Below are 128,032 nucleotides of genomic sequence, written 5' to 3'. Positions count from 1 at the left end.
GGGAGAGCCATCTAAACAAAAACAAGGGAATCTAAAATGGAGCTCGCCCGCTCCCCTCCTGCCACCCCCTTCCTGCTCCGGAATTTGTGTGCATTTGTAATTTGTGACTCTGCCTCATCGTGCCTTGCTGGACCTGACGTTTAGGTGCAGTGGTGGTTCTGGCCTTGCCCTCTGATGGCTTTTCCCTAATTGGTCTAATCTGTATTTTCACGCACTCACTGGAAAATGAGAAGAGCCACCAGCTTCTCTGAGGAGCTGGAATGAAGCGTGAACCCTGAGAAGGGTTGGGGGAGGTTTGCGGCTCCTGCCATGGGGGCTGGGGAGGTCGCAGGAAAATGACAGACTGTCCTTGTTCTTGGGTTCTCACAGTCCCTGGGCGAGGAGGGGCACGAATGGAGGTATGGGAGGCGAAAATGTACTGGGGGCCTGCGTACCTGGGAAAGGAGAGGTGGGGAGAGGAAACCCTGACTGGGGTTGGCTCCCGGGGGCAGAATGTCTATCCAGGGGCAGGAATGGGGGCACCCAGTCAGAGAGATCCCGGGGGCAGAGTATGAGCATCTCGGTGCCCAGCTTCTTGTGTTTCTGTGACTTTCTCTGGGATAGGACAATTCTGTGGACATCTCTCTGGATTTGTCACTACTTTGGGAGGACAGCTCGGTGGGTGTCTGAGTCTAGTGTGTTGTCTGTGTGTATGAGTGCATGAGTGTGTATGCGTGTGAGTTGTGTGTGACCACTGGTGGCTGCATTCGGCTTCCAGCCCTGCAGGGTTTCCTTGCTGAACCTCTGGGGATCCTGCCTTGGGACAGAGGTGGCTAATGCAGCTGGGGGCGGGGGTGGGGCTAGCCTAGATAGAGGCTTAAGCTTCTACTACTGGGGTAAAGCGATTACCAGCGTGTGTGTGTGTGTGTGCGCGTGCGCGTGCAACCACCCTGAGAGGGTCCAAATACTTGCCCGTGGCCTTCCTTCCCTTTCCTTGCCATGATTCACACCCCCCGCCCCGCCCCGACCCCGCCACAGCTGACCTCGATATGTGCATTTACTCTAAGGCGCTGTGCTCTGAAATTGCTTCTCCTCCTCGGAGTTCTCTGGCTCTGATGGTGAAATTTCCACTAGTGTCAGAGGGGAGACAGTTTGGGATGTGGGGAGCTTCTTGATGCTGCCTTAGTGACATGTACAAATTGGGACCCTTGACCTTGCGTTTGACAAATGAATCACTTATAATCACCACTTATTTTTACTTGCATCAGCCTCACCAAGACGAAGAGCTTTGGGTGGCTCCTCCTGGCGCCAGGAGCCCCTACGTGGGGTTAATGATGATAAGAGAAGTGAGTGTGACTCAGCGGATGGAATGTTCCAACACTGGTGAGTAAATTCAGTTTCCTATAACAAACAGACAATAAGGAAATTAGGTTCTCACCGTGCACCTGAGAATGGTGCTGATCCTTAATATCCTCTCCTGTGTAGCAGCTCTTCCCAGATCAGCCGCCCTCTGTTGCCCATTTCACAGATGAAGAAACTAAGGCACAAAGAAGTGAAGTAATTTGCTCTGAGATTAACCAGTTCACGGAGCAGGGATGTGAGCCCAGGCTGTCTAGGGTCCTTGCCAAGTACCCAGCCACTGTGCCCCGCATTGCAGGGCAGCCCCACACATGGTCACGGGGTGGAATTCACGGTGTTTCCTGCAGCAGAACCGCAAACCTTAGTCTTACCGGAGAGCTTCTTGCCAATAACTTGATTTCACACGGCAGAGAAAGAGGAGGACAGGTTTAAAAGAGGCTTTTACTATACCCAACTGGTATTCGCTTCGTGTGTCTGTTCTCTGTGGTTTGTAAATATTCTCCGGCTTCCCCTTGATCTCTACAGCAGGGCACGCTCTCCATGACAGCACTTTGCTTTCTCAACAGCGCTCGTATCACCAGCTCGAGCCGCAGCCGTCTGCATGGAGCACCGTTGACATTGCAGCCGTGAGACCCGCTCCAGGTCCGGCAGAGGCTGACTCACAGGGTCTCGGGACTGGGAATGGAACACTGGTCTTTTGGGCATCGCGGACATCATAGAGGGAGGCAGGGAGGCTGGGGGTGCATCTGTAAAACGGGGGTGTGAGAGGCAGGGGCACAGCAATACCTACCTCACAGGGTTTGTGTATCAGTCAGGGCTTATTTCCCATTGCTGAGCAGAGGCTGGAAATATTGATAAGACTGGTTTAAACCATATCCAGACTTCCCACTCTCTCACCTAACACAGGTCAGGGGGTAGACGTCCTGGGTTGGTGGGGGCCCCAATGGTGTTTTTGGGGACCCAGGCTCCTCTCTTCAGTCCCACCCGCCTTAGCAGCCAGCTTCCATCCTCAAGGTCACCTCATGATCCAAGATGGCTGCTGGGCCTCCATCATCACATCTAACTTTCAGCAGGGAGTGGGCACACACTGGCCCAATGTTGCCTTCTGTCCTACCTGATAACTTACACTTGGCCCTCATTGGCCACTCCTAGCCGCAAGGGAGGCTGAGAAACAGAACCTTTTGGCCAGGCACATTGCCATCCAAGTGTTTGTTGCAAAGGCAAGTGGGAGACAGGATATGGTAGGGGCACCCCACAGTCTCTGCCACAGCACGTGGTAGACTCCTGTGCATCCCAAGGTGCAACCTGTCTATTTGTCCAAGCGCTGTGACCGTTTCAGCCCAAACAGCCAGACAGGTGAGGGGAAAGGAGTCCCACAGGCAAGCACCGGAAACCCGCCCCGTCAGCTGATTGTGAGTTCGGGGTTTTATTTCTCCCTTAGTATCCTGTGGCAGTTCCAGCCTTGGGGAGGGAGGTTCTGTGGACAGTCATGAAGGGGTCTAAGGAGAGAAGGAGAAGGCTGCCAGGCATGGGGCTGTGCCTTGCAGATATGTTCCGAGAGGAACTGTGGCGATAGTGGCAGTATAGTCATCTGGCACTGCAGGCATCGCTCTGAGTTGGGAGGTCTGGGTGGCCCATCTGGGAGGGCGGGATAGAGGCACCCCAGGGTCTTGCAGATGTGGTGACCCGCAGATGGCAGGCCGCCTGGAACGGCCTCCTGAGATTCTGCGGCAGGGCCAGTGACCAAGCCCATGCTCCTGGCTCCTCACCCTTTCTGCTGGGCCCTGGGAGAGCGTCACAAGGGTTGTGACAATGAGAGGGGACATTTAATCAGGAAGAAACATTCACCTCCATTTTCCCATTGGTCCTCTCCACATTGGGTAGGGTGGGCAGAGATTGTCATCCCCATTTTACAGATGGGAAGACTGTGCAGGTGCAGAGGCTGAGGGAGGCTAAAGAATGAGGTGAAAGGTACATGGTGGCAGAGCTGGGCTGGGTCCCTGCGTCCTTCATTCCTGAGGGGGTTGGGGATGGCCTGAGTGCATTTCCTAATGTGGTACCTTTTCTTTTTTACTTTAACTTAAAAAAACTGAGTATAGTTTACATACAGAAAAGCAAAGAAAGTGCATGAGTTTTAAGTGTTTAGTTTGTTGATATACATACATTTATCAAACATGCCCAGCTTTCCAAAAAGGTCCTTTTTGGCCAGGCGCGGTGGCTCACGCCTGTAATCCCAGCACTTTTAGAGGCTGAGGCAGGTGGCTCACCTGAGGTTAGGAGTTCAAGACCAGCCTGGCCAACATGGTGAAACCCCATCTCTACTAAAAATACAAAAAATTAGCTGGGCGTCTGTAATCCCAGCTACTCGGGAGGCTGAAGTAGGAGAATCGCTTGAACCCGGGAGGCAGAGGTTGCAGTGAGCCGAGATCCCACCATTGCACTCCAGCCTGGGCAACAAGAAGGAAACTCCACCTCAAAAAAACAAAAAATGAAAACAAAACCCCCAAAAGGTCCCTTTTGTGTCCCTTCCCAGTCACTGACCTCCCATTCCACAAAGGTAACCACTTTTTAAACCCCTATTGCTAGAAATTGTTTTTTCCTGTTCTTATACCTCAAATAGATTCATAAAGTGCGTTCTCATGCTTCTTGGACTTAGCATAAGCCTTGTGAGATTCATCTGGGTTGTGGTTTGTATGTCAGGAATCGATCCTTTTTTATCGCTGAGTGGAACTCCATTGTGGGGATAGACCAGAATTGTTTATTCACTCACGTGTTGATGGACATTTGGGCTGTTTTCTGTTTGGGACTAAAATTAGTCAGTGAGAATTTGCGTTCATTGTATACACATAAGCCTTTTTTTTTTTTTTTTTTTTTTTTTTTTTTTTTTTTTTGAGGCAGGGTCTCACTCTGTTGCCTAGGCTGGAGTGCAGTGGCAAGTGGCACAATCTTGGCTCACTGCAGCCTCGACCTCCTGGGCTCAAATGATCCTCCCACCTCAGCCTCCTGAGTAGCTGGAACTACAGGCGCATGCCACCACACCCAGCTAATATTTTTTACGTTTCTTTTGTGGAGATGGGGTCTTACTCTGTTGACTAGGCTGGTTTCAAGCACCTGGCCTCAAGTGATCCTCCTGCCTTGACCTCTCAAAGTGTTGGGATTACAGGTGTGAGCCACAGTGTCTGCCTGCTTTCATTTATCTTGTGTAAATACCTAGGAATGGAATGATTAGGTTGTAGAATAGGTGTTTATTTAGTTTTTTAAGTGTCTTAGTCCCTTCCTCTTGCTACAACAAAATACCTGAGACTGGGTAATTCATATAAGAGAAATGTATTTCCCATGGTTCTGGAGGCTGGGAAGTCCAAGATCAAGATGCCTGCAAATTCAGTGTCTGGTGAGGGCCTGGGATTTCTTATTACATGCTCACGTGGTGGAAGGGACAAAAAGAGATGAACAGTTCCCTTGAACCTCCTGTATAAAACCATGATTCCCATCCAGAAGGGTTCCACCCTCATGGCTTTATCACCTCCTAAAGATCTCATTTCTTAGTCCTGTCACATTGACAACTAAGTTTCAACACGAATTTTGGAGGGGACACGTACCTTCAAACCACAGCAGGAAGAAACTGCCAAACAGTTTTTCAAAGTGGCTGAACCATTTACACTCCCACTCACTGTATAAGAGAGTTGATCCTCATCCTTCCAACGTTTGATGTTTTTGTTCTTTTAAATGTTGCCAGTCTGGCGAGTGTGAATGACAGCTTGAGGTAATTTCAAGTTGTGTATCTCCGCTGCTCGCTCATGGCTGGTGTCTTTTTCAAGTATATATTGAGCATTTTGATATTCTCTTTTGTGAAGTGCCTGTTCATATCTTTTGCCCACTTAAAAATTATTTTTTTTTCTTATTGATTTGTAGGAGTCCTTTACTTATACTGGCTACTAGTCCTTTGTCACATATATGTATTGAGATATCTTTTCTGCATGTGTGGATTGATTTTTCTTTCTCTTGATGGTGTATTTCGCTGAACATAAGTTTTTCATTGTAAGGAAGCCCAATTTGTAATTTTTTTCCTTTTATGTCTAATGCTTTTCATGTCTTGTTTAAGAAAGCTTTGCCTATCAAAGTGGAGTGCTCTTAACAAGTGAATCTCCCTTGCCTCGCTCCATCTGGCTGCTCTATTAGATCTGCCTCCCAGCCCAGTGCTCCCAGAAGCAGGAGTGGGGAAGGTGGAGATGGTATGGGAGATCTGTGGCAAAGTGAAAGGCAAAGCCTAGATTACCCCCTCCCCAGGACAGGAGATCTGTATCTCCCACCCTCTTCCTTCCCCTGTACAGATTTGGGTTTATGCTGCAAGATTAAAGCCAAAGAGATTAAAAGATTACCTCTGGCCAGGAAGGCAAATTCTGCCTCTTTGCTCTTGGAACTGGTTGGGGGTGACTGGGGGAGGAAGGAGGGTGGGTGGTGGCTGTGACGGAGCCGCCTCCACCTCCAGATCCCCTCCTCTGACTTCCTGCTGAGAACCCCTCCCCCTGGTAGACTGAGGCCTAGGCCACCCTCACTGGGTATGGCCCTGGGCACAAGCTCACCTTTCTGGGCCTCAGCTCTTAAGATGTGGAGTGCTGAGGAGGCTGAGCTGGATCAGCAACACCAACACGGGCTCTAGTGGGTTCTGAGTATGGCCCGCCAGTGTTCGAGCATCAGTCAGTAACTTGTTACAAATGCAACCTCGGGCCCTTCCCCAGGCCTGCTGAGACAGGAACTCAGGGGGCAGCAAACAGTAAAAGCCTCCAGCGAATACACACGAAGGTCTGAGAGCCAGTGTCTTTAATAACGATAACACTTGATCATATTTAGAGCATTTAACTCTATAATCCCCAGTGACTCTTCTAAAGAATATGTATCTATTGATTAGGATGCAGGTCCTGTAACTTACCCTGCTTTGCACATGAGGAAACTGAGGCACAGAGAGGGGAAGCAGCTTGCCCATGGTGAAACAGCTACTAAGTAGCAGAACCTGAACTTGGACTGGGGAGGCTGGGCCCAGAGGCTGAACTGCTAACTACTGCGCTGTGTGGTGTCGCGTTCCCAGGGCCTTCACAGACACCCACAGCCTTCATCGGCTTCTTCAAGGGGTGGGGGGCTCCAAAAGGCTGGTCTCTAAAAGGGGTCCCTGGTGCTCAAAGCCCTTTCCTGGCCTCCTTCCAGAGCTACTTGAGATCTGCTTGGACAAGGAGGGGCACCTTCCTGCTTCCTCTCCTCGTCTTTGGGGGCTGCTAGGAAACCCCATGGCTGAGGCTGTGACAGAGACACACAGTGCCAGATGTCTCAGAGATTCATCCATGCCTCAGGTCCTGTTTCCTCACTCAGTATTTAGTGAGCCCCAGCCAGAGAGGGGTAGAGGCTGGCAGAAAGCTGGCAGCAGAGAGAAGGCAAAAAGGGGACGAGAAAACCTTTCTATTAATTTTATGATCCTCTCTGCTAACCCCCTCCTGCCGCTAGGGATGGTGAACTTCCCCCTCTCCCGTTGATGCTGAAAAGTGATCAAGGAACAGCCACGGCAGAGACGAGGGAGTTGATTTATTAGGCAGCCCCAGGAGCAGGAGTGAGCACGCAGGCTGGGAGGCAGCCATCTATCACGGCTCCCTGGAGAGCAGAGAGGGCCTTGGCGCCCAGCTCCACTGCTTGCTCCTGCCCGGCCCCCACCTGTTCCCCCACTGGGTCACCTGCCCTGCCCTGTTCTCTGCCAGGTCACCAAGGGCCCTGCTTTCAGGGAGGAGACCTTGCCTCAGAAGCTTTGGGGCCACCAGCACCTGTGCCCCCCTCTTTCCTTCCTCAGTTCTCTTGGGCCTGCAGCACCTTTGTACTTTGGAGTGAGGTGGGTAGGGAGGAAGGACCCCTGGAGAGGACCCTGGGCAAGTCCCTTCTCTAGATCTCAGTTTCCTCATCTGTAAAACGAGGGCTTCAGCCCATCCCAGCCCAGCCCAGCCCAACCAGCCTCCCAGGGCGGGTTGTAGAGGGGAATGGTGTGGCTATGAGCTGAGAAATGTGAGGCTATAACGAGGCCCTCGCCTCCTATGGCTGTATTCCTGCATGTGTGCTGGGCTGTGGGGGTGCAGGGTCTGAGTGCGTGCTTTGCATGCCACGCCTTTCTGTATGTGCAGGTGTATTCACCTGTGCATATGCACAGCGAGTCCAAGCTGCTGATGCACACGTCGTACATGTGCGTGCGTGTGTACGTGTGCGTACGTGTGCGTACGTGTGCGTGTGCGTGTGCGTGCGTGTGCGTGCGCGTGCGTGCGCGTGTGTGTGCGTGTGTGTGCGTGTGTGCAACTGCACTGATAGCCTGGAGTGGCAGCTTCCATGTAGCTCCTCCCCTGCCTACCTGGGAGGACCCCTCTGGAGGGGTGGTGGGGGCGTGGCTGGGTGTTCATGCCGAGGCCCATCCAGCTGGTTCTTTATTGATTAATTCTGCTGCCAGCTGATGAATGCCAAGCCTGTGCCAGGCGCAGGCCCTGGGCTGATTTACATAATTAAAAACCATCAGTAACAAAGCCAGGCCTCACCCACCAACTGCTTCCTCCAGCATGACAACAGGCTGGGCCTCCCTCCAGCACCCCACCCTGTCCTCTGTACCCCAAGGTTTTCTTGCCTCCGCGATCCATCAGCCTCCCTGCCTGCCCTGCTCGGTGACACCAGCTGTTGTCCAGTCAGTGATGGAGAGAGTGCAGCATTGTAGGATTCTTTGGTCACTGACTTCGAGATTCTATTAGTCGGTGGCTCTGAGGTTCTTTGATGGAGAGTCTCAGATTATAAGATTCAGCCATGGGCCTCCCAGAATGTGATTTTTCAAGAGTCTATTACTCTATGTGACAAAGGGGAAAAATGTTTGTTCTTAGCAGCCCTGACTGCTCACGAGAAGCGGGAGGGCCCGGCTTTCCGTGGAGGCTGCCATGGTGGGTTGGGCATGTCAGCCACTGCTTTCCAGAAGGAAGAGAAATTTGTTGCTGCAGAGGGTGGGGTGGGTGCTGCAGGGATCTGGGCAGAAGGAAGGGGGACCCAGAGACAGCTTGAGGGGGCTAGACAGAGGGATACTGATGGTGGTGCCGTCCCTGAGAGGACTTGGAAACCTCCGATTCTGTGGAGTGTGTGTCAGTCCCTTCCCACGTCTCACCTTCAGGATCCTCAGAGAAGGCTTGTGCATGTAGAGAGGCAGTTTGGGGTGGTTGGATCACAAGATCAGGAGTTCGAGACCATCCTGGCTAACACGGTGAAACCCTGTCTCTACTAAAAATACAAAAAAATCAGCTGGGCGTGGGGGCAGACACCTGCAGTCCCAGCTACTTGGGAGACTGAGGCAGGAGAATGGCGTGAACCTGGGAGGCGGAGCTTGCAGTGAGCCCAGATCGGGCCACTGCACTCCAGGCTGGGCAACAGAGCGATACTCCATCTCAAAAAACCAAAACAAAACAAAAACAAACAAACAAACAAAACACAATGTAGAGGGTGTAACTGCTGTGGAAGACAGTTTAGCAGTTTAACAGTTCCTTAAAAAGTTAAATATAGGGCCGGGTGCGGCGGCTCACGTCTGTAATCTCAGCACTTTGGGAGGCCTAGAGGGGTGGATCACTTGCGGTCAGGAGTTCAAGACCAGGCTGGCCAACATGGCGAGACCCTGTCTCTACTACAAATACAAAAATTAGCCAGGCGTGGTGGTGGGCGCCTATAATCCCAGCTACTCGGGAGGCTGAGGCAGGAGAATTGCCTGAACCCGGGAGGCGGAGGTTGCAGTGAGCCGAGACCATGCCACTGCACTCCAGCCTGGGAGACAGAGCAAGTCTCCATCTCAAAAAAAAATAGTTAAATATAGAATCACCATGTGATCCTGCAGTCCCACTCCTAGACATGTAACTTAAGGGACTGGGAGCAGGGACTGAAACAGATACATGTCCACCCATGTTTGTGGCAGCCTTGTTCACAATAGCCAAAGGTGGAAACAGCCCAAATATTCATCAACACAGGGCGGACTAACAAAATGTGGTATAGACATGCAGTGGAGTATTATTTAGCCTTAAAAAGGAAAATCTGATGCATGCTACAACGTGAGTGAACCTCAAAAATATGCTAAGTGGAAGAAACTGGACATAAAAGGACAAATATTGACCAGGTGCAGTGGCTCATGCCTATAATCCGAGCACTTTGGAAGGCCAAGGCAGGTGGATCACTTGAGGTCAGGAGTTCGAGATCAGCCTGACCAACATGGTGAAACCCTGTCTCTACTAAAAATATAAAAATTAGCCAGGCATGGTGGTAGGTGCCTGTAATCCCAGCTACTCAGGAGGCTGAGGCAGGAGAATCGTTTGAACCCAAGAGGCGGAGCTTGCGGTGAGCCGAGATCGCGCCACTGTACTCCAGCTTGGGTGATAGAGTGGGACTCCATCTCAAAGAAAAAAAAAAAAAAAGAGGACAAATATTGTATGATTCCATGCATAGAAAGTACCTGGAATGGTGAAATTCATAGAGATAATTGAACAGAGGTTACCAGGGGTTACCAGGGGCGGTGGGGAGGGAGAACTGGGGAGTTATCGTTGAGTGGGTACAGAGTTTATGTTGGGGATGAGAAAAAGGCATGGAAAGGCACAGTGATGATGTTTGCACAACACGGATGTACTAAATGCCAGTGAACTGTGCATTTAAAAATGATGAAAATTGGCCGGGGGCAGTGGCTCACGCCTGTAATCCCAGTAGCACTTTGGGAGGCCAAGGTAGGTGGATCACCTGAGGTCAGGAGTTTGAGACCAGCCTGACCAACATGGTGAAACCGTGTCACTGCTAAAAATACAAAAATTAGCTGGGCTGGGGGCACACACCTGTTATCCCAGCTACGCAGAAGGCTGAGGCAGGAGAATCGCTTGAACCTGGGAGGTGGAGGTTGCAGTGAGCCAAGATTACACCATTGCACTCCAGCCTGGGTGACAGAGCGAGACTTCATCTCAAAAATAAATAAATAAATAAATAAAAATAAAAATAAATAAATAAAAATATTAAAAATGGTAAGCTTTACGTTGTGTATATTTGGTCACAATTTTTTTTTGCTTGTTTTTTGTTTTGAGACAAGGTCTGGCTCTATCACTCAGGCTGGAGTGGAGTGGCACCATCTTTGGCTCACTGCAATCTCTGCCTCCTGGACTCAAGTCATCCTCCAACTTCAGCCTCCCAAGTAGCTGGGATTTGCTGGGATTACAGGCATGCACCACCATGCCTGGCTAATTTTTGTATTTTTTTTTGTAGAGATGGGGTTTCACCATGTTGCCCAGGCTGGTCTTGTACTCTTGGGCTCAAGCAATCGGCCCACCTTAGTCTCCCAAAGTGCCGGGATTATGGGTGTGAGCCACCACGCCCAGCCCTTTATCACAATTTTTTAAACAAGGTTTTGTGTCACTGAGAGTGATGATTCTGTTTGCAATCCTTCTTTTTTTTTTTTTTTCTGTTCACCATCGTGCCTCCAGGCTCTGTGTTCCCAACACACAGTAGATCTTTAATCATTGTTTGCTGAGTGGACAAATGGTCCCGGCTGGCACCATGGCAAGCTAGTTCGGCCAGCAGTTCATGTTTCCTATCCAGGCAGCTTCTTTCCTTGCGCTCTTCATCTCCCCAAAGCCAATAGCCCCTTGCTAGGCTGCAGGTGGTCAGGGATGGCGCCCGAAAATGCCTGTTCTGGGATTTGGGGATTAGACACAGCCTCAGAAGTGACAAAAAGGTGATTTCTCATGGAAGCCTCCTTCCAGTACCCGTCAGAAGAAGGGACATTCCACACAGCACACTCAAGAACTGGCAAGTTGTCCAGACAAACGGCCCAGACCCTGCTTTGGTTGTATTTAATATTTCACACTCGAGAGGATTCCTTCTTGTTTGACGGCAGTACTTGGATGTGGTTTTTAAGATGTTCATTGCTGTGTCATTGATTTCTTCCCCTGAGCAGTGGACAAAAACAACCAGTACTGGGATAGAGTCAGGCTGTCGGGGATCAAGAAGTTTGCCCCACAGTTGATCAAATGTGAAAATTGTGCTTTAGCTTCAAGGCGACAGAGGCAGAATATTCAAGGTGCTGACTGTGTCACTGAGTCATGTTTCTTAAAATCAAAGGAGTGGTTTTCAATGGCATTATTGTGTCAGAGACTTTTTTATTTTTTATTTTTTTTTTTTTTTTTTTTTTTTTGGTTTTTTTTTTTTTTTTTTTTTTGAGACGGAGTCTCGCTCTGTCGCCCAGGCTGGAGTGCAGTAGCCGGATCTCAGCTCACTGCAAGCTCCGCCTCCCGGGTTCACGCCATTCTCCTGCCTCAGCCTCCCGAGTAGCTGGGACTACAGGCGCCCACAACCGCGCCCGGCTAATTTTTTGTATTTTTAGTAGAGACGGGGTTTCACCGTGGTCTCGATCTCCTGACCTTGTGATCCGCCCGCCTCGGCCTCCCAAAGTGCTGGGATTACAGGCGTGAGCCACCGCGCCCGGCCTATTTTTTATTTTTTTTGAGACAGGTTTCACTCTAGCCCAGGCTGGAGTACAGTGATGCGGTAATAGCTCACCAAAGCCTTGAACTCCTCGGTTCAAGTGATCCTCCCGCCTTGGTCTCCCAAAGTGCTAGGAATACAGGTGTGAGCCATGGTGCCTGGTAGAGCAAGATTTAAAAAATTTAAAAAAAAATTTAGGTTAGGCGTGGTGGCTCATGCCTGTAATCCCAGCACTGGGAGGCTGAGGTGGGTGGATCACTTGGGGTCAGGAGTTCAAAACCAGCCTGGCCAATGTGGCGAAATCCCGTCTCTACTAAAAACAAAAACAAAAACAAACAAACAAAAATTAGCACATGCCTGTAATCCCAGTTACTCGGGAGGCTGAGGCACGAGAATTGCTTGAACCTGGGAGGTAGAGGTTGCTGTGACCCAACATTGCACCGCTGTACTCCAGCCTGGGTGACACAGTAAGACTCTGTCTCAAAATAAAATAAAATAAAATAAAATAAAAGAACAAAACAAAAAAATTTAAAAATTGTTTTAAAAAGCAAGATTAAAAAGATTGAAAAAATCTTGCCCCTCATTTCAAAAAACTTGACATGTACATTTATTCCACAGTGAGAGCTGCTCAGGTTGGAAAAGCAGTTTTGTTCTGCCCATCTCTTCTGACAGCTGGCTAAAACGACGTCCACTCAGTGGCCTGGGTTTAATTGTAATGTTCTCAGTTTCTCTCTGTGCTGCATGAAGATTGGGAGGCACATTGTTGCCCACCAGCTGCTTGCTGTGAATAAGTGCCGAGTGCTGGCATTCTGGAGCAGGTGCCTCCATCCACATAGCGGTGCCCTTCCTGGCAGCCCACATGGTGGGCACTCTGCCGGTCTGGTTCCCAGAGTCCCTTTCCAGCTCACAAAGTATTCATTAACTTACCCCGTAAACATCCTCCCTTGCAGCATCACTGTTACGTGATGAACAGGACCCAAATACATAGTGGTACCCATTTCCCTCCTGGATGGATGGATCAAGTTGCAAGTTATGGAAAATCAAACTACAATTGGTTTAATAAATAACAGTGCATTCCTCAGAGTACAGGTCTGTCTGCTGTAACAAAAGCCAAAATCACCATGATTTGAATAAGATAGACATTTACTTCTCTGTCAGTGGCAATCTGAACATAATGTGACCAATGCTGAGCGGGTGCCTCTTTTATTACCCATTTTCCTCAACCTGCAGGTGGCTTCACCATCTGGTTTACGATGGCTGCTGCAGCTCCTGCCATCACATCTGCATTTCAGCCCATGGAAAGGGCAGAAAAACAAAGGGAGGAACGCACCTTTTCTTTGGCGGGCTTGAACAGGAAATTGCACAGCTCATTTCTGCCCTCATTTCATTGGCCAGAATCCAGTCATGTGGCCATGCCCATGTGCATGGTAAGCTGGGAAATGTAGTCTTTATCTAGGCAGCCATGGACTCAGCTAAAACTATTAATATTGCTGTAGAAGAAAGGGAGAGTGGATATTGAGGGACAACCAGCAGGCTCTTCATGAATTCAATGAAGAGAGATGAGCCCCTACTCTTGCTAAGCACTGTTTTAGGTGGTGAGGATACAGCAGTGGGCAAGATGACAAACATCCTGTTTCTCCCAGAGCTTACATTCAAGTGAGAGGAGAACCTGGTGTCCTGGAAGCCAGAAGGAGAGCATTTCAAGGAGGAGGGAGTGATCAGCTGAGTCTATTGTAGCTGATGGGCGCGTCAGAGAGAGGCAGGGTGAATGTCTGGCCGTTGGAGTCCCTGGAGACCTTGACAAAGTCATATCAGTGACATGGAAGGGCAAAGCCTGGAGAGTCTAGTACCTAATGCATAGGAATGGGGTGAAAAAAAAAGGCAGCTCTTTGGATGTATCTTCTTTCTATTAAGGAAAGGAGAGAACTGGGGATGTGCTGTTGAGACAGGTTTTTTTTTTTTTTCTTTTTCTTTCTTTTTTTTTTTTTGATGGAGTCTCGCTCTGTCAGCAGGCTGGAGTGCAGTGGCTTAGTCTCAGCTCACAGCTCACTGCAACCTCTGTCTCCCAGGTTCAAGCGATTCTCCTACCTTAGCCTCCTGAGTAGCTGGGGCTATAGGTGTGTGTGTGAGACAGGTTTTTAAGATGGAGAAATGGCAGTACATGCATGTGGTTATGATGGGAATGATCCCGGAGAAGGAAAAATGAAAATACAGGAGGGCTGGGTATAGGGCTCATGCCTGTAGTCCCAGCTACCTGGGAGACTGAGGCAAATCACTTAAGCCCAGGAGTTTGAGATCAGCCTGGGCAACATGGCAAAACCCTGTCTCTACAAAAAATACAAAAAAAAAAAAAAAATTAGCCAGGTGTAGTGGCACACACCTGCAGTCCCAGCTACTTGGGAGGCTGAGGTGGGAGGATCACTTGAGCCCAGGATCAGGAGTTCAAGGCTATAATGAAACATGATGGTGCCACTGCACTCCAGCCTGGGCATCAGAGACCCTGTCTCAAAAAAAGAAAAATGAAAATGCAGGAGAAAGAGGAGAAAGAGGGGTACACACTGCAGGAGTGCCCTCCTTAAGGAAGTAAGAGGGCTGGGTATAGGGCACAGAGGAGGTGGACCTTGGTGAGGGGCAGAATTGACGAGTCAGCCTCGGAAAGAGGAATGTAGGTGTTGGTGGAGCCTCTTCAGACAATTTCTGCTCCCTCAGTGAAATGGGAAGCAAGGTCATGGATGTCTTGAGTGAAGATGGGGAAGAGCGGTAGGAAATTTTGGGGCAGAGGAGGTGTGTTTCTGCTGCAGGGGTTGGGGTTCCTCACATGACAACAAGCCTCAAGGTGGGACAAGATGGTTTCCTCAGTGGGCTCCAGCATCACCACCAGCATTCCAAGCAGGTGGAAGAAAGGTGGGGCCCCACTGGTTGTGTCTCATATCTTTTAAAAGAAAAGGAAAAAACTTCTTTAGAAATGCACCAGCTGCTTTCTGGTTAGATCTCATTGGTCAGACTGGGTCACATGGGTATCCTTAGCTGCAAGGGAGGCTGGGAAATCAGGAACCAGGATCTCCAGACTGGCTTAGAACAGGGTGCACTGCCTCCTCGAGGGTTCCATTAAGAGAAAGATGGGTTCGCTAAGAGAAAGATGGGGGATGTGCCTGCCACCCAAGTCTGATACGTCCTGTTCACCAGCAGCTTTGCTCACCTGCTAGTGAAATAACTGCTGGCATGCACATGTGACGATTATGGACCTTCCATACTGTTTGCCATGAATTTCAAGCACCTCTCCACCAGTAGTGTTACTTGCCAATAGCCTAACCTGTTTTCTCTGACTTGTCACTCATTGTGTGACTAGCTTTATAAGTGTCTTGGCAATAGAATGGCTTGTACCTGGCTTTTCTACACGGCATACCACTTTGAATAATACCTCTGTGCTTTTGGTCGCTTCTCTGCCTTTAGTGATGGAAGTCATCAATTTTGTACTGGAAAGTTTTATTTTGTGCTTGTTCTAAAAAAATTCCGATGGTTCCCTGGAGTGATACCTTGTTTTGTAGGGGAAAGATGAAAACATTTCAAAGGCTTCCAGCCACCACCAGCCACCTGAGATAAGAGAGCCCACACTGGCCAGAGGTATGATGCGTCTCCTCTTTCAGGTATTTAGGGTTGCACTTTCTATTTTTACTTTTCTTCTTTGTTTGTGCAAAATCATACATTTCCGAACCAGCACATTCCACAGGCATATAAAAATCCTACTTACCACTTATGATTGTGTTGTATTCTGAATCATAGAATTTTTGTTAATATTTTCATCCCCACTTTGATGTTTCAACAACCATTTTGCCTTATCCATCCATTTTTGTCATTTGGGGCTTAGCACGACAGGAAACACATAGGGCCAACTCTGTGCTGGGCACTATTCTAGGTGTTTTTTTTTTGTTTTTTGTTTTTGTTTGTTTTGAGACAGAGTTTCGCTCTTGCTGCCCAGGCTGGAGTGCAATGGCACGATCTTGGCCCACTGTAACCTCTGCCTCCCGGGTTCAAGTGATTCTCCTGCCTCAGCCTCCCAAGTAGCTAAGATTACAGGTGCGTGCCACCACACCCAGCTAATTGTTTTATATTTTTAGTAGAGATGGGGTTTCACCATGTTGGCCAGGCTGATCTTGAACCCCTGACCTCAGGTGATCTGTCTGTTTTGGCCTCCCAAAGTGCTGGGATTACAGGCATGAGTCACCACACCCGGCTCTAAGTGCTTTTTATAAATACTGTGGTGGTTTTAAAACATGACCCCAATTTTGGACACTCTTCCTGTTGATGGGCGGGGGTCTATGTCCCTTCCTCTTAAATGTGGGCTGGACTTAGTGACTTGAGTATAATCAATAGAAAACAGCAGAAGTGATGTTTTGTTGTTTCCAAGGCGAGTGTTTTCCTCCTGGTTCTCCCGGGATGCTTGTTCTGGGGGAAGCTGGCTGCCGTGTAATAAGCCCGGCTCCTCTGGTTCTGCTATGCTGCGGATAGCCACTTCAGTCACCAGCTCCAGCAGAGCTGCCAACTGATGGCAGGCATCAGGTGCCAGCTGTGCGGGCGAACCATCTTGATTGCACCCATCCCAGCTGAGCTATCAGATGATGGCAACTCCAGCAGACATCTGAGGCCAACTGCATGAAAACCCTAAGCAAAAGCCCTTCCATTCTTGACCCACAGAATTTTGAGCAAAATAAAGCAGCTGTGCCTTTTTTTTTTTTTTGCACCACCAGAATTTCTAATTAGCAACGATCACCAGAAGACATAGAACTCATTTAATCTCCATTTCTCAGATAAAGAAATTGAGACCCAGAGAGATTAAGCAACTTGCACATGTTCTCATGGAAGAGATAAGAGACGAGTACAGTTGATTCTAATATTCTGCCTCTTGACAATAATAAGGCGGAAAAACGCAAAGTTAACAAGTAGTTATGCAAAACATGTAAAAATGTGCCAGCCAGGCTCAGGGCTGTTGAGAAATCCATTGTTTTTCTTTTTGTTTTTGGAGACAGGTTCTTGCTCTGTTACCCAGGCTGGAGTGCAGTGGTACAATTGTAGCTCACTGTAGCCACACCTACTGGGCTCAAGTGATCGTCCCACCTCAGCCTCCCGAGTAGCTGGGACTACGGATGCATACCACCGTGCCTGACTAATTTTGTTTTTTGTTTTTTTTTGGTAGAGATGGGGTCTTACTGTGTTGCCCAGACTGGTCTAAAATTCCTGAGCTGGATGATCCTCCCATCTTGGCCTCCCAAAGTGCTGGGATTATAAGCATAAGCCATGGCATCCGGTTTCATCTGGACCCATTTTGGATGGGTGGACTGTATAGTACACACAGCACCTTTAAGAACTGAGAAATTCCTGCAAAAATCACAATTAATTTCACACTTCAAATTTGCAAAACATCAGTAAATGAAATTCTAACAACCTTTCTTCTTTCATCTGAAACCTCCAAACTGCCCGGGGATCATCACAATTTTGAGACCGCACACGGGAAGCTCTGACCCCTTAACTCTTAGCATTTTTAGGTCATGGAAGCTCAGAAGCTTCCTGGTGAAAAATATTAGAGCCGTAAAATTAAAGGACATTAAATTTAACTGTTGGATGCCCCTTGGAGTCCATCGCATCTAACCTTCCACCCAGGGCAAGACAAGAAAAAACATGTGTGAGTGAAGCAACCGTTCGATATGACGGTCTGAGCAGCTGTGGCAGACAACTTGTGATTAACAAGGAACTGCAGAGAAAATATGGACATCAGATCACAGGGCTCAGGTGGTCACTGAGGCCAGGGACGGGGCCAGCCTCAAGGGTATGTAACCTGCACAGTCGCTCAGGGCTTCCCACCTGGAAGGATCCCATGCTTAGTTTAATGCTCTGCTATTGCTGTCTTGAAATTAATAATAAATTTTTGAACGAGGAGTCCAGAGTCCAGTATTTTCATTTTTTTTTTTTTTGAGATAGAGTCTCGCTCTGTCGCCCAGGCTGGAGTGCAGTGGCGCGATCTCCACTCACTGCAAGTTCTGCCTCCTGGGTTCACACCATTCTCCTAGGAGCCTCAGCCTCCCGTGTAGCTGGGACTACAGGCGCCTGCCACCACGCCCAGCTAATTTTTATATTTTTAGTAGAGACAGGGTTTCACCGTGTTAGCCAGGATGGTCTCGATCTCCTGACCTCGTGATCCGCCCGTCTTGGCCTCCCAGAGTGCTGGGATTACAGGCGTGAGCCACCGCGCCCAGCCTAGTATTTTCATTTTTCACTGAGCTTCACAAAATCGGCAGCTGGTTCAGTCTGGGGAGGTCAGGGGCTGGTTCAGGAATGACTATTTCAGACAGGGGAGCAGGACAGGCAAGACCTGGGGGCTGAAAAACCCCACCAGTTTGGGAAGCAGTGGCTTGCCCAGGATCACCGGTCAGGAAGTGGTAGCACAGGGGTTTAAATCTAGGCCTCTCGGACTCTACGGCCTGTGGTCTTGTTTTTTGAGCCCAAGTTTTGCTCTTGTAGCCCAGGCTGAAGTGCAATGGCGCAATCTCTGCTCACTGCAACCTCCACCTCCTGGGTTCAAGCAATTCTCCAGACTTAGCCTCCCGAGTAGCTGGGTTTACAGGTGCCCACCATCACACCCTGATAATTTTTGTATTTTTAGTAGAGCTGGGATTTCACGATGTTGGCCAGGCTGGTCTCGAACTCCTGACCTCAAGTGATCCACCTGCCTTGGCCTCCCAAAGTGTTGGGATTACAGGTGTGAGCCACCTTGCCCAGCCTGGCCTGTGGTCTTAAATACTTTACTCTCCTGTCTCCTGGGAAGGACGTCACACCTGAGCTGCTCTTCTGACTATTCTTAAAATTGTGGCTTTCTCTTCCAAGAAGCCTTCCTGGATTGCTCCAGCTCAGTTGTGCTCACCACTCCCTCTTTCCTTCATTCTTCCCACGGTCCTCATGCCCGCCCCCGTTTCCTTTCCCCACTCCTCTTGGCTGGCATCTACCATGACTTCCAGGCCCCCAGGCCCATTCTGATGGGGACTCACCTCCCAAAAAAGAAGTCTTGGGCTCAGTTCTCTTGCCGCATACTGAATACAGACTCCATGGTACAGCTTTTTTTCACCTTCCAACTCTTAGAGCTGGGCTTCTGCCTCAGTTTCCCTGCCTAAAACTCCAATGGATTGTGGGATGATGGGAGTCAGATGGGCCTGGTTCACCTCCTGCCCTACCATCACCCCAGTGCAAGCAGCTTCACCTCTCCAGGCCTCAGTTTAAGGCCTATCTGTTAAGTGAAGGAAGCCCCACCCTAACCAAGTGACCAGGGTTAGTTTCACCAGCGATGCATCCTGTACCCCCGACACGCAGCAGTATCAATGTACTATACCTCTGGGCTGTTCTCCCCCACCGTGACCCATATTAATGATAAGAAGGCATCAGACAAGCCAGGCGTGGTGGCTCACACCTGTAATCACAGCACTTTGGGAGGCCGAGGCGGGCGGATCACCTGAAGTCAGGAGTTCGAGACCAACCTGGCCAGCATAGAGAAACTCCGTCTCTCTTAAAAATACAAAAATTAGCTGGGCATGGTGGCGCACACCTGTAAACCCAGCTACTTGGGAGGGTGAGGCAGGGGAATCACTTGAACCCAGGAGGTGGAGGTTGCAGTGAGCCGAGATTGTGCCATTGCACTCCAGCCTGGGTGACAAGAATGAAACTCTGTCTTAAAAAAAAAAAAAAGGCAAGCATCAGACAAACCCAAATTGAGAACAGTCTACAACATATCTGGCCCTTCAAAACTGTCAAGGTCAAGCAAAGCAAGCATAGTACAATAAACCGTCCCAGGCTAGAGGACTAAGGAGACATGATGGCTACATACAGTGTCGTGTCCCAGATAGAATCTGGGAACAGAAAAAGAATCCATGGAAAAACAGGTAAATCTGGATGAAGGCTGGAGTTTAGTTAATGGTAATGCACCAATGCTAATTTCTTAATTTTAACAAAGGTACCATGGTTATATAAGATGCTGGCTTCAGGGGAAGCTGGGTGAAGGGTATCTAGGAACTCTCTGTGCTATCTTTGCATTGGTTCCATAAATCCAGAATTATTCCCAAATAAAACCTGTATTTTTAAAAAGTCCCTGCACTGCTGCTGTTGCTGTTTTCTGGCCAGGGTCCCTCCCAGTTCCTCTGCTGACAGGTCCTCTCCCTGGTTACAAGGGCGGGGGTACCTGACCCAGGCTGGGTCACCCTGGCCACAGCGATTGGTGCAAGGGATAAGCATGTGACCCATGCTGGGCCAATCAGAGTCCTTTCCTAGAATTGTTCAGCTTGGAATGGGAAGAGAAGCTCTTCCCACTCTGGCCATGAATCTGTCAGGACGTAAGTCTGGGCCTGTGGAGGCTCCTGGTTCTCCTGCAGCAGGGACAGTGGGCCAGAGAGAACTAAAGTACAAAGAGAGGATGTTGATGGCATTCAAGATGGCCTCCTCCTCCTTCCCAGTCTTCCTCAAGGCACCCTGCCCTGTTATGGGAGTCAATATATCACCTTTGAGTGTAATCCAGTTCAAACTGGTTTAAGTTGGGTTTCTGTCACTTACAACCAATGAGTCCTGGGGACTGATGACATGCTCTCAGGTTGTCATGAGGACATGGTGGCATATCTACAACCTGGCACAGGGGAGCCACCCCTACATGGTGAGGGGTCTTGTTATCCTCTCCAAGGAATCTGGGAACTGCCCCGAACTCCAGCCTGCATGGTTGTGGCCCTGACACAGGCTCCCCTCCTGGTCCTACTCAGCCCCTGGTAGGAAGGAGAGGTCCTGCTTCAAAGGAGCCCGCTTGGTTCACAAATCCCTTCCCATCTCCAGGCCCCGCTCCAGCCTCCTCCAGCTCCTGGATGTGGGGAGCTGGGGTCTTGGCTGTGACCAGAGCTGGGTCTATGGCGGATGAGAGGGGAAGTCCCTATTACTGCCCTGGCCAGACCTGGCAGAACCAACGCACAGCTAGGTGTCAGATGCCAAGGCTGTGCCAGTGCTTGCTCTGAGAATGAGTTGTGATGGGCTGTGTGAGCTGGAGTTCCATGGCCTCCAAGCATGAGGGCAGACGGAAAGTAGGAGATGAGAGAAAATGGGGAGATTTTGGAGAAACCAGTCAGAACTACCAGAAGGATCTCAGTGAGACCAAGGCCTCTTCTCTGGCCCGCTCTCACTGCCCCCTCCCAAAGCTTCCTCCACACCTTGCCCCTTCCAGGTGCCCTGCCTGCGTGCTCCTCCCACCTGTCAGGCAGGTTACTGGTGCATCTCTTCTTGTGTGAAGATTTCCTTTGCCCAGTGCCCACCCCCGGCCCCCAGAGCAGAGTCGAATTCACCGACCTTCCTGCTCACCCGTCCGTTTCTTCTCCTCATGCTCGCCACTCCTTTTTCTTTTCTTCCTTCATTTGTTCATTCAGGCATACACTTGATCATTTTCCTTAGCAAATATTTTTGGAGTGCCGTCTGCATGCCAGACCCTGAGCACACAGAGGTGAATGGGACCCACCTGCCTTTGCCTTTGTGGCAGCGAGGGAGAGAGGAGGGCCTTGGTTTAGCAGGCAGAGCTGACAGGAGCCCAGGTGGCATCCAGATGGCATCCAGGTAGCATCTGGGATTTGGGCCTGAGTAACTTGGTAGCAGCCAAACAAACCATCCCTTCCGCATGGAGTCTTGGGAATATATACTATGCACCCCCCTCCCCAGGGACCGTCAGTCCCCCAGATTCTACACTGAGAGAACCTCAGGAAAGGCACGACTCTGGGAAGTGACAAGTGATCGTGGGGCTAAGAATGGGGCTTTGAGCCTAAAATATCCCCAGCGTCTCGTGGCCACAGCCTGGCTGCATCAGCAGGAAAGCCTGGGGGAATCATCGCCTCTTCTTCACTGTGTGATCCTGGTTAAATTGCTTAGCCTCTCTGAGCCTCCGCAGTCAAATGAGAATAACAGAAGTACCTCGTAGATTGTTGTCATTATTCACAGAGACTTTAATTCATGTAGAGCACATGGCACCAAGCCTGAAGGAGAGTAAACACCTCCTTTTTGAGCTCTTATTATGATTTTAGGAAGAGTGTGGCCAGGCTGCAGAAAACTCCAGATGCCAGTGTAAGGAGCTGGCGCTTTACCCTATGGAGTCAGAGACTAGGAGCTTTTAAGCAGAAAAAAAAGAACATGAAGAAACCAGCCAGTCAGCTCCTTTCCAGCCCCTGCAGCATCTGGAACCTCAGAGCCGGCAGCAGGTCAGCAGTGACAAGCCCAGCCATGAGGCCGGTGACCTCTAGCTCCCAGGAGCTGCCAGCTGCCCCAGTTCCGGACCCAGGCAGCAGCCTGCCCCCACCCCCAGCATCTCCCTGGATGGAGCCAGATAGATGGTTTAATAATGCAGGCTGCCGGGTTGACCTCGTGGCCGCTGAGCCAGCTGAGGCTCTCACTCCACTCCCTCTGCCGTGGCTCCCGCAGAATCCCGGGACGGCAGAATTCCAGAGCTCCCTGCAAGGGTGCTCAGATCCAAATGGCAGCCACACAACAGTGCGGGGTGCAGTGGCCTCTGGCTAGGGGACAGGATAAGTCAGGCAGATGCAGAGACCTGAGCCTTCCTCCCTCGTCCTCCAGCTCTCCCTGGGGTTGTCTCAGAGGAGTCTCCTGGTTCAGAGAGCTGGAGGGGAGGCAATCTGCCGTGGGGCCGTACACACTCGGCAGATCCCACTTCTGTTGGAGCAGGCCTCGGGGTTGGGGGAGGGGTGAACACTCTCAGTCTGGCCCTTGCACCATTGGGTGGGGCAGTTCACCAGGACCCTCTCCAAGCACCTGCTGTGACTGGCACAGATCTGGATTAGATGGTTGAATTGGCTGAAAATGGCTCACCTTCTAGTGGAGGTAGCCGGTATGTCAAAAGGGTTACCCCTTATTGTCCTCTTGTCCCCTCCCTGTCTGACAGCACACTCCGGGGCTGCTCTACTAAGACTGGTGGGGAGGCAACAGGGCAAACCTCACCATCCAGTTATCTCAGCCCCAAGCCAGGCAAGCAGGGTGCCATCAGCACCTCTCAAACGGTTCTCTGGGGTCTCTCCCATAACTGGGTCTCTGGACCAACGGGCATCCACCTGGACCCTTCAAAGTATCTCCCAGAGTGTGACCCTGGCCTCTGGTCCTCACAGGCACCCCCTCATTGGGGCCACACCCTTGGCCGCCCTTGACTCTTGTCCAACCCTAGGGTCTTTACGCACATTCTTCATGCATCATTAGCCTTGAGCTGCCCTTGGTCCATAAACAATGAAGACCACAGGCTCTCAGAATCATGGACTCCTAAGGAATCAGGCCATCCTGTGTTGACCACCACAGGCTCTCAGAATCATGGACTCCCTGTGTTGGCCGCCACTCCTCTCGATCTGTTTTCAGCTTTGCTAGTCTGCATACAGAACACAGAACTTCCTCAACTTCCCCAAATATAATCGATTGATCTCAAACCCACTGGCTCTTGATGATACCTCCCTCCTGGGCTCCACCCCCTGTGTGGCCCCTCACTACAAGGAACGGGTCAGATCCGTGGAACCAACAGGAAAGCAAAAATGAGTGTTACTTCTGAGGACAGGTCATAAGAGACACAGGCTTCCTACTTGTTCTCACTCTGGAGAAAGCAGCCGCCATCTGAGTGTGAGGACACTCAAACAGTCCTATGGAGAGGTCCACGTGACAAGACACAGAGGCCTCCCACCAACAGCCAGCACCAACCTGCCAGCCATGTGAGCGAAGCATCTCAGAAGCAGATCCACCAGCCCCAGTCCAGCTTTCAGATGGGTGGAACCCCAGCCAAACGTCTTGACTGCAAGCTTATGAGACATTCCAAGGCTGAATCACCCTCTCCCAAATGCCTGACCACAGAAACTGTGAAATAATAGGCATGTCTCTTTGCAAATTTAAGCCACTGAGTTTTGAGGTAATTCATTACAAAGCAATAAATGACTCATAGGAGAAACACGCAGACGTTTCTGAAGGGAGTGGGGGGAAGGAGGTGGTAGGGAGACTGAAGTAGGGGGAGGGAGCTCATACTGTACACACCACAGCAACAGAATGTCCAAATCCTTTCTAGAAATACACGTAGTCTTCGCAACTAGGCTTCCTGGGGTGGGGGGAGGGGCTTCCCTCCACTTCACCTTCCTCCTGACCTGTGGTCTCTTCTCTCTCCTACTCATTCTCCCCTAAGCCCCAGCATCTGACTACTACCTTCACCCTTGCTTGCCCTGGCCTGTCGCAGTAACCAGAAAAACAAAACTCCTAGATAAGAGGGCCCACCTTCCCCAGAAGGCAGCTCAGCCCCCATCTCTTCCTAGTCCACTTTGGATGGTTCTGCCGTGGGCAAGCACCATGCTTTTCCTTCCAGGCTCATCTTTTTCTTCAAGGCTCTGTCTCACCACTGGCTCCTGTCCTCAATGAACTGATGTCCTCAGTTCCAGCACTGGAGGCACAACAGAAATGTGATTTTAGGTCTGGATCCAAAGGAGGAATGTGACACCCCGCACAGGCTCTGGTGTGTGTGTGTGTGTGTGTTTCTCTGAAAGAATCACTTAACCTAATTTTCTTAGCATCAACTCAAAATGCCACGGAGACCAAGTGAAAAAAATGTCACCTAAGTACAAAGGGTAAATCTTGTTATTCACCTTAAACAACGCGCGAAGCTTTTAGCATTTCTGCGTTCCTCTCGCTCTTCCTCCTCTGTTCTCTAAGCCTTGAAAAAAGGAGGACTTTCTGGAAAAAATGTCCTTCTGGTGACATGGCCGGGGCAGTGGGGTCATTTGGATGTGGGCCATGCTTGTTCACCTTGAAGATAAAGGGCACTTTCTGGTGAGCTGTCAGCCAGGGGCAGCTCCTGTGCACCTCTGGGAGATGGCCGAGCAGACGGGGTTCTGGGATGCAGGGCAGGGGCCCAGCCCACCCGTGTCACCTGGCACTGACATTTCGGGGATGGTTCTGCTCTGGCTAATTTTCCTACCCACGCGTCACTCCACCCACAGTGCAATTAGCCTACCTAAGGGCAGGAAGAGGTACCTGGATTCACATTCCTCCAAGACCGTACATGGTGGTGGAGAGAGGAGAAATTGGGGTGCTGGTAGGAAGGGGGGTGGATGCTGTGTGCCTGGAAGAGAACCTCCTCATGTCTAGATTTGTGGCTTATTAATAAGAATAATGTGTGAAAATGACCCTGCACAGTGCCTGGCCCTGAGTGAGCCCCTGACACATGGTTGCTACTTGATAGAGGTGACCAAGTGAAGAATAAGTTGGGGGAGGTGGGCACATAGAGAATGAATGATGACATGATGTGATGTGTGCTGTCATTGAGGCCTCTGCAGAGTGTTCTGGGAGCTAGTGGAGAAGGAAGTAGCTCAGCCAGCTCAGTTTAAGAGTGGTCAGGGGAGGCTTCACTGAGGAGGTAGCCTTCAAGCAGTACCTGAGGATAGGTAGAAAGTAGACAGGCAGGGAAGGGATCTGAGAGGAGGAGAGGCTTCCCACGTCAATGGAACAGGATCAAAAGCACAAAGGTGTGAAGATGATGTGGTGAGAGATTCGTGGCATAGTCTGGAAAGGGCAGATCTTGGTGTTGCTGGGACTCAGAACATTTGTGGGGTGATACTGAAGATGCTGGAGGAGTAAATAAGGACCAACTGCAACGGGCCTTATTTGGGCAAGTTAACGAGTTTGGATTTTTGGTAGGGCGCTGTGGCTCACACCTGTAATCCCAGCACTTTGGGAGGCCGGGGCAGGCAGATTACCTGAGGTCAGGAGTTCGAGGCCAGCCTGGCCAACATGCGGAAAACTTGTCTCTACTAAAAATGCAAAAATTAGCCAGGCATGGTGGCGGGTGCCTGTAGTCCCAGCTACTCGGGAGGCTGAGGCAGGAGAATCACTTGAACCTGGGAGGTGGAGGTTGCAGTGAGCAAAGGTTGCACCACTACACTCCAGCCTGGGTGACAGAGAGAGGCACTGTCTCATAAATAAATAAATAAATAAATAAATAAACAAAGAGTTTGGATTTTATCCTGTAGCTGAGAGGGCTTACCGTCCATCTCTGTTTATTCCTGAGGCAGACATCACCAATCGATCATGCCATTTTCTGCAAACGGTGAGCACCTCTAGGCAGCTGCTGCCAATCATTCGTCATGAGAAAGAGAACATATTTGCTTCCCTGCACAGGCTCTGGGGAGCTATGGGAGGGTTTAAACAGATGGGTGATGAGGGAGTTTGTTGCAAGTATCCAGGTGACGGCAAGGCTGGCCTGGGACAGTGATTGTGGGAATGGACATGTTACCGCTCATGTTTGTCTCAGTCTTAACCATCCAGCTAAAGATTCCAGGCATCTCCTGAGCTCCCCACTTCCCGCATCCCCAGGTCCTCAGGGTTCCCTGTGTGCGTGTGTCTCTCTGTGTGCGTGCATTAGGTCTGTCTGGGCTTGATTTTAGCAAGGAGCTTGCTATATGTCTAGAGCTGCACTATTTCACATGGCAACCACAAGCCACATTATGGCTATTTAAATTTAAAGTAATAAAAATAAAAATTAAAAATTTAGTTCCTCAGCCACACTAGCCACAATTCCAATCACTCAATAGCCACATGCAGTTAGTGGCTACTGTCTTTGTCAGTGCAGACGTGTATCCTTTCCACTGTGGTCTAGAGAAATCCCAATCGAGTGTCTAGATGGTGTGGTCCACTATGACTCTCAGACCAGGCCAACTCCATCTTCTATATGGTGGCAGAAAGTGAGCTAAGAGCTGAAACTCTTGTCAATGCACATCTGCTCAGTAAAAGCAAAGTCTCCAAAGTGAGATTCTTAGACCGTTTTAGAGCTTCAAACCAACTCTGAGCGAATCCAGCCAGACCTGGAGGTCTCCAGGGAGAAGGGAGCAGCCGGCACTGTGCTGGGGGGACTGGCTGCTTCTGCTATATTCCTTTCACAAAGGAGTAAACAGGCGCAGAGAGGGTTGTGACTTGCACTCTGGAAGATGACTGGGAACGTCTCAGAAACGGAGCCGCAAAAGGTTGTTTTGCCACTTGCTGCCTGGTATTCTTTGGGGTCATCACTGCTTAGTTCCTTGGGCAGGAGCGGATTAGGTGGCATCTGCCAGTGCCCATCTCAGAAAGTGTCTGGGCCTGAGAGCCACAGGGGGGCTGTTGGATTGGGGAGCACGCTCGTTTCTCGAGGGATCCGCCAGAGGGCGCAGAGGCCATTATGTTCCGCCTGAGGGGCTCTTCCGGCAGGGTCTCGGAGCTGGGACCCTGCTTCTTGCCCAGCCTTGCGGGGGTTACAAACCATGTGTTGGACACCGGCCCTGCCCTGTAGGAGGGCTCAGTTTAAAGGGCAGAGACAGCATATAGCTTGCTTGGGTTTGCAGCGAGGGACCTTGAAGGATAGGTAGGAATGTGCCAGGCAGCCTGGGGTGCAGGTGGGGAACGCCCAATAGTCCTTCTCCATAACCCGGAACAACCAGTGGCCTGTGACCCAGTGCTTGGTTGCCCTCCCAGCCCCATCCTGGGCCGTTCCCTGTTCTTAGTTGACAGGAGGGAGGAATTTCTGGACAGACCTTCTTTCTGCTCTACTAATACCCAACTCCGTGGAGTTCCCTGTACACACATACAAAGCTGTCTCATGCCTCTGTGCCTTTGCACATGCTATTCCCACAGTCCGGGACACCCTTCTCCTCCTTCTTCAGCTGGCCAACTCCTACTCATCCATCAGGATTCAGCTCAGGCAGTGGCTTCTTCTGGGGAGTCTCCGCATTCCAGACCTGCATGAGATGCTCCGACGGGGAGTTCCTGAAGCCTGGACTTCACTTCTGATGTGCAACACCTGAGAACAGGCGCTGGTGCATGCGGTCCTATAAAAGCGATGGAGAAGTACAGGGCTTGCTGGCGGCAGGCCTCCGGCATGCAGCTCACAGGACCTCGGGAGGAGGTGCCTGACCAAGCACCAAGGTATAGGCCCCGGGTGCCAGAGCTTCTTGTATATTCCACCGCCTCCTCCTCCCCTCAGCATACACCCCTTTGCAGGTGGCAAGGGGCTTTAGGGTAAGGGGTGGGGAACTGGGCCTCTGGAAGGCTAATGAAGCTTCTCTAGGCTGCAGATGAGCCCAGTATCTCTTGGACCTACTCCTGGAGGCGTGGGGAAAGGCAGTGAGCGCCCTGGCACAAGGTAGGGGAGCGTAAAGTCTAATACTATCTGCAGGTTCCCTGTGTAACCTTGGGGGAAATCACTCCTCTTCCGAACCTCAGTTGTCTGGCCTGTAAAATGGGAACGCAGCAGCCGCACTTCCCCAGTCGCCAGCGGTTGAACGCGGGACCAACCAGCAGGGCGCAGGCTGCAGGTCATGGAGGTACAAGGCGGAGAAGGGGCCCATCCGCGGAGGCGGAGTCCAGGGGAAGGGCGAGTCCAGGAGCACCTCCGGCGGCCACGCCGCAAGTTTGCCCCCAGCTGTTGAATGCGCTGGCGGAGGCCGGACCCGGACCCGGACCCGGATCCCGCGGGGTGAGCAGCGCAGGGGGCCGGGGCGGGGACTGGGTGCGCCTGGTCGGGGCTCGGGGCTCCGCGGGGCCGCCGCCGCCTCCCCCGGCGCTGCAGCTGCAGCGGCGGCGCCAGGCGCGGCCCCCGCCCCGCGGGCGTGTGTCTGCGAGCGCGCGTGTGTCCGTGGAGCGTGCGGCCGGCTCGGGGGCGGGAGCGGGCTTGCTGCGGAAAGGCCTGCTGAGGGCGCCGGGCGCGGGCGGGCGGGCGGGCGGGCGGACGGACAGACGGACACGACCTGCCGCGGTCCCTGACGCGCGCCGCTCGGCCCCTCCCGGACGCCCTCCCCGCCGAGGCAGAGGCAGAGGCGCGGCGGCGGGGAGGAGGGGGCGGCGGCATCTGCGCGCACACGCGCGCTCCCAGACACACACACAGACACACGCGGGCCACCCCACGGCCACGCGCCACGCACCCCGCACCCACACCCGCGCTCACACTCACATTCACACACACACACTCACACTCACACGCGCAGGCCCCGCGGCCGCCGCTTCCCGGAGGCGGTGCTTGGCCCGGATCCCGGCTGGGGCTGGGGTAAGTGAATTCCTCCGGATCCGAGCGCCGCGACCGGGGAGACGGTGGAAGTCAGGGCTGGAGCCGGAGGGTACCCCCTCCGTCAGTGGGGGTGGGGCTTGGAGAGGGGCACGGAAGGGGGGATGAGACGGGAAGAGCCACCTCCAGTGTCTCCTGGGTCTGGGGATCCCCGTGAGACCCCCGGGGGACCACCCTGCGCGAGGGAGGTGGTGGTGGCGGTGGGCGGAGGCGGTGGGAGGACACCGAGGACGGTCGGTGAGGTGAGCGTTTCTGGGGGTGGTGCAGAGGCTCGATGGTGGATGCTGTGCCAGCCGGTGCCACATTGCACCTCTCTGCCCTCATCTTTTCGAATCGGGGCCCTAATCCCCCTCTTTCACGGGGTGCTGTCGAGTCAAGGCATCCATCCTCTAGCTGGTAAGAGGGGTTGACAGGGTGGATGTCTTCTAGGGAAAGGGGGGCCAGGGTGGGGCTTGACGGCGGTGGGGTTGGTAAGACCAGAATTGGGGGGTGGGGACCCTTGCAGAGGCGCTGGCCAGGGACAAGGAGGGAGGCAGCCCCGGGAGGTGGCATAAATCGCAGAGACTGCAGCTCTGGCAGGGCCGGGGCCATTGCCGTGTGTGTGTGTGTGTGTGTGTGTGCGTGCTCGTGCCAGCGTGTGTGTGTGCATGTGTGGGCTCCAGCAGCTGTCAGGGGAGGGGGAGCGGGTGGGTGTGTTGGCCGGTGGGGCGCCGTGTGCGTGTGGGGAGAATTGTGCGTGCTGTGTGTGTGTGGTGTGTGCGTGTGTGTGTGGACAAGGGGTGGACCCTGCTCTCTGTCTGTACACACACAAGCGCACACACGCACACTGTCAGTGGCCAGGCAGGATTTCCTCGCAATGTTTGGAGGGAAGAAAGCTGGTGTGTGTGTGTGTGTTCGCATGCACATTTGGGGAACTTGTGTCCAAAACAGAGGCCACCAGGCCGTGGTGTGTCAGGTGTGCCCAAGGAGGGAGACGAGGGGACAGTGGTGCTGACCGTGCACTCAGCTGAGGAGGAACGTGGTACTCGGCACTTTCTGCAGCTCAGGGCTCTGTGCTATGCCCCTTCCCCCTGGACTCCTCCCACCCAGCAGCTTTGGGTGGAGGGCACTGCCTTGGTCCCTTGCTGAGACACAGGTGTTGGGCTGGAGTGTGTGTGTGTGTGTTTGGGCTGCGGCTGTCGCTGTCAGCAGGCCAGGCTGTCAGAGGCAGAAAGCTGGAGGGAGGGGGGCGCTGGCAGCACCTGGAGGAATGTGGTGGAAGCTGTGGGGCACGGACTGCCCGGCGCAGTTACTGAGGGGCGTTTTAATATGCAAGCTGCATCACGAGACGGGACTGGGAATGTGTGCGTGTGTGTATGTGTATGTGCATGGCTGACACTCCTCTTCTCGTGGCCCGTGGACACCTGTGGGACGTGTCACGTCTGGGCCATCAGCAAAGCATGTGGGTATTCACATGTGTGCAAATGTGTGTCCCGTGAGAGGGGTGCACAGGCAGGTGCTGTCCTGATGAGCCGGGGGCCCTGCAGCAGTGTGGGTGGGGAGGTGGGTACCTCTGAGCCATCAACCCCTAGGCAGGAAGAAAGAGGGTTAATTGTGGGGACATCAGGAAAAAGTATGTATGTGATGTCAGTGAGAACCTCAGGTGTGACATAAGCTCCAGGCCGCAGGTGACATCAGTGGGACAGTTTTGTCGGGGGTCGCTCTCCCCAGCCGGAGTGTGTGAGTGTGATGTTAGGGGAGTGTGTGTAGCCGGGTGTGGTTATGTCCCCTGTGTATGAGGGGTGGGAAGGGGAGAGGGATGGAGGCTTAGGATGCGTGGTCCCTCGCAAGAGGCCCCCTTTCCCAGCATCCTGAGTGGGCGTAGGACCCTTTTTCTTAAGTCCTGCCCCCTGAATAGTGCACCTCACCTGCCCCGACGTGCTACAGCCCCCCCATCTGACCCCACCAGTCCCTGTTTTCCTCTTCATCCCAGCCAGCCCACCACCTCTGGGTGCATGTGCTTTAATGAGTGTGTATGTGAGTGTGTCGGTGCATGTGACAGTAGAAAATGGCCATAGCCAGGGAGCCTGAAACCATTGGTTCGAATCCCATTTGCTACTTTCTGTGTTTTGTGATTTAAGCATTCACGTCGCCTCTCTGATCCTCAGTGTCTCCTCTGTAACATGGGGTGGGAGGTTAGAGAGGTGAATGGGGGTTAAGGAGACCATGGGCCTTGTGGGGGGTGGGTGCTGGTGCCTGGCATATGGTGGGGACTCAGTCCACGTGAGCTCTGTCCTCTCACCTGCTATCCCCTCAGCCCAGAGTAGCTGCTTTCCTGTTTTGGTTTAAGTCTAACTTTGCAAAGGACTTTCTTTTCTTTCCTTGGATTTCCACGACAGTCCTTTGAGGTGGGTGAGTTGGCTGCTGTTATGTGGATATTTGACAGATGAGTAAACTGAGTTCTGGAATAAGCTGTCTGTTGATTTAATGTGAATTCCCACCCCCCACCCCGCCCCTTCAGTGGCTGCAGGGAGACACAATTGATTAGCCAGTCCCTTCTCAAGGGGTACCTTCATTTCATGGAGAGATATGGAGCTATGAGGAATTGGGGGTGGGGTGCCAGGTGATGAGCCCAAGGCCAAGAGGTCTCTGGCTCGAGGAGAGGCTGCTCTTGACTCACAGGTCAGTGCTCTTTTGCTCTTCCACCCACAAGCTCCAGAAATAGTCAGGGTGATAGAAACGGGCACACCCAGCAAGCCTTCTCCACAGGGGCATGTCTGGGGCGATCACTGGGGGCTCCATGCCTGTTCCTCAGTGTTCCCTGAGGTCTTGTAGGATGCCTGTTTTTGGCGGCAGAACTGGGTTCCAGTGACACCCCTGCCGCATCTGCATCCTGGCTGTGTGTGACAGGGGTCAGCCTCTCCTGTCTCGGTAAGAGGGCGTTGGCAGCTTCCCTTGCAGGTGTGATGAGTGACTGTGAAAGTGTGACAACCGCGTGCGGGGCTGGGAGGCACACGTCGCTGCTTACCCTCACCTGCTCCCGCCACAGTGCCTGGGGACCAAGCTCCTCTCTCTTGGTGCCACCACCCGCCCTGTGTTGTGACATGTGCTGTGTGGAGTGGATGGCCGAGAAGTAGGATTGCCTTGAAGCCTGAGCCTTCTTAGCAAGTCAGACCTCTTTAGGAGCTGTGTTAATAGTCTAGAAGGTTAACCCAATCCTCTGCCTCCTGCCATCCCAGTCCAATCCCTGATTAAATTAACCTTCTCTTGGCTCAATTACCACCTGGGGCAGAGGCATTGACATTATTACTGGAGATGGTGTCTGGGGGTTGGAATAATTAAGCCCCCTCTCCTTCCCCCAAGCTCTGCAGACAGTCCCCAGGAAAGCCCCAGAGAAGCCCTGAGGACTGAAGAGCCACCTGGGCAGGCTTGCTTATGCCTGGGGTGCCAGAGGAAGGGTGCTGGCTGCACGATGCTGCTGATTGAAATAGTAATAATTATAGTGATAATAATAATAATGACATCAGCTAATATTATTGAGCCCCTACTGAGAGCCAGGCCCAGTTTGAAGCTCTTTGTGGGCGGCATTCGTTTAGTCCCACAAAAGCCAGCTGCGGTAGGCGCTATTATTATTCCTCATTTTGAAGGCAAGAAACAGAGAGGTTACCGACCAGTCCAGGGCCACACAGCGATGGAACCAGGACTGGAACCCTGAAGGGAGACTCTCATATCAGCACCACTGGCGGCCGAACACCTTTGCCAGGTGGGCCTGGAGGCCTCTACATCTTGGCATACCCCTCTCACTGAAGGCCCTTTCTGGGCCTTGCTTTGCTTACCTGTAAATGGGTCCAGTGACCCTGCCCTAGGGAAGCGGGGGTGGGGGACGCCCTTTGCTTTGGCTGCAAGAAGAGACAGGAAAGGAGGGGCCTCGTGGGTGGCGCCTGCATCTTAATCCCGCCATCCCATTCCTCCTGCGCCCCTCTCCCACAGTGATGGGACACCCCCAAAGGCAGCCCCTCGCTCCCTGGCCCTCCCACAGTGCCTCGAACAGCAGCGCTTGGAGGGCTCCCCCGGGTGATGGTGGGGAGGCTGCTGCAGCGTCAGTATCTTCCTCAGGTCCCGAGTCTATTGCAGCCTCAGCTGTGGCCCCCTGGACTCCCCACTTCCTGACCATCTTGCTTGTGGAAAGGGCAGGGGCCCAGGCTTTCTCCAGGGCTCCAAATCTGACCTCTTTTCCTCCTTGGTGTGTGACCTGAGCAAGTCACTTCCTGTCCCCGAGGCTCAGTTTCCTCAATGTGAAGTGGGGACAAAAGTACCCAATTCTTGGCTGGGCGTGGTGGCTCACACCTGTAATCCTAGCACTTTGGGAGGCCAAGCAGAAGGATCACCTGAGGTCAGAGTTCGAGACCAGCCTGGCCAACATGGTGAAACCCCATCTCTACTAAAAATACAAAAAATTATTCAGGCATCATGATGCATGCCTGTAATCCCAGCTACTCAGGAGGTTGAGGCAGGAGAATCGCTTGAACCCAGAAGGCCAAGGTTGCAGTGAGCTGAGATTGTGCCACTGCACTCCATCCAGGGTGACAGAGTGAGGCTCTGCCTCAAAAAAAACTTCCCCAGTAGCTGGGATTATAGGCACGCACCACCACACTCGGCTAATTTTCGTTTTTTTAGTAGAGACAACGTTTCACTATGTTGGTCAGGCTGGTCTCGAACTCCTGACCTCGTGATCCTCCCTCCTCAGCCTCCCAAAGTGCTGGGATTACAGGTGTGAGCCACCGTCCCTGGCCAAAACAACAACAACAACAAAACAACCAAAAAACCAGAAACGAATTCTTAACCCTTCTGGATTGTCCTAAAGGTCGTGCTAAAGGTTAGGTAACAGAAGAGCACGGGTATAACATCCCCTGGCATGCGGGATGCCATTATTTTCCTCCCCCTTCCCATCTGCCCCCTCCATTCATTCTTGGCTTCCTGGAGGGGGTCTGTACTGTGTGTACATGTGTCTGCTTCCTTCCTACCCTTTTCGCTCTCTGCTTTTCACCCTCTAAAGTGCATGGGAACTGCTGGGGGGAGCCTAAGGACGCATGAGAAGAGCCTGGGTGCTGCCAGCCCGCACCCCCCACCCACAGCTGGAGTGTGCAGTGGGGCCAGGAGGGGCAGGCTGTGTCTTCGCATGTCTGTGTGTGCGTGACTGTTTGTATACACTGGTCCCCACCTCTCTCAGGGGGAAGTAGGGATTGAATCCCAAGGGCTGCCTGACCAGCCTGCCGTGGGCCTAGTCCCAAGACGCAGGCCTGACTCAGTTTCCCTCCTTGGCCTGTCTATTATCCCTCTCCCCCTACAATTGTCCCTGAATCTTGGAGAGACAGAGGCTGTGGGGTCAACCTACCTGCCTCCCTCCCTTCCTGGCCCTTCTCATTCCCCCAGGGGATTTCCTACATCTGCCTATTTCCTGTCTATTTCTCCCACTGCATGTCAGCTCTGCGCAGGCAGAGAGTGGTAGGCCCTCAAAAAATACTTATTAAACAAATTCCTTTCATCTACATGCTACCAAGGACGGATCGCTGCATTTTGCATTCAGATGGTGTGTGCACACACACCCTTATTAGCATGTTTCACCCAGGGAGAAATGCTGGGCCCCGGGGCTCAGGCAGGAACCCCCAGAGAGGAGCCCCTGCCTGGCAGAGCTCAGGGCCCTGGAGGAGAGGTGAGACATGGGAACCTCTGACAAGTGTCCCGCATGGGGTCTGCCCACAGTAGGGCTTGCTTGACAGGTGATTCTTGTCCCTCTGTGACCTGACCGAGAGGGGGTTGCTGCTGCAGGCTGGTGACCAGGTGCGGAGTGAGCCTCCCCGGCAGGGCTGGAGAGGTTGTGCCGACTTCTGCTCTGGGGTCTGCAGAATTCCCTCAGTTGTGCACCTGCTATGCGCCAGGCATCGAGTAAGGCACTCTCTGTTACCTTGTTTAATTTTGGCTGGAGGATTGTGAAAGAGGTCTTGCCTGCCCCTGGGTGGGGGCGTGCCAGATGGAGTGACCGTGTGAGTAGGGTCCCGGAGGTGGGGAAGCCCAGAGTGGATTTTGAGAAAATGAGTCTGGACGTGTAGTTTGAGGATCAACCACACGGGACCATCCATGCTGCACCAAGAAATTGAGTAATATCCTTTTTGTCAGGGAGCATTAGAGTCTCTGGGTGTTCGTTAAAATGCAGATTCTTGGGCCCTGTCCACTGAGATTTTGATTGGGAGAGCGGACGAGGGGCCCAGGAACCTGCAATTGTAATGCTTTCCCGAAGATTAATTCACTCACATTTGTTGGTTGGATGGCAGCTGCATGTTCCTCGGGGTCTCTGAGACTCCTCCCAGAATCCTCCGGAGCCAGCAAAGCCATCCTCATTTTCCAGAGGAGGAGCTTGAGCTCAGAGAAGTGCCTAACCTTCGGTGCCACAGCAGCAAGACTGGGGCCCATACTGACTCATAATACTGGCTAATCATCTTCCGTGTTCGTTGCCTGCTGCTCTAAGCCTGTTTAAGGAGTCCCTCATTAAATCCTCAGAATGCCCCTCTGCATCATTCCTGTTGCACAGATGAGGAATTGGAGGCAGAGTGTGCGGTCACGGGTTCGAGGCTGCACAGTTGCTAAAGCTAGGCACGTTAGCAGCCTGAAGTGCGGTCCGGATGAAGTGGGGCTGGAGCGGGCCTGTCCCAGCACCTTGAACAGGGCGAAAGCCCTCCGTCTCCCTTCCTGTTGAGAGAGGGCGCTGGTGGAGCTGAGCTTGCGGCTGTGCACGTGAGCAGAGGCCAGAGGCGGAGGTGGAGGTGAGGGCAGAGAAGCGGCGAAGAGGGCGGAGAGCAGAGAAGACGTCCTGGAAGAGGCGACGCACAGCCGCGTAGCGGTGGCTCGATACGCTCCATCCACTTGGCGGAGGCAGACCTGGGTCTGGCGAGCGGCGGGGCTTGTCCGTCCTGGGGGCGTACTGGTCAGGTGCGCGATGGCGGCTTGGCCGGAGGAGGGGGCGGGCGGGAACTGCCGCGGACCTGGCGTGGTGGGGACGGGAGCGCTCGCTCGCAGCCCCGCCGGGGCCGCACTGCCACCCCGCCCCCCGACCCCGCCGCGCTCGCCACCCCTGCACCGTCCTCCGCAGTCCGCTGCTCTTCGAGGCTCCCGGTTCCCCGCGGCCCGCCCCGCCGGCCTCCGGAACTTGCGCCCGGCTGGCCCGGCCGGTCGGGCTTTCCGCCTTACTTGCCTGTGTTTAGAATTTGCATCCGCAACCCCTGACGCTCGCAACCAATTTCGCAGCCTCTGGGCTCTGCTAGGTGCCCGGGATCCGAAAGCGGCCGGCAGGGGCGGGGGCTGGCGGCGGGGCCGGCCGCGCTGGGCAGGGGTACAGGGGGAGACCGGAGCTGGGACCCGGAGAGTTGCTGGTGAGGGGCTGTGTGTGCCAGGTGGGTGTGGACGGCATGGGGAAGCGCCGCGTGAACTGCCCTGGGAGCGCTGTGGCGTGCAGGCGTGGCTGGCTGGGGGTGTGTTGGCACATGTGCATTGGCACGTGTGTCCGGGAGTGGTTCCCTGTGTGTGGGCATGCTTGGGGCATGTATGTTTTGGCGTGTGTCTATGTTGGGGGCCCTGTGCCCCTGGGCACGTTTTTCTGGGTGTGTTTGGTGAGCCTGGGGTGGGGCAGTCCATGGTGCCCCTGATTCGTGCGTCTGTGCAGTGGCCCCATGCATTTTGGCACCAGCGTGGGCCTGCGCGTAGGGGAGTGTGTCTGTGTGGGGCGCCCCTGTGTTCTGGTTCAGCCGTGGGCAGTGAACCTTGGTCTCTAGGCACGCAGGTGTCTGGGTCTGGGATGTGCGTTTCTCTGCGGCCCTGGGAAGTTCTCCTGTGTGGATTCTCTCTGGGTGTGCTCCGGGAGGACTGGGGTGTGTGTGTGTGTGTGTGTGTGTGTGTGTGTGTTTGGGTATAGCGTGTGCCTCTGGGGTGCTTTCCCATCCCTGCTGGCTGAGGGGCTCAGGGTCAATTGTGTGCTCCCAGCTAGGCCTGGGAGCCATTCCTGGAGAAAGCCGGCCCTGCTAGTTCTCTCTGCCTTTGGGTAGGGGTGAGGGAGTTGAGACAGTGTAGGGGGTGGGGGAAGGGAGGCCCGAGTGTGTGTTTATTTTCCGTCGGGCACCGCTGGCTGCCAGCACTTGGTGGGTCTGTGTTTGTGAATGGCAATGCCGAGGGGGCTGAGGTGTGAGCCCCTGCCTGCGGGGGAGGGCCAAGAGTACCATCTGGGCTGGTGGGGTGCGGGGCCGGACCGGGAGAGGGGCCTCCTCGGGAAGGGCTGAGTGTCTGTGTGCACGTGTTTGCGCAGATGGAGGCGAGGTTCCTCCGAGGCCCGTCTTTCTGGGAGCGCCTGTCTGTGCAGGTGGAGGTCAGCCAGGTACTGTGCTCTTAGGCTGTGTGTGAGCCCATATGGCGGGAAGGTGGGCCAGAGGCATTACACCTGGCTGGGCACAGGCTGGGCACATAGGGGAAGGCGTGTGCCAGTCCTGGCAGAGTTCTGAAGAGGAGAGGGTGTGCCGAGGGCGAGGGTCTTTGTTCCCTGGGGCCCGGCTGATGATGGGGTTGGGCGGTGTTGATGATCCGAGTGACCAACAGGAGAGTGGAGTGGTTGGGCATGGAGGAGGCGAAGGCTGTGTGGGGGCACTGGGTGTCAGGGGAGTGTGAGAGTGTGTGTGCATACACACGTGGGTGTGACATGTGTGACCGTGGCTGTGAGTGGGGTGTGAGTCTGGGATGTGACTTGGGAGGCACCTCCAGGCTGTGGAGCCCAGTAGGGAGTGTGGGACAAGGTGGAGGGGTGGGAGTAGGGGCCCCCTGGTTCCCAGAAAACTCACTCATCTGTGCGTGCTCCTTCTGCCCAGCGGCTTGAAGAGCCCCTGTGGCCCCTGACCTCTCCCCTGACCCCTGAGCCCATGGGTTATGATGGGAAGCCTCAGCCCTCCATCCCTCCTGCCTCATCATCCTTCTGTCTCTACCTCCATCTCTTCTCCTCTCCCTGCACCATCTCTCCATCTCTGTGCCTTCACGTCTCTGCCTCCATCTCTCCATCTCTCCCCACCCAGTCTCCCCCATCTCTCTATCTCTGTCTCTCTCCATCTCTCTTCCATCTCCCTCCATTCTTCCTCTCCCTTTACCTCCTCTCTCTGTCTCACCCTGATATTCATTTGTGGTATATTCGGTTGCCATGGGAAACCCAAGAAAGAAGTGAGTGTACCCTTCAAGACTTCAGCATTTTTCCCTCCTCCCTCCCTCCTGCTGTCCCCCCTCCCTCTCCTCCCCTTCTCTTCCCTCCCTCCCCTCTCTCCCCCTCGCCTCCCTGCAGAAGGAGAGGACTTGGGTGAGGAGCTGCTGCCACCCGGGCTGGGCCAGGACCTGAGATCTCATTGCTCCTGCTGCCGCTGCTGCCTGGGGGACCTTTCTGAGACCCAGGTCGGGGACAGTGCCGGAGGGGCCTCCTCTGCTGCAGACATCTGGTAAGGACAGGGTCCTTTTGCCTGTGTGTGTGTTGCTGTCTGTGAGCATAGCTCACATGACCCGGCCTTGCAAACCTGTGATGTGGCCCAGCCTCAGGCTTCTGTGTGTTCCTTCCTGCGGGCCCGGCCCCTGCCCCCAGCCGTGGGCACCCCTCCCACCCAGCTTTCCTTCCATAGGGCCTGTGAGGCAGCCTCCACAATGACAGGCCTGTTGGGGGCTAAGATAGGCCCACCGGGGAGGGTGGGCAGGAAGCCCCTATTGGCTCAGGGACCCCAGCTCCTGCCCCATCACCCGGCAGAGAGGCTGAGCCAGGCCTAGTCTGCACCCCAGAAGGGCAGGGGGCATCTGTACACCTGCTGGGGGTGGACAGCCAGCTTGCAGGGGAAGGCCTGGGAGAACGTGGTGGGGGTCTCTCTCAGGTGGGGGTCTTTCCATTGTAGAGAGAGGGGCTGGAAGTGAGCTGGGAGCAGGGGAAAATGCCAGCGGAATTGATATGGGGCCTGATCCTATGTCGTTGGATTTTGGAGGCACAGGGAGAGCTGTCTGGCACTAGGAGGCCGCAGGCAGGCAGACAGGCAGGCAGAAGGAGCTGCTCCGTCCTGGCTGGGGCTGGTGGCTGCCCTGGAGAGGAGAGGAGAGGCTGGGGCTGTCGCTGAGGCTGTGTTGGTGGCGGCCACGTGGAGGGAGCTGTTGTCCAGGCGGCGCTGAGTGACGGTGGTTGCCGTGGCGAGGGAGCCGCCTCTGTGGCATTGTGGTCTCGGTGGAGAGAGGAGGAGACAGAGGAAGGAGGCTGGCTGGCTGCGCACAGTGTTGGTGGTTGCTAAGGATAGGGAGGTGCTGTCTCCAAGGTGCGGTGGTCCCCACGTGGAGGGGCTGTGGCTGTCGAGGTGTTGGAGGTCCCCAGGAAAGGGGTAGTGATGGGTGCCCTGGAGGGGGCTTGTGCAGGGTGGTGGGTGCACCCCAGAGGATGGAGGAGGTGTGGTGGGGGAAGGGCTGCTGCAGGGGACTTGGTGCTGCTGTCACAGGCTGAAGTGGGGGTTCTTGGTGGTGGAGGGGTGGGGAGTGAGGCACAGTGGGCGGGTCTGTGCTTATCTTGCCTGCCCTGTGGAGGGACTGGAGACCCTGCTGCACCAGCACATGCTTGCTCCGAGCGCCTCCACCCAGCCCTTCCCTCCCACTTCTATGGCCACGATCTTCCCACCTCTGCCTCCTTGAGCCCTCTCGCTCCCCAGGGCCTCTGGTCACATAAGTCTCTCCTCTGGGCACATGCTCCTTTCTTGCCCCCGAGTGACTTTGTCCCCATTCGTCATGCTTGCTGAGGACCTGTTGACCCAGTGCCGTTCTCTGGGGGGACCACATTGGTACCTGCCTTTGAGGAATCAGACAGGGGAAGTGACTTGCCCAAGGTCACCCAGCAGGCACATTCTGGGGAGCGTCTCCCTCCCTGAGTGCCGGACTCAGCAGGCCTAACTCCTTCCCTGAGCCTGTCTGTCTGATCCCGTTGAGTCGTCTCTCTCCCCGCAGTCCCCAGGGGTTCTCCTGAAGCAGCATTTCATTCAAATGCTAACAACAGGAAGCTGCATAGGAGAACAGCAAGTTCTGGGTTTGCAACCTGGCTCTGGTTTTTACGGTGGGGGACCTCTTGCCTCAGTTTCCCCCTCTGTGAAATGGAGATGAGGCACATGCCTCCTAGGGTGGCTGTTATTTGGGCTCCTGGATGTGATACCCTTTGTGTGGCTCCTGGTATGTAACAGACTCTCAGTAACTGGGAACCACCACCACCACCACCATCATTATTCCTTTTTTTGTTTTTTGTTTTTTGAGATGGAGTCTCGCTGTGTTGCCCAGGCTGGAGTGCAGTGGCATGATCTTGGCTCACTGCAACCTCCGTCTCCCAGGTTCAAGTGATTCTCCTGCTTCAGCCTCCTGAGTAACTGGGACTACAGGCACGTGCCACCATGCCCGGCTAATTTTTTGTATTTTTAGTAGAGATGGAGTTTCACAGTGTTAGCCAGGATGGTTTTGATCTCCTGACCTTGTGATCCGCCCGCCTCGGCCTCCCAGAGTGCTGGGATTACAGGCTTGAGCCACCGCACCCGGCCTACCATCATTACTTTCAAAAATCGTTTTAAAATGATTTTCTGACGCGCGCGGGGAAGCCAGATCTCACTAGAGTTCTGTGGCATTGTACCTTTCCCCATGACCCTTAGTGGCGGGAGTACGGTCCTGAGTTCGTGGTAACAGGAACGGGGCCGGAGAGGCAGAGAGCCTCCTGACAGGCACATAGTGTCCTGGTGGCTGAGCCAGGATGGAGCCGGGTGTGGCTCCCTGTCTGGTACTCCTTTCCAGCCTGCCCCAGGGCCTGTGTGTGCACTTTCATCAGGCGAGCCCTGTCCCCCAGGCGTTGCCTGAGCCCCTGGCCACTGGTCTCCTTTGTGGGACTTGGGTGCTCTGAGCTGCTCAGCCAGCCCTGGCCTAGGCCACAGCATGCCAGGCATGTGACTGGTGGTGCCCTGAGAATAACCGAGTCAGGGGAAGCCTGTCCTGTCTACCATTTGGGCATCACCAGGGGGACAGGCCAGGCAAGGGACTGAGGGTGATGCCCAAAGAAGGCCATTTGAGAGGCCTGGGAAGTGACAGGTGACTGTCTTTCAAGTGACAAAGGCCTGCGTTCAGATCCCAGCACTGCCACTTTCCTGACAGCTGCCGTTGGGCATGTTTCTCCACCTTTCTGGGCCTCAGTTTCTTCACCTGTACAATGGGGATGATAAGAATCCCTACTTCACCTTGCCAGAGCAAAGCCAGGGGACAAAGTAAGGCACAGTGTTGGCACTGGGAGATAATCTGGGTGGCAGCCGCTAACATTTCAGGATGACCTGGCAAAGAGGAGAGAGGGCTGTCCTGGTTGGCCTTAAAGGGCAGGCTCAGACCTTGGTTCATGCTAGAGATATTCTGACAGGCTGAGCTGTCTTGGGATGGGAAGGGGGAATGTAGTGAGAGCCCTTTGTAGGTGAGACTGCCCAAGGCTGCCAGGAGCATGGGGTTTGAGACCACTAGAGTTAGGTTCATGTCTCGATGCTGTTGTTTATGGGTTATAGGATCTTGGGAACCTCAATTTTCTCACCCGCAAAATGGGAGGACTATTAATGGAAGCAGAGTTACTTTAAATGAATGAAGGAATGTGGAAGAGACCTAGGATGCACTTCAAGCTGCATCACAACCTGGTTTCCAGAAGAGGAAGGCAAGGAACAAGGGGTTTGTGGGGTTTAGAGTAATAATGCTCACAGCTGCAGTTTATTGAGCATCTACTATGTGCCAGGCATTTCCCCACAGGCTCTAGCTCTCATTTGATTCACTGGCCTTTGGCCTTGCTGTTCCTTCCGTGCTCACTGCCGCTCCCCTGGCTCAGTGCATGGCTGTCTCCTGTTCTGGTTAACTGTCACCTCCTCAGGGAAGTCCTCCCTGACCACCCTGTTCTTTGCCCTTGGCCTCCTCCCTCTGATTTCTTAAAGCCCTTAACACAACTCGATGCTGTTTTATTTGCTTGCTTACTCTCTGCCCTCCCACTGCTATTGAGTATCAACGCCCTGAAGGCAGCTTTTTTTTTTTTTTTTGTCTTGTTCTCTGCTCTATCTCAAGTACCTTGAGTGGGGCCTGGCACATAGTAGATGTTCAATAAAATTGTGGGACTGCATGGGTAGGTAACCCCACCAGCCACCCTGGGAGGTCAGTCTTGTTATTCCCATTTTACACAAGAGGACAGTGAGGCCAGGGAGGCCTGGTAAGTTGCTGTGGGTACACAGCAGGATGTGAGTGGCAGGCCTGGCATTTGACTCGAGTTCTAGTGCTATCTTCTGCTGCTGTATATATACCACCTTGCGGGGAGGCCTTGCGTTTCAGGCTAAAGAACTTGGACCTGACTCTGGATGCAGAGTCAAAATCACAGATTGTTAGGGAGTGCTTGTGCCATAACGAACAGCTTTTGGTAACAGCCTGGATTGTCAAAAGAAATCACTCCAGATGCTCACTAGCTGTGTGATCTCAGGCATATGACTTAACTACTGTGTACCTCAGTTTACTTGTCTGCAAAATGGGGATGATATCTAGGCTGGCTTCTAGGAGGCAGTGGGCTTTGAGCTTTGATTTGCAGGCTTGGCTCTGAGGCCTCCTCCCCAGTGTTGCCATTAATAGGCTGTGGGATCTTTTTTTTTTATGAGACAGGCTGTTGCTCTGTCACTCAGACTGGAGTACAGCGGTGCAGTCATGGCTCACTGCAGCCTTGCAGCCTTGACCTCCTGGACCCAAGTGATCGGCTCATCTCAGCCTCCTGGGTAGCTGGGACTACAGGCACATACCACCATGCCAAGCTAATTTTGTTTGTTTTTTTTTTTGGTAGAGATGGGGTCTCACTGTGTTGCCCAGGCTGGCTGTGGGGTCTTGGGAGCCTTAACCAGCCTCGTCTTAGGAGACTTCACTGCCGGCTGTAGAGGGATTTGAGACTTTGATTTTGGAATAGGCAACATTTTAAGTGCCTGGGACAGGTCATTTTCTACCTTGCCAGCCTGTGCCCTCTCACCCCCACTTCTGCCAGCCCCACCTCTTATCCCCCTGGGGCAGAAGAGGGAATGGAGAGAGAAAAACCGGTTTGTACTGAGCACCTCTTCTGTGCTGGAATTTTCTGCCTGTACCCCACCCCATCTGTGGCCACAGCAGCCCCTACAGCATGGGGAGTGTCACACCCACTTACAAACGACCAAACAGAGGCCTGGAGAGATTCTCTTCCCGGGTGCAGAGCAGGGATTTTGACCTATGCTCAGAGGTTGCCGCCCACACTGTGTCAGGGGAAGGGAGAGAGGAGGAAGTGGGGAGTGTGGTTAGGGGCGCCTGACCCAGGCCCACTCCTGGGTCACCTGGGGAGGCGGGCTGCTGGTCCCAGCCCTGCCAGGACGAGCTTAGAGTGCCGGGCTCCCAGTGCCAGAGACTGGACCTGGAGGGGCTGTGGAAGGGACAGACCGCTCCGCGAGCCTGACTGCCCACCCCACTGGCAGCAGCACCAGTCCAGGGAATAGATCTGGCCTTGTGCGTGGTTGTCCTGGTGCCTTACTCAAGACCCCATTTGTTTGGGGAGGAGAAAGGGGGGTCTGTGGTGCCCAACAGAGGTGGGATTCATGGACAGGGCCCCGTGGTACGGGGGTAGCCTGCCTGGTACTGGCCAGGCCTGGAGGAGTGCCAGGAAGAAGGGAGAGGAGGGGCTGAGGCGTGGCCTGGAGTCCTGCTTGGCCCCTTCAGGCAGAGTCCTGCAGTCGGGTAGGGGGCTGGCTGTGTGGATGGAGGTGCTGGAGGAGGGAGTCCTGGGACTTCTTAGTCTTTGGGAACGGGAATGCCCTGTCTGAGGGAGATAGAGCCTCAATTCCCAGGAGCCCCAGTCTGAGGGTGGAGGCACTGTGGGTGTGCTGGCCTCAGTTTGCTTTCTTTTTTTCTTTTTTTTTGGAGACGGAGTTTTGCTTGTTTGGCTAGGCTGGAGAGAAAGCTGAGATTACAGGCGCCTGCTACCACGCCCAGAAAATTTTTGTGTTTTTAGTAGAGACCGGGTCTCACCATGTTGACCAGGCTGGTCTCGAACTTCTGACCTCAAGTGATCCACCTGCCTTGGCCCCCCAAAGTGCTGGGATTACAGGCCTGAGCCACGGCGCCTGGCCTCAGTCTGCTTTCTGAATGTCGGAGGAGAGATGGTCCACTGAGCCGAGGTTCCAGGAGCTCTGGGAAGACTTTTGTTTTTGGGAAGAGGCTGTCCCTGAGGGCTGGGAGTGGTCGGGTTGGGGCAGTGGCTGCAGGAAGGTCTGTTTGGTGGTGGGAAGTGAGGCATCCTGAGTTAGATCCCATGCCTGAGTGGTCACAGGTCCCAGTCTCAGTTTGCTTATCTGTGAAATGGGGATACTGCCAGGCTCCTGGAGGGGATGGAGTGAAATAGGATTGGAGATAAGAGTATATGCACACAGTAGGCCCACAGGGTTGCCGAGGGCTGCGTGGTAGGGCCTAAGGAGTTCTAGAAGCTACTGAGAACCCATAGCCCCATCCCTGTCTCCACACTGGGTCACAGCAGCTCAACCTGCCCAGCATAGGAGGTTGGGTGCCCTCCGTGCCAAACTGGGAGGCAGAAATGAAGGGATGTCGGGCCCCTTCCTGTCTCCCACTTGCTGTGTGAGCCTTGCTTGTCTCACACTCTCTCTGGACCTCAGGCAAAGGACAGGCCTTGTCCCGGAGGACACTATTTGAGGTCTGTGGGGGCACAGACCTTCTCTGCTTCCCCTCCTCACCCGGGGCTGGGACTCAAGGATGGAGGTGGGGGCTCTCCAGGGACCCCAAGCATCATCCTGAGAGGAGATGGGCTGCAGAGAGGGGTCGGCACTGGGGTGCCCCAATGGCAGTGGCTCTAGAGCCCCTGATCTAAGCAGAGCTTCTGGGTGAGGCCTTTACTGCCCCTCTAGACACTCCTTGGCTTGGGGGTGGCAGGTCAGAGTGGAAAACCTCCCAGGTTGCTGGATGGGGCGACACAGTGATCAGGCCCATGGGCCCAGCTGTCAGTTCCCGATTCTACCCATGGCAAGTTGCCCCACCTGTGTGTGCCTCAGTGTCCTCACCCGTCAAATGGGAATGAAAGTAGTACCCACCTCCAAAGGGTGACTCTATGAAGCGCTTGGCGCCATGCCTGGTGTGCAGTGAGCGTTCAGGAATGCTAGTTGTGGGCTTGTTTCTGGCTTTCCTGGTGGTGGGAGCAGGGAGGCAGGGCTTCAGGGGCCATTCTAGAGTCACCTCTGAGGCTGCTGGAGACAGGCTGGGGCCTGTGGAGTCCCGGGTCTGGGTGCTAGGTCAGGAAATGTGGGGGTGTCTGCCTCTATGGCCCCTCCTGCTGCCTGCTGAACAGGATGTCGTGGAAGGAGCCGATGGGCTTTGAAGTGGACGCGTGGGTTCCATCCCAGCTCATTCATATTCATTCATCCCCCGCCGGCCGTGGGGCTCTGGCCCGATTGTGCTCTGAGCCTCGGTGGTTTCGTGTGGTAGAATGGGATCAGGGCTGTGATGGGGATTAGGTGAGATGAGGCAGGCAGGAAGACGGCAGTATCCACGCCTGCGGTTTCCGGTCAGTGCGCGGCTTGTCCCTCTCCGATTTGGCGCTGGGGCTGATGGCAGGGGAGGGAGGGGCTTTGGGAGTGATTTCCCGGCTGGGTTGAGATGGCAGCTGACCTGGACACTGTCCTCGGGACCATCTGGGGAGAAGGGAAGTGGGGCCTCGACAGGGAACCAGGACCCCCGAGGGCTGGAGGGTCGGAGACAGCAGGTCTCCCACCCACTGCCTGCACTCGTGGGCAGGCTGCAGCCCAGAGAGGTGAGGCGCTGGCTCGGGGCCACACCGCAGTGAGTGGCCAGGCTGAGGGTGGAGCCTTGCCTGCTCTCCTCTTGGGCACTTCGGCTTCCTGCAGCCCCTGGGCCAGTCTGAAGTGGCTGCTCTGAGCAGGATCACCCTAGGGCCTGAGCTGAGCTCATTCGTTCTGTTTCTGTCTCTCTCCGTGTCTCTTCGTCTCTGTCTGCCCACCCGTCTCTCTGGCCCTGCCCCGTCTGTTTGCCGCAGCCGCCTCTCTCTCTCTCAGGCCGCGGGAGGGAGCTGGCTGGACAGAAGCTGGGCGCGCATGGGCAGGTGTGTGTGTGTGTGCGCCCTCGTGATCTCTGTGCGCTTGCCATTTGCTGGGTTTTGGGACACGTACATGTAAAACAATGTGCAAGTATACAAACCCCCTTATACCTGGGGAACTGACGCATGCTCTCGGCGTGCACAGCAGAACGGAACGGGCCACTGCCTGTTCCCAAGGCCTCCTCCCCAGAGGCTGTCACTGGCCCGTGTTTCCTGGCACCTACAAACACATGTACACCATCTGTTCTTACCCAGGAGGGATTCTCCTCACAGCTGGCCCTGCAGCCTCCTGCGGCCCCTGACTGCACCCTGAGCACCCTCCTCAGGAGTGTGGCAGGACCTGGGTCCTAATCCACCTTGGAATGGGCTTTCCTTGAAAGGACATTTCCCTGTTGTGAGTGCCTGGGCCGTTTGCACTTTTTCTACTTTCCCCGACTTCAGATCTGAAGTGTCCGACTTCAGAATCAAGCTCCTCTGACCCGGCCGGCTGTCCCGGGGCATGGGTGGGCTGGTTTGCGGGGATCTGTTTCTAAGGCTGAGTGTGGACGTCTGGGCTCCTCTCGCTCTTGGCTGAGCAGTTGAGGCAGGAGCCCATTCTGGCTGGGATTCCTGCCTGCGGGCTCCGTGGGACCTGGGGAAAGGTAGGGTGTGGGGGTCCAGGGCCAGGACCCCTGGCTGTCTCTGGGGACAGAGTACCCAGGGACTTGGAAGGCGGTGCCAGGAGACCACACGATTCCCTGCTGTTCTCCACCTGCTGTGTTCCAGGATCACTGGGCATTGGGCTCCTTGGGGCTACGGGGAGCTGCTTCAGGGCCCAGGAGCTTCCCAGTGTCCTTGAGTGCCGACCGGAGTGCCGGGGCCTTCTGGAGCTGGGGGTGGGGCTGGGTAGGTGAGTGCAAGGCCCAGAGGAGGGAGGTGCAGGCGATGGAGCAGGGTCTGGCCCCTGGCCTGTGGCTCTCATCCCTTTAGCCTTCCTCACAGACTGTCTTTCCTGCTGGGGGCTGAGCCTGGGCCAGTCCTGGCATGTTTTTGTTCCCTTGGCCAAGCTGGAGATTCCTTAATGCTGTAGGGAGAGAGCGCTGGACAGAGAGTCCTGAGTCCAGTGTTTGAATTGCAGATCTGTCTCTTACCTTCTGTGGAAGCCAAGGGTCAGGCCATTCACAGAATCAAAGGGAATCATATCTTCCTTTTATCAACAACACTCAAGTCACACCATGTGCCAGGCACTGTTCGAAGAACTTTATAGAACTTAGCAAAATCCTCACGACAACCCAGCAAAATAGATATTATCACTATCGCTACTTGACAGACGGGGAAACTGAGGAACAGAGAGGTTAAGGATCCTACCCACGGTCACACAGCGACTCGGTGATGGAATCAGGATTTGAACCTGGCCATCTGAACCTGACTGCCTTGCTGTGTTGGGTACCCTTGGCAATCCCTGGAAGGCGGTTATTGGGCAGGGCTGGTCCAGGCTGGTCCCCTGGTTTGAGCCTTGAGAGTGGTCCAGGAAGAAGATCCTGGCACATGGTAGGGGTGGCAGTTTAGGATCAGGCCCAATTTGAGTGCCTAGCTGATCATTTACTGAGCGAGTGACTTGACCTAGCGGGGCCTCAGTTTCCCCATCTGTAAAACAGGGTAACAGCCCTTCCTTGGCAGGGCTGTTGTGAGAATTCCATGCAGTGAGGCTCAGGTGCTCAGCACATGGTGGGCCGCTGCGAAGGCCCCATGACCAGGTGCGAGGGAGGCAGTTCAAGGGACGCCTATGCCAGCAGAGCTGAGTATATCTCCTGGAGTGCGGACCCCAGAGGCCGTGATTGGGAACTGATGGGCCCTGGGGCATGTGATGCCCTGCCCCTCTCATTATCAGGCACATACCTGTCTACCTGGTATATCCATCATGCAGCTGGACCCAAGACTGGGGACATGGTGGTCATCTGTGTGTGTTTCTGTAAATGTGTGGGCCAGACCGCAGCCCCTGGGGGATCACGCAGACATTCTCATGCACACACTCGGCAGGGAGAAACTCGTGAGAACTCCCGCTTGTGGGACCGAATCAGCCTTGGACAGTGTCTCATCCAGCTCCCGTGCTGTGTGCATGAAACAGAGGTCCAGAGAAGGGAGGGGGTTGCTCTGAGGCCCTCTGTGAGTTGGGATTATCTGAAGTTTAATTGCTGGGTAGGGCCTTTTCTTTTCTTTTTTTTTTTTGAGACAGAGTCTGGCTCTGTCCCCCAGGCTGGAGTGCAGTGGCATGATGTTGGCTCACTGCAAGCTCCGCCTCCTGGGTTCACACCATTCTCCTGCCTCAGCCTCCCGAGTAGCTGGGACTACAGGCGCCCACCACCGCGCCCGGCTAATTTTTTGTATTTTCAGTAAAGACGGGGTTTCACTGTGTTAGCCAGGATGGTCTCCATCTGCTGACCTCGTGATCCGCCCTCCTCGGCTTCCCAACGTGTTGGGATTACAGGCGTGAGCCACCGCACCTGGCTGCTGGGTGGGGCCTTTTCTAAAAAATGCTGCCATGAGCCCTACCTGCGGTGGCCCCGACGCTTGCCCACATCCTATGGTTCACTTCTCTACAGAGCATTTCCCTCTATCTGCCAATGCCAAGGCACTTGTTTCTTGATTTTCATGTTTACTCCCTGGCTCCCCCATCACCGTGAAAGCACTGTGAGGCCGGGGACCTTGTCTGTCTTGTTCACGAATGTGCCTGTGGTGCCAGCACAGAGCCGGCTGCATGATTATTGAGTAGGTGCTCGTAGGTGCTCAATAAGCATTTTTTGAAGAATAAGTGGCCTTGTGGTCACGTCTGAAATGATTTCTGAAAATCGTGCCCTCCAGCTCGCTCATGGTACAGTCTGAATTTCAGAGGGGCAAGGACTTTCCCAGAGCCTGAGCAGGGAATTGAACGCAGGCTTCCTGGCTCCCAGTCCCGAGCCCTCTTGTTCTGTGTGCTCATGTACACACACGACACACACACACACACGCACACACAAGCACACACACATGCACACACCCAGTAGGCCGTGATCCAGAAGCTTCCCTCTGATCATTGCTCAATTATCCAGCCTCAAATTGTCCATCTGTCCTCTTGGCCAAGGCCATGGGCTGCATGCCTACTGGGGCACCTGTTCTGGGCCTCCCCCCAGCCCGTGGCTGCCCAGAGGATGGGGCGGGAACCCTGGGAAGGTGGGGCTGTCCGGGTGACCATGGGCACATTCCCTGCTTTGCCCAATGGACTCTGTCTCCTGCTTCTGACCACGTCTCCTTCATCCCACCCTGAAATCCTACCTGCCCAAGCCTCCCGGTCCCCCTGCACCACCACCCTCCCATTGCTGGGCTCTCAGGCTTTAGGGGAAGGAGGTATCATTCTCAGGGACCAGCTTCCCCCTCAGCCTCCCCCAGGAAGTCTGCCCTAATGCCCGGGAGGATGGTAATTAGTATGAGGCAGGCTGATTAGCTCAGAAATTAAGTCTTTGTTTCCCTCGCTCCCCAGTTTCCCTAATTGAGCAGATGCAGAGCGGGGGACGGGGAGGGGCTGCTAGTTGGTCACGGGGCTGGGGCGCACACGTGTGGCTGTGTGGTTGCTGCAGGGATGGTGGGAGTGGGGGTGGCATGGATGGGAGGCACCGTCTAGAGGTCCCTTTGCTCTCTGCCCTTTCCCTGATGGAGTAGTGCCAGGGAGGGCCACCTGGGGGTGAATCCTGACACACGCAGCCCTCTGGGGTGTGTGATTGAGCTGACAGGCACCACACCCCGGCACTCTGTTGTGAGTGCTTATATGCAGTCATTCGTCCCCATGTCCAGGTCTTCATATCCAATCACCGATCATAACTGCTGTCACTTGTTGAGCACCTGCTCTGTGCCATCACTGGACTGGACACCTTTTAGGTATCTCCTCGTTCAGTCCTCAAGACAAGGGTGCAGATAGGGGACGCTTGCTTTTTTATTTTTCATTTGTTTTATTATTTTAGTTTTTGAGTTTCACTCTGTCGCCCAGGCTGGAGTACAGTGGTGCAATCGAGGTTCACTGCAGCCTCAACCTCCTGGGCTCAAGCGATCCTCCCATCTCAGCCTCCAGAGTAGCTGGGGCTACAAGTGCATCTCACTATGCCCAGCTAAGTTTTTAAACAACATAGCTCTCGCTATGTTGCCCAGGCTAGTCTCAAACTCCTGGGCTGAAGTGATCCTCCCGCCTTGGCCTCCCAAGGTGCTCAGATGACAGGTGTGATCCATTGTGCCTGCCCAGGACCCCCTGTTTTTTTGAAGGGAGGAATGTGGGGCTCAGAGAAGTGAGATGACTTGTCCAAGGTCACACAGTTCGGAGAGGCCAGGAAAGGGTTCAGATCCTGGCAGTCTCCTGCAGCCCTGTCTCAGGCTAAGGGGACCGTTTGGGCCGGGAAAGGGGATCCTGTGAACACATGGTGGTCAGTCCAGCTCCTGGATGCTAGGTTGAGGCCTTTGTCTTTCTTGTTTGTTGTTCGAGCATCAGCACGTCCCTCTTCTTGGGTCATTGGGAGGAGCAGTGACAATAAGTGTAATAATGACAGCAGTGATGAATTATTTAGTGCTTGCTGTGTCCCAGGCAGGTGACCCATGCCTGACATGTTTTCTTATTTCATGTTTACAATGACCCCATGAGCCGTGGGGTTGATACCTTTGCTATCCCCATTTTACATTTTAAGAAGCTGAGGTGGCCGGGCACAGTGGCTCATGCCCGTAATCCCAGCACTGTGGGAGGCCGAGGCGGGTGGATGACCTGACGTCAGAAGTTCGAAACCAGCCTGGCCAACTTGGTGAAACACCCTCTCTACTAAAAATACAAAAATTAGCCGGGTGTGGTGGAATGCACCTATAATCCCAGCTACTCAGGAAGCTGAGGCACAAGAATCACTTGAACCTGGGAGGCGGAGGTTGCAGTGAGCCGAGATCACACCATTGCACTCCAGCCTGGGCAAGAGCAAGACTCCGTCTCAGAAAAAAAAAGAGCTGAGGTTCAGGGAGGTGAGGGGCCTTGTTCTGGTTCCACAGTTGGTAAGTAGGGGACCCAGGATTCAGCCCAGGGCCTGACGCCCAGCCCTTCCTTCTTGATCACCACTCCATGTGGTCTATTACACATGTGAGGTGCCTGGCACATAGTGGGTGCTAAACACAGGTTAGTGTCCTGACCCCCCTCCCTGAAAAAAGCAGGTAGCTGGAACTCCTGTGTCTCTGGGGCTCAGCTAAGGATCTGGACCCTCCTCACAACAACCTATGTGGTAGGTATTGCTTTTATTCTCATTTTACAGGTGGGGGAGTTGAGGCTTAGAGAGGTGAAGTGACTTACCAAGGATCCCATAGCTGGTGAGGTGTTGTGTTCGGGCTTTGAATGCAGGCGGGTGTGGCAGGCTCCTGAGCACCAGCATCCACTCCCTGCTACACCTGTCCCTGAGCGCTGACCCTCCCAGCCCGGGTGTCAGCCGCTGCTCTTGGGCCAGCATCTTAACAGCCGTGTGCGGGGGATGCCTGAGTCTCCATCCTCCGCTGTCACCTGCCTCTGGCTGTAGGACATTGCGTGTGGCCACCTGCTGACTGGTCACTCCTTTGGGGTGTTCCTCTGACCCCTTAAACTCAACTGGTCCCACTCGGGCTCTGCCTCTGTCCTCCTGCACTGCTATTTGCCCATTCTCTGAGGCTCCCTGTTCCAGGGCAGGCACTACCCTCACTCAGACACCCTCCCAGACCCTGGGCGGCATCCCTGAGCTCCCCGCTTCGTCTCTGTCTTCATCCTGCCCGACTCTCTTAACCACGCCTGACTCAAATCTGCCTTCATGTGCCCACCCTGCTGTCTTTGCCTGCAACAAGTCACCCTCCAGCCCGTCTCACTGCAGCCCCCTCACAGGCTGCTGGTGCCATTTCCGCCCCTCCGATGCATTCTGAACCCTTCCATTGGTGGCACCTCCCCAGCATGTCGCTGGCTCCCCACTGCCCTTGGGCCAAGATCCAGAGCCTTGAGATCTGCAAGGCGATGGCTTGGCCTCAGGCTCCCTCTCCTTCTGACGTTCTATATCTTGATCTCAGTTCTCCTGACCTTGTTCCAGTTCCTCAAAAGTGCCACCTTCTGGGTACCGCGTACATGGTTCCCTCGCCAGGATCACCCTCAGCAAAGCCTTCCTGGACCCCAGGACAGATGAGGCCCCTCAGATGTCCCTGCACTGGGGACGTCCCTCTCTTTCTCCCAAGAGCTCTTTGAGGAGTGGTGTTGGCCATTTTGCAGATGGGGAAGCTGAGACTCAGAAGGCAAAGCTAGCAGCCAAACCCAAGGCTCTCTCATTCTAGGGCCTGTGGTCTCCTCAGCGTGTGCAGGTGTGTGTACACGTGTGCACACACGATGGGCACCGCGGATGGCTGTCTGTGTGAGACCTCGTTTGGGCTGAGATGATCATCCTCGTTGGGGAGAGGAGGTCCCAGGTGGTGTCTGGGTGCCTGGCCTGACTTTTCTGCCTTTTCCTGTGGTGGGGGTGAGGGCATGCTATATGAATTTGGGGCGAGTGTCAGTCCCTTGCTAGACCCTGAGGTCACAGCCTCCCAGACCCTCTTGCTTCTCTCCCTTTGCTTCAAAACAAACACGTGTGAGCCCAAACTACCCATCCAGCCAAGGCACAGATGGAGTCAGAATTAATTAGTGCTGTTGCCAAGGCAACCGGGACCCAGACCAGGATCCAGTCTTCTCTCGGCCCACCCCCACCCTCCAACCCCTTGCCCCGCCTCACATGGCCCCGCCCCTTAGGGGCCTGGCCCCGCCCTCTGCCCTGGGGATGCCCCTGGGGACTTCTAAATCGGGAAGGTGGTGGTCGGGATGTCTAGGAGCTGGCTTTCACTCTGGGCTTGGTGGGACCTTGGGCAAGTCCCTGCAGTGCTGGGAGCCTAGCTTTGTTCTGCAGAATGAATGGATGGACAGGTGGACCTGCCTGAGGGTGGGGGGTGGAGCCTTATGGAGTGACACGTCATGGAGGACTTGAGACTGGTGACAGAGGGAAGAATGAAAGTGGCCTCAGCTTGGGATGTTGTTGGAGAAGATGTAGCTGGTAGTAACTGGGATAGGCTGGGGCTGTGGCTTTTTCTGCCAGCAGGAGGGGGCAGTTGTAGGCAAGTGAGGCATAGTTTCTGGCCCAGGCCATTCTTGGAGGTGTGCTTAAGCGGAGGATGTGGAGACGACCTGAAGGAAACAGGCCCCCTCTAACCCCCGTCTCCTATACTTCAGAGTCCCCAGTGCTGTGCTCTGTACACAACAATGCCACCCTAGCTTGGCGTGCCTTGGGTTGGCTGGGACGAGGCCCCGGGCACGCTCTGGCTTCTGCTCAGTCTTCTGCCTGGTCCTGGGAGCCACCGAGCCCCTGGAGGCTGAACACCATCTCTCCTGCCACCTGCGTCACTGGCCATTTATTTGCTCCTTCAGCTGCTGTGGAGGCTTCCCTCAAACTGTCGTGGTGGCGCAGGGGCTCAGGAGAGAAGACAGGCTGGGACTGGTGGCTACACTCTCGCCTTGGCTCCACAGCCCCTTCCTTGGGGACTGTGGACGAGTGGCTGCCCCCCTCATGAGCCTCAGTTTCCTTTTCTGTCAGCTGGGCCCAGTGATGCCTCTAATGAGATCACCAGTTGGAAAGGCTTTTGAGAGGCAAGAACTAGGGGTGGGAGACTCAGACGCTCACCAGGGCCGGGTCACTGCAAGGTGCATGTCTGGTCTGTGTAGGGTGTGGTGGGGCCTGTGGCAAACTCCAGCGGTCAGTTTGGATGGCATCAAAACTCAAATGTGTGTCAACACCGAGTCTGCCAACAAAACCGAACCACAGGCTGCCTTTGGAGCTGCCAGCTTGCCCCGGAAGGCAAACTCTACAAATGGATTAGCTGGGGGATATTTAACTCTTCTTTACATAATAACAAGGGCTAACATTTATTGAGGGTTTGCTCTGTGCCAGAGACAACTAAGCACTTTACTTGGATTATCTCCTCTGATCCTCCTAGGAACCCCAAAGCAGGCAGGGTGCAGCTACCGTTCCTACTTTGTAGATGAGGCAATTAAACCACAGAGAGGTTAAGTCAGGAGCCCATGGTCACACAGCTGCGGAGGAGGGAGCAGGGCTCACTCCTGGGCCTTCTGATTTCTTATCTGGGGCTTCTTCCTTCAGCCTCCCTGGGGCAGGTTGAGGCGAGGGCAGACCCCATAGGCAAGGAAAGACAGAAGACGAAGATGGCGGCTTTTCCCTTGTCGCCAAGGAGGCTGGGGGCAGGGAGAGGAGAAACAAAATTAAACAAACGAAGGGTGTTGTGGAGCTGGGGAAGAATAACTTATTTTTTATGAGCTTGTTAACATTTGTGAAGTTAAGTAAGCAGGAATTTATACCCCTCGTTTGCATGCATTAAAGGGAGGGCTGCCGGGGCCAGCTCAGTTACTGGGAAACCTCAGATGCCTCCCAGGGTGGTGGCCCCCAGGCTCGCATTAGGCAGCTCCTGTGCAGCGATGGTTTGTTTGGGCTGTTTCTAGTCATTTCAGCAGGTCCAGCTGGGGCCGTGTTTCCTGAGGGCCCACTGTGTGCTTGGCATTGGCCTACCCTGGCTGCTGGGAGTGGAGCAGCTGGCCTGAATCCCATCACAGTGGCTTGGCCCTTAGTTCACCGGCTGAATGTTCTAGAAACTGTTCCAAGCCTCCCCAGGGACCTGAGAATGTGCAGGAGGTCCCATGACCACCAATTTTGCTGCCAAGAGCTGTGACACCTGAGGCATGTTGCTCTGGCTCTCTGGGCCTCAGTTTCCTCATCTTTAAAATGGGGACAATGACAGTGTATATATACTGCCCAACTGTGTGTCCCCTGCTTAGACACTGCCCATCTGAGATGACACTGGCTAGTTGGGAAGCTGTGCTCCCTTTGCTAGTTGACCTGTGTTTTTGGAGACGCTTTGTCTCCAATAGACCTGAGAGCTTGGTGTCCCTTCCTCTGGAAGACCAGGCAGCCCCACCTGGCCTAGGCCCCACGGTCCCCACACGTTCCACTTGTAGTTCCTGCTCCCCTGCATGACTGACTCCCTTGGGGCTGTGAACTTCCTCAGGGCAGTGCTGCATCTGTTGAGGTCATTGCCAGTCCCCTGCACCTGCCCCAGTACTTGGCACAGAGCCAGGACTTGAGACGCGGTGTGAAATGAATGAGTGAAAGAAATACTTAGCCTGTGTCTGTTTTCGCCACTTAGGGATTACGAGTCCCTTCCAGGTGTGTAGTGATTAATGGGTTTGAAGGCACTTTCAGGCTAATGCCCTCATTTGATCTCCACCTTTAGATCCCCCTACAAGAAGGCAAGGCAGGGCCTGTGTCCGGCATGGACTGTCTCACGCTTTTGTTTGTTCAAGGAAACTCTTGAACTCCTGTTCTGGGCCGGGTGCTGGGACCCTGGTGGGGAGTGAGGCTGTGTCCTTCCCTCCAGGGGCTCAGGGGCTGCTGCCAGCAGGCGTGCCCACTGAGGGTGGGTGGGGAGGCTGAGGGGGCTTTGGGGAGTCCTGGCACTGTTGCAGGCCTCAGGCTCCCATCTGTCTAATGGGTGACAGCGAAGAGGTTTAAGCTCTCCCAGTTCTGCCAGGCTGTGGTTCTTCGTTGTCAGGTTTTGTCACCAGGCACCTGCTAGGAGGCCCTAAGATGCCAGGATGGCTTTGCCCCAGCCCTGCCCAGGCAGCCCTGGCCCTCCCGGTGGCTGAGGTGCCCCTCAGGCACAGGTGTGCGGGCCTCTGGGGGTGGGGGGAGGAGGCAGCTGCCCCTGCTGCTACCCTCAGGCCCGTGTCAGTGGGGGCAGCTCTCTGTCCACAGTGGGAGTCTGCCTGTGGACAGAAGGTGAAGTCTCATTGGACCGGGGTGGGGTGGGATGGGGGTAGACAAGAGGGGGTGGGTCAGCATCTCTGAGTGGAGTGGAGGGTGGTTGAGGCCCCTGACCTCGGAGGATAATAACCCCACCTTCCCTTACATTCTTCTCCCTTGCACCCCCTTGCCCCTCCCAGTTTCCCGGGGACCCGCTGCATGGGCTGGGGACATGGAGGGCCTGGTCTTCGGAGGCAGGGAGGGGGTGGTTGCAGGCCTCACCCTGTATCTTTGGGCAGTTGTTTCCCCTGTCTGTGCCTCAGTTTCCTCCTCTGTGCCTTGCGGATGATACTGGTTTGAGGGTTCAGTGAGTGCTGAGGAAGCATTTGGTCAAGCTCTGCAAGCCCTTCCTTCTTTCATTCACCAGGAGGAGCAAGGCGGCCATGGCGGGGAGGTGGTGGCTGGAGCGAGTGAGTGAGGTGGGAGGTGAAGAAGTGAAGTCTGGGAAGATTTTGGATACTATTCCAATCTTATGGGAGCCAGCAGCCGGTGAGGGCAGAGGCCGGTGGCCCAGGTGGGCTACATGGGGGGCTCGGTGGAGGTGGGAGAGGTGGGCCAGTGGTCTCCGTGGTCAGTGGAGGTGGCAGAGGTGGGCCGGTGGTCCAGGTGTGCGATGCGGGGGGCTCAGTGGAGGTGGGAGAGGTGGGTCTCTGTGGTTGGTGGAGGTGGGAGAGGTAGGCCGGTGGTCTCTGTGGTTGGTGGAGGTGGGAGAGGTGGGCCGGTGGTCTCTGTGGTCAGTGGAGGTGGGAGAGGTAGGCCGGTGGTCTCCGTGGTCGGTGGAGGTGGGAGAGGTAGGCCGGTGGTCTCCGTGGTCAGTGGAGGTGGGAGAGGTGGGCCGGTGGTCTCCGTAGTCGGCGGAGGTGGGAGAGGTGGGCCGGTGGTCTCCGTGGTCGGCGGAGGTGGGAGAGGTGGGCCGGTGGTCTCCGTGGTCGGTGGAGGTGGGAGAGGTAGGCCGGTGGTCTCCGTGGTCGGTGGAAGTGGGAGAGGTGGGTCAGTGGTCTCCGTGGTCGGTGGAGGTGGCAGAAGTGGGCCGGTGGTCCAGGTGTGCGATGTGGGGGGCTCGGTGGAGGTGGGAGAGGTGGGTCTCCGTGGTCGGTGGAGGTGGGAGAGGTGGGCTGGTGGTCTCCGTGGTCTGATGAACTTGCTTGCTCTGCCTCCAGGCACTCAGGGGCGGCACAGGAGGGAGCGTATTTCCTCAGCAGACAGTTCTCAGGGAGCCAGTATGGGCCTGGGCGTGAAAAGAATCCGTGCCCTCAGGAAGCCCACCACAGGGGCAGACTTGCCAGCCAGTCCTTACAGTCCTTACAGGGTGGCTGAGGCCTGGTGGGCTGGAAGGTTTCCTGTAGGAGGCAGCTTTGAGTCCCGCCTGAGAAGCAGCACTCACTGGGCAGGGATGGGGCAGGAGGATACTCCAGGCCTGGGAATCTCAAGGGGAAAGGCCAAGAGGTGCGAAAAGCCTCTCCGAGTTCAGAGAGGGGTAAGAAGCTCAAGTGCCCATGTCTGGGAGTGGGAGGGAGGATCCAGGAGTCTGGGGAGGAGGCCAGCGGCCCCTGAGCTCCCTCCGGGCCAGGAGAGGGCTGGAGGCTGTGTCTTCCAGCAGCAGGGAGCACGTGTGTGTTTGGGAACAGGCCATGTGGATGCTGTGCTGCAGGAAGGAGCTGGTGGGGGGAGCTGAGGAATCGGGGGGCATGTTTCTTGGAGGTGCTGTTCTGGGGTGGGGCTGGAGGTGGGAAGATGGATAGGGCAGGAGTGGAGGTAGGGGCCCAAGCAAGGGAGGAGCCTAGGAGATCCCGCACCAGCTGGAGAGGTGTACATGTGTGCACACGTGACGTGTAGATGCGTGCGTGTGCACGCCTGCGTATGTGAAGCGGGGAGCAGTTTGTCCGGATGGTGTTGGAGGGCACATTGCAGAGACAGGGCCCAGCCGGATCACGAGAGGCCTAAACTGTGGAGCAAAGGAGCTGGGGAGGCACCGGAGGCTTCAGAGCAGGCCGGCGACGTGACTGTGCTGCAGGAGGCTTCCTTCCACTGCTGTGCAGAGGATGGGCTGAGGCAGGGTAGGCGACAGTCAGTTAGGAGACTGCTGTGCTGTGCTGGGGGGTTTTACTGGGGTCGGGGGAAGGGGCTGGAGAGGAGCGGGGTGGTGGAGCCCAGGGCAGCTCAGTGGAAGAGGTAGCATTTGATCAGAATGTAAAAGGGGAGAGGTTTGCTTTCTGGAAGTGGAAGGAGAGACACAGCAGGTGGCTGGAACAGTCCCTACAAAGGCTCGCAGGAGGGAGAGGCCAGGCTGGGGGCCAGTATATTCAGGGGCCTTTGAGGAATAAAGGGCAGGTTGGAGTCAAAAAAGAATGTCATTTAGTGAGGCCCTCCGTGTGCTCGGCACGGTCTACCCGGGACTGAGCGCTAGCTCTGCCACCCACAGCTGCCTGGGCTTGGGTAAGGTGTTTGACCCCAGCACCTTCATTTCATTGTCTGTCAGATGGGGACCCTGTTAGACTCAGCCTCACGGAGTCACTGTGAGGATTAGATGAAATAATCCACCCGCAGCGTGGCCTGGAAGATGTTCGGCCGTTATTGGCTGTGTCCTTACCATCTCATTTAACACAGCAACCCTGCAGGGCAGCCTCGCATCCCCGGGGTCCAGTGAAGACATCGGCTCAGAGAAGCTGTGCAGGCTGCCGAGGCCACACATCTGGGAGGGGAACCGAACAAGGATCTGAGTCCAGGTTATGAGGACCCCAGACTTGGTGTTCTTTCCCGGGTGCCCACAGCCTCCCAGAACGCCTGTAAAATGCCCAGCCCGATAAACTCGTTTCCCTCCTCACGCTTAGGAAGCTCCTGGATCCAATGTAAGAAGAAGCGGGCAGGAGACCAATGCCGATCTCTGGGTTCAGGTCAGCTGCTTGCTCTTGGAGCCTCAGTTTCCTCATCTGGAAGTGAGAGCCCCATGTCCCCTGATAAGATCACACGGGGCTCCCACAAGGCCAGCCGTGTCAGCTGACCCTGTGGTCTAGGCGAGGCTCCTGGCAGGGTCTCTGTCCACGTTCCTCCCCTTTCTCTGTCCCTCTGCACCCGCCTGACCAGACTGTCCTGAGGGCAGGGCCAGCATGGGGGCCATCATACTGGATGGCTTCCTGATGGTCACAGCAGCCAGAAGGAGCTGGGAGGCCTGGCTGTCATCAGTCATAATGGGCACACTCAGAGTGGAGACGGAGGCCAGCTGGGAATTACATGCCTGGGGGCCTATGTGGTTCTTTTGCTTTTTCAGTTTTCACTCCCTGGGTGCCTTCTCTGTGCCAGGCTTCTCACTGAGGGCACAGAGGGGACACAGAGGGGCACGCCGTGCTTCCTGGCCCTCTGGAGGGGACACAGTGACCCTTCAATGGGATGCCACTTGGAGCTGGTGAGCATGGGGGTGCTGTGGAGTGGAGTGGTGAAGCCAGACCAGGGATTCAAAGCAGGCTTCCTGGAGGAGGTGATGCCCGAGCTGAAGCTGGTAGGAGTTCATGGTGTTAGTGGTCACTTACCAAGAAGGAGCTTAGTCTCTGGCCCTGGGGCTGCAGGGAGCCCTAGAAAGATTTTGAGCAGGAGAGACAGCGTCAGAACTGCCCTGTGGAAGGCTCCCTCTGGCTGGAAAAAAAGGAGATCCCTGTGAGGGACAGGCAAGTGATGATAGTGGCCTGTCCTGGCATGGACTTGGAGGCTGGTCTGATCTTCATCTTCCAGTGGGAGAGGCAGGAGTTGATGGGAAAGCTGGGATCTGTGACCTGAGCAACCAGGCAGGCGGTGGTGGCCATGACCGAGTGCGATCTGAGCAGCCAGGGGCATGCATGCAGCCACCCTGGAGGAGAGGGCAGATGAGGGCGCCACAGGCCAAGGACAGAGCTTGGAGGAGCAGCGGTGGTTAGTGGGTCTGGGCAGGAAGGGGGCGCCTGGAAGGGGAAGGGGCATGGCTGGGAGGCCATGGGGCTCAAGGCTCTTGTCCTCTCTGGGTTCAGTTTCCTCACCTGCTGCATGACAGGGGCCCTGGATAGTGCTAAGGGATCTACCAGCTCTGACCTCCTTCAGAGTACCCCAGAGGGTCTGAAAGTAGATGGCACAAGGTGTGCCAGCCAGGGGATCCTGGCACCCAAGCAGCTCTGCTCCTGGGGTTTAGAAATGAGTCTGCCAACAGAGTTGGCTTCTGCAGCATTTGCTGAGCCTCTTCTTCACGCTGGCCTCATGTTGGGGGCTGGGGACATGGTGGGGACACAGCCCTGGTCCCACCCTTGGGACGTGCAATACAGAAATACCTGGAAAGCCAGGAGTGTTGGCTCACTTTCGGCAGACCCAATCTGAATTCAAGCTTTTGATGAGGAATTGGAGGCTGATACTTAGTTTATAAAATAATTAACAGGAAGCTTTCTTTAAATGTTGAAGTCTCCGGTGCATTTGTCTGTCTGTAAGTTCCTGGCTTGTCTTTGTCTTTTCCACGGCGTGCCTGAATTCCTAGGCCGGGTGCTCATTGGATGTAGAATGTCTGGTTAGCTGGATGCAGCCCTTCCAGGGGTCTCCAGCCCTCTTGGGTGGTAGCAGGTCCTCAGAGGTGCTGAGCCTCTCACTTAATCACCAGCTTCGTGTCTAGGGGCTCAGCTGTGTCCATGACCCTTGTTCTGGCTTCCTGTTGGCTCTGTGGTGCTTGTGTTGACAGCAGACAGAGACCTGTACCCTGCTTGTCCCCTGAGCCCTGAACAGGTGGCTCCCTGCCCCTCCCACCCTGGGCCTCCCTTGGTGATGCCCTACACACCAGACACTGCTTTTGCAGGTCTTTGCAATCCACGGTGCCAAGCCCAGAGCCTGGTGTGTGGAGGGCCCATGGGTGCACGGATATTGTGCCAGTGCTGACAGGATCTCCGGGTTGTCTTGTCCACACCGCCCCCCGTGGGTGAGGAAGCCAAGGCCCAGGTAGAGAAGGGCTTTGCACCACTCCTGGCTGCTGCAGAGCCAGCCAAGGGGCACTTCTCTCCCCCAGAGTGCCCCTGACAGCAGAGGAGGCTGGGAAGGAGATCTGGGCAGAGCTAGAAGGGGCAACACCTTGGTGTGTCTCAGACCCTGTCCCTTCTTAGCTGTGTGCCTTTGGAAAGTGGCTTTACTACTCTGGGCCTGATCCCTCGTGTCTCAGATGGGTGGAAAAACAGTGCCCGTCTCGCATGGCCGTGGAGGGGGTTTCATGAAGTGATTGATGTAAATGCCTACTTGGGGCTGGCGTGTGGTTGGCACTCGATGGATGCTGCTTGACTACTTCTAGGACGTTTCTTCTGGTTGCCGGAACCAGGCACAGGCAGAGCCAGGTCTGAATCCCAGCCTCACCACTTACCAACTGTGATGTGGTGAGGCCACTTCGTCTTTCTGAGCCTCCGTCTTCTCATCTGAGAAATTAATCCAACAATCTTTATTTAATTTAATTTTTTTTTTTTTGAGAGAGAGAGTCTCACTCTGTCCCCCAGGCTGGAGTGCAGTGGCGCGATCTTAGCTAACTGCAACCTCTGCCTCCTGGGTTCAAATGATTCTCCTGCCTCTCAGCCTCCCAAGTAGCTGAGATTACAGGCGTGTGCCCCCTTCCCCAGCTAATTTTTGTATTTTTAGTAGAGATGGGGTTTCACTATGTTGGCCAGGCTGGTCTTGAACTCCTGACCTCGTGATCCACCCGCCTTGGCCTCCTAAGGTGTTGGAGTTACAGGTGTGAGCCACGTGCCCAGCCTGATAATCTTTATCTTGACATCCTGTAAGCTCGGGGGAGGGTGTTGAGTTTGTGGCAGCCAACCCAGTGCTCAGTCCCAGGCGAGGAGTGAAGAGTTCTTCATTTACAGCGTATGAGGCACTGTTGACAGTCACCACGGCCCGTGGGATGAAATTTTTGTCTGCACTCGACGGAGGCATTCCTTCAGGCTGTGGGATCGCTCTGCGTACTGTGTGCCGGGGGCGGAAGCTGCAGGGGAGGACTCACTGTGTTGGCCACTGCGGCCCCCGACGGTCCAGGGCGGGCCGGACACTCACCAAGGAGTCACCCTGGGAGAGGTGAGGCTGCCCAGGAGGAGGGCAGGAGGGAGCCTGGAACAGGTGGCTGGACCAGGCCCTTGAAGGGCCTTGACCTTCAGGAGAACATCTGGCTTTAGCCTGGGAACTGTGGAAGTGGCTGAAAGGGCGTTAAGAAAGAGGCGTCGGTGAGTCCACAAAAGACAGCAAGCGAGCCGAGCAGAGGAAGGGGAGGACCTTGGGGTACACTGGAGACCCTGGGAAGTGGTTCTGCCATCCAGACAAGCTTGGACTGAGGGACAGCAGTGGACACGCAGGTGTGTGGCCTGGAGAAGTGTCAAGATGGATGGGAAATGAAAGACGAGGGGAAGGATGGAGTCAGGTGTAATTCGGAGGATGAGACTGAGGCACAGAGAGGTTAAGTAAGGGGCCCACAGTCACACAGCCAGTGGGGCCAGGAGCAAAGCCTCCCTCCTGGCATCTGTAGGAGGTGGCAGCTGGGCCTGTGGACATCAGTCCTGGCCCTGCGGCCTGGTGTGCATGTTGGGTGGAGGCGGCAGGCAGGTCAGAGCCAGCAGGAGTGACGCTGGCAGTGGCATCATCTTGCTTCATTTGTGGCGCTGCTTAGCACCAGGCATAATGGAGATGGATTGGGGCATCTGCCAGCGAATGGGGGACCCATTCCGTGTCGCCTGCCGCTCCATTAGGCAGAGATCGGGCCTATAAAGGAAGAGCTTGGGAAGAAGGTGCTGGAAGGAGCCAGGGCAAGAGGGTGGCCGAGTGCCGGGGCCTCCTGGTGGCACATGTGATGGGGACATCCTGAGGACCCCGAGTGAGAGAGGCCTGGGTGCAGAGCCAGCTCCAGCCTTGCTTAGGGAGATGACTTGACCTCACTGGCCTCAGCTTTCCCATCTGTTAAGTGGAGGTTGATCTAAGGATGGGACAGTGTGGGACTTGGCGCAAGGCCTGGTGCATGGTCCAGGCTCAGTAAGTGCTGGGTGCTATTGCTATTACTGTTGTCATCATCGATATTATTGTGTGGCAGTTGGAGTCCAGCAACTGGTTGGGGGTGTCAGGTGTCCTCTCTGTTTTGGGACGTTTGTCATCGTCTGCCCAAGCCCAAGCTCAGTTAGCCCAGTGATGCCGCCCTCAAGATGATGGGCCAGTGCCAGGACCTGAGGCCCACAGACTGCAAAGCCCAGGCCCAGGTCCAGGTGCTAGTGGAGGCTGTTGATGGGGGAGCGTAAGGAGAACCCCAGAGAGGATCGACTTCTGTTTTGAGGAGGGATTATGTGAGTCCAAGAAAGACATGCAGAGAAAGGACAAAGGATGAGACAGGGCCACCTTGATGAGGCCAGGTGGTGGTCAGATACCATCCTTTGCCTGATTTTACAAGGTAAACATGCAGGAGGCTCAGAGAGGGTGAGGGCCTGGCTCAAGGTCACACAGCAGCTGTCACTGGGAGCAGGCCTGCCAGCTCCGGGGCCTGGGTGCTGTCCCCCTCTGTGAAGGAGGGGTGTGATCATTTATCAGGGGAGTTTAATAATGAATGAAGTTGAAGTGTCTTTAATGCAGGCAGCAGGACTGAAGTAATAAGGGACCCTGTATTAATTCGGAAGTTAATGAATATGCAGGTGTGTCTGAATGATTAATGGAGCTCCTGAAGGCCTTGGAAAGGGGTGTGTGAGCTGTTGCTGATGGAAATATGAATATTACATACATCTGGGAAGTCGGATAAACTGGGGAACAGATGGGCATTAACCAACCAGAGGGTTCTAGCAGCCACTGAGAGTGGAACATACAGATATGTGGGGGCAAATATACAGTGGCGTGGGGAGCACGCTCACTTTCTTGCAATGTGATCTTGGGGGCGTCACTTAATCTCTGAGAGCCTTACTTCCCTTATCTGCAGAATGGGAAGAAAAATAATGCCTGCTTCTGGCCGGGCACGGTGGCTCACGCCTGTAATCCCAGCACTTTGAGGGGCTGAGGTCGGTGGATCACGAGGTCAAGAGATGGAGACCATCCTGACCAACATGGTGAAACCCCATTTCTACTAAAAATCCAAAAATTTAGCTGGGTGTGGTGGTGCGCGCCTGTAGTCCCAGCTACTCGGGAGTCTGAGGCAGGAGAATTCCTTGAATCTAGGAGGTGGAGGTTGCAGTGAGCCCAGATCGTGCCACTGTACTCCAGCCTGGGCAATAAAAAACTGGTTCCTAGTATCCTGAAGATGAAATGTGAGAGAATCCCTTAACAAGGGTGGGCTCATTGTGAGCATCTCACAAACACGGGTCAGCCTTTTTAGAGATGAGGGCGGAGAATTGGTTGAGGAGGGCCAAGGAAAACAGTAGCAGTTAAATTCCCTTAAGGTGGGAACGGTGCTTCTGTTGCACTGACAGCGATAAGGAAGAAGAAAGATGAATGGCCCTTTACAGTTTATAAAGGGGAATCGCTCATTGGTTATCCTTTTCCTCCTTGCAGCAGCTACATGGGGCGGAGGAGATGGTTCTTGGGGAAACCAAAGCTCTGACGGGGCCGGTCACTGCCCATGTCACCCAGCCAAGCGAGGGCAAGAGTTGGGCCTGGGCCCAGGTCTGCATCCCTTCCCCCTGAGTCTCAGAGGATGTGGGATGCACGCACTCCCTGGGAAGGGCCTTTCCAGTATTTGCCAGGCCTGGGGCTGGGGACAGGGTCATCTCCCAGAGCCTCAGTTTCTCTCCCTGTCATGTAAAGGTCTGTCTGCTGCTCGGGGTTGATTTGAGGCTCTGATGAGGAAGTGGGACGCTGTCTGTTCACCTATGCTTGGCCTTCGGGGAGTCCCAGACACCGTCCTTTTGATGCGCAGTCTGCTGCATCAGCTGGACTTATATCTGGGGAGTCGTGGGCACCGGGCCACTTTAGCCGTGAGCTCTTGGGCATGTCTCTTGTCGTTTCTCAGCCTCAGTTCCCTCATATGACAGTGTGGCTGCGATGTGTGAAGTGTGCAGGGCCTGGCACACAGCGGGTGCCAGTGCGGTGTGCTCCTCTGTCCCTGGGCCCATGTCATGGCCCTGTGCGTGGTGGCTCTCTTGTGTTCCCAGGGTGATTTTCAGCCGTGGATGTGTACAGAGAGCCTGCTGGGGATGGTGCCGGGCCCTGGGTTTACAGGGTGAGTGAGACTGTCCACACTTGGTCCCTGTCCTCTACGAGGCCATGGTCCAGGCAGAAGTTGGATGTAAAACCAGTGTCCCTGTCATGCGACCTGGGATGGGCGTCAGTAGCCGGAGGACGGCCGCCACACAGCCTTGGATGGATAAGGAAAGACACGCTCATTCATCTCCCTGTCTTCCCCACCAGAGCCCCAACCAGACGGCCTGGCTTTGGCTATGAGTCCTCCGCTCACCGGAGGCAGTGCCCACAGAATGGCTGTTTGAACGAAGAGGGAGGGAATGAATGAATGGCTGCCTTCTAGGCTCCTTTCTCTGCCTCTTCTCAGCTCCGGGCCGGTGAGCTGGGGTGTAACCAAGCCCCTCACTTGATTGTCTCAGGGATCCGGGGTGATCCTGTTGTACATCCTTCTCTTCTCCCAGGTCTCTGCCTGGGCCTCCAGGGCCTCCCCCTGGGCCAGCCTGGCTGGGTTCAGAAAACTGTGTGTTGCTGGGTAAAGAACCTTCTGGCAGTCATGGTCGGGGAGCAGCCTGCTGTTGACAAGCAAGGAAAGTGAGGCCCAGAAGGGAGAGGGGTGGCGGGAGGGGGCAGGGCTGGGGTTAGAGCCTCTGTCTTGACTGTGCCAGGTCGGCTGCCCTGCAGTGTCCAGCCCGGCCATGTATTTATAGTCTCTACTGTTCTAGATTAACACCCAGGCCTGCCCAGGCCTTTGCAGCCTCTGGATCTGAGGACGCCTTTGAACCCTCTAGGGGGCTGTGGAATCAGAGCTCACCCCCATGGGGAGGGGAGAAGGCGGCTTCTCACCCTTCCCTTCACGGCTCTGGGGCTCACGCTGGGCCCTTTGCCTGCAGAATCTTTGCCAGCCTGGGTGAGGGTTGGGCCACCCTTTGGTGGGTTCAGCTTCTTCATCTGGGGTTCATTTTTGCGCCTTGTTTCCTTCTGGCTTGGCAGGGAGGCCGTGTGTACAGCATGAGATCAATGCACGGGTTGTGTGGCCTTGGGCAAGCCAGGCCCCTCTCCAAGCCTCAGTCTCCTCATCTGTAGAATGGGCATCACTCGCACCCGACTCTCCAGTGTCTGGCACTGGGCACTCCATGCTTGTGAGCTGGGGGTCGCTGTTTATACTCCTCACATCTCTCTGGTCCTCATCACAAGCAGTCCTCAGAGCCTGGAGGGACCGGAGTGTCATCTCCATTTGACAGATGAGGCCAGTGAGGCCCTGCCGCAGCGTGACTTACCAGAGCCATGCTGCCTATTGGGGCAGAATTCAGACTCATCTAAGTCTGAATGTTCCAGCTTCCCAGGCCCCCTCCCCAGGGCCCGTGGGCTCCTTGGGGCAGGCCAGGCTTCTCACCCCACCAGCTTGGTTCCTACCCTCTGGTCTTGGGGAGAGCTCCACTAACTCTATGCTTTTCTTACAGAGCAGAGACGACTGGCCGCCCTGAGCGCAATTCAATTCAACAGACATTTACTGAGTGCCTACTATGCGCCAGGCCTTAGGCTGGGCACTGGGGGAGGGGCGCAGAGAGGAAGATGGGGTCCTGTCCTCAGGTAGCTCCGGGCGGGGCGGGGCGTGGAGAAGACAGGCAAGGGCTAAACAGCTCAGCACCAGGAGAGAAGCTGCTTGGCGGGCTGGACGCAGCAGAGACCTGGGTTCAAGTGCATCACTGGAGAGCTGCTGTTCCTCATCTGTACCTCAGTTTCCCCACTTGTAAAATGGGGGAGATGATCTCTAGGACCCATCCAGGATTCCAAGGGCTATACCTCGGGGTTGTGGGGGCAGAGCAGGGGGGTCACCCTGCAGAAGGGAGATCTCCAAAGGCTTCTCAGAGGAGGAGGCATAAGGTCTGGGCCCGGGGGATGGGGACAGGTGGGAATGGGTCGTAGGGTTAGGACCAGCTAACGGCCAGTGAGTAACGGCCTGGTGGACGTGGGTGTGGGCATGGCCCCAATTCCATAGGGTTGCGAGAGGACATGGTGGGGTGTGAGCTTAGAGAGGGGAGAGAGGGGTTCTAGGGCCATAGGTCAGGGCGTGAGCTCTATTCTGGGGCCAGTGAGAGCCATTGTGGGCTGTTGAGGGCGAGTCAGGAACAGCTGGTCCTGCTCTGTCTCACCCTCTTCTCTCTCCCTCTCTGGGGCACACTTCAGGATCACATTCCCATAGAACCTTGCAGCCGTGGGGCCTTGGCAGCTCCTGCACTGTGTCAGGCACTGTGTACGTTAGTCCTCATTGCGGCCCCAATTCACAGAGGAGGACGCCGAGCTTGGAGAGGAAGCTCTTGCCCAAGGTCACGATCTGACTCCCAAGCCCCCCATGCTTCTCCCACTACCTCCCACTGAAAGGGTTCCTGTTCTCTGTGACCTCTCCCATCCTGGGGACCCCCTCCATAAAGCTCTGGGGGGTGCCTGCCAAGGGCGATGCAGTTGGGTTTGGAGGGCGAGGTCAGGAAAATCCCAGATGTTAGCAGGACTGGCTTTCTCCAAGACCTGAGTTTCTGCCCTAGCAGCCGCCCTCTGGGATACAGAGTGAGGCGGGGCTCCTTCCCACTTTACAGATGAGAAGACTGAGGTCCTGAGAGTCATGTGGCTAGTCCAAGGTCAAACTCAAGGGAGTGACAGCCTAGGCTAGAAGCTGGTCTCTTTATTGCCCAACTGAGGCTGGAGGGAGACTCAAGTCCCCCTGAGATCTGTGCAAACGCTGACTCCTCCCCGGCCTCCCCAGGGAGCAGAAGAGCCCAGCACCGGAGTCACAGACCTGGTTCAAATCCTGGTTTTGTCTTTTGCATGAACTGTGTGATCTGAGCAAGTCATGAATTACTGGGAGCCTCGATTTCCTTATCTATATGAGGGTGGCGAGCTGGCCTCCTTTACTCAGCCATGAACAAATATTTATTGAGCACCTACTGGGAGAAGCAGGACCCTTCCTCGGGGAACTCAGTCCAGGGGTAACAGCAGCAGTTATGATTCCGGTTGTGATGGAGGAAGGGCAGGGGGCTGTGAGGAGCCACAGGAGAGACCCCAGCCAGGTGGGAAGAAGGCAGGCAGGTAGGAGGGCAGAACAGGCAGTGGCTCCCGCAGGACCACGTGGGTTGGGCTCTGGATGCTGTTGGAATTTTCCCAGATCAGCCTGAGCCAATGAAGACTTTTCGGCAGGGAGTGCCATGCTCAGGTTGACGTTCTAGAAAGCTCGTCTTCTGCTGGGTGGAGGGGGCATGGAGTGGGGAGGTAGGGTTGGAGGTAGAGAGACCAGCAGGAGCAGTAGGGGGAGGAAGTGGCACCAAGGCGGGAGTAGGAGCAGTTGGGGAGGTGTGGGTGCCTCTCAACAGGTCTGGAACTGAGAGAGAAGCAGGGAGGATGGGGGAGGGGCTGTGGGAGATGAGTCCAGTCATGGAGGTGGACATGGATGAGTGAGTTTCAGGTGCCAGAGAAGGGCCCAGGAGGCAGCTGGGTACGGTGGTTTGGGTGTGGTCAGCCTGGGGCTGACATTAGAAGCCTTGGGAGGGGTTGAGGGGCTCTTGGGGTAGGGGAGGAGGAAGCAGGTTTGAGAAAGGCAAGGCAGTGAGCAGGGACCAGGACATCAGGGGAGGCCACTGCTTAGCGTACAAGCAGAGGAGCCCGAGGGGCTGCAGCCTGGGAGGTCACGGGAAAGCAGAGCTGCAGGTCCCCAGCCCAGGAAGGAGGTGGTAGGACTTAGGTCTGCGGGGAGATTTCAGAAGGCGACGTGTCAGGCGCTGTGCCTGGTGCCGGCGCGGATGAGGTGCCCAGGAGGGTCAGCTCCTGCATCTTTTCACCCAAAGGCAGAAGTTTAGTCTATCCCTTACCCTCCTGAGGAGGACGAGGCGGCTACAGAGGGGAAGATGTTGGGGAAGGAGGAAAAGGGGAAAAACATTTGCATGCATGACAAGGCTGAAGTGAGGGAGAGAGAAAGGGGGAGAAAGAGGATAAGAAATTACCATACACCAGGATCTTGTTATTCAAGCTAATTTTCAAAGGACCACAGCTGTCACACTGAGATAATTCGTTAATTATAACAGCCATTGTGCTTTGGCAATGGGAGAGAAACCGAGGCCGGGGAACAGGCTGAAGGTGGGGGTGGGAGCAGGCTGTTGGGGGGGCCTGGACTTCAGAAAGAGGACAGGGACAGAGACAGAGGCAAAGAGGGGTGTGTTGCCCTCAGGACTGAAAGGAAGACATTGTCAGGCCAGGCCCCATCCTTCCTCACTGTCATTGTTGCGGTGGGTAATGAGGTCCTCCTGCCTGCCTGCCTGCCTGGCATGTGCCACGGTGCCACGTGCCAGGCCCCCACAGCGATACCTGCAGGAGGCAGCTTCCTGCAGCTGTGACCCTGCCCAGACCCTGGCCTGTGGCCATCCCCTCCACAGCCCTCTGAGCTGGTGCCCTTCTTGTCCCACTTTACAGAAGAGGAAACTGAGACCCAGGAAAGATTAGCTTGCCAGGACCATGCGGGTGAGGTGGCCTAGCCTGGATTCCAGCTGAATGTGGACCCTGCACTTTGGCAGCACATTAGGGAGGTCCGGTCTTGGTGGACTGGCCACGCGGAGTTGGTGGACGCAGGAGCTGTCACATAGATAGCCTCACGTTCGGGCTGTGGTTTCTGCCCAGCCGGCAGTCCTGGGGCGGCCCTCCCCGGGGAGTTTCCGGGGCTCGGTGTCGACCCCTCTGCACTAACAGAGCCTCCTTGTTCTCTGATGCTGCAGCTGCAGGCCCCCTGTGGCCTCAGAGGCGGCCGTCAGTCTGGCCTGGACCCTCCCACCTGCTCTAGAGAAAGCTGGTCTCAGGGCCGGGGGGAGGGAATTTGGGCCACCCCAGGTAGTGTCCATAGTGACCCCTTGCGACTGCCTGGTTAGAGGTTCTGAAGCGACAGAAGCTGAGTGGGCTGTGGCCTGAGGAGGGGTTTCTCAGCCTGGGCCTAGAGGGCTCCAGGACCCTGGGTGCTGGGCCCTGGTAGGGACGGGCTGGGGCGTGGCAGGCAGGTGTTCCAGTCCCAGGTGAGCAGAGTGAGGGGATCCTAAGTCCGTGGGGAGAGGGGTGGGACCAAGGAGGCATTCCAGAAACCCCAGGGCCCCTTGGTGAACTGTGGTGTGACTTCAGGAACTCAGGTCTCCTGGTGTCCACAGTGGCCATGCCTGGAAACAGCACCTAGGCTCGGTCGGCTGGCAGCGTTCTGTGGGGTGGGAATAATGTTTGGGAGAGGGTAACCCCCAAATCCCAGTAGGAGCCCCAAACTTGACCCAGGCAGGGTTGTTGGCAGTGGAAAAGTGGGCCCCACAGGGTGGCAGGTGGGCCTGGGGTGGCTGTGTGGGAGCTCCCTTGGCTTGGGGACCTCTCCCCAGTGGGGCTGCTTGCAGCCAAGGGGAAGCTGTCGGAGGGTCAGGACAGCTTAAAGTCCTGTAGAACTGGTGACCCACAGTGGCCAAGACACAGGAGAGTTTTAGGACCAAATAAATGGTAGATACATCCTAGAACCCTTGAACCCCAGACTCATAGTTGGAGACCTCCCTCCCTGAATGACAGATCCACACTGTTAGTATCCTGGTGCTAAAACCCAGGAGCCGTGGGTCAGGAGGATAGGGGAGGGGGCTCGAGGTCAGGCAGGGGTCAAGTACAGGAGGCAGGGATTGGGGCACCCTTGGGTCCCAGGCTGAGAGGCTCGCAGGAATACCCCTGACAGACTGGGGTTCTACTTGTCCCCACGCTGGTGTCCCCTTGTTGCTGACCTCATAAACTCCAGTGTGCGGGGGTCAGCTGGCCACCTAAGCCAGAGAGGCAGGGAGGAGGTTGGACGCCACCCCGGCCGGTGCCACTGCTGTCCCTCCAGGGATGCAGCCCCAGGGAAGCCAGATCTTCCCTGCATCTCAGTGGATTCCAGAAATGAGAATTTTTGAAATAAAATCTGCCAAGTTTTCAATATTGGCAACTGATTTAAAAAAAATGTGAAAACCACCATCCAGATGAAACAGGATCCCACAGCAGCTCTTGAACAGAGCCTGGGGCCGTGGAGGCTGGAAGCCACTGCATAGCAGTTGTGAGGCCTCAGTTTCCTCATCTGCAAAGTGGGAATAGTGATAGTGCTTTTAAGACGTTTAAAGTTGGCCCAGGATCAAATGAGTTCATATGGGAAGTGTGGAGGCCCAGCCGGTGCAAGCACTGAAGCCTCTTCTCATCTTGTCCATGGCCACCCATCCCTCCCCGGCTACCTCTCAGGGGGCTTCGCTCTCCGCCACTGGAGCCTCCACTTCCCCCTTGGGGTCCCCACATGCACTGCCCCTGTCTTGGGACAGCCCTGAGGGTGCTGGAGGGCAGGGAAGCGTCCGCCCCTTGGGACCCTGGAGGAGGAGCAGGTGGAGGAGGCAGAGCCAGGAGGGCGGGCCTAGCCGGCGCCTGGTACATAGTAGGTGCTCCATAAATGTTTATTGAATGAATGAATGGAGGCCATGCAGGCAGAGGCAGCCGTGCTGCGCAGGCACTGGTGAAAGAGCGGGTCCAGTGGACACTGGTGAGTAGTGCCCAGGGGCTGCAGCTGAGGGGGCCAGCAGGGGCCGGTTGGGGAGGCGAAGGTCAAGTCGGGAGAGGGCAGGGGTCAGATGGGGAGAGGGCAGGGGTCGGGAGTGGGAATTGGCGTCAGGTGGGGAGAGGGCAGGGGTCGGGAGTGGGAATTGGCGTCAGGTGGGGAGAGGGCAGGGGTCGGGAGTGGGAATTGGCGTCAGGTGGGGAGAGGGCAGGGGTCGGGAGTGGGAATTGGCGTCAGGTGGGGAGAGGGCAGGGGTCGGGAGTGGGAATTGGCGTCAGGTGGGGAGAGGGCAGGGGTCGGGAGTGGGAATTGGCGTCAGGTGGGGAGAGGGCAGGGGTCGGGAGTGGGAATTGGCGTCAGGTGGGGAGAGGGCAGGGGTCGGGAGTGGGAATTGGCGTCAGGTGGGGAGAGGGCAGGGGTCGGGAGTGGGAATTGGCGTCAGGTGGGGAGAGGGCAGGGGTCGGGAGTGGGAATTGGCGTCAGGTGGGGAGAGGGCAGGGGTCGGGAGTGGGAATTGGCGTCAGGTGGGGAGAGGGCAGGGGTCGGGAGTGGGAATTGGCGTCAGGTGTAGAGGCCAGGGGTTGGGAGTGAGAATTGAGGTCAGGTGGGGAGAGGCCAGGGGTCGGGTGTGGGAGGCAGGGCCAGGTGGGGGAGGCAGGGTCAGGCAAGGGCAAGTGGGGAGTGGCTAGAGGTCGTGGGGGGTGAGTAGGTGGGGTCAAATGGGGTGAGGCCAGGGGTCAGGTGTGAGAGGCAGAGTCCATGGAGGAGGTGGGATCCAGGGGAGGAGAGGTAAAGGCCAGGCTGGGGAGAGAGCGGGTGAGGGAGGCAGTCTCGAGTAGCCTGGAGAATTCTGGGAAAGCCAGGAGGTGGGTTTTTAAACACAGGTCATCGGTCATCCTTGGCTGTGGGACAATCCTGTCCCCAGGTGCTTGGTGGTGGGTGGGCTGGGGGTTTGCCAGGGAGTGGGCCCTGCTCACGGGCCGTGCGGTTACAGCTGCCTCCAGAACCAGGCTCAGGCCTCTCCTGTCGGGCCATGGGGTGGTTTGCCAAGGCCAAGCCCTTTGGTAAAACCCTTCACCCCCTGCCTCTCTCCTTCCACCAAGGCTTGGACACGGAGTAGGTACTAAAGATGACTGTGGCACCCTGTGAGCAGGGGAAGCACGGGGACCAGGTGAGCCATGGGTGGTGACACGGTGGGCAGGTGACAGGGCTTTGGGGTGGCTCAGCAAACCAGAGACATGCGTGTACTGTGGTTTTCCTCCAAACAGATGAGGAAACTGAGGCCCAGGGAAGTGAGGTGCTGACTTGCCCGAGGTCACACTGGGCCCAGCGGCCCAGCCCCAGGCCCCTTCTTTGGATGAGGTTACACCTGGAGATGCGCGTCCCAAGCACCAAGGCCTTGCAGAGCCCCTGACGCCTTGGCTGTCAGCTGTTGGTGCTGTGTCGTTCTTGTTAAGCTCTTTTGAGTAAGAAGGCAGCTTAGTGAAGGGGAGGCAAATCTGTCTGCCCCAGGACCAGACGCATAGTAGGTGTTCAGGGAATATACGTGGAACGCGTAAGAAACATGGGCAGTGTGCGGCTGCTTGGGCCGCATGCCTCACCCAGCCCAGGGCTAAACTGCAGGCAGGGCCCCTCGCCCGGGCCTGGTCCCTGTTTCCCTGTGACACAGATGCAGTCATGGCCTGCTCACCCAGTGCAGGATGACACAGAGCCCGGAGCAGGTGCCAAGGCAGTGAGGGGCAGGAGCCAGCTCCCCCGGGACCCAGAGCAGCTGGTGTGCAGGGCTGAGACCAACAAGACATGATTGAATGGGGGTGGATGAACACCCAGCACCTTGGAAGAGACCTAAACAGATACTGCCCAGAGCTGCCCGAGGACCTTGAGAGGGCACCAGGGCTGCCTGGCCGTGTGTGTGAAGGGGCCTGGGGGTTTGGTTGACATCTAGGACAAGGTGAGGACATGACGCTGGTCCCTCCTTACTGTCACTGCATGAACAGAAGCAGGGAGCCCAGCCGAGGGAGGTGGAGGCCTCTGGAGCTGATCCTGCTCCGAACGCATTGGCACTGGTGCTTGGTTCCAGGCAACACATTGTAAGAGGGACCTTGACAGTAAGCATGACCGGGGCAGCTGTACCCAAGGGCAGGAGGGACTTGACACCATAGCGTAGAAGAGCAGGTAGAGGACGCGGTGCTGTTTAGCTTGTATAAACAGCGATAACAGACCAGCAGATGTCAGAAGGGTCTTTATGGGGTACTGGCCTTGTCCCTAGTGGCTCCAGAGAGTAAGGTGGCAGCCATGAACAGAAGCACAAGGAGCCAGACTTGGCTTTGTAATAGAAGAATTTTCTAGCAATCGTAGCTGTTCAAGAAGGGAATCAGGGCCGGGTGCGATGGCTGGGTGTAATCCCAGCACCTTAGTAGGTGTAGGTGGGTGGATCACTTGAGCTCAGGAGTTCAAGACCAGCCTGGGCAACATGGTAAAGCCCCATCTCTGCCAAAAATACAAAACAATTAGCTGGGCGTGGTGGCGTGAGCCTATGGTTCCAGCTACTCGGGAGGCTGAGACACGAGAATTGCTTGAGCCTGAGAGGCAGAGGTTGCAGTGAGCTGAGACTGTGCCACTGCATGCCAGCCTGGGTGACGGCTAGCTAGACTCTGTCTGGAAAAAAAAAAAAAGCCGGGCACAGTGGCTCATGCCTGTAGTCCCAGCACTTTGGGAGGCCGAGGCGGGCAGATCACAAGGTCAAGAGATGGAAACCATCCTGGCCAACATGGTGAAACCCCATCTTTACTAAAAATACAAAAATTAGCTGGATGTGATCGCGCGTGCCTGTAGTCCCAGCTACTTGGGAGGCTGAGACAGGAGAATCACTTGAACCCGGGAGGTGGAGGCTGCAGTGAGCAAAGGGAAAAAAAAAAGGAGAACCAGTAGCTTCAGGTGGGTGCTGAGAGCCCTGTCACTGGAGGTCGGCAGGTGATGGGACATCTCCCAGGGAGGAGCCTTGGAAAGTCTGCTGTTTCCACGAGCTCAGGCTGGCCTGGGTTCTTGGCTGTGTGGTCTTGGGCGCATCACTGCACCTCTCTGAGTCTCAGTTCCTTGCCTATAAAATGGGAGGCATAAGGAGGGTGGTGAGGCCAAAAGGAAGGCTCGGTACATTTTGTGCCCCATCACAGGGAGGCTTCTCCCTCTGATATTGAAGATTCTGACTCAGTGAAGTCAGGGGCTCCAGGATCTCCCTCGCATCCCTAGCCTGGAGCTCTCATTCCACACAGCACGTCCCGAGAACCTGCTGGATGTCTGACCCTGTTCTAGACGTGGGGGTTACAGCAGGGAACAAGGTCAAATCCTGCTTTGCTCTTCTGGGGATGGGGCAAGGCAAGGCAATGATGAACTAAGTGACATCAGGTGGTGCTGGCTGCTGTCAGGGGACTGAAGCCTGGGTTGGGTGAAGAGTGAGTTATCTCAGACTGGGAGGCCAGAGAAGGCAGGGGTCAGGGGTAGGGAGCGATTGAGCAGAGATCTCAGTGAAGTGGATTATGGGGATTCTGGGGGAAGAACATTCCAGGCAGAGAGAAGAGCAAAGGTCCTGGGGTGGGAGTGTGCCTAGGGGTTTGAGGAGCGCAGCTGGCCTGGAATCAGTACTTCCTGATTGATGGAAACATCGAAGTCTCTCGAGGCTTGTGGACAACTCCCCCTTGCACCTTTCCTCTGACAGGGGCAGAAAACCCAGTAGACTGGTCCAGTGTATGTCCCGCCCCTGCCATGGTCCCAGCTCTTTGGAGGGAAGCCAGGGAGGAGAGAGCCTTCGTCTCCTCATCTGTACGATGAGGCTGACAGCGCCAGCTGTGTGGGGTTGATACCAGATTCAAGGAACGTCAAATGTCAAGACACAAAGGAGCATTGGACAAAGGGTATATGACTATCTTAGAGGCCAGGAGACTGAAGCCCAGAGGAGTTAGGGAATGTGCCTGATGTCACACAGCTCAGCATTCGATCCCAGGACCCTTCCTCGCACCATCCATGCCCTGAAGCAAGGGCTCATTGCGCTGGAAATCCAAACAGTTAACTTACCGAACGGTCATTCCATGGCGAAGGTATAATCCTCCCACTTTACAGACGAGGAACTGAGGCCCAGGGAGCTCCAGGCGGTGACAAGACCAGTGTTCAGACCCCCACCTTGAGTCTTTTCCCCAGGGGGTGGCAGACTTTGTCCCTGAGGGCGGAGTTCCTGGCCTGGTGCTAGGGTTCCAGCAGTGAGGGGTGAGGTGGCTGCCTGCCTGAGAGATCTGGCTGGGCCCCAGAAGTCCTCCGTCCTCCTAATCCTCAGTAATGGCATTGACATGGACGGTGACAATGACACCTCCGGGAGCCTTGGCCAGCCTGGCTCAGGGAAGAGCCCGTGCCAGGGCTTATGAGCTGCTGCAAATGAGATTTCCCTGGCCGAGCCTCACGTCCCTGCTCCTGGGAGGCCAGACCGAGCTTTCCCCACCTGCTCCTGGAGCTGACGGGTGTCCCTGCAAGAGTGTGGCCACACAAGTGGGAGCCTGGGGTGGTGCGTTTGTGGGGCCTCCTGCCCTGGACTGAGCGTGTGTGTGTCTGTCATGTCTTGGGATTTCAGGGAACTCTGGGAGCCGGGTGGTACTCACCTGGCCACATGGGGAGAAACTGAGGCTCGGAGAGGGCCTGCAGCTCACCCAGGGTCTCGCAGCTGATGGGACCTTCATCTTCCCTGCTGACCTCCGCTGACTGCATCCCCAGCTGGCCTCGCTCTGTCCACCCTCTCATCCACCCTGAGGAGTTAGCCCAACCCCCTCAGCCCCTCCCACACACCACAGTGCAGTGGGGGCTGTCCCCGGGTCGGGGGTGCAGACGCTCCTCTGACAGGGAAGCTTGGGAGTCAGCCTATAGTAGGGGGCCAAGAGGACGTGACCCCGAGGTTCAGCGAGCTTGAGTCCAGGGGAACCCTGATCTTGGGTGATGAGGGTTGTGAAGAAATAACGATAAAACCCCCGTTAACAACAGCGGCTGTCGTTCACAGAGGCCAGGCATTGTGCCAGGCTTGCCCTCTGAGGGCGGCAGGGGTGGGGCTGATCCAGGACTCCCTTGTCTTCTCAGTTCTGAGTCCAGAGAGGGGCCCGGGACCTTGGAGCACCCGGGCGGAAAGGGCACAAACCCAGCGGGATCACTGGGCAGCTGACTACCTGGAGAGGGGAGGCATTTGCCTAGAGTGACTCTGGGGTCTGCGGTCCTGCCCAGCTCTGAACTGAGACCCCTGCACCACCAGCTCTGCCCTCAGAGCAGCAAGGGCTGTGGGGTCTCACTGACTCTCCTTTCTGCCCACAAATGTCCCCATGAGAGGGGATGTCATACAGCATGCAACCTGCAGACCAGGAGCCCCCGATAACGGCATGCACCCTGGCTGTGCAGCTGTTTCTTCTGTGGTGGAAGGAGAGAGCGCCCCTTAAAGACAGCTGCTGCTGGGGCACTTGGGACCTGAATGGGGAAATGCTCTAGGGGAAGGGTCCAGTCAGGCCAGGGCGGACTGCTCTTTGCTGGAACACGCCACCCCTCAATGCCTGCTTGCCTGCATGGCTGCACCCCTCCTGGGCTGTGCCACCAAGGCTCTGGGCAGAAGAGGCCTCTGTGCCCCACAGCTGCTTCCGCCGCTCCCCCTTCCCTCTGGGCTGGTCACAGGCTGCATTCCGGTGGTTCAGCCAGACCAGGTGTCAATTGTCTCCCTGGCCTCTGGGCCGGGGAAGGGAAGCAGGTGTCCATGTCCCCCGCCCCCCCCATCCATCATCTAGATAGCTCACTACCATCGGTGCCTCTGTCTCAGACGCGCTTTCTCCTTTTCTCTCCTCCTCTGTCTGTCTCTGCTCAGCTGTCTTAATATTTTTGCTTTTACACCATTCTCAGTGCTCGCCTCCTCCCTGCAGCGCCCCCCTTCTTCCCGTCTCTCACCACCTGGGTATGTGGGGTGCTGCCGTGTCCCCCCTGCTGTGTGTGTGGGAGGACCACCCTCATGGGAGGAGGGGAAGGGCATGACTTTGGCCATGTGACCACTGGACCCTCAGCCTCAGACCTGAGAGGACAGGCTGGCGTCCCCACCCTCCACACCTTGAGTGTGTGAGCAGCTGGGCCAGGGGCCAAGTGCTGCTGTCAGCGCCTTCTCTGCCTCGGCCTCTCTGTTCCTTCCGTGGCTGTGTCAGGTCTCCACGGGTGGCAGGCAGGCAGGCAGCCCGGGATGGGGACCGGGCAGCTGATGCACCTGGGACAGGGCGATGGGAGCCTCCTCCCAGCTCCATCTGAGTCACGGGGGTGGGTGGCAGCTGGTTCCAGCCCAAGCCATCCTGGAGACCAGGAGGAAGAGGAGCGAGGGCCACAGACAGGTCACCTTGAGGCTCAGGTGGGCAGAGCTCCGAGTGGCTGGGGTTGGGGCACGGAGGGCCTCTGCCCACCCTGGACTGTTTGGGAAGAGCTAGTGGGGGGGCTAGCTCCCCTCCCACGTGGGCGTCTTCTCTCACGCCCCTCCACGCTCAGCGTCCTCCCATCCTTCGGCAGGGCCTGGGCTTTCCCAGGGCTCCAGACGGCTTCACTTTGCCCAATACCCTGGGTCTGGCTGTGGGGATGCTGGTTTGAGCAACTCAGATGTGAAGAGAGGGGCTGGAGTTGCACGTAGGCACACACACGTGTAGAACACACAGAACACACATGTACTTAAACATGCCAACTATAACATAGATGGGTGCTTGCGTTCCCTGGGACGTCCCTGACACGCATACCTTCCCGCCCCTCCACACACAAGCACGTACCCCCGCAGCGGATGCACGGGACGTGTGCACACGCGCCTGCCCGCACATCCTTGACTTGTACACGTCAGCACACCCCAGCATCAGCACTCTGAGCCACCTGCGTGTGCACCTGCATACAAATGCGGTCCCCAGACATTCCCCGATGAGGAGGAGGGACTGCATTGGAGCAGACGAGGGTCCTCTGACAGGCCGGCTCGTGGATCTCTGAAGTGGCAAGCAATTCCAGTACAACCTTGCTACCTGTGGGAGGGGAAACTGAGGCTCAGAGAGGAATAGAACTGGCCTGGGGTGCCCTAGGATCCGGTGGCCATGCTGGACGGGGGCCAAGGTCTCTGCAGCCCTGAGACCTTTGCATAGCACAGCCAAGGACAGAGCTGCTGTCTGCTGCCTGGGCACCCCTTGCTGCCTGGCTGCCTTGTGGCACCCCCAAGCTGGTTCTGTAGCGACTGGGGAGGTGTGAAGCTGGCCTCAGAGGTCCAGATCATCACAGCCTCTGACGTAGCGTCAGCCTTTAGTCCAGCGGACCATCTGGACTCCCTGTTCACCTCTCACCATCCCCACCTCGGACTTCCTGTGGGATTAACCCCGCCTCCGCACCCATTTCCCTTTCCTCTGTTCCAGCCCTCTGGGGCTCAGTGCTGTAAATTGGTTTTGCTTTAATGGCAAAGGTTTAAAAATTGTTTTAAGTGCTCTTTCCTGGACTTTCCCAGGAGGAGGAGGAGAGAGAGGCAGAGGTGGCTCTTGTGAAAAGTCTCTGACTTTCTGTGTCCAAACGTGGATTTCTCAGACCTAATCTTCACATCCCTGGCCCCTGCTGGGCTGTTTCCATAGTTGAGAGCACAGGGTAGGGGCTGGGGCTGGGGTCTGTCCAAGGGGCTGTGTCCAGCTTGCTGGGCAACCTGGCCAAATCTCCCCTGAGTCTGTGGCTCAGTTTCCCCACTTGGAAAGTGAGGGTTGATGCAGATGGTCTGCTGCTGTGACCCCCGTGGTGCCTCCCTGCCCTTCTGCATCTTGGAAATGGGCAGCGTGAGTCCCCTGCTTCTTCTCCCCCATCAAATGGGCCGGAAAGGGACCGACTTTGTAGCTGTGGAAATAGACTCAGAAGATGTTGTGGTTTACCTAGCTGACAGGGCTGAGTCGATGTGGGGCTCCAGGCCTCCTGACTTCTGGCTTGGGCTCAGTGCCTTGGGAACCTTGATCCTGGTCCAGGCTGTGCTGTGTTAGTTGGGGCAAATCTCTGTCCCTCTCTGGGCTTCTGACTCTCCAGCCATGGAAGGGGAGCTGGGCCTCAGCCATGCTATTCCAGAAGGCTGGCCCCCTCCCAAGGATCAAGGTGTGCCAGGGAAGGCACTTTGGGGAGATGATACTGGGGCACCTCTGGCCTCCCAGAGGCTTGCCTTTCTTTCCCTTGTCTCTGCTCTGCCTGTGCGGTGAGCTCTCCCCATGCCCTCCCACTGTGGGAGACCCTGGCTTCTGCGTCCCCCTGCTTGGGGGGCCCCACAGCTGCGATGTTCTACTCCCCCTCCCCCATGGAAGCTGAGACAAGGGAATTATTTTTGGAACAAGAGCAGTTACACAACAAATGAATTATTTATCTTTGGGCCTGGAGGAAAGGAGGCATTTTGCTGGGCTTCTTAATTCTTTATCTGGATTCAGGGGTACCCGCTTGGGTACGTGGACATGTGTGTATGCGCCTGCTTGTCGTGTGCAGATTGTAGGTGTGCTCGTGTGTGTGTGTAGCTGTCTGTGTGTGCATGCCATGGAGGTCTGGCTCATGTGGGGGCATGTGGGTCTCTGTGCAGGTGGGGGGATGAGCGTGGTCTCCAGGGTGCTGGGGGGGGGGTGTGTCTGCACCTGTGCCCACCTGTTTCTCTCTGGTGTCCCTTCTGTGCCCATGGTCCTCAGACTCTGCCCCTACTCCCACTATTCTTCTGTCTCCCTCCATCCCAGCCCCTGGGCCCCCTCCTGCCTCTTGCCGCCCACCAACCCCGCTTCTTTGATGTAACAGAGACCCCGGAGTGCTTGCTGGCACAGAGGCCCTGGGACGGGGTGTGGAGAAGGGCTGGGGGGCCTGCGCTGGAGCTTGACAGGGCTGCTCTGAGCCCTCACACTGATCTGTCACCCACTCTCGATGCTGCCTTTCAGGAACCAGGTGCAGATGGGTCTCTTCCTTCCTGCCCCCATCTCTCTCACTCCCTGCTCAGTGCGGCACTCTCCAGCTTCCTGTGGGAATCGTCTGAAGTTCTGAGCCCAGAAGCCAAGGAGGAAGACGAGGAGGAGGAGGAGGAGGAGGAGGAGGAGGAGGAGGAGGGAGAGGAAGTCAAGCCCTGAGAACTCTTGCACCTTCCTAGCAGGAGACAAGGAGCAACCCTGCCGTGGGGCCCCCAGCCCCAGCCAGGCCTAGTGCCTGCTGTAGCACCCTAGAAGGCCCCCAGCAGTTGGCACTAGCTGTACCCACCTTGCCTGGGGCCCCCGTGCTGGGGGTTGCCCCCAAGATGGTGGCGGCCCCAGGGAGGACTGTACTGCCAGCCCCAGTCTCTGGCCGCTAGGCACCCCCTGCCTTGCCCCGGCCCCTCACTCCAAGGCCAGCGCCATGCTGCGCCTGGGGCTGTGGGCGGCGGCGCTGCTGTGCGTGTGCCGGCCGGGTGCCGTGAGTGCCGACTGCTGGCTCATTGAGGGCGACAAGGGCTACGTGTGGCTGGCCATCTGCAGCCAGAACCAGCCGCCCTACGAGACCATCCCGCAGCACATCAACAGCACCGTGCATGACCTGCGGCTCAACGAGAACAAGCTCAAAGCCGTGCTCTACTCCTCACTTAACCGCTTTGGGAACCTCACCGACCTCAACCTCACCAAGAACGAGATCTCCTACATCGAGGACGGTGCCTTCCTGGGCCAGTCGAGCCTGCAGGTCCTGCAGCTGGGCTACAACAAGCTTAGCAACCTGACGGAGGGCATGCTGCGCGGCATGAGCCGCCTGCAGTTCCTCTTTGTCCAGCACAACCTCATCGAGGTGGTGACGCCCACCGCCTTCTCCGAGTGCCCGAGCCTCATCAGCATCGACCTGTCCTCCAACCGCCTCAGCCGCCTGGACGGCGCCACCTTTGCCAGCCTCGCCAGCCTGATGGTGTGTGAGCTGGCCGGCAACCCCTTCAACTGTGAGTGCGATCTCTTCGGCTTCCTGGCCTGGCTCGTGGTCTTCAACAACGTCACCAAGAACTACGACCGCCTGCAGTGCGAGTCGCCGCGGGAGTTTGCCGGCTACCCGCTGCTGGTGCCCCGGCCCTACCACAGCCTCAACGCCATCACCGTACTCCAGGCCAAGTGCCGGAACGGCTCACTGCCCGCCCGGCCCGTGAGCCACCCCACGCCCTACTCCACTGACGCCCAGAGGGAGCCGGACGAGAACTCGGGCTTCAACCCCGATGAGATCCTTTCGGTGGAGCCACCAGCCTCGTCCACCACGGATGCGTCGGCAGGGCCCGCCATCAAGCTGCACCACGTCACGTTCACCTCGGCCACCCTGGTGGTCATCATCCCACACCCCTACAGCAAGATGTACGTCCTGGTGCAGTACAACAACAGCTACTTCTCCGACGTCATGACCCTGAAGAACAAGAAGGAGATCGTGACGCTGGACAAACTGCGGGCGCACACGGAGTACACCTTCTGCGTGACCTCGCTGCGCAACAGCCGCCGCTTCAACCACACCTGCCTGACCTTCACCACGCGGGACCCCGTCCCCGGAGACTTGGCGCCCAGCACCTCCACCACGACCCACTACATCATGACCATCCTGGGCTGCCTCTTCGGCATGGTTATCGTGCTGGGAGCCGTGTACTACTGCCTGCGCAAGCGGCGCATGCAGGAGGAGAAGCAGAAGTCCGTCAATGTCAAGAAGACCATCCTGGAGATGCGCTATGGAGCTGATGTGGATGCTGGCTCCATTGTGCATGCCGCCCAGAAGCTGGGCGAGCCTCCCGTGCTGCCCGTGTCTCGCATGGCCTCCATCCCTTCCATGATCGGGGAGAAGCTGCCCGCCGCCAAGGGGTTGGAGGCTGGGCTGGACACGCCCAAGGTGGCCACCAAAGGCAACTATATCGAGGTGCGCACAGGCGCCGGTGGGGATGGTCTGGCTCGGCCCGAGGATGACCTCCCGGACCTCGAGAATGGCCAGGGCTCTGCTGCAGAGATCTCCACCATTGCCAAGGAGGTGGACAAGGTCAACCAGATCATTAACAACTGCATCGATGCCCTCAAACTGGACTCGGCCTCTTTTCTGGGAGGCGGCAGTGGCAGTGGGGACCCCGAGCTGGCCTTCGAGTGCCAGTCCCTCCCTGCAGCTGCTGCCGCCTCCTCAGCCACTGCCCCCGGGGCCCTGGAGCGGCCCAGCTTCCTTTCACCTCCCTACAAGGAGAGTTCCCACCACCCACTACAGCGCCAGCTGAGCGCCGACGCGGCCGTGACCCGCAAGACCTGCAGCGTGTCGTCCAGTGGTTCCATCAAGAGCGCCAAGGTCTTTAGCCTGGACGTGCCCGACCATCCGGCCGCCACAGGGCTGGCCAAGGGCGACTCCAAGTACATCGAGAAGGGCAGCCCCCTCAACAGCCCGCTGGACCGGCTCCCACTGGTGCCGGCGGGCAGTGGTGGGGGCAGCGGCGGGGGCGGCGGCATCCACCACCTGGAGGTGAAGCCAGCCTACCATTGCAGTGAACACCGGCACAGCTTTCCCGCCCTGTACTACGAGGAGGGCGCCGACAGCCTGAGCCAGCGCGTGTCCTTCCTCAAGCCGCTGACCCGCTCCAAGCGTGACTCCGCCTACTCACAGCTCTCCCCCAGACACTACTACTCAGGGTACTCCTCCAGCCCTGAGTACTCATCCGAGAGCACGCACAAGATCTGGGAGCGCTTCCGGCCCTACAAGAAGCACCACCGGGAGGAGGTGTACATGGCCGCTGGTCACGCCCTGCGCAAGAAGGTCCAGTTTGCCAAGGATGAGGATCTGCATGACATCCTCGATTACTGGAAGGGGGTCTCGGCCCAGCAGAAGCTGTGACCCCCCTTCCTCCCTGGTGAGGTCGGAGCCAGAGGGCTGGGGGCCCTTTGGGGGAAGGGTCCAGGCGGCCAGGGCGGGGAGCAGACTCGGGGGCCGAGGCCCAGGAGAGGACGCACATGCAGACCCGCACGCACGCACGCACACACACACCTGACCACCACCCGACTGTGAACAAACCAACATCCGACAATAACGGACAGGAAAACAGAGACACATTTTCCTTAAAGTTTACAAACTGATACCGAAACCAGTCGTCTACTGTGCTGCCCAGGGACTCTGCTGGGGTGTGCAGGGCCGGGGGCCGGCGTGGGGAGGAAGGAAGCCAAGAGAGGGTGTGGGGTCTGGGGGTCTGGGGCTAGAAACAGGTGTGGGGACCAAGAAGGCTCGGGTAGAGAGGGACTGAAGCCCCTCTGGGGTAGGGAGAGGGTCCCCTCCCAAGCTGGGGGTCAAGTCACCTGCAGATTTAGCATTAGACAGACAATGGGCAATGTCTCCTTCCACTTTAGAGAGGGGAAAACTGAGGCCCAGAGAAGGGAGTTGACAACCCCAGGGTCACACAGCAGCTTAGCCTCAAGTCCCCCAACTTCCCAGCCCAGTCCTGTCCCAGACCCCCTGCAGCTCCCTTGTGGACCCCTTCCCGCCTTCCACCCACCCTACATCCCTTTCTGAAGTTCTCCCCTTGGGGCTGAGGGACTTGAGAATCAGGCAGTGCTTTTTCTTCCTAGAAAGCCACATGACAGTGCCCCCAGAGCGTGCAGCTGTGATTCAGAATCCTGGGGGGCTTTTGCCCCCTACGCCAGCGCCCAGGAGAAGGGAGAGGGTCCCGTTGACGGGAAAGGAGCCGAGGCAGGGCGACATTCCACCAGCCCACTTCAAGCGTCTTCCACGTGGCCTGGGAAGAGTAGGGCGTGTGGCGGGCAGGCCAGCTACCAGGACATCTCAGGTGCAGGTCCCCGGCCTCAGCTTCTCTGGTCCTCCGAGACCCCTGCCCACTGCAGAAGGGCAGCGGTGCACTGTGATGCCTGGGGGGCTGCAGGGAGGAGCTGTCATGGGGGGACTTCCTGCCTGTCCCCATGGCCTGCGTCCCCACCTGCCCGACCCCATCGTGGGATCTCGGCTCCTGTCTCAGCTGCCCACCCGGGGAAGGAGGGCTTTCTTACCCACCCACTCTGGGCTGCTCATCCAGGCCTGGCCCCCTGGCCAGATGGGCTCCCATGTTTCCATGGCAATGGCCACTCCCCTTTTTCTGACCCCCCACCCAACATCAAACAAAGCACAAACAGTGAGGCCCCCACCTGAGAGGGGCGGGGAGCAGGTTGGGTTCGTGGCGCCCTGCCCCCTCCCAGGCGGCCTCTGTCACCATGGTAACCCTGTGCCTGGCAGTTGGTGCCCAGAGTGACCGTTGGGCTCTGGCGTTCTCTGTCCGTGTAGGCGGTGGCAGAGGGTGGTGAGGGTGGTGAGGGAGGCCCAGCCTGGCAGCAGCTCCTGGGGCCAGCTCTTTTGGGAGGCAAATCTGGGGTCCTGATACTGGGGTCTTGACCAGTCAGGATGCTGATGGGCTGAAGTCCATCATCCTTCACCTCTGGGTGGGAGCTGGGCCAGTGGGGTGTGGGAACGCTTGTACTAGCAGCTTTGCCTGCCTAGCAACGTGTCCCTTGGCTCCCACCCACCTCAGCATGGGGGGGCCTTGGCTCTCCCCACGGCCCTGCCGGAGACCTCCAGTCTTGGGCCTGTGGCCCACATGGGTTTCCTGAGATTTGGGGAGTGTGACTGAGGGGTGAGGGTAGGCACTGGAGTGGCACCAAGACCGGCACTGTTGGTGGGGAGGGGCTCTGACCAGGAAAGCTAGTGCCATCCCCTAGGGGACCCCAACGACCTTCCTGCTGGGGGCAGGGGGTGGGGGAGGACAGCAGAGGGCTAGGAGGCTTGGGCTCAGCTGAGCACCTCTCTCACACCAACTTTGGGTGAACAAAGCCCAGGGCTCACTTTGAGAGTGACGTTTGCAAAGAAAAGACTGTTCTCCCGGGGCGAGGAGGGGAGGGGGCGGCATGGATGCGCGGAGCAGACCTCCCTCCCCCGGCCCCCAAAACCTGCCCCCCAACCCCTCCTCACACCCAGTCGGCACAACTGAGAAAAGCAAGCAGGCAGAGAAGCCAGGGGTGTGAGGAAGCAGACTCCCTGTTATATTTGCATGACGATTTTACTGTATTTTTCTGAGCAAACATCTGTCGTGTATGTGCCAGTTTGTCCAGACTCCCCCGCCCCCTCTCTGATGCCCTCCTTTCCCACATTCCGTCTGTTGTGATCTGACGAGCAGCTCTTGAAACCCAGGGAGGGGTCAGCTCTGCAAAAACAGACCCAAAACAGGTGCCACCAAGACACAGCCCTGCCCCACACCCACCTCCTGTGTTTCGAGCATTGGGCCCAAGTGCCACCTCCCTTCCTCTCTCCCTCTCTCCACTGCCACCTCCCTTGTCCCTAGTTCCTTCCCCTCCTCCATGCCAGGGAGGGCAGCCCCAGGGAAGCCTCCTCAAGGGCTTGTGTCCCGGTGGAAGGGACTGTCTGTCAGTCCCGCTTGTTCCCGTTTTGCAGATGAGGAAGTCAGGGCTCCCAGACAGGGGCCTGGTGACTTGGCTGGCCAGCTGGGGTGGAGGATCAGTCACACTGCTGAGTATAGGAGGCCAGGAGCTTGAGGCTTCTTGGGGGGCTTCATGCAGAGGCTGTGGGGCTTTGAGAAAGGAACCCGTGGGAAGAAGGAGCACGCCTGGGGTGGGCCCCAGGGAGGGTTCCCGGCAGCAGGAGTTGGGGGCCCGGGCTTACCATTTCCCCATCCTTCCTGCGGGAAGATATCTATCAAAACCTCAGACTCTCTGACTGCGGGGACAGGGGCCCTTCTAAAGAGCAGGACTCTGACCATCCACCGGGGGAACTGGCCTTGAAGACCCAGTTCACATGATTCTTTGTGAGGCCGAGCAGGGTCTAAACTCGGGTCTCTGGCCTCCCGGCCAGGCCAGAGCCCACCCCGAGGCTGGCCTGCATCTGTGTCCCGAATCCTGCTCAGGACGAGTTTTTCCCAGGCAGGCAGGAAGTATTCACAAAACGCTGCCATGTAAGGTCTGGGTTTGTGATGGTGATGAGCATGGTGGAGCTGGGCTCTGGTCTGGGGCAGGCCAGCAGGGCAGACACCAGGAGAGGAGGACAGGGGGGCCACAGGGAGGGAGGGGAGATGAGGGCTCGGTGGAGCAAGGGGCCAAGCTGGCTGGAGGACATGTGGGTGCTGCGCCCTGGACGGAAGCCTCCTGCCTTGGGCCCGAACGAGGTCACACCTGGGCTTGCCTGCCTCTGTTGGAGAATCTCCTCTGAAGCTGTTTCTGGGAAGTAGCATGATGGATCTGCTCCTTCCTGGAGGGCACAGCAGGTGCAGCTAACCCTCCGTTGGAGCTTATGGCCTTCCAGAAGCAAAACACAGAGGTCTGGAAGGAAGGCAGGGAAGCCTGGTTGGTGGGGAAACCTCGTCACAGGTCCCGGCCTTGCTTCTCCCCACGGCAGGAGGAGTCTCTCTCTGCCCACCAAAGATTCCTCACCTGGGCTCCCTTCCTGGGGCAGTGTAGGAGGCCTGTGGGGGCAGCCTGCGTCCAGGCTGGGGAGCCCGTGTCTGGGTAGGTCTGGGAAAAGGGCTGTCAGGGGAGTGAGGAGGGTGGGAGTAAAAAGACCCACTTGGGAAGGCCAGGCCTGGATCGCCTTCGGGAGGCAGCTGGGGCAAGGCAGCAGCAGTGGGGAGTGTCAGGCTGGCTGAGAGTCATCCATGTTCTCAACTGGAAGTTGGTCGCCTGCCCCACCCCCTCCTGGAAATTGAACAGAGAGGGGAAAAGAAGTGCAGAGAAGGAAAGGAGAGGAAAGGAAAGCTAGAGTCAAGAAACGAGGTAGCGACAGTGCTAAGGCCGGGATGGCATCAGGAATGAGGGACAACAGTGACAGGTCCCGGCTTATAAGGGGCCTAAGTGCAGGGAAGGGATAGACACAATGCTCTCTAGTGACTGGTGCCTTTTGCAGAAAATTAAAATGGGTGATGGGGTGGGGAGGGGCAAATCTGGGCAGGGAGCATCCCTTGTGGGATGGGGGGACAGGGAGTCAAGCTCTGAATGACAAGAGGAGCCAGAAGGGTGGGTGGGTGGGTGTGAACACGAGACTGGAGGGAGTGGGGTTGTAGTGGCTGCCTGCCCCCCAAGCCCCGCCTCTGTCCCCTACTACTCTGCCCCTGCCCATTCCTGGCCCAGCAGAGCCCCCTTTCCATGAATGTGGATGGGTGGGGCAAGCCACTGGGGAGCCTGGGGAAGCTCAGCCCTGAGGGGTTTACTTTGCCCGTGGAAGCCAGTGTGAAGGTTGGGGCAGCCTTGCCCGACCCCATTGCCATCTCTCCTCTCTGATGAGGTGGCTGCTCCGGAGGTGGCTGAGCCCCAGGAGAGGGGACCTCCTCTAACTCACGCTCAGATTCCATCCCGACACACTCCCCCCCGACCCTGGGTCCTCCCACCTCTAACACAAAACCAGGGTCCATACTGCTTGCCTCCAGAGGCAGCCTCAGCCCTCACTAAAGGTCAGGCAGTCCTGCCGAGCGGGAGGGAGAGGAAGGGGGTCCTGTAGGGCAGGCAGGATGGTCTGGGCCTGCTCCTCCTTCCTCCTGCCCCTCTGCCACTCCACACTCCAGCACAGGGCTAGGACAGGGGCTTGGAGTTCCTGCAGTGGTGGCCGCACTTCCTTCCCTCCTTCCCTCCCTCCCTCCCTCCGTCCGGAGCCGCCAGTCCCCAAGTTGGCTGTGGTTGGGCACCTGGTTTGGGTCCTGCAGAGCTGGGCTCAGGCCCTGGGCTCTGAACCTGTGAACCCTTGCTGTGTGACAAACCTTTCCTTCCTCTGAGGGCCTTGAACCCTCTCCTTTTCTTCTTTTGGGGGTGGGGGTTAACTTTATTTTCTCTTCCCTATATCTGCCTCTCTCCCTCCCCTCAGTTTCCTGTTTTAAAACTGAATGGCACGAAATTGTTTTCCTCAACTCGGAGATTCCTGTATGGAGAGAATCAATTTCTATATTTGCAATAAATTTCTTATTTAAAGCTACGGGGCCACGGTCTATGCTGTATTCCTCCCACGTTGCACTGCCATGACCCTCGGTGCCCTTTTCCCCATTTCCCTTCCCACTGGAAGCCCCACTCATGGGGCTAAGCCTTAGTGGACGGCGGGGGTAACTGCCTGCGGTCAAGGAAAAAGAAGGGGGTCTGCCAGAGAGAGGGGGCCAGCGGGAAACTCAAGTCCAGGGTCACTGTGCACCCAGACGCTATAGCGTCTGATGGGTGGGGAGCCTGATGACCTCCCTTCCCAAAAGCCTAGACGTCCCTCTGTTGTGTACTCTCACTCAATTTTCTGCTGCCCTGGCCTCCCACACCCCGGGATTCAGAGCCCTGTACAGGGAGGCAGGGCCATGTGGGGACATTCCTAGACTTCAGCTGCTTCCCAGGAGAAAAGCCCCCAGTCAGTGACCACAGTCTCTGAGGTCAGCCTCTTTCTGCCCCTGTCTCTGGTGGGTCCAGTGTCTCTGTAGGACCCCACTGGTCCTCCTCCACGCCTGGCCTGGGCAGCCTGTCTTGGGCCCCTGGCCCACCCCTCCTCTGGTGGCCTCCCACCATCTGCTGCCATTCTCCACGGCTGGGAAGCGATCCTCCGTGGCTGGGAAGTGATCCTCTCTGGTCCTTCGGGGTTTCTGCTCCTTCTCAGATTTAGGAGATGCCTTGTGTCTCTGGTCAGGCTGAGGCACTCAGGTCAGCGTCCAGTGACTGTAAGCTGAACTGCCCAAGCCTCTGTTCGGGGCCAGCCTGGGGCCCACCTCCCAGCCCCAGCCTCCTTGCTTCCTAGAGGCAGAGCCCACCTACCCTTTTCTCAGACTCTTCTTCTCCAATTGCGACAAAACTCTCCTCCAGGAAGGCCTGGATTCACCCTGGATTGCTATGGGGTATTCTAAACTCTGTGGGTCTGAGCTATTCCCTGATGTCACCCTGTGGCCTTCAGCCCAGCCCTAGGTCTGCAGGAGCTGTGTCCTAGTGGCTCTGGCGGCCCACAAGTCTGTCCTGCCGCCCCCACCCCCCGGCTATCTCCATTAAGAGTTGGTTGTACTCTGGGTACCCTCTGGGATGGCCCAGAGCCTGAGGCTGCTCACCTTCTACCGCCTGAGCCCCAGCTGGATGCCTGTCCCTTCCAAGTGCCCTCACACAGGCTCAGTGCAGCCGTCCCAAGGGGGCCACAGCCAGCCAGGGTCCCTCCTTTGCTCTGCTTCCTGCCAGCCCCAGGCCTCCTTCGTGAGGGAGGTTTCAGTGTGAGCCTGCACCAAGGGAGGAGGAGGAGGACAGCGGTACACATTTGTGGGAAGCACAGAGGGGTAGGCCCTGGACCCTGACAGGCTCTGTCCCCTCAGGCCCCTCAGCCAGGGCTGCCCTATGGTCCCCAGACCCAACCCTGGGCTCCAGGAACCCCTGCTCAGCTGCCTGCCTGTCGCACTGGGTCCCCGTTCTCTTCATCAGCAGGAGCTGCTTCTGTTGAAGGACTCATTCTACTCCTCAGGAAACTTAAGAGGTGATCAAAGTGGTCCACGAACCTCGGGAGTCCAAGTCCAGGCTCTTCCCCTCGGCTGCCTCCGCCGGCCTTGGGCGGGGGGGAACCCTGTGGCCCCTGGGAGTGTGGAAGTGTCCTCCGGGATGGCTTTGCTCCAGTGGGTGGAGATCCGGCCAAACAGTTCTTACTCAGGCTTAGAAAGTCACTTTTATTCCTTCATGTTACAAACGCAAACACCCTTGCCTTTTCATTTCAACTCAGAAGTGATTCTGTTTCTAAACGGAGCACATTTAACACACGTGTTTTGGGGCTTTGGGCTAATTTTGGTCCTGTTTACAAAGGCAATTAGGGAAATGTCCTTAGCTACCCCCCACTTCATAAGTGTGGCATATCTGCTTCCCTTTCTGCACGCTTCAATCATTTGAAAACCGAGCAAACGCTGTGAGCCCATACATTTTCACCCGTGCTTGCATCTTAACATATGAGCCATCACTTAAAACCCCAATTCTGAATTAATGCCTTACAAATAAGCATTATTTATTTGTAAGTGCTCAAGGACATTGGCGAATATCTGAAACACTGCGCAGGCTCAGATATCGTGACACAAAATGTAGACGACAAAAAGGTGACGTTATGACATAAACGTGTAATTTTTCCTGGGGTGAAGGGAAGTTCCTCCATCTGTTGGACGAATGTCTCGAAGTGTGGCTGTACCTTGTGGACAATGTTGGGTTAAAGCTGCTCTGTCGGCTGGGCCCCAGGAACTGGATATTTCAGGTGGGACAAGGGTCTGGGTGCTGTAGACAAGACCATTGTTGCCAGGGGCACCCCACTTTGACACGTTCTGTGTCATGCCTTCTAAGTGGGGTGCTCTTCCCAAGCCTCGCCCAAGGGCTCAACTGCTGGTATATAAGTTCTTCCTCCTTTTTCTTCCTTCTATTTTTCCAAGATATCTGTAACTCAGACTTCACTGACCACCCAGCCCTCTCCAGCCCGGGCAGGCTTCCTTCTCCAGCTTCTTTAATGTTCTTCCCCGTAGCAGGGCTCTAAGGAAGCTAGGTGTCCTCAGCACAGCTCCCTGGGCTCTGCTGGGGCTTGGTTTGAAGGAGTTGACAGTTCCAAGGTGACTCTGGTGACCCTTGTAGCTGCTGGGCCAGGAACTTCCTTTTCTCTTTAGTTGTTTAGCTGAATATTCCCCTCCCTCAAGTTCCCCCTGCCTTAACAACTATAAATGTTTTCCTTCCAGAGGTGGGCCTAAAAGAAGCCCTTGTGGCTGGCTGCAGGGTTTAGGGGATCACTGGGTCTCACTGGTTCTCAGGGTCTCCTTCAGTCTCTGAAGGCAGGGCCCCAGGCACTCAGCCCCAGGCCCAGCATCTCAGAGGCTGGCCTCCTCCTGCTGCTGTCATTGGTGGGTCCAGGGTCTCAGTGGGACCCACTGGTCCTCCTCTGGGCTCAACCTGGGCAGCCTGTCCTGGACCCCTGTCCCACCCGCTCCTCTGGTGCCCTCCCACCATCTGCTGTTCATTTTGTTCACAGCCAGGAAGCGCTCCTGCTCCTTCTCAGATTTAGGAGATGCCTTGTCTCTCTGGTCAGGCTGAAGCACTCAGGCCAGCATCCAGTGACCTCAGGCCTAACGGCCCAAGCCTCTGTTCGGAGGCAGCCTGGAGCCCACTGCCCAGCCCGAGCCTCCTTGCTTCCCAGAGGCAGAGCCAACCTGCCCTTTTCTCAGAACTCCTGTTCTCCAACTGCTACCAACCCCTCCTCCAGGAAGGCCCCTGGATTCGGCCTGGCTTGTTATGGCTTGCTTTAAATGAACTCCCTCGTTCTGAGCTATTCCCTGTGACTGGTGTCACAGTGTGGCACTCATCCCTGGCCTATGTCTACAGGAGCTGTGTCCTGCTGGCTCTCGTGGTCCATGGGGCTTTCCTGCTCCCTTTCTGCATCCATGGGAGTTGGCTGAACTGTGGGGACCCTCTGGGATGACCCAGGGCTTGGCCCCTCACCGTTTTCCTGCCTGGGCCCCACCAGGCCCCTGGCCCCTCTGAGTGCCCTCACACAGGCCCAGTGCAGCTGTCCCAGTGGGGCTGTGGCCAGGCCAGTCTGTCTTGCTCTGCACCCCCAGCTCTTTCCTGGCAGCCCTTGTGCTTTTTCCGGAGCCCCTCATCCCTGAGGTTGCCCCGTGGCCCTGTGCCTGGCCTTGAATCCCAGGCGCTCCTTCCCTGCTGCCGCCATCACCCTGGCCTCCCCGAGGCTTCCATCCTGTTGGTGTCGTGAGGTTGGGGTCTGCAAGCCCCTTTTTCCAGGAAAGCCTTTACTGTCTGCTCCTTGGCCAAGGGAGACTTAGGTGATCCCTGCTGGCTCAGGTGTTTTCTTCACATTCTTCCCAGACTGTGGGGCTGGGGAATCCAATTCTGAGTTCTGATCTTGGTCTCACTTTACCCCAGTTCCCCTGGATTACAGGTCCCATCTGCAGCTTCCTGGTCTCTGCATCTGAGGACTCCCACATGGGGAACTGGTTGGCCCCATGAGCCACCTTCCCAAGGCCCTTTGTCTGCAAGGAAGGAGACCTGATGCCAGGTGTGCATTGGAGGTGACGGTGCTGGCCTCCCGCTGCTCCTTGTTGTCCAGGCTGCTCTTGGCCTTGCCATGGTGGGAGCTCAGCCATTGCCCCCTCCCTCAGGCATGTGGGGACATGTCAGGAAGCTAGGGCTTTTCTGTTTTCCCCACCACTCCTGCCTGGAGGGTTTCATGACTTGACTCCTAGGGCCCAACCTCCAGTTGAGGCCTGGGCTGCCTCTCCAGCATACGCTGGCAGCCCCTTCTCTTTCCCTAGGCCTAGGGCCCCAGCCTGCTGTCAGCTCTCCCTTCTCCTTAGCACCAAGCCCACCACAACACCCATTCCTACCCAGTCCCCACCCCAAAACCCCCCTCTCTCGCGGCCTCCTCTAAAACTGCCCTCATCTGCATCTCAGACAGTGCATCTTCCGTCCTCCCGGTCCTTGTCAAACTAAGCAAGGTCACATGTAAAGGAGTTCCCAGTGGGGTGAAACTCCTCCAGCAACTCTCGCATCCCTTGATTTCGATAGCTCCCAGAATCTGCAATGGTCCAGGGGAGAAAACTCACCCATCTACCCCTCTCTCTTCTCACTTTTCAAACAAATTGTATGGCCCAGTCCCCGTATATTAAGCACCATGGCTGTGAATATATAAACCTCAGTCCGGGGTCTATTGCAGAGAACAGAATTCTCTGTAACTAATTTAAGCAGGAAAAAAATTCACAAGAGGAAACCAAGAGGTGGATGGAATTGTCAGGAGGGCTGCAGACCAGACTCGAGGGTGGCCTTTTTGGACTGACTTGTAAAGTAACTGCGCGGGACTGGCCCACCAAGGAAGCTGCCGCCTGTTTCTGCTTAATGGGGCTGCTAAGGGAACGAAACGGTCCCTTGAGGGGCCCTGGGCTGCTGGTGCCGGGATCATAGCAGCTGCATGGGTACCCCCTTGGGTGCTAGCAATGGGCTGTGGACTCTCATCCTAGGGCGGGGATGATGGCGGTTGAAGCATCTCTCTGCCTCACTGCCTCCTTCCAAGGCTCTCAGAAGAGCATCTGATCTGCAGAACCCAAACATCTGTCCTGCAGCTTTAAGAGGATTTGGCAGGGTTGGGCTGATGCCTCACATCCGGGGCGTGGACCAGGGTGTGTTCATTTCTTCAGCAGCTCCGTGAAGTAGGGGCTTCACCCCTGCTCAACACTTTGGGGGAAAGACTCAGAGACAGTAATTGCCCCAAGCAAGCACAGAATACCCAGAAGAGCTGGAAGGAGTTCCAACCCACTTTACTCCCAAACTTTGCCTGTTCCGCCTAGAGATCAGGGCCCAAAGACCTGAGTCCCAGATCGGGCATGGCCAAACATCCCAACTTTAGGCTAGTGGAGTGTCGAGAGACGCCAGCTGTACAATAATCCCGGGGCCTGTGGTGGCCCTGTCAACCCCTGCATCCCCTGTCTTGTTGCTAAAATTCTGGTTCCTGCTGAGATACCTGCTCCAAATCCTTCCTTTAAAGATGAGAAGAGTGAGCCTCAAAAATAAGGGTTGGAAGTGGGGAGAGCCTTCCTGTGGTCATAGGAAGCATGACCAGGGAAGAGGAGGTCATATTTGCCAGTTATTTCTATTATAACCCAGAGACGGGAGGAGGAGGAGGCAGGCGGGACCAGGGTCAAGGGGGTCCCTGCCACAGGGCATGTATGTGAGAAGGGTCTGCTCTGACTCTCCCTTAGCCTCCTGCTCTTCCCCACAGGCTGATGAGCCTGCAGGGCCCACGGGCATTCCCAGACACTTTCCATTTGACCATGCTCCAAGCACCTGGGATGCCAGGATTGACTGTCCAGTGGGGCCCTGGGCATGTTTCCAAGGCCTGTCCTTCCCAGGGTGGACCGTGCCACCCATGTGGGCACTCTTAGGCATGAGAGATGACCAAGGAGCAGCTGTGTGTGGGAGTTATAGGCAGAGCTTGAATGCGTGGGGTCGTGGTCGCTATGCATGCCCGTGAGATCCTTTAAGTTGTGAGATAGTGCTGTGGGTGAGAAGAGGGTGTCCTATGGGCCAGGGAATGGGACTTGACTTTCCATAGGCCACCACATTCAGGGAGGTCAGGAATTTGAAATTCAAACCTGTTAGAGGTCATCGTGAAGGTACATTTGTCAAGGCAGGCGGATATTCTAACAGTTTGTTAGCTGAATGGAGAACTTTTCAGTATTTAGACACACAGGATTTGGGCTTCCCTTTGTACTCATGCCCGGGCCTGGCAAATACTAGGGGGAGGCCTGGGCTCCGGGTTAATGGGGCCTGGGGATAGAAGTCAGATGGTGTGGGATGAACCCACTGCTTGGAGGAAAAGGCTATAAATGGAGGAAAAGGAAGAGGAAGTGGTTTTGCTGTTTTGTGTCTGGGCAGGAGCAGGGTGGGCTTGGAAGGCTGCTCATAGAGGAGGGAATGACCCCGTGGGGACTGGGGAGGCGGACGGGGAGATGGCATCACTTGGGCTCAGGAGTTGGGTGGGGCTGGCAGGAACTTCTCCTGGGAGTGGGAGGAAGGCGGGATGGAACCGGCTACTCATGGAAGGCGGGAGAAGGGGTAGGGAGGAGCGGGGCTCAGAAAGTCACTTTACATTTGGGGTATCTTCCTTTTACCCTTTCCAGCTAAGTAAAAAACATATTTTTTTCTCTCTTCTGCCGCTCAGCAGCATTGCATGGCCCCATTGCTTTTCCTAGTTTCTTGCTCTGAGGGTCAACTCACAAGTCTTCTTCTAGGTGCCATGTGAGGCACCAGCCCTGGCTGGGGCCTGCAGTGGAAAAGCCTGAAGGAGACAGCACCTCTGTCTCTGGGGAGCTGCCGGGATGTGGCTGTCCTTTAGCTGTTTATTAGAAAGGTCCTTTGATATGCTTCAGGTGAGGGTTCAATGCGGGAAGTAACCCTAGGAGACAGTGGAGCCTCGAGTGGCTCGGTCTCTGCTGTAAACACCATTCCAGGGGGCACAGTCCACCCATCACATAGCACTAGAGGGGAACGCTGCGCTTCACTCTGCCCGCTGCAGTGAGGCTTCTGGGCCATCTTGGTTCTTCATCTCCATTTTTGTTCTGCCTTGTACGAACCTCTTCTTCGTTCTGCTTTGTTGCCTCGTGGCCAGAGCTGCTCTTGCCTCCTGTTTTGCTTCTGTATATTTCAGTTCCTGCAGCTCCCATTTCCGGTCCATGGCCCCTGCTTTCCCAGCTCCTTTCGGTCTAAGGAACTTTCTGACTTTAGGACCTGAGAGTGGAAGTCTCCCCACTGAGTCCCCATTGACAGCTGCTCATCGACTCCCCTCAGTCTGTCCCTGAGCTGTCCCTGTGCCAGCCGGACAGAGGTTGCTAAGCGGGGGTGGAGTGGGGTGTACAGAGATATGTGGTCCACGGCTCTTACCTGGAGGACTTCACTGAGGGACAAGTCACCCACTGTGTGTCCGCACTGTGCTCACACGCAGAGCTTCCAGTGACACCTCACAAGAGGGCCATGAGGTAGGCATGAGGCCATTTGATTTCTGCTGTACTCTTAATGAGGGAAAGGTAGTTATTTTTACCCTCCATGTATGGACCAGGGAACTGAGGCCCAACAAATGCTAGTTAACATAGGCAAGGCCAGGCTGCCCACTCTCCCTGACTCCAGGGGCTCATGTCCCCATCCCAGGCCTGGCTGCCTCTACACCCGTAAATCCATGATGAGACACCCCAGGCCAGGCTATGAACATAGGGCTGGATTGACCACCAGGGTCAAGGGAAGGAGTGTGGTTGAGGTAGGAGATGGAGACTCAACTCTAGACCAGATTGAAGAGTGGCTAAAACAGGAAGAGGCCCTGAAAGCACCTCTCTCCAGAAGTCATGCCCACCACCAGCACCATCAGTTTTACCTGTGTCCATAGCAATACCCGGAAGTTACCACCCCTTTCCACGGCAGTGACCCGGAAGTTGCCCCCCCTTTCCATGGCAATGACCCAGAAGTCATAGCTCCTTTTCTAGAAATTTCTAAATAACCTGCCCTTTAATTTGCAGGTGATTAAAAGTGGATATAAACATGACTGTGGAACTGCCCCTGAGCTGCTGCTCTCAGCACACTGCCCGTGGGGTAGCCCTGCTCTGCAGGGGCAATCACAGAGCTGTAACACTGTCATCTCCGTAAAGCTGTTTCTTCCACCACCAGCTCACACTTGAATTCTTTCCTGAGCAAAGCCAAGAAACTTCCTAGCTTAGGCTCCAAGTTTGGGGCTCATCTGCCCTGCCCCATGGTGGTCAGGCACTGGGCCTCGGAGTGCTCCTCCGAACTCCAGAGCTTCAGTTTCCACCTCTGTGAAATGGAGTGAGCTACATTTGCTTCACGAAGCTGCATCGAGGCACGGAAGCCTTGAGAGCTGAGAAGCATTCATACCGTGGCCTGGCCCAGGTAGAGGCCGCTGAAGAATGTTGGCTGAATGAAGGAGGCTGCGACAGTGTTGCAGATACAGCAATGGAAGCAGATGTTTTGTTCAAAAGAAATAGGCCCCATAGAGGGCCGAGAGCCAGGAGAACCTCCAAGTGGGGTAAAGGAAGAGGGGAGTGGCAGTGGCCTGGCCAGGGAGGCCAGGGGAAGGCTCCCAAGAAGGACCAGGCCAGTCAGAGCAGAGCCGAGCCCCTTGTGCTGAGGGTCAGTGACAGCGACCTCACACCATCTGAGCCTTTCTGAGATCCAAACTCGGGAATTACTTCAACTCTTTCCTCTCCTTCCCTTCCTCCTTCCTTGGATTAGATCATGGAGTCTTACAAGTTATATTTTCAATTCTCTGCAGGGTGGCCTTAATCCAGGTCTCCATCTCTCACTTGGATTCCTGCCACAGCTGGAGACAGTCCCGGGGGTACTAAAGTGTCGACTCACTGATTCCCTACTTAGTGCACTCCCCCAAGTCTCAGTGCTTCCAATACCAACATATGGATATATGTTGGTGGCTTCCAGCCCCATGTCCATCTCAGTTAGCCCAGCAGCCCCCAATCCTCCTGCTTCCTATGTAAGTGGCAGTCCCCTGCCACTCAAGCCAACATGATGGGTCGTTTTTTGGAGCTAGTCTCCACCTTCCCCTCATCTCATACTGACCTGACCTTGAAAACTCATCTGAATCTGGCTGCTCCTCTCCATGTACCCATCCCCTCTGGGGTGCAAGCCACACCACCCTTCAGTTGCGGGATGATAGCAGCCAGTGGGCCCACATCTGGCTGTGCCCCTCATCTATTAAATCATCTCACAGGCTCTTCCAGTCATGCTGAGAAGGTCCATCACCCACTCATGCCTCTGGATCTTGGCACCTGCCAGAAATGGTAGTCCCACTCCCCCTGCCAGTGATTGGCTTAGGAATGGCCACGGAACCCAGTTCCAACCAGGAAGAGGAAATGGGCAAGGGAAGGAAGGGATATCATAATCCTCCTCTAGAAATGGTTGTATCTAATCGGGATGCAGATGCCTGAAACTCTGCAGTTTAGGAAACACTAGGGCCCGCTCTGTGAAATATTCACATGTCCAAGTGGAAAGAGAACAGACCCTGTGGACTGAGGCTCGCCCCGGGGGACCTGGACCTGCGTGCCTCTGCCTTTTCATGTGAACTGATGTCTCTTGCTTGAACTCACTTGAGTAAAGGTTTCGAGCCACTTGTAGCATGTGCAGATGTAACCATCAACACAGAACTCCTACTTCCTGGAAACGGTGGGGAATTTGAACTTACCATAGGTTCACAGAGTGACAAAGCTGTTTCTAGGGCCGATGCAGCCGTGGGCCATGTGAATAGAATCACGGGGTCTGAGCTGGGGGAGGTGAGGGTTCTGGGCTGTCCCGTACTGGCCAGACTCCACCTGGAGAGGCTACGGTCAGTCCAGGGTGACTATGCCAGCAGGGAGGTTGACCTGCCAGGTCCATCTGCTGAGAATGATAGCATTTAGAAGGGCTGGGAAACCCTGCCACGCAAGGAATGAGTGAGAAAGTGGGGCTTTTTCTCCTGGCAAAGAGAAGGCTGGTGGTGGGACTTCATTTTGGCTTCAGACGCATGCAGGGTGATGTGTGGAGGGAGTGGCCATGCTCATGCTGCTGACCAAGAGGAAGTCAATGACAGTATAGAGTTTGTCAACAATTGAGGACAAATTCAAACTTCAGTATGTATCATTCTCACCCAGGGAAGTTGGTAAAAACACAAAGGCCCAGGCCCTGTCTTTCAACGAGCCTGGGCCCCAAGTTGTTAGCACTCTAGGGGGTTTTGGGGCACGCCAACATTTTTGCAACCTCTGACTCAAGGGGAGGAAGCCGACATTTGTGAAGCATTTAATGTGAGCCAGGTGCTGAGCTGGGCCCATCACTGTGGCTCCCATTTGATTTTGACACAAATTCTTAGAGCCAAGCACTGCTACAGATGGTTTTGGGAAGTGTAGTGAGTTTCCCATGAGAAGTGTGGCTAAAAATCAGTAAGAAAAGGATGATTAGTGTGAGAGGAAAAGGAGAGTAGGCAAAGAATTCTTAAATGAAGAAATATAAATGGCCAAGAAACCTATGCAAAGATACTCCTCTGTTGTGGCAGAGATCACAAGCTGTTCTCCAGTATCCACCTTCCCTTCTTCCATAGGAGCAAAACCCTTGATTTTCGGTCAGGCATGTGGTCTATTACTAAGACACTCCCATCTAGCATGAGGCTCCGTGCTCAAGTTCTGGCCAATGAGAAGTAGCAGATTCCAGGAATCGTCCTAAAAAGGCAGCTGACAGGTGTCCCTTATTTCCTTTTTCTTTATCTTTTTCTTGTGGCTGGAATACGAGACATGATGGTTGGGGCTCCAGCAGCCTTATAGGGCGGTGAGGAGACCTTGGGGACAGAGATCACACACAGCAAAGTAACAAGAGGAGGGGTCTGGGTGGCCAAAACCATGGAGTGCAGCTGACATGCCAGCTCTAGACTGCCGTCCTCCTGATTTTACTTAAGCAATAAATGTCTGGCTTGAGTCTCTGTTATTTGTTCCCGTGCCTATTCCTAGCTGATAACAACAGAGAAATACAAAACAAGACATGAATTTGCCAAACTCCTGATCGCTTTTCACTCATGAGATTGGCAGAAACCTAAAAAGACGATGATATTGTTAGAGACAGTGCAGTGCTGTGGTTAATATCCCTCCTGCTCTGGACTTACCAGCTGTAGAAACTTGGACAAAGTGTGTAACCCTCTGTGCCTCAGTTTCCTCACCTAAAAAATGAGTTTCAAACCCAGCACTACCCCACAGAGTCATTGTGAGGAATCGGCGTTTAGAATAGAGCCCCGTACAAAGCACACATAAGTGTCTGCCGTGACTATTACTATTTAGCTGGCATACCTGAGGTTGGTGTGCAGGTGTAGAGGAAAGACGCTCATGCCTGGCCAGGAGTGTGAAACGTAGACAGCCAGAAGGCTCTTGCTGTTTCAAAACTTTCAAACTACATACAAGACTCCCCGCAGGGTGCTCCCTCTAACCCAGAAATTCCACCTCTAGAACCCTGAATCCCTTGGGGCCAAATGTGTTTCAGATTTTCGGAAGCTAACTTGGTGCATATGCCCCATCCTGTGTTACTCTTCCACGGGGTCTGGGCGTGCCCCATGCTCTAGACCCTCTGGGGTGTTCAGCCCACCTCAAGTGCATCTGGGGAATTCTGGGGAGTGAATGCCCTTGGGGTAGCCCTCAGCTGGTAAAGCCCAGGGGCAGGTGGGTAAGTGCCCAGCAGCCTCTAGTCCTTCAGAGAAGCACCCCACATTGCTCAGGAGGTCCTAGAGAAGTTGACTGCCCCCTCCTGCAGTGCCCTCTGCAGTGACCTCCCTAACCACCCTTGTATTATCTTCTCCCGACCCGCATCTCACTCTCCCTGGTTGCTCCCTCCTGGATTCTGGTGTCACTTTCCAAAAAACCACCTGCACTCAAGTCCCGTCCCAGGCTTTGCTTTTGGGGAACTCAGTCCAAGACAGCCCCCTGACCAAACACATTATTTCTTCAGCAAGCTGCACACATAGCACAGAAAGTGGGATAAACAAAGACGCTGAACACTCTCACATCAATCTGGGTCAGGTTTGCTGGCAAATAGGTAAAAGAAAAGGAGTATGGTTCTGGTTCTGGGAGTGTCTGGGTTTCGTGGCTGTGGAGATGGGACCGGACTGCATTCTGCAGAGCACAAAGGCACCCTCTCTTGCTGAGTTCACTCGGTGTGAGTGGAGAGGCTCCCCCGGCCACGGACTGCACTCAGAAGGGCCCGAGACCACAGCAGTCACCAGGAATTGGGCCCTCCAGGAGCTGACACTTGAGGGTAGAAGATGTCTGATGGGGCTTCTGGCCAAACTTGGGAAGGAGAGCTCTTGGGTGGGGAGACAAGGCCACAATCAATGGGTGCTCAGGGGTGGCCCCGCTGCAGAGGTGAGGTCTGAGAAGGGACTTGACCATGAGAGGAAGCCTAGGACGCATGATCCGAGGCAAAGAGAACAGCAGATGCAAAGGCTGCCAGGTAGGGCAGGGGTTTGAAGAGGAGGAGCAAGGAAGCCAGAGAGGAAGGCGGAAGAACTGGCTGGTGGGAGGATGGGCACAGGTCACACGGGGCCTGAAGAGCTACGTTTCTAGCTTAGAAGAACAGCTGGTATACAGAGGGACTTCCAGCCCGCGGGCACCGCCATCTGATTTGAGCCTCTGGTTTTGTTGTGGGCATAGATGGTGCATTTTCCCAACAGGGCAAATGCGGAACCGGCACATGGCGTTTGCTGCCCGCCTGGCTCCCACACTGCGTTTGTCCTAATGATACCCGTGGCTCACCGCACCCTACAGGGGCCTCGGAAGGAGAGCCAGCGCCACCTCCACCTCCACCTCCACCTCGCCACCACGGCAGGGGCTCCTGATGGGTCTCAGGGTGAGCACCACCCTCTGCCAGTGACAGGTCAGGTGTGGGCAGTGACCAGTCTCAGCCAATGAGACATCAGGGAGAGCCCGCAGGTGGCCTCGGACCCCGCCAGCCTGGATGCGGAGGCCGACCTATGAGTCTGACTCGAATTGGGGAAGAGCAGAACACACAAGGGGCCGATGCTCACCCTGCTCCCTGCCAGGCCGCACTGTGGATGGGCTTGTGGCCTGCGTGAGGCTGAGCAGGGATTTCCGTCACTTGTAGCAGAAAGCCTCCCACTGGCTAGTGAGCACAGTGTCCATCCCAAGGGACAGACTGACAGGCTGTGGCTTGTCCTCGTCATGGAACACAGCAGCGTGCTGAAAAGAATGAGGGGGTATCCTCCCGTCCTGAAAAGGAACCAGCGACGAGAGATGTCGTCTCTTCTCAACCAGGGGTCATTTTGCTCCCTAGGTAGGTTGCCAGGTTGAGGAAATAAAAATGCAGGGCAGCCGGTTCAAGCTGAATTTCAGACATTGCATATTAACTAGATGTCTTGTATTTACTCTGGCAACCTTACCCCCAGGGGACATTTGGCAATGTCTGGAGGCATTTTTGGTTGTCACTGGGGATGGTTAGGTGCCACCAGCATCTGGTGGGAAGGCACCAGAGATGCTGTCATACATTCCACAATGCGTAGGACAGCTTACGAAAAAAAAAATATCTAGCCTAAAATGTTAGCTGTGACAAGGGTGAGAACTCCTGTATTAAATGAAAGATAGCAACAATTCCATAAGATATGGTAGGATCCCATTTGTACGTCCTGTATTTATTCTGGCAACCCTACCCCCAGGGGACATTTGGCAATGTCTGGGGTTGTCACTGGGGATGGGTTTGTGTGTGTATGTGTGTTTCTTTTTTTCTTTTTCCATACCCAACTAAGCCGTACAATTGCATAGAAAAAGGTATGGAAGGTCACATACCTAAGTCATGTGGGGTAGCGAGTGGTCATTCCTTTTACTCTAAATACCTTCTGCAGTATATTATTATTTGTGAAGTTAATGATAATTGAAGTGAATATACATGTGTATACACACATACAGAAAGCATGCCAATCAAAACAATAGATATTTCACAAAGTAAACACAACCATGGCACGGCCTCCTGATGAAGATGAAGAACATGGCCAGTGCTCCATGAGGCCCTTCGCAGCCCTGCCAGCCTCTCCCTCGAGGGCTGCGAGGGGAACTGCTGTCCTGACTTCCAACCTGCTTTGGGCCCCACGTGAACCGAATCCTGCCCGACGTCCTTGTTTGAGACTGGCGTCTTTCCCTCAGCAACGTGTCATGATTCATTCATGCGGATCGGAGCAGCGGTTGGATCATTTTCATTGCTGTGAAATACACCACAATGGGTTTATGCATTCAACCGTTGATGGACATTTGGGTTGTTTCCCGTTTGGCAAGACGATGAAGAAAGCTGGTATGAGCATTCTTTCACACGTCTTTTCTTGGGCATATGTACTCGCTCCTGTTGAGTGTAAACCTAGGAATGAATCGCTCAGTCATAGGGCAAATGTGTGTTCCTCTTTCCCAGACACCATTCGAGTTTCCAAAGTGCTTGCAGAGGTTTACACTGCCATCCACCAGAGATGAAAGTTCCACTTGGGCTGCTGCCTCCTGGCCAAGCCTGGCTAGGTTGTAGCTTTTGCGTTTTACTCCCTCTGGTGGGTGTGTAAATTGCTAATCACTGTGATTTTAATTTGCATTTCCCTGATGATGAAGCTGAGCACTTTTTCGTATCTTTATGGGCCATTTGATTGTCCTCTTTTGTGAAATGCCTATTCGGGCCATTGGTCCATTTTTCTATGAGGTTATCTCCGTTTCTCTCATTGATTTGTAATTAAGAGTCCTGTTGCAAATATCTTTCCCCACCGTGCGGTTTCTTGCCTTTTCCTTCGCTTACAATGCTCCACGCTGTCCTGGACCCTAGCATCACCCAGGCCTAGGTAATAGAAGGGTGGCCTTTGTAAAGTGACTCAAGGCTGAAAAGGGAACAGACACTCTTACCATAATAAGCTACAGGCTGAAAAACAGCCGGAGGTGAATCTTTGCCGCGCGAATGGTCTGGCTGTCTTTTATAAAAGTAACTCGATTGGACTAGACCCCATGAGGGCCTCTGCTCCTCCCCACTCCCCTTTCCCCGAGGACCTAATTCCCCACTGGGTCAGTCGCGGAACCAGATAGAGCTGGGGACTCACTACGCATGCTGAAGACTGGATACAAGAGGAGGAAGGACTTTGGTGGAGAGAAGGAATCAAAAGGAACCAAGGTATGCAGCTCGGGGGCAGCGGAGGTGAGAACGTGGGAGGGGGTTCCAGAAAAGGGCTTACTGCTCTCATGGGCAGGACACATTGAGTAGATCCCATCCTGTGGTCTCTGTATAGGCCAGAGCCACTTCTCTGCCTTTCTATGAAGCCACTTTGCCCCTTGCCTGAATCACTGCAGCATCCTCTTTACTGGCCTGCCTGCTTCAGCCCTGGCCGTCTTTCACCCCCATCTGTGCCCAGCAGCCAGAAGTAACAAGATGGTTAAAAACGAACATCAGAGTGCATTTCTCCTACAAAGCCTCCAGTGGCTACTTCTTGCCCTCAGAATGCATCACAAACTCCTTCCAGGAGTGGCCATTCAGGCAGGATGTGATCTGGGTGGGAGAGCCTCCCCCGACACTTTCCTGCCCCAGCCACACTGGCCACATGTTGCTCAAACAACCACATGTGTTCCAGCCTTAGGGCCTTTGCACTTAGTGCCGCCTCCATCTAGAATGCTATATATACCCCAACTTTGCCATGCCAGCTTCTTATCATTTTGGGCACATCTCAGGGTCACCGGCGTCTTCCCTGAGCCCTCCGATCTGGCCCTACCCTGGGTCAGCATCCCCTCCCTCTGTTTTCTTTCCTTCATGCCACCGGCCACTCTGAAATGAGCTATTTTTCTATTTTGTTTGCAGAATGTGAGACAAGAGGACTTGCTGGCAGGGTCCGCTGCTGTGTCCCCAGAATCCCAGCATGTGCCTGACACACAGCAGGTGCCTGATTGATAGTGACGGTTCCCCAAAGGCTGCTGGAGTCACCTCTGGGAGTCTGCGCGGGCTCCACCCTCTGGGGAGGTGTGCTTGGTAGAAGACAAAAAGGCTACTTGTTGGGGTTACCTTAGTACGTGCGTGAAGAGTAAAAAGTAATTAATAATAATCAAAGAAAACGATTGAGTTGAGTAAACCATTGGCGTCCTTGACCCTTGCGGACTTACGGCACCCACAGGGTAGGGCATGGGGTCCGGGAGTGAGGTGTGTGTACCTTCCACTTCCAGAGGGGCACCCTCTTGGGCTGCCTGGGATGAGACCAGGTGGCGCTGGTGGCCAGGACATAGGTTACCTGAATGCCCATCGGCCCTGGGTGGCTCCCAGCTCTGAGTCGGGCAGCCCAGTCTACTCGGGGGCCAGGCAGGCACAAAGATGAGTGAGGCAACTCCCGCAACAGAACAGGAAGGAGAGAATCTGCTAGAAACTGGAATCCTAATGCCCTGGACCAGAGCCATTCCCAGTGAAAATAAAAACAAGATTTGAAATGGCTGCCACCAGAGCAGGTTAGGAGTGACCCCACAGCGGCCCTCTGCGTTGGCTGAAAAGCTGATGCGTCTGGGGGTCACACAGCCTGAGCGGGGAGGGCTCCGAGGTGGAGCCTCGCTTCACAGACACGTAAACTGAGGCCTCGAAAGGAGGCCTGGCCAGCATGCAGGTGTGGAGTCCCAGCCCAGTGCTCTTTCCTCCAAGCCTTGAACTCGGGGATGGTCAGAGGTTGAGAGGGTAGGGGAGCATGGGGAAGGGGCAGAGTGAGAGGAGCCTTTGGGGCAGTGAGAGGAGGCTGCAGGCCTGGCAGGATGAGAGCAGTGGGAGGGTGCCCCCACTGGGAGAGTCAATGCCAGCACCCGGCACCTGTCACTCGAGGAGAGGTGAGGGAGGGGGAGGAGGGCAGGGCTAGGGCATTAGGATTCCAGACAGCTCTCGACACCCAATTTTCCAGCTGGGTGCCCTAGCCTGCTCTCTGAGCCTCCTGCCAGAGCCAGTCTAATTGACGGGGAGAGAGGAAGCTGTTGGGGGTGGGGGCAAGAGAGGAGAAGAGCAAGGGACTAGAGAACAGGAAGAAGACAGAGAGGAGGAGGGAGAGAAGAGAGAAGAGGGAGAGGAAGAGATGGGAGAAGGACCCGGAGGAGAGAGGGGAGGAGGAGGAGAGGAGGGAGGAGGGCGGAGAGGCAGGCAGGTGGCCACTCGGCCCAGGGGACTGCAAGGGAGGAGGGTTGACTGTCTGATGCAGCTGGAAGGGAATCAAGAAATGGCACCCTCATTTAAAAGAGGAGGAACCGGGCCCGGAGAGGAGAAGCCATGTACCCGGGGTCCCACGGCCCACTGAGCCAAGGGCAGGATTAGAGGGCAGAGCCTGGTTTCCTGACTTCCAGGCAGGGGAGGGAGATGGAATGGGGCAGGGGGTAGGGGTGGGGGAGTTCTGAGAGGGGAAGGCCCCTCCAAGGCTGCTGGAGGTGGGGTGAAAGGAGACTGCCTGGAGGCCTCGGGTTGTGGGGAAGCACCACCTTGCCTGTCCCGCCTCCCGGCGCCCCCCTCGGTGGCTACCCACAGCCAACGTGGAGCAGGGATGCCTGGCACTCCTGACACACTCTGCCAGAGCTGCCGCCCCCCACCCTGGGGAGCTGATGGGAGTAATCAGCGCTAATGACAGGACTGGGGGCTCTGGGGTCACACACACTCTCAGCCCCCAGGGGCCCAGGCCCGGGGAGGGGGAAGGGGCTGGCGGGTGGGTCTAGGGGCCTGCAGTGGGGAGGCAGGGAGGAAGAGGGGATAGGTCCTGGGGCTGTCTCTAAAGCCTCCTCAGCAACGTGGTGTCAGAAGTGGGCCTGAGTGAGTGGGTCCCTCCCCTCACCCCCTGGGTGGTCAAAGCTCACTGAGGTCACCGAGTCCCCTGCAGCCGCCTGACAGTGTCTGCTCAGTCAGCTGCACACTGTGTGCTAGAGGGACCTTCTCAGGCTGCAAACTCAAGTGGCAGCAATTGAGTTTGCCTCCAGGAGCAAAACTGAATCATTTCCTTGGCTCCCACCCTGTTCCTGCCGTTTACGCTGCTACCTGGCCCCTTCTAGACAAACTCCAGACAAACTCGGCCCACATGGGGGTTTCACTGTTGAATCGGGTTCTCCTTGGATCCGCTCACTCCTGGGCATCGTGATGCCAGCTGTGGGGCTCCCTTCTCCGACAAGGGTGTCTCTGGGTGCTGTGTCCTTTGAGCCAGCAGCCCTCTCTGTCCCACAGCCCAGGCAGCCTCACACCCTGTTTCCACTGCCTGCCAGGACCAGGTGCCACTGCGAGCACTCACCGCTCCCCACTGCCTTGGCTCCCTGATCTCATAGGGGGCATCTCTCGGGAACAGGAGCCTCGCGCCCACTTACCTCTTGACTGTCCTCGGGGGATGCTGTCTTTTAGGCCTTCTGTGCCTGGGGATTGGCTGGAATCTCCTTCCAATGTTGCTCTCTCTGACACAAGTTTCAAATTTTTATTTCAAATTTCAAAATCTGAGCCTTAACTTCCGTGGGCACAACCCTACCTTGAAAGCAGAAGCTGGAATGTCCGGGGCTGGAGGTGTAAGATGGTGGTGGTGAGGGTGGGGTGTAAACCACGGCGTGGGCTGACGAGTGTGCCCTGCAAGGCCCCACCTGCACCCCCCACCCACCCAGTGCCTTCTCTGCAGGGCAGGGCAGGAGGAAGGGGCTGGCAGATCTGATGTCCCTGGGGGAGGAGGGGATGCAAAGGGGGTCCCTGTGCTGGGGCTTAGCCTGTGCCAGGCTGGGGGTCAGATTGTGTGGCTGTAGGAAGGAGCAGACGCTGGAGGTGGGTGTGGGCAGGGCCCCTGGGGGCCTCTCAGGAACCTCCAAACATCCTTGAGAAGTAGGCCGGGCTGCCCCAAACTGGGGCAGGTGCAGGGAATCTGGGCCGGGGGCACCGTGGGTCCCCAGGGCTGGGCCTTGTGCACTGGTGCCTCTCTACCACCTGCCCCTGTGGGGAGAGTCCAGGGCAGGGCCACCGGGACACCTCCATCCCATCGGCCTCTGGCTCTCACAAGCACACGGTCCTTTGCCACCTCTGGACTGCACGACAGATAAGTGGTGGGGCTGGGATCTGCACTCAGGCCTCCTGGTGCCCGGGTTTGGCCTCTTTTCGGGTGTATCACATTGCCGTGGGGAGCGGGGACCCAGGACTGCCCATCAGAGTCAACCAGGCCAGCCCAGGCTAGTGCCCGGCATGCAGGACAGATGCTCTGTAGAGATCGTGGACTGCCCTGCTGACATGTAAAGCACCCAGCATGCAGTAAACGCTCAGCAAATGGGAAACCAGCTTGTGGGTAAGTATGTAAGACGGGTAGATGCAGACCTCCCCAGCCCCTCGGGCTCACTTCCTACCTCATCTTCTCCAGGAAGCCTCCTATGATGCCACCTCCACCAAGCAAGCAATCTTATTTATGATCTTCTCCTGACCCCTCATGCTCTGCTGTCCCGCTGGCAGGGTCCGATTGACCTCCACATCCTCTCCCACCTTCCCGCTCCCCAGGTCCCCTCGAGTGTCACATTCCTCAGATAGGACACAGATTGGTGGGCTCCGGGAGCTGAGGACAGAGAGAGGGAAGGGAAGCCCCTGAGTATCCTCCCTGGGACAGCCCCTTCTTCAGGAGAGAGACACCCAGACCATGGGGAAGGGTTTGGACACAGGAGCCGTGCTCCGAGGTCTGGTCTGGCCCGGGGTCAGGCCTCACCTTCTGGACCTTGCTTTCCCCCTGCACCGCCAGGGGACTGCCCAGCTTGGAGACACTCCAGGAAGGCTGCCCCTCCGTCATCTGGGGTCCTGTGCCCGCCTCAGCCCCGTTTCTCGTCCTTTCACATCTCAGGAAGCCCTCAGTCCTTCCCTGCCCCCTAACACAGGGCACTTTGTTTCTCAACCCCGCAGCCACATCTGTCTCCACGGAGCCTGGAAGACCCTTGCTAAGACTTCTGTGAGAAGGAGGCCTTGTTCTTGCTGTCTGCACAGTGCCCTCACCTGGCACCCCCAGCCCCAAGGGGTGTTCTCCCCCAAGAAGATGGGCCCTGCTCTCCTCCTTTCCCAGCATGAAGGCCAAATGCCTCATACATGTGCGCACGTGTCTGTGAACTTCCAGCCTCAACATGGCCCACACTGGCCTCTGCCAATAGACTTGGAATGAGGAGGGCATCCCAGCTGGGCTCCTGAGGTTGAGGACAGCCAGAAGAGAAGGCTTGGAGCCCCAAGGCAGAGACCCAAGACCTAAGGTGGGAGAATCCCCGGGGGTAGAGTTCAGCTCAGCAGAACGAGGGACTCCAGTCTTCACAAGAGACCAGAGATGGGCAGGTGGGAGGGAGCTCCCCAGCCCTGGAGGTATGCAAGTGCAGGCTGAAGAGCTGTAGGCAAGGATACTGTAAAGGGGTTCAAATATCAGAGGGGTTGAACTAGATAGAATTTAGGGCCTGCTCTGTCCTCCAATCCAAGGAATTTGGGGGTTCCCTGCCTTAGTATGTCAGACATTATGACTTTCCCAGGGGCCCATCTTCATAGTGAACGCTTGAAAATCTTCCAGATACAGAAGAATGAACTGATAATGAGATACTGCAGCCAGTGATGTGTGTGTGTGTGTGTGTGTGTGTGTGTGTGTTCTGCCACCCAGCACCTGTACAATCTTGTGTGAGTCCCTCAACCTCTTAGGTAAGCGTGTTTATCTATGACATGAAGGGGTGCGGCTGCAGGCCCCAGGCACAGTCCCAGCAGCTGCCCATCCTGTCAGGGGCTGCTGAGGCAGAAGTGACATGGAATGCAGAGGTGCTTCCACAGCCAGAGGTGTGGGTGGTTCTGCCCATGGTTTTGGATGTGATTATTGTCCAGCCAGGTAATCGGGAGCTCGTGAAGCTTCTTGAGTGAGGCAGTGATGTCTGATTATGAATACCTGCTTCAGATTTGGAAAGAACCTTTGGAAAGCAGTGGAAGTCAAGCTTTTCAGGAAATAATGAAGATAGGAGGCCGGGCGCGGTGGCTCACACCTGTAATCCCAGCACATTGGGAGGCCGAGGCGGGCGGATCACCTGAGGTCAGGAGTTCGAGACCAGCCTGGCCAACATGTTGAAGCCCCGTCTCTACGAAAAATATAAAATTAGCTGGGTGTAATGGCGCACACCTGAAATCCCAGCTATTCGGGAGGCTGAGGCAGGAGAATCACTTGAGCTCCGGAGGCAGAAGTTGCAGTGAACTGAGATTGTGCCATTGTATTCCAGCCTGGGCAACAAGAGGGAAACTCCATCTCAAAAAATAATAATAATGATAATGAAGATGGGGTCATTCCAAGAGCAAGATGCATTAGGGCGTGGGACAGAGACAGAGAGCTGGGGGTGGAGAGAATCCAGCCATACCCTGTTCCTGCACTGCTGAGGGGACTGGGGACTGGAGGCATCCACGGTGTTTCACTGAGGGCTGTGTGTGTGTATGTCTTGGTGTGTACAGTCCGTATGCATGTGTGTGTTTCACAACATGTGTGTGCTGCATGTGGTGTGCACATGTGTGTGTCATACAGGAGCCGTGCCTCTCTGTGTGCACCTGTTTTCTGCTGTCACAGCAAGAGAATGAACACAGGCCCCTAGCTTCCAACCAAGGGCAGAGGAATTCTTTATTTCCATGGCTTTCCCCGGTGATTAAGTCTCCAAACTTTTCCTCCACCATCATTTCTTCAAAATGAAAAACCAAATTATATCTCCAAACAGCTTGGAAATCGATTTCTTTCAGAATGAACTTTTGGAGAAGAGGTTTCAAGAAGAAATAAGAGGAGGAAGGCAGGAGGGGTGTGTGGGGTGGGGACAGAACAGCTGCCAGGGCCACCCAGGGCCTGGGTTGGGAGGGAAGGAGGGGCGGGGTAGGAGGTGCTGGAGGCCGGAGGGCACTCTGGACTCTGAGTGGGTGGGGAACCTGCTTCAGCCTCACCCCACCCGCTCCTTGGCCACGGCCCTCGATGCCAGCCTTTCCTGGGGTCTGGTCTGGGAGGTCTGGGGAAGTGCCCAGCGTGTGCACAGGCAGAGCTCCTCCAGGCCAGAACAATAATAGACTCTCAACTATAAACCCAGGCGTGATGTGGCCGCCAAGTTTTGAGCCAGGCACTGGGCCAAGTGCTTTTCCCGAATTATCTCCCTTAATTCTCACATCAACCTCGGGCCGGTGTTATCATCCCGTTCTAATGACAAAGAAACCAAGAATCTGTGGCCCAGAGAGGTTAGTGAGTGTTTTTGAGAGCATAGTGGAGAGGGTTCCAGGGGACGGTGGATGGGAAGTGCTCAGTACTGCTTCTGGGGGCGGTTTGGGGTCAGCAGATGTCAGGGCCAATGGGGAAAGAGGGTGATAGCAGAAATAAACAATGGGACAAAGAAAACACCCCCTGCTGAGGGTAAAAGCAAGGAGGCCATGGCCTATAATCCCAGCACTTTGGGAGGCCGAGGTGGGTGGATCACGAGGTCAGGAGATCGAGACCATCCTGGCCAACATGGTGAAACCCCGTCTCTACTAAAAATACAAAAATTAGCCGGGCATGGCGGCGTGCACCTGTAGTCCCAGCTACTTGGGAGGCTGAGGCAGGAGAATTGCTTGAACTGGGAGGCAGAGGCTGCAGTCAGCTGAGATTGCGTCACTGCACTCTAGCCTGGGCGACAGAGCGAGACTTCATCTCAAAAAAAAAAAATAAATAAATAAAATAAATAAATAAATAAATAAATAACAAAAATAAAAAACAAGGAGGACATGGCCCTTTGCAGGGGAGCAGGTGTGCCTCAGGGCTGTGGAGCACCTACTGTGTGCCAGGGCGTTTGACTTCCTGGCAGGGAATGTTATTAATGCATGTTATGCATAAGGAACTAAGTCTCACAGAAGTGGAGCAACTTGCTGAGGTCACACAGATAGGGAGAGAACCCAGATCATCCTGGGTCCAAAGCCAGCACATCACTTCTCAGCGTCACCAAAGCCGGCACATCACTTCCCAGCGTCACCTTGCAGAGCATCTGGGAAGGCTTCCTGGAGGAGGTGGCTTCTGAAGATGATGGGGAGGGAGGGGCAGAGAGGAAACTGCACAATGACATCCAAAGAGGAGAAAAGACTGTGGATGACGAGGAGGAGGCCAGTGTGGCAGGATGCAAGGTGCACACAGATTGGTGGGACCAGAGGGGAGCACAGGCAGGTAGTGGGCCAAGTGGATCTCTGTGATGGAGGCAGCGCCAGGTGAAGGGGGACCCAGAGGAGAGAGGCCTACTCTGCAGGGACTCTCAGGAGTGTGGCCCCACAGGGACAGTTACCTCGGCTGGCTCCTGGTGGGAGAGTGGTGCTGACAGCAGGGAAGAGAGTGGGGAGGACCCCCTGGCAGAGCGGGGGGGAATGTGTGCTCTGGGCATGGAGGCGGCATGGGATCATGATGCCCATTGGGGGAACTCACCCCTCAGTGCCCCCTGCACACCTGAGGAGCAGGGTGAGGGCAGACGTGGACGGGGTGCCTGTGGCAGAGGGGACGCTCATGGTGGTGCCAGGACAGGAGAAGCAGTTTGCAGAGGTCAGCCTTTGAGGACTGTGGATGTCAGCCATGCTGGGGATCGGGCTTCCCCTGAGGTCCACGTGCATGTAGCTTTTGTGGAAGGGGGGTAGTGATAGTGTGGCCACAGTGGGTCACAGCGTCCCTCTCCTCCTGCCACATCAGAGGCACCAGGATGAGGGCCGGGAGGAATGTGTTCCCAAGAATCGAGGCTGGCACTGGGCCAGGACCAGGAAGGCTGCCTGTGTGGGGACAGCAGGGGGCGCTCTGGGCGCCCTGAGCCTGTGTCTTGCTGCCCCTCCTGTCCACTCCCAGTGCCCTGTCCACCTGGTGCTGAGAGCCGGCGACGCTAGGGGTTTGGGATGGTGTCAGGGCTCCTGGGTGATGGTGTATGTGTGCGTGTAGATTTGTGTGTGAGTGTAGGAGGTATCTGTGGGAGCAGTGTGTGTAGGACTTGTGTGAGTGTGGTAACTGGGCTGTGGGGGGGGGGTGGTGGCTGCCACCACTGTGTTGTAGGTGGGTGTGGGCAGGGTGGTGTGGGCAGGGGCATGGGCAGGCAGGTGTGGGCAGGGGGCATGGGCGGGGGCGTGGGCAGGTGGCATGGGCAGGCAGGCATGGGCAGGTGGGTGTGGGCAGGCCAGCATGGGCAGGGGGGCGTGGGCAGGGGGGACGTAGTCAGGGAGGCATGGGCAGGTGGGCGTGGGCAGGCGGGCTCGGGCAGGGGGACATGCCTCCACCCACTGCCCTGTCCCACTCCCTCTCTGACAGAGGCCTGGCTTAAGGGATCCAGGGGAGGTGTGAGGGGCGTAAGGAGCAATAGTGTTGGAGGAAACTGGGGAAGATGAGGGCCAGGAGGCTTGGGAGAGCTGGAGAGGGTGTGGGGAGGATTAGAAAGGGTTTGGGAGCTGGAGGGGCTGGATAGGACTGGGGGGACTGAAGTGGGTGCAAACTGGAGATGAGTGGGGGAGGCTGGGGTCCGGGAGGGTGGGTCTGGGAGCCGAGGGGTGGGTGCCAGCCAGGCACGCTCTCTGCGCTCCCTCCTGCTGGTGGCTGGCAGCCTGGTGGGTGTTGATCATCCTCACGGCTGAGCAGCGGGAGCACTGGGGAGGGAGCAAGACAAGCTCGGCTCACAGCAATGAGGGAAGCTGGCCAAGGTGGAGGCGGAGGAGGCGTGAAACCAACAGTGGAGCCCAGGGCGGGGGCTGAGAGAGAGACAGAAACCTCAGACTGGAGGCAGCCTGGAGCGGGAGAGGCAGGCATCAGCCAGCAGATGGGAACCCTCACAGCAGACCAAGAAATGGGCGGGTGTGGTGCCCACCTCCAGGTGGGGAAACTGAGGCTCAGGGAGGGCAGGTTGTCCCAAAGCCACCCATTCGGAGCCCAGGGGCATAAGGGTGGGGGAGCAGGGAGGAGTGGACCTGGGACGCAGACCTTTGCAGCTGGGGTCCCCACCTGCCTCACTCATGGGATTCCTTGGACAGAGGAAGGAGCTGGGCTGAGGGTTCAGGAGCCTGTAGTAGAGTCTCTGCCTTCCAGTGTCCGCCCTGCTGTGGCCTCACTGTGTGTCCTCGGCAAGTTTCGGTCCCTCTGAGGGCCTCAGTCTCTCTGTGAAATTGAAGAAGCCTGGGACCAGACCATCTGCCATATTCCTTTCTGTTTCTGTGACTTGAGCCCCAGGGTAGCCACCCGCCAACATTCATGGGGTGCCGAGTGGGCCCAGGTAAGCTGTCCCTTAGCTACTGTGTGACCTTAGGCAAGGCTCTCAGGCTCTCTGAGCTTCAATTTCCCCATCTTCCAATGAATGGGGGCTTGAAACAGACCTACCTATCTGGGCCTGGCCTTGGGCAGCCCTACCCCCTCCCCTCCCCTCCCCCTTCCCTTTCCTGTGCCCCCCTCTTCCACCACACCTTGTTCCCCAGCTCTTGAAGCTGAGCCTCCTCAGGGGCCCACAGACTGGCTCTGATGAAAGGTTCATTATCCTTTCTTTGTGCAGGTGACAAATTCTACCGCCAATAATCACTTGTGAAAAATCAACAGTGAAGCCCAGCAGCTCCCGGCCTGGAGAAATTTGAGTGGATTTCCGGAAGAGCAAGGTGGAAAAAACCCAGGGGCAGCAGTGGGACCCAGGAGTGGGGGGGCCTGGGAGGGAGGGCTCCGCTCAGCAGAGCGCAGGACCGGGCTGCACCTCGGGGGAGGGCCCCACTGTGCCCCACTCCTCCCATCGCATCACGAAGCCTTTGCATAGGATGATCCCTCTGCCTGGAATGGCCCTTCTTCTCCCCCTCCTCTGCAAGAGGACGGGGGGTGTGCAGGAGACACTGGGGAACAGGTGCTGCTAGAGGGAGGATAGAGAAAGGGCAGTAATGGCAGAAAGGGGCAAATGGGCCTATTCTGAAGGCCCTAAGCTGAAATGCTGGGGAGGAGCTGGATCACTTGCAGGACAATAGGGAGTCATGGAAGGTTTTTGAGCAGGGGATGGATATGTGGAAAGCTCTGCTTCACTCAGCTTGTCCATGCCTCTTCAAGTCTTCAGGGGAAGACTTGCTCAGTCTCCAGGGACCCAAGCCCTCATCCTTTCTTGGGAAGGAGTGTAAAGAATGCACGGAGGTGCGGCAGTGATGGGGGGGCGAGGGGACAGGTTGGGATGACTAACGCAGATGGTAGGCCACCCCTGTGCCTGTCTTATGTCAGGGTCAGGGCTCCTACAGGGCAGTGCAAATGGCGAGTGGGTGAGCCGGGCTTGGAGCCCAGGTCTGTCTGACCACAAGGCCCCAGCAGGAGGAGGATCCTGGTAGCGACCTGCCTGTGGGAAGAATTCCCCTAAATGGTCTCATTTGTACCTCTTCTTCATTCTGAGGAGGGACTCTGTCCTCACTGACCCATTTTGCAGACAAGGAAACCAAGGTTCAGAACCGTCAGGGGTTCCAGTTCACCAACGAAACCAGTATTTCTGGCTTCTGAAGCAGTGCTTGGCACATGGCAGGTGCTTAATGAAGGGATGGGAGTCAGGCTTTGAGGCTTTGGACTCCAGAATCAGTTCTCTCCAAATAGCACCCAAGAGATTTCTCGGAGATGGGGCTGTTCTCAGACAGTGTGAAAACCCCAGAAATAGAACTTTCCGGGAAACCTTCAACCATCTTGGAAACATGGCCCAGTGAGGGAAAGTGGCTTGCCTAGGGCTACATAGCACACTAGTGACAGAGCAGGGACCAGGACCCAGGGCTTTAGACTCTCCTTCCTCCTCTAGGCCCAGGCTGGTGAGCACAGTGGGCTCAGCCCAGAGCTGGAGAGGAAAGGCAGGTACTGCCAACCTAGTTCCGACCTCCACAGCTGCACAGGAGGGCCTGAGACAGGCAAGGAGAGAGGATGGCTGGCCATAGTGGTGGAGCAGCAGGACTCCAGAGGGGACAGCAGTAAGGTGGGAGGGACTGAACTCCTTCAGCTCCTGCCCTACACCACTGCCGTGCGAGCCTCTGAGGCCCACCTGACCCACTCGAGACTGCACCGCCCCTGCCATGCTGCCACATCGCCACTAAGCACACAATATCCATGGTGACCCCTGCCCCCTGGCTGCTGGTGAGGTCGGTGGGTGCCCCTCATGGTCCGGCTCATTTGCTCTCTCTCCTTCTTTCTCTCCATCCCTCTTTATCCCTCCCCTTCTCCCTCCCTCTCTCCTTCTCGCTCTCAGTCCAGTCTCTGCCCTGCTGCCCTCCATCCATCTAGTTCTCTCCTAGACTTCAGCTTCAGACAGACGTGGTTTGAAAGCTGCAGCCCCGGCCTTCCTCAATTGTGTGACCTTGGCTACGCCCATGTGCCCATTGCCTCACCTGGGCCTCACTTTTCTCATCTGTACCATGGAGTTGGCACCCCTGGCTCTGGCCTCAAGGTTTGCCGTGCCTGCAGAGGCCCCTGAGCATTCAGCAGGTACTCACTCAGTGGGAGCTGCCAGACGCAGAATGTGTGATGGGAATCATTGGATGCGGCCGCCTCTCCACCCACCCGCCACCTGACACCGCCTCCTGGCTCTCCATCACTGCCCGGGAGTCGGGCAGCCTCCCCGCTCCCTGCTATTTCTTCTCTGGAGCTTCCCAGGAGGTTAATAGCAGCTTCTCACCAGGATATTTGGCTTTTTTTTAGGAATCTCCTTGCCTCTTTCTTCTCTGTGAGGATATTCTCAGGATGGCTGTGGCAGAGAAGGGAAGGAAAGAGACTCTCTAGGCATTTGCCAACTAAGAGGGGCACTTAGGAGTAGGTGGGGTGCCAGTTCCAGGCAGGAGTTGGGGCAGACAGTGCCCTGTTTCCAGAACAGCTCCCAGTGCTGGGCTGGGCTGGGCTTAAATGCAGTGGGAGAAGCTCAGGGGTGGGGTGGGGTCACAGGCTCCACTTGGTCATTTGAGTATGGGGGTGTCTGTGAGCCTGGTGGGGCCTCAGTCTCCCCTCCTGGAAGGTGGGCCTGATGATCTATGCCAGCCTCTAAAGGAAGGGAAAGAGTTTCGCTGAGCTGCAGGTGGAGGTGCAGACAAGGTGAGGGGCTGGAGTCAGGGGAGGCCAGCAGAGCGCCCAGGACCCCTCTGGCTCCACCCCAGGTCCTTGGGCTCCACCTGCTCTCAACCCTGTCCTGAGCTCAGGAATGGTCCCAGGACTGAGAAGGAGGTCAAAACTCTGCAGCCCTTCCACTACTACTTCGGGGGGCTCAGCACAGCTCCTCCGGGCTCATGTCCCCAGGCCCTTCCCTGGTGTGACCCCCCCAACCAGCCCTGCACAGGAGCGGAGGTCCACCTCTTATGTGTGTGTTTTAAATTGCAGTAAAATGTATGTAACATGAAATTGACCATTTTAGCTTTGTAAGTATACAGGTCCATGGCATTCGGTACATTCACAATCCTGTGTGGCCGTGACCATCATCCATTTCCGGGGCTTCTGCATGATCCCGAATAGAAGCTTGCATGCCCTGTGCCACGCCCCCTCCCACCTCAACCCCCCGTAACCGCTGGTCTTCGTCTCTATGAATTAAACTATTCCAGGTACCTCCCATCAGTGAAATCATAAAATATATGTTCTTTTGCATCTGGCTTATCTCACTAAACATAATGAGACAACCTCCTCTTAACAGACTAGTAAACTGAGGCACAGAGCGGCTACGGGACTCTCTCCAGCTGTGCGCCCCTTCTCACCGCCTTTGCACCTCCTCTCTGTTCTGCCTGTCCCTGTGAGGGTGGAAGTATGCCGGACATGCCCACATTTCACTGAGGAAGAGAGACAGCGGCCCCACGGTGCTATGAGCCCCCAGGATTAAGATCTCCAAGTTTGGTGCTCACATATTCAGGGGAGCCACACAGCACTGCCCAGGAGAGCCCAGGGCCTGAGCCGGGCCAAGGTTTAATGGGGAGCAACCAGGGACCGCCACGCCTCTTTTCGGGTCCCAGTGCCTCTTTTCTGAGGGTGACTCTGTAACTAGGCCCTGAGGGTTGCCTTGGGCTATGCTGACACCACGCTTCCTCTGGATTGTCTGGGTAAGGGAGGGGACAGGAGTGGAGTCAGCAACATGGCCCAAGAGGCTGCCCAGGGCAAAGAAGAACCTGATAAGGGACTCTGGCCTCCAGGTGACCCACACTGCCTGGCACAGCCTCCACCCCCATGCCCTGCTGGGCCTCCCAGGCTCAATTTGTGTGTGTGACTGGGGAGGGCCAGGGTGGCTGGGAAGATTTTAGGATATGCGAAACACATTTATTATGCTTTCAACGTAAGCCTGGGGACCCAACAAAATCAGGCATCTGGTAAGGGAAGGGAAAATGAAAGATCTTTCCTTGGCCCCACTCACCTTCTTACGCTAATACTTAAGAGCTTTTGTGATCTGGCCCAGTTCATACGTCCATCTGGCAGTCTTGTCCTCCACTCCTTGATCTTTCCATGGAGTCATGCATTCGGTAAGTATTGACTGAAGACGCCTCCACCCAGGCACAGCGTCAGTCTCTGGAGCCACGGCTGCAGCTGTGAGGAAGACACATGTGCCCTGATGTTCCTGGAGTTCCTGAGCTGGGGTCCTATGGCAAAATCCAGCATGAAGCAAATAATCAGATGATGCCTAAGTACAGGCAGTGCCCAGGGCTTTGGGGAAGCCAGGGCCTTGTGAGGGATGAGGAAGCAAGTTGGATGAAGACTGGGAGTCACGGAGGGCGCCGCTAAGAGGCTGCTGAGCAGAGGGATAGATGGAGCCAGCCAGGCAAAGGGCTTCAGGAAGATCAGTCCGGGCAGGGGGAACAGCATGCAACATGGCCCGGAGGCACCAAAGAACTCAGTGAGTCTGAGACACCTGGAGGTCAGGCAGCGTCGGCCATCATCAGTGAAGAACAGCTGGGGCAATGGGGCCAGGGACTGCGCAGGGGTCACTCACTCAGGACTCAGGGCCAAATGAAAATAGAGTTGGAATGGGGGCGACTTACTATAGGGGATTGGAAGCGTTAGAAGGGGACAATGAAGGCCTGGCGCGGTGGCTCATGCCTGTAATCCCAGCACTTTGGGAAATCCCAAAGAGGTGGTAAAACCCCATCTCTACTACAAATACAAAAATTGGCCGGGCATGGTGGCGCACGACTGTAATCTCGGCTACTCAGGAGGATGAGGCAGGAGCATCGCTAGAATCCCGGAGGTGGAGGTTGCAGTGAGCCAAGATTGTGCCACTGCACTCCAGCCTGGGTGACAGAGCAAGACTCAGTCTCAAAACAAAAACAAAAACAAAAACAAAACAAAACAAAACAAAAATGAAAGGGACAATGAGATCACAGGGTAGTAGGAAAGCAGGAAGTTGCTGCTTCCTGAGGCCAGGGGGACAGAGGGAGGAGGTGGCTCTGCTGGAATTTCAGCACCATGGAACCAGGAGGAGCAATTCTGGCAGCAGCTGGAGCCCTGGAGGGTGTAGACTTGGCCAGAGCCGTGCCCAAGGCAGACAGAGAGGGGTAGAATCCCCTGGCGTTGCCTTTCCTCCTGCCCTCCAGGCTATTCCCAGCTGGGTGCCAACTGATTCAGGAACCAAAACAAGGCCTGTGTGGCCTGGGAGAAGACACTTGCTTTGAGCCTCAGTTTCCTCTCCTGTTAAAGGGAGCCATCAGGCCGGCCTTGCAGGTCTGTGGTTAAGGCAGGGATGTTTCTCTGCCTGGCACTGGGCCCCGGCTCAGCCCTCTTGGTCTGCAGAACTTGCCATCACTCCCCTGCCCTTCTGGGCTCCTTGTGTCCAAGGGGCCCTGAGGACTCAGAAATGAGTCAGATCCTGGCCTCTAGGTTCTCCACTCACTTGGGGGCCAGGCTGTGGTTGCAGACTGCGTAGTTCTCTCACAGAAAGCAGGCAGGTGGGTTCCTTTCACTCCAAACGGAGCGGAGAGCACAGGTTGAGGTGGAGGCTGGAGCTTCAGAAAGGAGGCTGCACCTGCAAGGCCAGGGAGGACCTCCTGAGGGCTCTGAATGTCAACCTGTACTGCATGAACTTGATCCTCAAGGGGAGGTTGGGGACAGGCCTGGCAGGTGTACATTGGGAAAGCCCTGTTAAGAGCCAGCACGTGGCCGGGCGCGGTGGCTCAAGCCTGTAATCCCAGCACTTTGGGAGGCCGAGACGGGCGGATCACGAGGTCAGGAGATCAAGACCATCCTGGCTAACACGGTGAAACCCCGTCTCTACTAAAAATACAAAAAATTAGCCGGGCGTGGTGGCGGGCGCTTGTAGTCCCAGCTACTCGGGAGGCTGAGGCAGGAGAATGGCGTGAACCCGGGAGGCGGAGGTTGCAGTGAGCTGAGATCCGGCCACTGTACTCCAGCCTGGGTGACAGAGCGAGACTCCGTCTCAAAAAAAAAAAAAAAAAAAAAAGAGCCAGCACGTGTCAAGTGCCTTGAACTGTGCATCGGGGATGGTGGCCTAGAGGCAGGAAGACTAGAGAGGGGGTCTGTCTAGGGGAGCTCCAAGACTCCCCTTGGACAGGCTTTCTGGGACTGCAAGGGTGATTCCCTTTTTCCCGTCACGGAACACGCCTCCCTGTCCTTGAGCCCCGTTCTGAAAAGGTCCCTGGTTCCTGGGCCAGCCCCACCCTGCCCTGCCTTGAGGCCACATCTGCCACACCCTCAGCCTGGCCTACTGATAGCTAGTTGTTGCTGTCTCCGGGGACCTTCTTGTCAAGACTGTGTCGTGAAAGGGGCGGGGAGGGGAGGAGCCGAGAAGAGGGGGATGGGCAGGCCAGAGGTTGGAGGTGGGAGGGAGTGTAGGCTGATGCTGTGCTGGGCTGTGTGTGTATGTTGGGGGCGTTTGTCTTGGAGGGGCATGTAGAAGGGATTCCAGTGGTCCAGTAGGGGCTTCACCCACCACTTTTTAATTTTTATTTTATATATCTTTATTTTTTTCGATACTGAGTCTTGTTCTGTCTCCCAGTCTGGAGTGCAGTGGCGAGATCTCCGCTCACTGCAACCTCTGCCTCTCAGGTTCAAGCAATTCTCTTGCCTCAGCCTCTTGAGTAGCTGGGATTACAGGCGCCCACCACCACGCCTGGCTCATTTTTTGATTTTTAGTAGAGATGGGGTTTCGCCATGTTGCCCAGGCTGGTCTTCAGCACCTGAGCTCAAGCAATCTGCCCGCCTCGGCCTCCCAAAGTGCTGGGATTCACCACGCCCGGCCACACCCCTCTCACTCCCAACCCTTTCACCCATCAAAGGTTACACTGGGACCCTGCGTCTGTGAGGTAGGGAGATATCTGAAGCTGGACTGGGAATCCCCTCCCAAACGGGATCCTGGGGACTTGCAGACGGCTCGGTTGCCCCCCACTCTCCATCATCCCCATGGCTCCACCGCAGCCCCGCTCCTCCGTCCTGCGTCCAACCACCCTCCGAGGGGATGGGGGAGGGGTGCAAGGGGCTTCAGCGCAGGGAGGGGCTGCAGGGAGGGGGAGGCGAGGTGGGTGTGAGGCCAGAAGACGGAGGGAGATGGGCAAGGAGAGGGGGACCCAGAGCAGCGGACAGCAAACCTAGTGAGGAGCGACGATCAAAACAGGGGCGGTGGCCGGGCGCGGTGGCTCAAGCCTGTAATCCCAGCACTTTGGGAGGCCGAGACGGGCGGATCACAAGGTCAGGAGATCGAGACCATCCTGGCTAACATGGTGAAACCCCGTCTCTACTAAAAATACAAAAAACTAGCCGGGCGAGGTGGCGGGCGCCTGTAGTCCCAGCTACTCGGGAGGCTGAGGCAGGAGAATGGCGTAAACCCGGGAGGCGGAGCTTGCAGTGAGCTGAGATCTGGCCACTGCACTCCAGCCTGGGCGACAGAGCGAGACTCCGTCTCAAAAAAAAAAAACAAAAAAACAAAAAAACAAAAAAACAGGGGCGGTTCACTGAAACTTCTGTGTCTGCTGGCTTCACACTATCTGGCTTAATCTTCACCAATATTATTCTTAAAGTTTAGTTTTGTAAATGTTTGTGTTTTATTTTGTTTATTAGCTGGAATTGCTAATGCATTTACACATTTGAATATTTAAGAGGTGTGTGCAATACCGAGTCTCCCCGCACCCTTTCCCCAGGGACCAGGCTCCCTCCCTGGAGGCAGTCAGCTTCGCCAGCAACTTCCCTCCTCTTCCAGGCTGACTGCGCAGACAAGCAAACATATGCATCGAAAAGCAAATACATACACATACATTTCTCCCTTTTTAACCCATTAAAGGCTGGCATTCCATCACCAGAATCTTCTCACTTCTTTTTCCACTTGCCTACTTACTAAGGCTCGGAGAGGTTAAGACAGTCTTCTAGAGTCACACAGCGGGGGTGGAGAGATGGGCGGTGACCGCAGTCAACCGGTGGAGTGGGATGGAGGGGACAGGATCAGTTTCCGGCAAGAGAAGCGGGAGGAGGCGAGGAGAGAGCGGGAGCGGGGAGGAGGACGGAGGCGCCGGGCGGGTCGTGGGGGATGGGTGGCCAACCGGGCGCAGAGACTGGAGTCGGGCGGGAGAGGGGAGTCGATGAGGTGCGGAGGCAGGAGGGTTCCTGCTCCTGCTGCCCCCGCCCTGGCGGATGCCGGTGGGACCTGCGGCCACCGGAGCCCATGGCCCTTCTCCACTCCTCCTATCCCATACTACCCTATCCAAGGCTGGGGTGGGGGCTTCTTCCTGGATGCCCCGCTCCGCCCCCGCCCAAGTTCTCTGACAGAGTCTACAGGTCCTCACTCCCTTCCCACCCTCGTTTCCAGCCTCTCAATCAGGCCTGGGAACGGGCGATGGCGAGGCGGTTCTGGGCCTGCCCTAACCCTCTGAGCTAGGACCTGCCATCTGTGAAATGGGTGCATAGTGTGTGGGGGTGGGGCGGGGGTGACTCGGCCTTGGCCGTTCGAGGTTTGGGGACAGCTCGGTGACACCGGCCCCCCACCCCCATTTGATGCTCTCCCCAATACCCGAGTGCACTCGCCCCCCTTCCCGCTACTCCCTGGCTTTGGGGAGGGGGTGGGTGACAGTCTCTGAGCATCGGTGGCCCTACCGATCCCCGCCCCGTGCCCCCTTCCCAGATGCTCCCGGGCCGACGCCGCAGGTCCGGGCCAGCCCGGAGCGCCCAGGCGGGACCGCCGCGGGCAGCCTGCGCGTGGCTGAGCTTTAATGAAGGCCCCCGCGGCGCCCGGCTAATGAGCTCTGGGCCCGGGGTGCGCGCCGCTCCGCTGGGTCTTCCGTGCACCGCCGGGTCCTAAAGCGCGGCCACTACTGACCGACCGTGGGTTCGATTCCCAGCCGAAACGCTTCTGCTCGATTCCGGCGGGAGCTACCTCCCCCAGCCGCGCTTTGCTCACCTGTAGGAGAGGTAGAGGGAAATAAGATAGCCCTTCTTAGGATGGTGGAGTGGCTAGAAAGAAGCAATCCACGCAGAAGGCTTAGCTCAGTTCCTGGACTTAGTAAATGCTCAAGAAATGTCTGCCATTGTTATTATTATTTATTATGCTTCCAACTGGCCTGGAAGGAGGGTTCCGGAGCCTTGGAGAGACCTCAGTTAAATCCCTAGCCCCATCTTTATTTTTAGAAAGGAGTAACTTGCTCAAGACCTACAGCTAACATTGTGGAGGGAATGCGGTTCTCAAGTAGGAATTCTTGACTAGAACTCTCAGCAACCCTTCCTCTCCATGACAGTGGGTGCTACACCCCTGTTTCCCTTCACTATGTGCGTTTGTTCACCTGCTTTTCTGAAATGTCCAAACTGGAAGGGTTGTTAGCTATCTTCTGGCTAGCATCTCTCACTTGCTGTGTGATTCTGGGCTAGAGGCTCACCCTCTTGGGCCCATATCCACACCTGTCAACAGAGAGGACTGCACTAGCCTGGCAGTTCCCAAACCCCAGCTACATGTTGGAATCATTTGGAGAGGCTTTTTATCATTTTAATTTTTATTTACTTATTTATTTTTATTTTAAGAGACAGAATCTCACTATGTTGCTCAGGCTGGTCTTCAACTATTGGCCACAAGGGATCATCCCCCCTTAGCCTTCTGAGTAGCTGGGATTACAGGCATGAGCCACTATGCCCAGCTTGGAGAGCCTTTTAAAAATGCCAGTTTGGCTAGGCGCGGCTCACAACTGTAATCCCAGCACTTTGGGAGGCCAAGGAAGGCGGATCACTTGAGGTCAGGGGTTCAAGACCAGCCTGGCCAACATGGTGAAATCTCATCTCTACTAAAAATACAAAAATTAGCTGGGCGTGGTGGCAGGTGCCTGTCATCCCAGCTACTCAGGAAGCTGAGGCAGGAGAATCTCTTGAACCTGGGAGGTGGAGGTTACAGTGAGCCAAGGTCATGCCACTGCACTCCAGCCTGGGCCACAGAGCAAGACTCCGTCTCAACAACAACAACAACAAAAATTTCTGGCCCCTCCTGAGAACCCCCAGGGGAATCTGCAGCCAGCTGGGTCCTGGCCCCGGGCCTGTGCCTGGGAAGCACATACTTTCCAGCTATGACTGTGAGCCCCTCCCCAGCCCCTTCCTGGGACAGATGGGGACCCTAAGAGCCAGAGAGGGGAGATGTGTAGCAGAGTTGGAACTAAGGGCCAGGTATCCAGCCCTCCAGTCTCTGCTCCCACTGGGATTCCTGCCCAGCCTCTGTCCACTCCGAAGGCTGGAATGAGAATCTAATGACTGTGTGCAGGGAGAAGGTTGGGGGCAAGTGAGGAGCAGGCAGCCTGGACCCTGCCTCTAGCAGACAGCCCCTGTCCCCTTGTCTGACCCCATGGTTGTCGGGGTGCTGCCTCACTTTTCTGAGCTGACAATCGTAGGGTCTCTTGGATGCTCCCACATACTTCGAGTGCCCACAGCCCCGCCACGGGGTATGTGGGAAGGAGAGAAGCGTTGGTTGCGGGGGAGAGGGATGGCAGGAGTGCAGGAGCGGGGCTCAGCTGTCTACAGCCTTGGGGGGCTTATGTTCTTGTCCTGGCTCCTAAGAAGGAATGGTTTGGGAGAGGAACTGATTGAAATGTACTTTGCATTTCTGGAAATTAAAATAGTCAATTTGAGAGCATGGCGGCAATTAGTGTTTAATCATGGGAGGATAGAGCATGGGTGGCTGTGCCTGAGCTGGGGAGGACGGGTGGGCTGATTACACGTCCTGCTCCCTGCTGGGGAGGCTGAGTCCCATTCCTCCTCCTCCCTAGGACAGATTAAAGGTGTAATTTGATGAATCAATTTGTTTTCTAGAGGAGAGAAGGGGGAAGCAGAAATCTGATAATAGCTGGAAGCAAGTTGCTCCATCCTGTCCTACAGGAGTCATCATTGGGGAGCCAGGGGTGGGGGGAGGCAGACCCAGTAGAGGAGGCCTCAGTGGTGTCTTCCTTTGAAGTCATGCACACCTGAGTTCAAATCCTGGTTCTGCCATTTACCAGCTGCACTACCTTAAAAAATCTACTTAACCCTCCAGTTCCTCATTTCTAAGAGGGACAGCCCAGCAGGGTAGCTGGGCTAATATTTACTATTAGTCAGTGTGCCTTCTGCGGTGTCTGGCACTTAGTGAGTGATCTGTAAAGGAGAGAGGATACTGGGGGTGGGGAGGGGTGGGGCTGAGACAATTGACCCCTGCTAGGCTGGGCTTGAGGTACATGACCACATGGTTCCCTGTCGAGCGCCCTGTAGGTCCCAGCAGACACGGCACCATAATGGAAGACTTCTAGGCAGAAGGCAAAAGCTCCAAACAGCAGGCAGCAGCATCCGCTGCGTGGTGGCCAGGAGCTGGTCTAGCCTCCTCCTTCCTTCCTTCCAGAAGTCTCCCCAGCATCCTCAACCAGGTCAGATCCCCCAGCATGACTCCACATCCCTTCAACTTCCCTTCTGCAGCCCTGTGAGTGCTGGGGGTGCTTGCTGTATGTGGTGGTGGGCAGGTACTCTGTCAGTGCAGAGCTGGGCACTAGTGGCCCAGGGTGACAGGCTTTGTCTGGCTGGAACAGGGCTGGGTCAGGGTCAGGAGAGGCTGGGCTGCAGCAGAGACAGCTCAGGTCTGAGTCAGACAGACCTGGGTTCAAATCCCACCCATCCCTCCCAGTGTCGGGACCGGGGGGCAAGTTGCTGCCCTTCTCTAAATCTCATTTGTAATTTCCTTTCCTGGGCTGGTTATTAAGAATAGTAGCATTTGTCTTCTGCCTTCTCCTGGCAGGTGGATGCCTTAGCTCCCAAGGGATGCCTTAGCTCCCAAGCTCTGGCATAATTGGGGCAAACCTGCTTGTATCACTAAAGCCCTGAGATTCTCCAAAGAGAGAGCATTTTCTTGGGGTGGGGGTCACTACTCCAGTGACCCCCATGATTTTTACAGGGTTCATTCCCATAGAGTACGGAAAGAGAAGAGTATGGGAAACTATCCAAGGGATAGTTTTGGGTACTGAGAAGGAACAGGGACAGGGAAGGTGGCCTCCCTTTTACTGAGTACCTACCAGGCCCTGTGTTAAGCTCCTATGCACTCTGACTCCTCTTCACTCCCTTGTAAGGCAGAGTAATTCTTTGCATTTTCCAAACAGAGAAACTGAGGCTCAAAGAGGTTTCCTAGCTTGCTCAGGCTCAGCAGCGAGGAACCAATTTTTGAACGTGGGGCTGTGTGACTCAGAGCCTGGGCTCTGTCCAATCCCAGCTGACAGTGGGGGAAGGAGGGGCCTGAGCGGGAGGCTGCAGCTGGGCGTGGGTGGGCAGGTGGGTACGCAGGCCCATAGATGCTGGCTAATGGGCCCTGGTGGGCCAGGCGCTAATGGGCCCTGGAAGTGGCAGGCGTAGATTTAGTGGGAAGGCAGGTGCTGGCTGCAGCGGGCCAGAAACTCTGCTGCCTCTCCTTTCCCTGCCCCAGTCCTCAGGCCAGGGAGGATCGGGGAGGAGCTGGTGGCTCAGGGAGGGGGCATGCGCCTAGCTTTGCCACTGACCCTACAGCTGGGTCTCAGCTTTCCCTTCTGCCCAATGGGTGAATCATTCCCTCCCCTCAGGTTTTGTTCTGAGTACCAAGGGTCATACTCTATGGGAATGAACCCTGTAAAAATCAGGGGGGTCACTGGAGTAGTGACTCCCACCCCAAGAAAATGCTCTCTCTTTGGAGAATCTCAGGGCTTTAGGGATACAAGCAGGTTTGCCCCAATTATGCCAGAGCTTCCCTTTTCTCCTCCCTGCCCCCAACCCCTGGCAGTCCTAGGTGAGGGACCGCACAGCCAGGCCTGAGTGGGTGGGTAGGTGGCGCTGGCGCAGCCAACAAGTGCCTGCTTCTGATTGGAAGGCTGGTTTCCATGGCGACTGATTGATTGCCCGAGCTGCAGACTCAAGGGGAATGAGCAATGGGGCCTTTCTCCCAAGCTTCGCTGCTCAGCCTTGGGCCTGGAGGCCAAGGCAGGGGTGACATCTATGTGTCCTTTCAGGGACAAGGGGCCTTCTAGGTAACAGAAGGGCACCTCAGCCCAGAAGCCACCATTGGGCACCTGCTGTGTGCACATTCTGAGCTAGCAATGGAACAGGAGGAGGGGACCTAGTGTTCATGAAGCAACTACTATGTGAAAATGAAGCTACTGGGACTAGAACCTGGCCCAGTGGAGTTCCAAGCCTGTGAGCTTAACCACCAGGCTGTGATGCTCGTCCATGCTGCTTGTGAGGACTAAGCACATTTATGGGACGCCAGCAAGCCACCAGACTGTAACCCCACTCACAGCAAGCTCTGAGGGTGAGGGAGAGACGGTCATTGATGAGGGAGGTCAGGGCTGGAGAGAAGGCTGGAGGAATTAGGGAGGAGGATTAAATGTTTCGGGTGAGGGTAGGGAAAGAAAGGCATCCTAGGCAGGGCACTGGCTTGGGCAAAGGCAGCGAGGTGGGATGAGCTGGCCATGTGGCAAGAGTCAGCCTCTCAGCCTGTCGTGTCGACTTCAAAAGGAGGGGCGGCCGTCTCTCTGATTGTTAGCTACACAGGCCTGTGCCAGCCACATCCTACCTCCCATCTTACCCCTTTCCCATGCCCGCCTTCCCGCCTATTCTGGCCATTCTGCCTCCCCCTCACTGGGGCCTGGGTGAGTCCCTGGCCCTCTGGCCACAGGGGTGCCACCGGCCAAAGGAGAAGGCTGGCACCAGTGGCGCTGCCTCCAGGACTTTGGCAGGGGATGGCTTCTCCCCCTCCCCTTCATGGTCCCTTCTCAGATTCCTTCTTCTTCTTTCTCTCCTTCTTCCTTTTTCCCTGCACACCCTCCCTCCACCCCCCTCCACCCCCCCACCCCCTGCCGCCACCAATATTCTTACTCTCTTTTCCTGTCCCG

The 128,032-nt window shown here is 55.9% G+C and overlaps 3 protein-coding genes across 10 annotated transcripts; 2 read left to right on the top strand and 1 right to left on the bottom strand.

Annotated features, from left to right (window-relative positions):
* The first annotated feature begins 28,680 nt into the window (after window positions 1–28,680).
* On the top strand, window positions 28,681–117,317 carry LOC105464488 (stimulated by retinoic acid gene 8 protein-like). 7 transcript variants are annotated; one of them, XR_011614132.1, is made up of 5 exons: window positions 29,000–29,356; window positions 38,307–38,457; window positions 108,668–109,005; window positions 114,277–114,376; window positions 115,972–117,317. XR_011614132.1 is itself a non-coding variant. In XM_071080543.1 (4 exons), the coding sequence occupies exons 3-4, from the start codon at window positions 71,634–71,636 to the stop codon at window positions 80,864–80,866; spliced, it is 261 nt and encodes an 86-aa protein (XP_070936644.1). In that variant the 5' UTR covers window positions 28,681–28,942; window positions 38,307–38,457; window positions 66,613–71,633. The 7 variants fall into 7 exon arrangements, 3 of the variants coding, with proteins under 3 accessions (XP_070936644.1, XP_070936642.1, XP_070936643.1); XM_071080543.1 differs by lacking the exons at window positions 29,000–29,356; window positions 108,668–109,005; window positions 114,277–114,376; window positions 115,972–117,317 and adding exons at window positions 28,681–28,942; window positions 66,613–71,708; window positions 80,681–80,866; XR_976837.3 differs by lacking the exons at window positions 29,000–29,356; window positions 38,307–38,457 and adding an exon at window positions 106,175–108,068 and having other exon boundaries at window positions 115,531–117,317.
* LOC105464490 (extracellular leucine rich repeat and fibronectin type III domain containing 2) lies at window positions 72,694–104,868 on the top strand. The gene is made up of 2 exons (XM_071080540.1): window positions 72,694–103,936; window positions 104,615–104,868. Exon 1 carries the CDS (start codon window positions 81,129–81,131, stop codon window positions 83,589–83,591), a length of 2,463 nt encoding a protein of 820 aa, XP_070936641.1. The 5' UTR covers window positions 72,694–81,128; the 3' UTR covers window positions 83,592–103,936; window positions 104,615–104,868.
* Window positions 74,688–84,885, bottom strand: LOC105464489 (uncharacterized). Of its 2 annotated transcripts, none has more exons than XM_071080545.1 (4): window positions 84,756–84,885; window positions 78,536–78,775; window positions 77,841–78,073; window positions 74,688–74,823 (listed from the first exon to the last, which is right to left on the bottom strand). In XM_071080545.1, exons 1-4 carry the CDS (start codon window positions 84,813–84,815, stop codon window positions 74,751–74,753), a joined length of 606 nt encoding a protein of 201 aa, XP_070936646.1. In that variant the 5' UTR covers window positions 84,816–84,885; the 3' UTR covers window positions 74,688–74,750. The 2 variants fall into 2 exon arrangements, with proteins under 2 accessions (XP_070936646.1, XP_070936645.1); XM_071080544.1 differs by lacking the exon at window positions 74,688–74,823 and adding an exon at window positions 75,658–75,769.
* Window positions 117,318–128,032: the final 10,715 nt, after the last annotated feature.

Source organism: Macaca nemestrina, chromosome 15 (assembly GCF_043159975.1).
Source record: "Macaca nemestrina isolate mMacNem1 chromosome 15, mMacNem.hap1, whole genome shotgun sequence".
Taxonomy (NCBI): domain Eukaryota; kingdom Metazoa; phylum Chordata; class Mammalia; order Primates; family Cercopithecidae; genus Macaca; species Macaca nemestrina.
The sequence above is the reverse complement of the archived record's forward strand: the minus strand, read 5'-3'. Positions and strand labels throughout refer to the sequence as shown.

Bases quoted from the DNA above. Each gene is read 5' to 3' on its own strand.
- LOC105464489 (XM_071080544.1), bottom strand. From the start codon at position 84,815: ATGGAAACATGGGAGCCCATCTGGCCAGGGGGCCAGGCCTGGATGAGC. The intron at 78,776-84,755 runs GTGGGTAAGAAA...CCCCTCCCACAG, and splicing joins GGATGAGCAGCCCAGAGTGG to GTAGCAAGGTTGTACTGGAA. The intron at 75,770-77,840 runs GTGTGGAGGGTG...TTGGATTTCCAG, and splicing joins CAGCTGCTCACACACTCAAG to CGCAATGAGCCCTTGCTTCA.
- LOC105464490 (XM_071080540.1), top strand. From the start codon at position 81,129: ATGCTGCGCCTGGGGCTGTGGGCGGCGGCGCTGCTGTGCGTGTGCCGG.
- LOC105464488 (XM_071080541.1), top strand. From the start codon at position 29,065: ATGAGACGGGAAGAGCCACCTCCAGTGTCTCCTGGGTCTGGGGATCCC. The intron at 29,357-38,306 runs GTAAGAGGGGTT...GCCTCCCTGCAG, and splicing joins AGGCATCCATCCTCTAGCTG to AAGGAGAGGACTTGGGTGAG. The intron at 38,458-108,667 runs GTAAGGACAGGG...TCAACCCCGCAG, and splicing joins TCCTCTGCTGCAGACATCTG to CCACATCTGTCTCCACGGAG.